Consider the following 113,864-nt stretch of genomic DNA (forward strand, 5'->3'; position numbering starts at 1 on the left):
CTTGTGATGTGCTTGACCAGCCCCTGTCAAAATCATTCATACGAAAAGAAAAAAGTAACTTGAATTAGCCTATACTTTGTTGTTAAAGACCATATACTTACCTAACTCAGGATGTATTTTATATGGTATTTTTGCATATGGCCATCTTTCGGATAGGTTAGAAGTAGCTTTTCTTTTACTTCGTTTGGTTGTTGAATCATCTTCAGTTTTTTGTAGCATGTCTATCTGATCCGACGTCATTTTCATATCACCCTCAAAGCACCACGGACAATCAAAGGCATCTTTATCTTTATCTTCTTTTTGTTTCTAAATACATTGAATATTACTATATTATTGAAGCAAATGGCAAATAGGAAAATACAATGAATCAAATATTTCGATAATATTGTAATAACATTTATTCATTCATTATTAATTGTAATTGTATAAGATATAAAATTGTATCCGTTTTTGTCGACAGGACCACAATGCAAAACAAGTTTATTTCTACTTGATTGTGTATTATCCTGTATAAATATGTTGTTAAATAAATAAATAAAAATTCATTCATTTTATTTGGTCAAATCATTTTCAACAATATGTATACAAAACAACAAGAAAAGATAGCAATACACATAAACAGAGTAAAATGGTATTAAACAATAAAACAAAACAAAAACAGAAAAACGTGAGTTAAAATGTTGAAAAAATACATTCACCCCTGAAAACAAACAAAATTAGTTTGAATTGGAAACTCAAATGGAAAAGAAATGTTAAACTTACCGATATCTCAGATGTTGATTCAAGTGGTTTTGAAAGAATCTTATTAACAAAAAATAGTATTAAAAACAAGCGTAACATTATGTTGGCTTCAGTGATGAGGTGGTAATGACAAGTTTGAAGTTCGAGACTCATGTGACAAATGATACAAACTGCAGTTCTATTTGACTAGTAGATAAGGAAATCAGAATGCCAAAACAAATACAAGAAAACAATAGGTGCAGCATCATTAAGAACATTGAAATTCAATTACGAAGAACAATAACTGCTCGTTATGGAGATTATTGAATTTACCGGCTCAACAAGATATTTCCAAAACAAACGAACATTTCTATATTTAACTTTATTCATTTATTAAAAGCTGTGAAACGTTTTGAATTAAGTTATTGTCCAATAAGAATGAACTTTAACAGTACGGTCGTTAACACCTTTTCTTATAGGTACATCGTCAGTAGGACTATCTCCATGATAGTGACGTTGTCAGTCAGCTGACTCACTCGTTGGTTCCCGGAAATGTTTACAATATTTCCTACATTCAGTTTAATTTTAAACACTTTTGTTTAAGAGACTCCACCTCAGATTTCATAGATTTGTTTTCCGTTTTGAGATTTACAAATATAATACCAATTATTTTGTGGAATTGATTTTGTCATGGAGGAATTATTTATTCCACCATGATTTTACAAAATACTTCAACAAAACAAGTGAAAATGTAACAGTGGTATTAAGGTATCCAAAAAGGCGAGTACATTGTTTACTTATTTCACTGAAAATGTGATTGAATAAATGTACCTTCAGTATTTAAGGCGCTGTAATGTAGTTATTATTTATTTATCATTACATTTTTTTTCAATTGTGTTTTTGATTCTGTAATATGAGTTACAGTACGGTACAAAATTACATTCTTACATCAGTATGATTCCTTTTATGAAAGATAAAATACAATAAAGTTGATTATAAAAAATGGGGTCTGTGGTCGCTTACAGGAGGTGGTCGTTTACTGGAGGTAAATACAATATATTCAATTGCCAAAAAAATGAGGTCCGCGGTCGCTTACCAGTGGGTGGTCGCGTACCCGTATGGTAATCACTGAAATATTTAAATTCTGATTTGTGATTTAAAAGAAATCCAATCAAACGTCAACAATGAGTTGGTAGGCCGCACACGTCATTTTACACATTACAAGATTTGCATTATTTGAAAACATGTCAAAACTGACTTAACTTTTCAAATCGGTGACAACATTGTATTTACTACTGACCATTATACATTATACATTATTACAAGTTCAAAGCACAATACTGTTAATGAGAACAAACAAACATACGTAGAATATCCAAGGCAACAATTTCAAAACAAGTTTCCACTCTGAGAACCGTATGTCCATATAGAAAATCAAATACAATACCCAACACAGATCCCTCCATAAAGATATTTTTTATGTTTCTTACACATCCAACAGCAGGTAATTCGCAATTTACATGATGAATAAACTATAGCGTCAATAAATTAAATAGAAGTTGGGAAATTACATTAGATAAGATCGGGCAAATAAAGTTAGTGCAGAACCTTAATTGATTGGTGGGAGTGGGTATTTTGTAGATGATACGCTGTTCAATGTTAAGCAGGCCAACGAAGTGCTTTAAATAAAATGAGACACATGATCAAACATCTTAAGTTCAAAACTAACTTTGCTGCCCATTGTGCAAAACTTGAAGCTGGACATGGCCCCGTTGGAAACCAGATCACCTTTAAAATAAGTCAGCCTTAATTGTAGTGTCTACTAAATGGGCAATCCTGACATCCCTTGTAAGCGTTGTAGGTCTTTTGCTTATAATTTACTTTGAAGAATATACATTTTAATAAAGCAGTCCAAATTCAGTTTAGAAATTCATTTCGTGTAGTTTTTCTATGTTGTTGATGTATCGAGTAAGAAATAAAACTATTACAAAATGTTAGTGTGACAATAAAAATGCATCGTGTTGTATCGAGTAAGAAATAACTATTACAACATGTTAGTGTGACAATAACAAATGCATCGTGTTGTATCGAGTAAGAAATAACTATTACAACATGTTAGTGTGACAATAACAAATGTATCGAGTAAGAAATAACTATTACAACATGTTAGTGTGACAATAACAAATGCATCGTGTTGTATCGTAAAAAGGCAAACAGTACAGATGATTGTTTATAATGAGTTTTTCTATTTAAAACGTCATAAAGAGGACACGTTTCTAATAGCCCTTTAACCAATCAATACGTTAATGTGCATTACATAAATTATTCATGAATTTATAATGGTTAGGTACGTTTTATGGTAACACATGTAGGTCCTATTAGAATCACAATAGACAAAATGTCACTAATCATTATGAACTTAAATCAATATATCACCATTTACTAATAATGTTTCTAAAAGTTACTATTTAGCCTACAGTGTGTATTACATTTTATATAATTATCAATGTTATAGTACAAACATTATGTTTTGCCTGCCCATTCATTGGTTAGTTGGTTCATTCATTCATTTACTCACCCATTCCTTTGTATTTTGCTTGTTCGTTTGTTAAAGCTATACATTCATACGAAAATCGACGCCGTTTAATTCTGTAATGATTTTTCATTATTTTACAACCCGACTTCGTCTTCCTTTCCGTGAAACGAACGGAGCAAGTGTGAATAACTATTAGCTTTATTTATACATTTAATGCGCGCGTTTAATCATTTAACTTCATTTTTTCGTTGGTTTATTTACCTTTCCCACATTTATTAATTTTGATATCTCGTTTATGGTCACCTTTTCATTATTTTGCTTGTTATTTTGTTTATTCATCCATTGTTTATTATTTAATTTTTACTCTAAACATTAAAATACATGCATATACATACCAATTTAAATTACATAATTTAACATTAACCCTATTTAACAATTGTTAGGCCTTACACCCTTCGCCAAACTTTGAGAAGCATGTCTTTGACATGCATGCACATTTATCATTCACTTACGACATCACTCATAATTAATAACACGTCACATTATCAAGTTAATTACCAATATTATTAATTATAAATGGGATAACTACTTTTAATTTATACCCCATTGTAATTAAATTTTGTGATTTCGTTTAAATTAACTATGCTTGTTAGTTGACGATACTATATATTCAGGTTTGACAGATGGCAATGTACCAGATGTCATTCAAGAAAACTATAAAACTAAACAAAAATCGTTCAAATGTGTTCAGTTTTAAGAAGAACGTCCGGCGGCGAAATCAATCGCTGATATAGGTAAGTACGATGCTTATCTACCAATAATTAATTTTTTTTTAAAGTAGTGGTACATTAATCATTAGTTTTAGTCAGTATTGATACAAATAGATTATATTTTTTTTCTTACGCTGGATTTGAATTGGTTTATACTTTAGTCTAAAAAATGAAGATCTTTGAAACAAGTAAACCTACTTTGTGGTTATTATGTGGCTTCTTGGTAGTAGCATTATCACATGTAATCGATGCTAGGCCACCCGGAAATGAAACTGACCAACGCAGGCAGGTACGTGTCTTTAAAATTATCATTTTCCCATCAACATTTTTCCTGGCTTATCTCGGCTCTGTAAAACTTATTAATAGCACTACATTATACACTATCAACATCAATGTTCTATCAGCACATGCGCTTCAAGTAAACTGTTTGTTTTTGAGAAATAATAAGGCCTATATAAAAATTGAAGTTTTAATTGTTAACAACTATTATAATTTTAAAATTACAGCAGTTTATTTCCATTAAATAAAACCACTATGTAAAACAAATTATTAATTTGAAAAAGAATCTGTATAGATTCAGATGTTAATATGTTTTTTTTTTTAAATCTGTTCCAAGTTTAAAATACAAAAAAAATAAATACATTTAAAATACAGATTTACGTTCTAAAACTTAATTGTTTAATATTCGCATTGCAAGAAAAAAAAACTCTATGATGTGTGTTTGTTGTTTTCCTACAACCAATCTACCAGATATGTGGTGGGGGTTTCCTACAACCAATCTACCAGATATGCTTATAACTTGCGCTTCATGTAATGAATGCAAACTTTCTTGTTGAAGTAATTTCCACCCATTATATATTTTTATTTAGAATAAATTTGTTATTCAAATTATCTAAAATACATATATAGTAGTATTAATGTATATGAACATTTTTATGAGAAAATAAATGTTGTTTTAGGCTTCAGGTGACGCGGTGGTAGTGGCAGCAGAAGAGGGCGTTGACATGTTGCTAACTGATGAACAGAAGGCATCGAATAAGAAAGACGATGGAGGAAGTGGACGCGTTAAAAGAAGGAGTGACTATTACACGACATGGCCAAACGCACATGTCGTGTTTGAAATAGTTGATATAGGTAAAATAAATACTAACATTCATGTTGAAAGGTTTTAAATATTATGTTTTCATGTTAAGTACCGTGTTTCATTTTATCAAACCATTGTCATTATGTTCGTTTACTCCAGACAGTAGCTTAATCCCGTTAGTACTGGAAGCCATAGATGACTGGTCTCGTTACACGTGCATTACATTTGAGGAGTACGATTACATTGACCCAAACCAACATCGTGTTCAATTTCTCAGTACTCTATCAGGGTAAGTTAATTACTAAAGCGTGGTTCACACTAGAACGCAACGCAACGACGTATTGACGCAAAGTGCTGTATTGCGTAATCACAAGTGGGAATCGACGACGCAACAGTGCTGCAAACATCACAGGTTTGATTTCACGCAGGCGGGGGCAAATACAATTATGGGAAGGGCATTTTTTTTACGTTGCGTAGGTTGCGTTACGTTGCGTCGCTAGTGTGAACCACGCTTGAGTATTACGTAACTATAAGATACATTTTTAAATGGTAGCTACAGTTTGTTGTTTATTTTTAAATTATTAAGTAGAAGTTTTATTAATGTTTAATTGACAGATGTTACTCGTATGTGGGATACATAGGTGATATACAAGGTATCTACTTAGCTGCTTCGGGTTGTTCGCATGTAAGTATCTTAAACGTGTCTTTCTTGTCTTTAGTGGGTGTGTCTTAGGTGTATTCGTTCTCATACTTTGTTTTTATCAAAGAATAGAGAGTGCTTTTTGACTATCTTTTCTAGTTCCAATAAATAAAGAGTGCTTTTTGACTAGTCTTTCTAGTTCCATGTGGATAACCAGATCAAGGCAACAAGATTTCGACCTGGTGGTTTTGCATTGGATTATTCCGTCCAGGTTTGCCACAATTGCGAATTCTAATAATAATAATAATATCCAATTCCTGGATTTATAAAGCGCCTAATGTCGTGAGTCCCCTAAGCGCTGTACTATTATTACTTATATTGGTCATTTTTGGATCAAACACACTCCCATATTGCAGCTAGTGATAAGCGCAAAGTTGTTTCTTGACCTTACACCAGGTACCCATTTGTACACGTGGATGGAGAAAGTAAGTAAATCTTGCCTAAGGATACAAGCAATGCGACGAGCGTTGGATTCGAACCCACGACCTCACGATCCAACAACATGTAGACTTACAATACCGTATATTTTCTAATTGTACAGATAAGTGTAATCTTACATGAAATAGGCCACACCCTTGGACTACTACATGAGCAAACACGAACAAACAGGGATGACTATTTAACTGTTATTGAAGACAATGTACAAGAAGGCTATATCTCGCAGTATGACATCGTTTATCATTCAGAAGACGAAACGATACCGTATGATTTTGGATCTATTATGCATTACAGTCAATGGGTAAGACAAGGATTAGTAGTAGTTAATAACAAAGTATACAACAACGTATACCCCTTATACGAGTTTACATACAATGTAGTGCAGTATTTTTTCTTAAAGAGGCTAAGGCAGAAATCATGAATTTCATGCATGTATGCGTTTATGTAATTTTAAAGGTTACAGATGTATGTCACCCAAGAATATGAAAAATGAATATCATTAAAATCAGACTTTGAATAGGCAATTTATTTTTCTAGACATTTAGTAAGAATGCATACAACCCAGATTACGCTACAATGGTAGCTCATGATCCAATGAAACAAGACGCAATGGGCCAACACGGTAAACTCAGTCACCTCGACAAGTTGTTTAGTAACAAACATTACAGTTGCATGGGTAAGTTATTCGTTGACATTCATAGCCAATCAACGTTAAGTATTCAAGCCGGCTTCTAATTTGCATAAATGGACATTTGTCTACGCGTAATTTAGATTTAGAGAATTAACTAATTGATTGACAGACATGCATATGAAACAAAAATCATGGACAAAATAATGTGCTATTTCGCCTAGATTGTGAGTATCTCCGCTTGTCACGCGGAAGACCGGGGTTCAATTCCCCGCCAGGGAGAGTTCTTTTTTCTACTGTATATATATATATATATATATATTTATTTTTTTTATCTTTGTTGATTTTGTGTTTTTATAGTTTATTTTGTATTTACTGTTTGTATTGTTTGAGGGTCCCTAATGATCAGCTGATGCTGGATGGACCACCCTCATAAAATATTGTTGAAATAAAAAAATAAAAAATTCTTTTTTCATCTGATACTTTATTATTTTCTATTCTAATTATCTTAAACCATAATCCTGTTTATATTACTATTGTTGTTTTGATAATTATTAATGTTATTACTCTTAGACCACTGCTCTGAAGCTGAACTAGATCAGCCGTGTCTATACGGTGGCTTCGTCGGTAAATACTGCACATGTGAGTGTCCTGAGGGCTTAGAAGGTCCTTATTGTGAAGTCATGACACCTTCTATCACTGAAGGTAAGTTAAGGACTGTAGGGGCAGACCTTTGATACAAGTGGGTGGAATTCACCAACCAGTTTTCACCATTGTTTAATCCTGACCTACATTGTCAATGTTTAACTCCATTCCCTAAGCCTCAAATAAGTGTAGTGATAAATAGTGTATACTTTCGTAATTGGAATTCCTTGATGTTGGATGCTTAAGAAATACAAATAAACAGTAAAATAAAAAACAAGATCATATGAGCAAAGTGGTCACAATTGACTTTATGACCTGGACATAGACCGTATAAATGTAAGAAAAGTATCTTTAACATAATATTTTCCCTAACAAATCCCCCGGCCAAATTTCCTTTCTTTCACTCACAGTAGTCTGTCATTTTGAATCTCCCTTTTGATACTTTTTTGTTACTTTTTTGTTTAAGGTTGTGGAGGTCATTTTACCGAAGATAACGGTGAGATAACGTCACCAAACTACCCTTCCAATTATCCAGATTTGGTCAGCTGCAACTATCTAATCACGGTAACAATTATTGTTTTAATTGTTTAAATTAGTTACAAGATTATTATTTTTTTGTCACATTTTGTTTTGTCACATAATGTTTGATAATTTAATGTAGATAGAGCGTACGAAAATTGTTGAACTGTTAAACAGAAAATTAAACATTTTAAACATGTTTTTCTTCGTCATAGGCCCCCGAAGGCTACACCATTGAGCTAACATTTGATGATGATTTTTATATTGAGGATGACACTTACTGTTACTGGGATCAGTTACTAATTCGACATGACTCGCCTATGTACTATAACGCTGCAGCTAGGTAGGTAGTCGGTGTATTTCTGTTTTATGTTCTACTCAACAAACGCCGGCTTCAAGATTTTCTCTAAATAAGGCTGACTTTACTTAGTCCTACTGCAAAGACCTGAACAGAGAGATGATCATTAGAATGGCGTCGTCATGGTATGGTCACGCTCTGGACTGCATAATTTGTATAAATCACATATAGAAGTACCACCATAATTATTTCAACAAGGTCTTCATGAGTGACACTAACTATTGATAAAGCATGTTTTAGGTGGCGCTTACTAATTCGATTTTAAAAATATCATTTTCATATCGATTTGGTTTATTTTATTTTAAGATTTTGTGGAGATACGCTGGCAGGTGAGACTGTAACATCTCTCAGTAATGTTATGTATGTTAATCTGTACTCAGACGACTATATAACTGAACGTGGTTTCCGCGCAACATATACATTCGTAGGTAGGTCTCTGACCGCATTCAATTTTTACAAAAATGTATTCATTCTAAGACCACACATTTCTGAAATGATATGAGCTCTGAGAAAATCTGTCTATATCTGGTAAATGTAGTATTTAAAGATATAAGATAAATATTTACTATTGGTCAGGTTCCGAAGCAATACAAATACTTATTCTAACTTAGGCCTGTATCTGCTTGTATTTGTTTTTTTATAAAGTTTCAACCACACCTTTTTAAATGTTAGTATATATTGTTATTTCTTAACACACTGTTAATGTTTTTTTTAATTAATTATTTTATGAATTACTTTATGAGTATAATTCTTAACAAAGGACTGTAAGGAAACAAATAAGGATTAATAAGAATATTAAATAAATGTTTATAATGCAGTACAACACATTTTATTCTAATTAAAAAGATGGTACGTCACCAAGCTTAACGTGTCCGTCTGATCGTCTGCTTACCGTTGATGGCGCCAGTGCTATTGTCGAGTTCAATTCTCCGATTGTTGTTGATAATTCAAATGATGATCTGACGTCATCGTGTACACCGCCCTCTGGCAGCTCTTTCCCGGTTGGAACCACACAAGTAACGTGTTCTGCTGTTGACTCTGACCAAAACACTGAAACGTGTACATTTGATGTAACAATACAAGGTGATTTATTTTTTTAAATTTTATATGAGATATTTCTAAGATAAATGAAACGTTGTTTAAAGGTATAACTAAGTTTAAAGTTTAAAATGTTGATTTGTAACGAAATGTTAACACAAGTTTTTGTGGTTGACATTTATTTTAGTTTTGTTAGAAGAAGACAGCACATCGCAAAATAATGTATATACAGTACATAAAGGTTTACAAAAACCAAAAGCATTAACTTATTGAAATAAAATCCTCCTACAAGGATTAAAAGAATGAATGAAGTTTGACTAAAAATTGGATCGAAAAAAAAACAACATATATTTACTTGAAAACAATTTAAAGTTAAAAATACTTAAGTTGTCTTTCGGACAGTGGAGTTTCGTATAAATGTAACCGTTTAATTTGTCTTTTTGTTATAAGTGAAATGTCTCTATCTACAGAAGTGACTAACTTTATTAAATAGCCTATTCAAAGTGTGATTTTATTATTTTTCATTTTTTGTTGGTCAATGCATTTTTAAAGTATACGTATCAATGATATACGTTTTTAATTTGTGTTGAAAGTAGATATATTTAGTTTCACACTTTAAGCCCATTTTTATGATAGTGAGATAGTTAAGTTACTATTTCAAACTTTTCTTTGTCAATAATGTGTGTATTATATTTATACTAGCTCTTCAGCCAATTGAAGTCATATGCTCTCCAGACAAGCTTGTATCGACAGACGACGGTAGTTACCAAGCCATTGTCACGTATGAAAACGCAGAAGCGACGAACGGTAATGGTGTTATTTTGACACCAACTTGTACACCAGAATCAGGCGGTGTCTTTGATGTTGGTACAACTCTGGTTACTTGCTCTGTTGTAGATGACATTGAAAGAATCGAAACATGCTCATTCAACATTATTGTTACAGGTAATGTTTTTATCAATTAAAAAATGTTCCATATTTGTATGATTATTACATAAAATAACACTCTTGGCAACAACGTTTCACCTTTAATTAATAATTGTTATAACTGCCTTCTATCGTGAGGCTATCATGTATCCTTGAAGCGGTCTCTTTGACATTTACCATCATCCATCAACTTTGAATGATTACTATTTCTCAATAAAATTATATAATCATAATATTTATGTACTGTAGATAACGAAGCCCCGCAATTAACGTGTGCGTCATCACAAACGGTAACGGTAGTAGAAGATGACGTGCCTACTGTCATCACCTTTAATGATCCCGCAGTGTCAGACAATTCTGGAGAAACTTTACAACCAACATGTTCCATTCCTTCCGGAAGTAGTTTTAACGCTGGTACTACTGTGGTAGACTGTGTAGCTGTGGATGCTTCTGGCAACCAGGGTTCCTGCAGCTTTGACGTCATTGTAGAAGGTGGGCTGTTGTTCAATATGAATGCCACGGTGCAATATATGTTGCACATATAACTGGTCAAAAAGATTGAATTTTAATTTGATTTTTAACATTCCATTTGTCATCATTGTGTAAAAATAATGTTTTACCTTCTATTGTTTTCACTATTTGTAAACCGTCGTACTCTTAATACTTTCTTTAATCTAGACTTTTAAATGAATATATTTAATATTTTTCAATATAAAAAAAATCCTCTTTTACAAAAAAAAAATGTGTTATGTTTCCCTATTAATTGTTATTTTCAGTTGATTATCCCCCCGTGCTAACATGTCCATCAACTCAAATAATACCAATAACAAATGACGCAGAAGAAGTGATTGTGGATTACACGCCTGCTGGGGTTCAAGACTCGGAAGATCCTGGACTTACGGCCACTTGCCAACCACCACCTTCCACTCTGTTTCCGCTAGGCAACACTACAGTGGTCTGTTCTGCAATTGATTCCATGAAAAACGTCGGAGAATGTCAATTTGATATCATTATTAAAGGTAATAACATAAAAATAAAGGTATTTATCATCGTTCGCAAGCTTAACTGGAAACAGAGATAATTATGATTATACTACGACAGCCAGTTCAGCGCCTACACAGATCAGTACACCTGTAGATGTTCCCCTACTATTTTTATTTATCTTTATATCTGAGAGTTATCATCATCATGTCTTTTGAAAAAAAAATAAAAAAAATAGAAAAAACAGCAATTACAATACACATACAGAATAAGCATAACAACACGTGATTTATGTATTTCAGTTGATTATCCGCCAAATCTCACATGCGGTTCAAATCATGAGTCACCGACTGACGATGGGACATCAACGGCTAGTGTAGATTTCAAGTTAGCTTATGCGCATGACAAAGAGGATGGTGAACTCACTGCAATCTGCCAACCTCCGCCGTCAAGTTTGTTTCATATTGGCACTTCTCACGTTATCTGCTCTGCAACTGACTCCGTTGGTAACTCTGATGAATGCGGATTCAACATAACAATTATAGGTAATACAACATAAAATGGGTTTACACTCGTGGTAATTCACGTTTAGTACTACATGTTTCACTGAAGTCATAATAATTCAATAAAGTATATCTTTCACTATACTGTAATTTATATCCCGTGAAAATATCCCAATCTATGTTTTCGATGATGTTATTATGCAGATAACGAAGCTCCGAAACTGACCTGTTCATCTTTGGTTACCTTATTGACCAATCCTGGTGAAGCTACAGCTACGCTGCTTTACGATAACGCACTGGTCACTGATAATTCAGGAGAGGTGTTACAATCAGAGTGTACACCAGGTGTACCTGGCGTTCTAGGCATCGGAACGCATTCCGGATCATGTTTTGCTATCGATTCGTCTAACAATCAAGGAACGTGTGCTTTTCCAATCGAGGTTAAAGGTAGGCCTATAGTAACAAATAATATTACGTTAAAATATTATACAGTAGGCATATACATATATTTAAATAAGGTAATATGAAAACCGTCTTTTCTATAATTCTTAAATTTGTTTGGTATCGTTAAAAACTCAGCTCGTAGTCAAATGTGTATTCACTTGGTTTTGTTGCTTGTGACGGTCGATTGCCTACTGTCTTGTTGCTTTGCTATAATGGGCTGGCCTAGACCACATTACATGTTTAAAACTTGGCCTACAGTAGTTACATTTTGTACCTTTACTTTGTTGAATATTAATGACGCGTGACGTAAATGAGCATAACTGAAAATTGGCTAACGACAAACAAATTAATTGATATTACAAACGGTAATGTGTGATGATAATGGTGCCATCTGATTTATCCGTTGAAATGATTTTAGAGTCGACGATTATAAAAGTTTTAGTAGTTAATTCAGAAAGATTAGTCAAATTCAGCATTAGCATTCTAGTTAGACAATCTTATGATTTTCAATAAATTTCAGATGAAGAAGATCCGGAAATCGTCTGTCCGGATTCGATAACAGTTGAGGCAGCAGAGTCGGCAATATCAGCAACTGTCAACTTCGACTTGCCGACTGTGCATGATAATTCAGCAGAGAACATTATAGCAAGCTGTTCTTCTCAATCTGGAATGGACTTTTCGATTGGTGTTACCAAAATTGATTGTTTTGCAACAGACTCTTCAAATAATGAAAATAAGTGTACATTCGATATCACTGTTACGAGTTCAGGTACAGATAAAATATTGACAGTAAAATATAGCCTTATCTTATAGCCCTTTCACATCACCTAGATGAATTTCGAAATTTGCACAAACTGGGAAGAGGGTGTCAACAGCGGCGTTTTGTATGATGTGTGCGCGGGTCGGAAGTTTTTGTAGATGACGTGAAAGGGGAAACAAAATAAATATATAATTCACAAAAAAAATTCACAACATATGTTGAGAAATTATTTATAAAGCTTTTTCGGAATGTTTTGCGCATGCTCAATATATTCGTCAAGTGAGTTACAATCTCACTCTCTTTCTTGATATTACCAAAGAAATGTTGTGTACCCATTAATAGTTTTTATTATACTTTTTATTTTTACTTTCAGGGTCAATCGAAGTTCCAGGTAAAATGTTTATTGCCATTCGTCGCATGACTAGCTAACTAACTTTAACAAAACCCATCTCTAAATAGAAATATTAATACTTCTTCTTATCATTGTCTTCAAGCAAGTCTGCATCAAACCAGAATGCATATTGTTTATCTCGACAAAATATAATAGAAGAAGAATAGCATGAACCTAACGAATTGGTGTGTTCCCTGAATAGGTGTTGGCGATAAGTTGGCCAAAATGCTTCGTTTGCTTCACGGAGTGCTAACTGGTTCCTCTGAATATTGTCCCAAAAAAGCTTCTTACTGTACAGTAATTGAAACTGATGTGACAGCCTGTCTTAATGGAGAGTGCTATCTGTTTAGGCTATTTTATATAATAATGCATAATAAAGAAATAAATAAACAGGCAGTTCGTGACGCCTATAGCAATTAATAATGTTTATTTATTTCTAGTAGTAATATTAATAAAAAATTAAACAAATATTATGTTTAGCTATTGGTGGATGTGGCAGTAAAGTGGATTCTTACTTTGGCTCTATCCAGTCTGAAAACTACCCAGGACCATATGAAAGAAACACCAACTGCCAATGGCAAATCGATGTAAGCTTTCACTAGCTGGCTCATTTGATTTACATTAATGTATTATGCAACTTGTAGCTGCCTAACATTTTGTTTTTGATTTGTATGTTTTATTGTGTGGGCTAGGTGGACATAAGGCGTGCCATAACTGTATACAGTAATTGGGGGAAAAGACGTAAAACGTAAAAAGAATAACTATAGAGACAGACAGTAGTCTGGTTGAATAAAAATGTGAACAAGGAAATTATATATTTTAAAAATCTGTGAGGATGTTGTAATGGTTGTTACGTCAACATAATACTTAATAATACCCTCACAAACACACATGACTAAAAAATCAATTTTTATTAATTTATTTGATAGAAATAAACAAAAACAAATAATTTTCTTAACAGGTACCAGATGGTCATTTTGCATACATGTGGTTTGAACGAACCGTTGACATTGAGGCATACATTTCTACCTACATATATTGTTATGACTATTTAACAATTAAAACATTTAAAAGGAATTTTAGAAATATTCGTGTTTCCGTTGAAAACCAGTAAGTAGTATTACTAAACAATTGTTTATGATCATTACAATTTAATGTAGACATTTTGTTTTCTTGATGTTAATTAACTAAGTCACAAGATTCATTAAGTTAAAGAAACTAATAAAACATAATATACTTGCTAATTAACTTTCTAATTAACACATATAGAATAGTTCTGCACTACTTTGGGCACAATTTTTGTCACATAAAGTTTGATAGTGTAGATAGAACTTTGGATCACATTAGTACTATCTACACATTACTGAACATTATGTTTGTTAAATAATATTTACATATTTTTATTAATTTTTTTTTGTGTGTTGAATATTACTACGTCTAATAAGTTTAGAAAATTAAACTTTCATTTTGACTAATGTAATACTTTTGTGACGGTCGGTTTATTTTTTTGTTAAAAACAATTCGTTACATACATTATTGAATAATTTGGTATACAGCTTTAAATAGTGGTTTATCAGATTAAACATTTCTAAACTTTTTTCAGTTACTGTGCACAACAAATTCCTGAAGATATTTCCACCGATGATGATATCATCATAGGCTTTACATCAGATGATATCTACCAATGGACGGGTTTCTCACTTAAATATAAAGTACAATCTACTGAACCTCCAGGTAATAATGTGGGACGACAGTAATGTGACATTTAGAAGAAAACTAATAGAAATATAATTGGCATTTTGATTTTTTTAAAGATACAACTTAGATTATATTATAGCAGTTTGAAATTAAGTTGCAAAATCTACAAACATAACATTTTATAATATAATTTAACAGGTTTTTTAATATTAATATAAAGAAATTAATATTGGAAAACTCCCAGATCTTGGTCTTTTGACTTTTCTCATAGATAGAAAGCAATCCACATTATGTCAACCGTTTCTCTTTATCACTCTATGTTCTCGTGATTTTATGTTAAATATTATTATTATTTACTTTAGCGTGGGACTCTTGGTCCGACTGGAGTGAGTGCAGTGCCTCTTGTGGGTCTGGGTATAAGACACGTCATCGAGCTTGCTCAACATCCGATTGTATCGGTGACTCTACACAAGATTTATCATGTGACCTCAACAAATGTGCAAATGGTAAAGAGACATTCATTGTTCCAATTAACTAGAATCATTTATTTGCAAAAATTGTTTCTTCTTTCTTTTTCTTTCTTTCCCTTTCTTTCTTTCTCTTTCTTTCTTTCTTTCTTTCTTTCTCGTTCTTTCTCTTTCATTCTATCTCTTTCTTTCTCTCTTTTTCTCTTTTCTTTTTTTTTTCTTTCTTTCTTTTTTTTTCTTTCTTTTTTTTCTTTCTTTTTTTCTTTCTTACTTTCTCTCTTTTCTCTTTTTTTCTTTTTTTTCTTTCTTTCTTTTTTTTTCTTTCTTTTTTTTCACTTTTTTTTTCTTTTTGCCATTTTTCTTTCTTTTTTACTTTCTTTTTTTCTTTTTTATTCTTTTTTCCTTTCTCTCTTTTTTATTCTTTCTTCCTTTCTCTCTTTTTTATTCTTTCTTCCTTTCTCTCTTTCTTTCTTTCTTATGTTTACTTTGTTGTGAAATGAAATCATTGTCAGAAAATACATCTGGTAAAACTTAATTTGCCAAATATTATTTTATTATCATTAACAGGATGTGAGCCTGGAATGGGACATACATTAATTGAAGGCGTTGGTCAAATTCTGTCACCCGGCTATCCTTTCCAGTATCCAAAGTCGTATTTTATTAGTGGATGGTCACTATGTAGCGTGACTGTTGATGTGCCAGTTGGCAAGTCAGTCACGTTCTATTTTGATGACTTAGACCTGACGTCCTCAACATCCTGCTATTTCGATTATTTGGAGTTTAGTTCACCAGATAAAAAGTAATGTTTTCGTTAATCCATGGATAAATTGAGAGAGAAGGATTTGTATCGATGGTAGTCTGGGTTCCAGGCATATATGGCGTTTCATACGTGTACTACTTGAGCTTGTAATAATAACTACAGACTTGGGGGCAAGTCTATATCGAGGGTAACATTAATTTAAGGCCATTTATTCTGCAAGCCTATGTTAAAACCACACGGTCTATCAATACCATATCTCTTCCCGTGGCCCTCTTATTATATTTTGTTGTTGTAGTGAACAATTTTCAATTTCATTAAACGGTAGTCTCTAGCTTATCAAATAATCGATTGGATCAAGATGTCTTTACTTATAATGGCTTATTATTATGTTTATGTTATGTAGACCTACCTGGTGATTGGCTATTGGTTCTGTCATGTTCTACGTAACAGCGAATCACCGGGCTAATCGAACTCTTTTTCGGAGATGTCAGCTTAACTGCGCATGCGCAGCTAAGATGACGTCTATGTAACATTGTGGGCGTGTTAGCAACATTCTCAGATTTATACAAATCTTTCTCTCTTATTTTTCCACATTAATTATCAAAGATTCATGATACAAATATCTTCCGAATTTATTCATTTATTAAAACATTCGACCCAATAATCAATATTGACCAGGGTTTGTCTATTGTATTTCTTGTAAATATTAAAGAAGACTACACCCCCTTGGATCCGCCTAATTTGAAGCATACATGACAATATTATGTATAATTTTCCAACATTTTTATAATTGTAGGTACATTTTGTGCGGTAATGACAAATCTGTACAGGTGCCCCCCTTTACTAAAGGACCGGTTGAGGTGATATTTAGAACTGATAGTGCTTTGCTCTACAATACCTTTAGCCGAGGATTTGACATGAAATATATTTTCAACTGATGGTAAGATATATCGTTTAATGAAATAGTTACATACTCAGGTGCGCGAATCGAAAGCGTTTACTAATGCGCATGCGTATTTTCATCTACTTTTTGTGACGTGGAAAAATGCACAACCAATCATGACTCAAGAATGTTCGATTCGTGCGAATATATTTGCTTATAAACAAAACAGGCTTTAATAAGATAATATAAATATATTCAATAACTAACATCCTTACAATTAATGGTATATATTTTAATATGACAAGTTGCTAATATAATGGTTATTCTACTTAGGATGTTTGAATACTCTAATTTAATATCACTTCATGACAATAAGGACATTCAAACGTGTATATACATTATAGTAATGAAAGCCCCAGTGGTCTAATGGTTAGGACATCTGCATATCAAGCAGAAGGTCCGGGTTGGAATCTCGGTTGGGACGACTTCTCATTCTCACAGATTTCCTCATCTTTATCGTTTCAAATTAATTAATAAAATTTTAGTATTATCACTGGGCGGTTTAGAATTTATTCTGTGCATGTGATGTTTATAGTAATGTTAAATGTATTGTCTTTACAGTGTGTCTACGTCAGCATTCAACATGTATGAATGTGAAGACAACACGGATTGAAACAAGTCAACTAGTTTTAAATAGCAACATTCAATTTATTTATTAGAATGTAAAAAGAATAGTTAATTTAATTTAAAGTAATTATATATTTAGTTGGAGAATATGTGAAATTAGACGGTTATTGTATCAATTTAAATTTAAATGAATTAACAAGTGCACAATAGCAATATTACATTTTTTAGATTTTTATTATTTCTTCACTAATGATGATGTCATATCACTACCATATTTAGGCATATCACTACCATATTTGGGCAAAGGAAAGGAAAACGCGTTACTAGGAAAATACAAAACCGTCTGTCACCATTATGCCTACTTGCTGAGGATTAGGGAGTAGGGTTAATTATTTGAAATGGTATACATTTCAAATGTTTGAATTGTAGGAGGAGATATTGTCACATATAGAGAAACTCTTACAGAAAGGTATTTCATCATAATCATTAGTCCAATCACATCATTTCGCTTAAATCGTTTTTCATTATTCATAGCGTGTGATACATGTTTGTCCTTTCTCATTTAATTAATAATAAATATCTAATTACACTATTATATTATTTACTTGTTTTCAGGGTTATCTGTTATCGGTATGTCAACATTTCGTGACAATTTACCAATCTCATTTCAACATAAATTGTTTACATTTTAAAACAAATTTTGTTAACATATTATTATGTTGTCATAATATACCTCTTAATTACATCAGTCTGATGGTTAATTAAAGCTGTGTTATTAGGCTTACATTTCGATGAAATAAACAGTTCAAATATTACACTCTTTGTAACTATTTCATTTCATACTGTGCCTTATATTTTACTTGTCATTTCAACTGTTATTTCTATCTTTATACATTACACTTTTCATTGTCATTGTTTATTCATCTGTTATTATCATTAACAAGGCCATATACATGGCTGCAGTCGCATGCTCAAGTTAGTGTTTACCGACCAACCGACCGACATAGTGAGCTGTAGAGTCGCGTTGCACGCACGCGACTTATAATAACTATTATTAAAGAAAAAAAAACACTGTTCCCCTGAAACATTTTTTTTAATGTCTCATTATAGTTATTCACTTTGAAAAAAATTGGATCGAAAAAAACAGTTAGGAATTATACTGAAAAAACAGTAATTTAATACAGAAATAGTCAAATGTTCTGTCAGACAAAGGGGTTTTGATTGGATTTAACAGTTTATTTTATCTTTATAAGTGAAAACATTATTTTGGCGTTTTTTTCTAATGGAGTTATCAAAACCTCTTTTCTTCATTTGTTTAACTGATTTTTCTGTACCAAATATGTTTTAGAGCAACAGCTAATCAGAAACAGAACAGTTTTATGTTTTGTCGGATTACGTATGTTTTAGTGGCACATACGCGAGGTTTTGAATGGTACATGATTTGATATCACAGTAAATACCTAGAACCTTGTATATCTTTTGTCTAAATTCGCTTAGTGGAAAATGTGTTTAAATGATTTCATGGCAAATACATACTAGTAAAGTAGGCCTAATTCATTTTAAGAATGTCGTTAAAAATTAATCATAATTAAAAAACTGTACTAAATTTTACCTACTTCTTTTTTCAGCAATTATGATACGAACTGCAAACTTTACTTCACAATTTAATATTTCCAATAAAAGTTTTTCAATAATAACATATCAAGTTACATGACTCGTCACGCTACCTGCATTTTGCAAATCACCAATATATTAGTTGCATTCCTATATCACATTAGATATTTAAACATATCAATACAATTTTAATTAAAGTTATTTCAAATACATATGCTTCATTTTGTATCCTAATTAAAAGGGAAATACAATGATAAGTAAATATTTAATATTGCATGTACATATCCTATTAAGTGTTTCTAATATTATAGTTTAACCTAATTTAATCATACCTTAATTAATACTGAGAATATATAAAAAGGAGGATTTTCAGTGGTAAGTCACACACTCATCATGAAGACTATTTGGTGTTTTCTTCTGCTGGTCCTGGCCGTCGGTTTGGAAGCCCGTCCTATGGAAAAACCGAGGAGAAAACATGAGGTAAGATTTCTTTAATCCACTTTTAAATATTCTATCGTTTTGTTTTGTGCTTTTAAAATTCTTTCAATTATACTTAGATATCAGTGGTGTACTGAACTTGATATGGCTCAAATTGCAAATTCCAAATTTCGTTTCTTCGAAACAAACTTTTGATGCTTAATTTTACTCTTAATGAAATTGGTCTAGATAACGTACAGCATATTAAGCTATTATATTCAGAATTATTTAAAGTGGTATTTGCATGTCTCAGATATTATGACTAAATCTTCTAAAAGATTATTTTAACCTTATGTTCTAAAGAAGGTTATTGTAATTACCTTAAAACACCTTAAGAATAGCAAAAAAAATGTTCTACACAGAACAATTGTTAATACAAATAAAATAATATGGGAAATTATTATTGATAATTTAGGAAGAGTGGTAAAAATAAAATATATTTGTATGATGGCAATGTTTTAAAAGAAAGTTTATGTATAATATTAAAAATTAGAAAGCTTACCCTTATTTATGTATTTATTCAATTATGTATGTTATTATTCAATGTTTAGGGGCTGGATTTGATTACTTCATACATGATAAATCCTATGTTTGTTTATGTTTAGCACGTGTAGGCCTATGGTTTATTTTTTTGTAACAAAAAGTAAAAAGAAAGGTAGGTCTAGGCCTATTGGACCTTTTTTTAGATATTGGCGTCACGTATCAATACTAATTTAAACATTATTTCTAATACTGCTAATTCTTCAGCAAGCTCATTTAGAATTCTAGATACTTATATCTTAGACTGTCTGTCTGGTACTGAAAGTTTTAAATGGATTTGTATTTGTCATGATTTGGTTGATGATTATTAAAACTATTTCTCCTTATTTAATACAGTCAAAAGCAAAATTCAATGAAATCAACGTTAATGAATATGTTAATGATATGATAATCAGTGAAGAACAGCAACAAATTATCGATGGAATAAAGACTAGTGGTAGATCAAGGCGCACTGCCTACAGCGGTCCAGCAACGTGGCCTGACGGAATCGTAACGTGGCAATATAAACCTGACGACAACACAATTGGTAAGACGCTATACACCTTTCTTTTTCACATAGAAAAACACCAAAGTTTGCACACACCAAACCGCATGAATCCAGCGTTTCGCAGAGAAAAAAACACTTCAACCACAAGAGCGAATAGCTGCAATGTTCATTCAATTCCGAAGTAGTGGCCTACTAATTAGGCCTAGTATTAATTAATACTCACGAACGCTAATTTCCTAAGCTCTGATGGGTTGCGCAACTTTTCGCTTCTTAGAAATAGAAACAATTCGAACTAACAATTCCGCTGAAGCAAAAAACTAAAGAATTAGAGAGTCGCCATAGAAACATGAATGCGCATGTGTATAAGCTGAAACTTGCGATTCCCGGCTTTAGGCAGATCGCCTGGGTTTGTATTAACTCTTGTGTGTTGCTAGGCAGTGTAAAAGTGGTATTGTTATAATGATAATTAAGACATTTTTTAAATTATCGATTTTGTTAAACTACAATAATTGTACTTGTATTTTTAAATAATAGCCTTTCAATATTGAAATGAGTTCTTTTACTGTGTTTACTGTGGGGAATATAAACGCATTTTAAAATTATTTGATTTAGTATCAAATTCTGATTCTGAAAGGAAGGATAGTAAAATTTACTAGAATTAAATATTCATTAAAACTTAAAATTTGCAATTACATGGTATTAGCCTAATTTGTATGTTATTTACTTTTTCCTCAAACAGTAACTAATCATGGAAGTCGAATAAGCGAAGCTATGGAGATACTATCGGATAAGACTTGTCTCACATTCGAGGAATTTGATAGTAGTACTATGGCAGATTCGAAGCCAAGACTAGTGTTTGCTACTCCTGATGGCGGGTAAGTTTGTGTTTTTATATTTCTAGCCCATTTCTAGGCTCTAACCTGCGTAGTTGTCGTGTAATTTGGAATTAGCTCAATTCAATAACACAAAAGTATTATTTAATTGTGATAACGCGCTCGAATGCACGTTCAGCTCTCATTTTAGGCATTTTGAGAATGCATTGTTGTCTGATTTACAGTAATGTTTTTCCTCATATGACCCTCTGTTCAGATTTTTTTTATTTAACATGGTGTCCTGAAATCCCCTGATAACTCGGATGGTGGAAATTGCAAAAGATTTGTAGATTAGGCCTATCCCACCGAAGTCGCTATAACTTGACGATGCTCCGTGACCTGTGCAGTTTTGAAAAAGCGGTTCAATGGCTAAATGAGCACTCTTATGTTTATGGGATTTCCGGACACCATGTCGTATGAGCAAAACATTATTATAAAGTGTTCCTTAAAAATTGACCTATATCACTTTAAAAAAAATGTGATCGCCTAATATCAGTCGAAAAAATACCACAGTGTACGCTGCTTACGACGTTTTTACCACCGTTTTATTGCGGTGTAATGGTGGTGCCTATGCTATACACTCTGTGTTTTTTTTATTATATTATAATTATAGGTGCTATGCGTCGTTGGGCTTTACGGATGATACTGAACATAACTTTGTTTTTTTGGGGAATTCAGGTTGTAACACCGTACGTATCCAATTTTTTGTTCGAATTTATATTTATTGTTTTGTTATAGTTTGCTATTGTTGTTGCTTACTTGCTTTTTGTTCATTATTCAGGCAAATGAGATACATTTTACAAAATAAGACAAACAAGAAGGTAAGAAAGATCAGTCACTCGTTGCGAGGAATGTACAAAATCAGCCGAGGTCATACAAAATAATCAACAACTAAACTAAATAATAAACACCCTCAACCAAAAAAAAATAAAAAACCTGGATCCGCCTCCTATGGCAGCGACGCTTCCTTGAATAACCAGTCCAGAATCATCCTCATCAGGATACAAATTATGGACCTCTTTAAATATTTTTATGCTGTACGTCAAAACTACGATTCTTGATCCATTTTCTCGTTTTACTCCTGGCGAAGGTTGCAACTCTCTGATTTGTTTGTTTACATTATCAACAGATCGGAGTCGTGATACACGAGATAGGGCATGCTATCGGAAGGCGTCACGAACATACTCGGCCAGATCGTGACGAGTTTATAGATGTGATAACAGAAAACATCGAATCCGGCTTCCAATCGCAGTTTGATATAGAGCAGACTCAGAGCACTCTTTCGGTACCATACGATCTTGGTTCTGTTATGCATTATAGTCGTTACGTAAGTTTGTATTAATTAATTTTTGGAACAATTATTTCTATATTATTGATTGATTGATTACTTTATTTCAGAATAACAAAATTCCACATAAAAAATAGAGATTCAAAGAAAACGAAATCACATTAAAATCCTGCCAAGTGAATCTAAGATAATTTTTACTTTTCAGAACTCTTACTTTAAAAATTGTCTGCTTTCTTAATAATATCAATCTTCCTTTCAGTAAAGTTTCAGCGTAACAAAAAAAACTTTGCACTTGAATAATTTGTTCTTCACACCTGTAGAGATTAGTGTCTATTTTAATTTTGGTATGCATTATGTAAATGCCTTCTCACAAGTTTCGTTATACAATTTGTTCATCTGAAATTGTTAAAATGAATTTTCATCTCTTCTTAGTTATAGGCCTACATCGCATCTCACAGTTTGTCTTGATTGATTCCAAATTATGATGTTGATTAAGGAAAAGATAAAATCATGACGTCAACTAGACAATGTTGTTTTTTATTTGTTCCAATGATCAAAATCAAAATAATTCAGCTAATAAAAATGCTATTTTTATTTGTTTCATTAGACATTCAGAAGAAATAATCTTGCGGATACGGATTATGTTATAGAAACTCATGATGCTATGAAACAACTGAGTTTTGGACAACAGCAATCCCTTAGTCACGTGGACAGTCAGTTTATCAATGCACTTTACGAATGTAACGGTAAGTTCTTTCAATTTTATTCCTTCAATTTATGTTTATTTTTACATTTAAAATAATGTCATGAAATGGTAATTATTATTAATGTCATAATCCACACATACCAACACATTGTCAACATGTATTGGATCAAGATTTCATTTGGAAAAGTAGTTTATGAAATAGATTGTTTGACCAGTCTTAAGTATTGATACAAAGTTTTCGGTACACCTCGTATTATAGTTATGAAAGGAACTGTTTCTATCAATATGCCTTAATCGTCCTCGCAGTAAGAACGACCAGTTATCGCCGTATTCTTATTTCTTTCTTGATATAATTACATATTTGTTCCTGTTGATATAAAGTTTGCGGTACACCACGTGTATTAGTTCTGAAAAGAACTGTTAAGTTTCTCGACGTTTCGATCAATATGCTTTGATCGTCCTCAGGTCCTCAGGAGTGAGAACGTTCTCATTCCTGAGGACGATCAAAGCATTTTGATCGAAACGTCGAGAAATTCAACAGTTCTTTTGAGAACTAATACACGTGGTGTACCGCAAACTTTATATCAACATTTGATTTCGCCATGCAAACCTTCAAACAATATATTTGTTCTTCCTGGTGAAACTCATGTATATTTTCATCTTAATCGTTAAATTGAAAATGTATTATTCTTACCAATTAATGTCAGTAGTTTGTCTATTTTCTCATTTTGTTGTCAAATCCATAATTTCCTATATAGCTTCTTCTAATTAAAACTTCTTTTAATTTAAAGCTGATTGCAGTGAAAGTGAATTGCAGCAAAACTGTAAAAACGGTGGCTTTGTCGGTAAGGACTGCGCATGTGTTTGCCCAGATGGATTAGGCGGAGATTACTGCCAGTCTTTAACGGCAATCTCGTCAGATGTGGATGGTAAGTAGACTCAAATAATTGAAATTTGTTCCTTTTTAAATGCATTGTCCCACAAAACATGAACAATTAAGATAATAAAATCAAACTTGTAATTGGTCATTTTGTAGTTTTATAAAGTTTACACTTTCTAAGAAAAAAACCTAGTCTAAATTATGATTTTCCTTATGAAGAAACGGCTTACATTTAAATCTGTTTTTTACTTAAATGTTGGCTTTATCATGTCAGGTAATTTATATTTCGATTCAATTATTATGTGACATTGAAATAACTTACTAAACGAAAACAAATTGTATTATTTGTTTATATTATGGCGTATTAAAGATTGTGGTGGTCATTTCACGAGTGACAACGGGAACATAAAGACGCCGAATTATCCTCAAGACTATCCACTAAATATAGACTGCACCTACTTAATTGAAGTAAGTTTGCAACAAAATATTAATTACAAAAAATGTTGATGTGAACTGTCCTATGAAGAGGAAGTGCTGAACTGTGTCTATTTAAGAGTAAATCCGGCACATATACCTAATATTTTTTCTGTTGCACATAATAATCCAAAACGAATACGATATGTTAAACAATAACCACTGTAGATCCCGCATAATTGAGGGATACTATTTTTCCTTTTGTTTTAGGCACCGGAAGGCTATACAGTTGTATTATATTTTGAAGCATTTTCGATTGAAGATTATGATTGTTATTACGACTACGTTTATCTACGTTACGATGGCTTACAATTTGATACATCAGAGCCTTGGTACGTTACCGGTATTAATTTCAATACCGTAGTATACATTTCGGTGTCTGATCATTTCGGCCGCAAGTTGGGACGAATTAATTATGGTGTGCCACTTTTGTCATAATGTACTCAATTGTCTTGGGTACGACGAGGGTTGGTCGGCCTTAATCACTGCCATCTTTACTCACCATTCTTGTCCTAGGACATTTTATTAATCTATTTTGGTAAGTATGTTCCTTAGGCGGTGACTCGATTCAATGGCGTCCAAACGAATATGTGTTCTTATTGGCCCACCTATAAAATTGACGTCCCATATCCAACGGCCGAAATGAACGTCACTGTCAATGTGCACTGTATTACAGTGTAAGTTAAGTTAGGTTTGCATGCTTGTTTGTTCATGCTTGTTTGTTTTTTTTAACACAAACATCAAATCCAGGCCTACAACAATTCCTCTATAGCGCACTCGAATCGAATCTTTTGTCCAAATGCTTTATTAACAAATGACAAGCATAATGACTAAACATATAACCTATTTTCGTAGGTTTTGTGGCACCTCCCTTCAGCAGGAAATTATACAGTCAATTGGAAATGTTATGATGGTGGAGTTTCACTCAGATGATTACTGGACAGAACCTGGATTTATTGCCACATACACATTTGTATCTAGTAAGAATATTGCACATACAGTACGCATAGTAATGGATATTATAAAACAGAATATTATTTCTATCTATATTTCTGATCATTAGGCCTACTATCCGTAGCAGACCAAATCATCAAACATGCTTTTTCAAGTTGAAACTCTTCTAATATAGGAAATATCATTTTAAGGCATTGGTTATACACATTTTAATATTATTAATAATTTATACACAATGACATCATATTAAACTAGTTTTTTAATACATAAAATTTCATATAAATACAAGAAAGAGTAGTTGAGTCATGTGGTGGGGGAAGGAGTCAAATAAGTCATCAGAAAGACTTTAAGTTCGACCCACTCCAGGATATTAAAAAGATAGCATATGAAGATAACCCTGAATTAATAGGACAACATTTGAGATCGTGATAATTTGAAAATTATGATTGTAATATTTGTTTGTCATTCAAGTCTAGGATATTTCGTCATTCTTGGAACAAATCAATGAAATCAAATATTTAGGCTTATGTTCTAATACTAACGTTGCTGAAAATGAGAACATGTTGAATACTTATTTACCAAAATGTATTAACATTTATTTTTCACATCAGATCAAATAATATTAGATAACTATACTTTAATTGCGTGGCATTGTGTTTGTGTCATTGAAGAAACATTTTAAATGACTTTATTGTTTCCGATTAAGATTGGGGTTCTTGGTCTGAATGGGGTGAGTGTAGTGCCACTTGTGGTACAGCAACCAAGACGCGTAGCAGAGAGTGCACAACCACTGACTGTCCTGGTGACAGTACGGAAGAATTGTCATGTGATCTAGATGGATGTTCAAATGGTACGTATAATGGTATCGTATTTCTGTGATAAGATTGGCATTCTCCAGACACGATAGACTATTTGGCCTATAGACCTTTATTCATCAGGAGATCAACTCACTCCTAATGCATATTCAATAAGGTAGCAGACTACTGAAGAATTCATGTTTGCTGCATGGCTTAGCTACGAAAACATATTAGTGGCATAACGCATTATTTACATTACGTGTATATTAGCCTCATGCGATGTCGCATTCCCTACTAATTAGCTGGAAAAAGTACACAATGTTCCTTTGTTCCTTACCAAGCTGAACAAAAGTTAAAATACTGTTCAACATTTCAAATTAACTTAACATAGCATAAAACATTACCGTAAACAAACTTTTTTTTTAAATGCTAGACAATGTATTGTTATACACAGTGGGGTTCTTGGTCTGTTACCAAATAATATATTAAGCAAAAAGTAGAGCCTCGAGTCTATACCTAATTTATTAATTGATGTACTGTTCTTATAAAGAGTGGGGTTCTTGGTCTGAATGGAGTGACTGTAGTGCTACTTGTGGTACATCAACCAAGACGCGTAGCAGAGAATGCGCAACCACTGACTGTATTGGTGACACTACGGAAGAAACATCATGTGATCTAGATGGATGTCCAAATGGTACGTATAACGGAATCGTATTTCTGTGATATCAGATAAAAATTGCCATTCAAAGTATATTATTAGCGGCCTTTCATTTTGTTTGCTTTTCTGTCATTACTACTATTATTGTTTTACTACATTTACCCATATATTATTATTTTACCATTGTTGAATAAATGTTATAAACCTTGAACGTTTCAAATACTAGATATTATATTCTTCTTATAAAGAGTGGGGTTCTTGGTCTGAATGGGGTGACTGCAGTGCTACTTGTGGTACAGCAACCAAGACGCGTAGCAGAGAATGCGCAACCACTGACTGTATTGGTGACAGCACGGAAGAATTGTCATGTGATCTAGATGAATGTCCAAATGGTACGTATAGTATATTGGTAATTAACAAATGTGTGACAAGCTATTTTGTTTTCTTTTCAACTCTCGGTGAGTTAAATACAGATAAGACATACGTCATGTAGGATTGTCATTTTGTTTTCTTTTCAACTCTCGGTGAGTTAAATACAGATCAGACATACGTCATGTAGGATTGTCATTTTGTTTTCTTTTCAACTCTCGGTGAGTTAAATACAGATCAGACATACGTCATGTAGGATTGTAAACATAGTTGCATTTTCAATCTTATTGTCTGTATTATTGAAGATAAAATTAGTTGTTTATAGACCGCAGATAAATATTCCTTATTTTTTTTAGATGCTATAGGTTTAAGCACGAATTAAAACCTATAAAATAAAATTCAAATGAATAATAACATTTTATTTTCACTTGTCATGATAAGTCTATACATACTAGATAATATACTGTTCTTTACAGTGTGGGGTTCTTGGTCTGAATGGGGTGACTGCAGTGCTACTTGTGGCACAGCAACCAAGACGCGTAGCAGAGAATGCGCAACCACTGACTGTATTGGTGACACTACGGAAGAAACATCATGTGATCTAGATGGATGTCCAGGTAAATGATGCTCAAAGTAGTATATTATTTTTTGGAAAATAACTGACTATTATGTTTATGAATTATTACATCTTCTAAATTCTGGTGTCATCGTCGTCGTCGTTATTATCGTTATCATCGATAATGATAAAAAAAATATAGGTTATTATTGCAATTTTTAATTAAATCGTGTGGGGTGTAGGCTACGTTAGCATCATTTTGTAATGTTTAAACAGTGCCTCTTTACTAATACTAACCATGTTTTTTTCTCCGATACAATCAAAAGTTCCTGCTATCGGTGGTTGTACACCAGATGCTAGTGAGAATGTTTATGATGTTATCCAATCTGAGAACTATCCAAGCGGATATCCTACTGAATCAGAATGCAGATGGGTTATTACTGTAAGTGATTACATTTTGCTTATAAAATAAGTCTAGTCTATAGTGTTTTGTAACTGTACAAACGCATTGTTAGTGATAAATGAAATGCGGCAACCCCAAATTTCAATAAAGCCAATAATAAATGTTATCAAAATATTGAATGATGAAAAACGAATAATGGTTTTTCAATATAATTGAATGTAAAAAAATGTATCTCTTTTCAGTTCCCATCACCAATTGCCTTTAATTGATTGATAACAGTATCAGAAAGTTGTCATAAGAATGGCTTATTGTGACTTCGATACTCCAGAGGGCGCCATATTTAAAAGGTCAATCGGGACCAAAATTTCCATCTAGGCGCGCTAGCGCGTTGATCTAAATTTACAACTGCCACATTTCCATCTAGGCTAGCGCGGGTGATGTAAATTTACATCATCGCTCCTGCTGCCTCGCGCCTAGAAAGAACTTTTTTGTCCCGATTGACCTTTTAAATATGGCGCCCTCTAGAGTTTTTCGAAGTCGCTTTTGTGGAGAGGGGTTATAATATAGGCCTAATCCAATTTCAATCTACGAATCTCATACACATCCGATGTTAATTCTACCTACAGCACACGTACATCTTTAAACATCGTATTATTAATCATAGTAATATACATCACTCGGGCATGTCACCTCCATTTTCTTGTCGTGTCTACATCTATCCTCACCTATCTTCTTCCTCCTTACTTACACCTCCCGTCAATCCGTCATTATTTTATTTCAATGTCATTACTCCCTAGGTGCCAGAAGGAAAATTTGGTTATTTGTATTTTGACCGATTGGATCTGGAATATGACCCCAGTGCTGATGCATGTTACGATCACATTAGAATCGGAGTTGATGATAACGACCTCCAAAAGTTTGTAGCACATTTTATATGAGGGAAACACGGTGGTTATTTTATTAATTCATGGTAACAATTTCCAAATAATTCATTAATTTAAAAAAAAGATTATTGTGAGTAATAATAATATTATAAAGATTTACTTTCTATAGATTTTGTGGACAGAATTTGCCTGAAGATATATCTTTTAACAATGAAGCAATTATTAAATTCTATTCGGATAATGTATATGAATGGACTGGATTTAAGCTCAGATTTGTGGTGCAATCGACTGCTCCTGCTAGTTAGTACAGATATTTTACATTATAAATTAATCATAATAAATTATTCTAATGAATGTTTAATTTAAAAATACATAATTTACCATGAGCAAATATTAAAACGTTTACAGCCTAGCGATTGATTATAGCATTACGTGATTAAGTTGATTCGACTATTGCTGAACAGAAGTAAAAACTAGATTAGAATTATAGTAAGTGAGCGGTCCGGCCTCAACATTAGATGGTAGAGGGCGGATTAATTGAAATAAAACACTACTTTAGAACGATGTGTATACACGTTTAATATACAGTATAATATAAAAGAAATATTATACTTTACATTTTCTGGTTAATACTAAAGGCCTTGATCTCTCTGAAAAGATAGCATCCCGACACACAAACCCAACCTAACCACACCTCCTTTATTTCCAATACCAGGCCTATGTATACAATAACTTAAAATGGTATGTAGCATAACGTCAGTGTACCAGGGAGTACGTGAATTAATTATAGCTTCTTTATTATTATTAGCCTGGGATAGTTGGAGCAGTTGGGGAGAGTGCAGTGCTACTTGTGGAGCTGGGTATAAACAACGAACTAGGACTTGTTCTGGCTCAACGTGCATAGGCTTAAACATGCAGACTATTTCGTGCGACCTAAGTCATTGTACTGATAGTAAGAGTTGTATTTGTATTATATTATTATAGGATATACAATGGCTAAACAGTATACAAACAAAATGAATGTTTATGAGTAAAATGGTACGAAACATTTCATGAGGTAAAAGATGAAACGTTTTCTGAGGCGAAAGCCGAATGAATCTTCCACAAAATTGAATTGTATTAACAAAATATAAACATGCATTATTGGTTTCATAACACATCTACTGTGAACAACAGATCTAAGTAGGCCTATATCTGCCTAGGCTAGCAATACTAAACATTGTTATACAACTGAAATTGATAAATTAATTGACTAATTATGTTTTTTTCCCACTGATTTCACGTCTTATTTCACGAATGAATGTAAATCAAACATCTAATTGAAGGTTTTTTTTGTGTATAGATAAGATGTTTGTTGTTTTTTTTAGAGTGTGAACCAGCAATGCAACATACAACTACAGATACTGGAGGAATCATCAAGTCCCCGGAATATCCGTTTCAGTACCCAAGAAGTTATTTCATAAATGCGTACAATTTCTGTGAGATCACTGTGGATGTACCATCTGGAAAGAAAATCACGTTTGCTTTCGAAGACCTCGATTTAGAATCGTGGACCAAAAGCAAACTGTTTCTTAAGCGAGGTAGCCTCAAGTAAGTTTAGCTGAACAGAAATAATATAAATACGTTTCAACGTTTCAATGCTATTGCCCTGACTAACAAGGCCATATAGATGGCTGCAGTCGCGTGCTCAAATTTGAGTTAGTGTTTACAGACCGACCGACCAACCGACCGACATGATTTATTTATTTATTTCTTTATTCTGACATAAAATAATAGGATAAAAACACAATAAGGTACCGAGACGGCAAACTTATTTCCATTGTGGTCCTAAACAAATATTACAGAATAAACAAGAAACCACACTTAATTAAACATAATAAACATACATATAGCAAATTTAATTTCTCTCAATCTAAGAATTTCACGAAAGTAGCCTTTAGATCTCTGTTTAAATAATTGTATTGGGATGCCCATTGTCTAGATTTAAATAAGTTATGAATTTACAAATGAAATTAAGTGTTTCTTCTGTCTTTTGAGTAATTAATTGAAATAGACACAATCATAAATTTCACAACTTATGATGTATTCATGCAATTTGATTGGTTAATTACGCATCACGTGTCATTTGAATTAGCCCTACCTCACGGAAAAGGTATATCTAATGGTGACGCTCTCTAATGTACGCTCAGCTCTTTGTAAACTTTGAGAATAGTTCTTTCGTTGACAAATTGACTGCTCTATTTTCAACTCTTGAAATAGTCTTTTTTATTTTGTCAATACATTAGTGTTAGCGATATGTTATGAATATATAAACTACATCAAAGATCTATTTCAACCTTTTCTCCTTGAAAAATTCTTCGTATGCATTATCATGATGGATTTCATTTCAGAGAACAAATTAGCGGTAATGATGCCTCACAAACATTCACTTACGAAAACGTTGAATCAGTTGTTGTCAGATTCAAGACTGCTAACAATTCCGTCAGAGATAAATTCTACAGAGGCTTTTACATGACATATGTCATCGAAGATGCCGATACAACTTAACTGAGCGTTTACAAGAACAAAAGGTAGGCAGGAAATGTGCATGTTTCTTTTCTATTTTAATCAGAAATAGAAAGGATGAAAAATAAATAGCTTCAGTTCGATTTTTGTATTGTGTTGAATCTCCATTTCTTTGTCTTCGGTTCTCTTGTACATGTATGGGTCTAGAGTTTCTACTTTCGATATCACCTCACACACTCTCTACAATTAATTTGGAAAAATGTTTTTTTCTCTTTCAGGTGATGGTTTGACGAAGAAGAAATCGACCGGCTTAACTACGGATTTTGATTTGTTTTAAACAATATATAAGAATGAATAGTATATTAGAATTATTCAATCAAGTTATTTAAGGTCTTCGCTCTTTGTATGAACAAGGCCAATTTTATGATATTCTCCTTTAATGATTGCCGTTGCGTTTCCTTTTCCTTTTTTTACTTTCTTTTCTGGATGTCTTTTTTTTCTCACATTACACGTTCCTCTATGGCAACATATTGTCTTACTACTTTACTCCACTCTCCCCGCCCCCTGGTTTCACATCAAGCCTTACTCTTTAATATACATGGTCAACATGTTTCCATTAGTCAAATATTTTCCACAGAAAACAGGGTCTTCTTGGTTTCACCTCAAACCTTTCTTTTTATTATACAGGGTCTTCTTGGTTTCACCTCAAACCTTTCTTTTTATTATACAGGGTCTTCTTGGTTTCACCTCAAACCTTTCTTTTCATTAAACAGGGTCTTATTGGTTTAACCTCAAACCTTTTTTTTAATATACAGGGTCATCTTGTTTCCAATTTAAATTATCTTCTCGTGGTAGGTTTTCTTTGTTTTTACTTTAAAATTCATTCTGGATATTCCTCTCTTTTTCATTCCATTTCTCTCCTTTTCCCACTTTATTCTTTCCTGTTTTTATAGCATTCTTGTTTATACTGTGTTCATAGTAGGATGCAACACTTTCCTTATGAGTCATTTTAACTTAAAAACGGATACTACCTTTAATTTCTTCTTAGTATATGCCTATTCTGTTCTTGTTTTATTATAAACACAAATGAAATAATATTAAGTCACCTTTTCTGGTTCAATGAGAATCCTAATCACCACGATTTATGGTTATTATTATATTTATTATTATTACTACTATTATTATATTGAAATTATTAATTGGGTATTCTATTCTGCTAATTTTATCTTATAAACAGTGCTTATAAGTGCTTTCGGTTTTGCGACGACCTAGACATAGAATTGTTGACGTCATAATATTATTATATTATTAATATATATTACAAAATGTTGAGTGTGGTTTGAAAATTGTTGACAGGTCGTCATATCGTCGAGTATAGGTCAAGTTGACCGATCGATTTTACACATCTGGACGGCTTGATTCTAAAGCATAATAGCTACTATGGGTGGTCGCAAATCAACAGCTATCTTAACATATTGTACATTATATACAGACACTCCTGATTCTATTTCTATCAATGCACGGTAACGAGTTTTGCCAATTGGCATTAATTGTTTTAATTAGTAAATAGTGATAATAAATGCATGATAAAAGCACTATTTTTCACTGTGTATTTTTGTAACTTTTGCAATTTATGCTAGCTACCACGGACATGTAGATGGTAAATTGAGGTTGTTGTTGTTGTTATCTGACTACTGCTTCTACTCGAACGGCCTACTATATGATCTAGAATGTATGACGTCATACGGAATTACTGTACTATAACGTCGTCGTCTTCTTCCTACTGCAGAAAAAATATCGACTTTTTAAAATTCAATTATTATGCAATAATATTGCCATATATGCGCATATATTGCGTTATCATCATCTTATAGAGTCATAGTAACCAGTTTTGTTAAAAAATAAAAAGATCGAAATTTGGTCATTTTTGGAAAATTTCCCTGTACTATAGTACAGGGATTTTTCAACAATTTCCAAAATATCGACTTTTTAAAATTCAAATATTATGCAATAATATTGCCATATATGCGCATATATTGCGTTATCATCATCTTATAGAGTCATAGTAACCAGTTTTGTTAAAAAATAAAAAGGTCGAAATTTTGTCATTTTTGGAAAATTTCCCTGTACTATAGTACAGGGATTTTTCAACAATTTCCAAAATATCGACTTTTTAAAATTCAAATATTATGCAATAATATTGCCATATATGCGCATATATTGCGTTATCATCATCTTATAGAGTCATAGTAACCAGTTTTGTCAAAAAATAAAAAGGTCGAAATTTTGTCATTTTTGGAAAATTTCCCTGTACTATAGTACAGGGATTTTTTCAAAAATTGCCAAAATATCGACTTTTTAAAATTCAATTATTATGCAATAATATTGCCATATATGCGCATATATTGCGTTATCATCATCTTATAGAGTCATAGTAACCAGTTTTGTCAAAAAATAAACAGATCGAAATTTGCTAATTTTTTGAAAATTTCCCTGTAGGCCTACAGGGATTTTTTCAAAATTTCCAAAATATCGACTTTTTAAAATTCAAATATTATGCAATAATATTGCCATATATGCGCATATATTGCGTTATCATCATCTTATAGACTCATAGTAACCAGTTTTGTTAAAAAATAAAAAGGTCGAAATTTTGTCATTTTTGGAAAATTTCCCTGTACTATAGTACAGGGATTTTTTCAAAAATTGCCAAAATATCGACTTTTTAAAATTCAATTATTATTCAATAATATTGCCATATATGCGCATATATTGCGTTATCATCATCTTATAGAGTCATAGTAACCAGTTTTGTTAAAAAATAAAAAGTTCGAAATTTGGTCATTTTTGGAAAATTTCCCTGTACTATAGTACAGGGATTTTTCAAAAATTGCCAAAATATCGACTTTTTAAAATTCAAATATTATGCAATAATATTGCCATATATGCGCATATATTGCGTTATCATCATCTTATAGAGTCATAGTAACCAGTTTTGTTAAAAAATAAAAAGGTCGAAATTTTGTCATTTTTGGAAAATTTCCCTGTACAGGGATTTTTCAACAATTTCCAAAATATCGACTTTTTAAAATTCAAATATTATGCAATAATATTGCCATATATGCGCATATATTGCGTTATCATCATCTTATAGACTCATAGTAACCAGTTTTGTTAAAAAATAAAAAGGTCGAAATTTTGTCATTTTTGGAAAATTTCCCTGTAGGCCTACAGGGATTTTTTCAAAATTTCCAAAATATCGACTTTTTAAAATTCAATTATTATGCAATAATATTGCCATATATGCGCATATATTGCGTTATCATCATCTTATAGAGTCATAGTAACCAGTTTTGTCAAAAAATAAACAGATCGAAATTTGCTAATTTTTTGAAAATTTCCCTGTAGGCCTACAGGGATTTTTTTCAAAATTTCCAAAATATCGACTTTTTAAAATTCAAATATTATGCAATAATATTGCCATATATGCGCATATATTGCGTTATCATCATCTTATAGACTCATAGTAACCAGTTTTGTTAAAAAATAAAAAGGTCGAAATTTTGTCATTTTTGGAAAATTTCCCTGTACTATAGTACAGGGATTTTTTCAAAAATTGCCAAAATATCGACTTTTTAAAATTCAATTATTATTCAATAATATTGCCATATATGCGCATATATTGCGTTATCATCATCTTATAGAGTCATAGTAACCAGTTTTGTTAAAAAATAAAAAGTTCGAAATTTGGTCATTTTTGGAAAATTTCCCTGTACTATAGTACAGGGATTTTTCAAAAATTGCCAAAATATCGACTTTTTAAAATTCAAATATTATGCAATAATATTGCCATATATGCGCATATATTGCGTTATCATCATCTTATAGAGTCATAGTAACCAGTTTTGTTAAAAAATAAAAAGGTCGAAATTTTGTCATTTTTGGAAAATTTCCCTGTACAGGGATTTTTCAACAATTTCCAAAATATCGACTTTTTAAAATTCAAATATTATGCAATAATATTGCCATATATGCGCATATATTGCGTTATCATCATCTTATAGACTCATAGTAACCAGTTTTGTTAAAAAATAAAAAGGTCGAAATTTTGTCATTTTTGGAAAATTTCCCTGTAGGCCTACAGGGATTTTTTCAAAATTTCCAAAATATCGACTTTTTAAAATTCAATTATTATGCAATAATATTGCCATATATGCGCATATATTGCGTTATCATCATCTTATAGAGTCATAGTAACCAGTTTTGTCAAAAAATAAACAGATCGAAATTTGCTAATTTTTTGAAAATTTCCCTGTACTATAGTACAGGGATTTTTTCAAAAATTGCCAAAATATCGTCTTTTTAAAATTCAATTATTATTCAATAATATTGCCATATATGCGCATATATTGCGTTATCATCATCTTATAGAGTCATAGTAACCAGTTTTGTTAAAAAATAAAAAGTTCGAAATTTGGTCATTTTTGGAAAATTTCCCTGTACTATAGTACAGGGATTTTTCAAAAATTGCCAAAATATCGACTTTTTAAAATTCAAATATTATGCAATAATATTGCCATATATGCGCATATATTGCGTTATCATCATCTTATAGAGTCATAGTAACCAGTTTTGTTAAAAAATAAAAAGGTCGAAATTTTGTCATTTTTGGAAAATTTCCCTGTACTATAGTACAGGGATTTTTCAACAATTTCCAAAATATCGACTTTTTAAAATTCAAATATTATGCAATAATATTGCCATATATGCGCATATATTGCGTTATCATCATCTTATAGACTCATAGTAACCAGTTTTGTTAAAAAATAAAAAGGTCGAAATTTTGTCATTTTTGGAAAATTTCCCTGTAGGCCTACAGGGATTTTTTCAAAATTTCCAAAATATCGACTTTTTAAAATTCAAATATTATGCAATAATATTGCCATATATGCGCATATATTGCGTTATCATCATCTTATAGACTCATAGTAACCAGTTTTGTTAAAAAATAAAAAGGTCGAAATTTTGTCATTTTTGGAAAATTTCCCTGTACTATAGTACAGGGATTTTTTCAAAAATTGCCAAAATATCGTCTTTTTAAAATTCAATTATTATTCAATAATATTGCCATATATGCGCATATATTGCGTTATCATCATCTTATAGAGTCATAGTAACCAGTTTTGTTAAAAAATAAAAATATCGAAATTTGGTCATATTTGGAAAATTTCCCTGTACTATAGTACAGGGATTTTTCAAAAATTGCCAAAATATCGACTTTTTAAAATTCAAATATTATGCAATAATATTGCCATATATGCGCATATATTGCGTTATCATCATCTTATAGAGTCATAGTAACCAGTTTTGTTAAAAAATAAAAAGGTCGAAATTTTGTCATTTTTGGAAAATTTCCCTGTACTATAGTACAGGGATTTTTCAAAAATTGCCAAAATATCGACTTTTTAAAATTCAAATATTATGCAATAATATTGCCATATATGCGCATATATTGCGTTATCATCATCTTATAGAGTCATAGTAACCAGTTTTGTTAAAAAATAAAAAGGTCGAAATTTTGTCATTTTTGGAAAATTTCCCTGTACTATAGTACAGGGATTTTTCAACAATTTCCAAAATATCGACTTTTTAAAATTCAAATATTATGCAATAATATTGCCATATATGCGCATATATTGCGTTATCATCATCTTATAGAGTCATAGTAACCAGTTTTGTCAAAAAATAAAAAGGTCGAAATTTTGTCATTTTTGGAAAATTTCCCTGTACTATAGTACAGGGATTTTTTCAAAAATTTCCAAAATATCGACTTTTTAAAATTCAAATATTATGCAATAATATTGCCATATATGCGCATATATTGCGTTATCATCATCTTATAGACTCATAGTAACCAGTTTTGTTAAAAAATAAAAAGGTCGAAATTTTGTCATTTTTGGAAAATTTTCCTGTAGGCCTACAGGGATTTTTTCAAAATTTGCCAAAATATCGACTTTTTAAAATTCAATTAGTATGCAATAATATTGCCATATACGCGCATATATTGTGTTATCAACATCTTATATAGTCATAGTAACCAGTTTTGTCAAAAAATAAAAAGGTCGAAATTTGGTCAATTTTTCAAAATTTTCCAAAATATCGACTTTTTAAAATTCAATTTTTGTGCAATAATATTGCCATATATGTGTATATATTGCGTTATCATCATAGAGTCATAGTAACCAGGTTTGTCAACAAATAAAAAGGTCGAAATTTGGTCATTTTTTGAAAAATTTAAGATGGAAGCTACGAATTTATACCGTTTATACATTACGTCATTCTACAGTATTAATATTAATCAAGCATAACGGAGACTAGCGTCATTGCAATACTTATTTATTTGAGGTTTCTGGTTAAAAACTACCATGGGCCTCGGTGTCTCTGAAATAGTATTCTAAGTTCCTAAAGGCCTAAAGTTACATTCAACTTCAAACAAATAATAAAGGGATATTATTACTAGCAACGATGTCTCGTGTATTAATAAACTACAAGCATTTACACAACTATAACTTGTTGCCTCAATTAAATGATATATAATGATTGTGTTACCCTGTTTGTATAGTATCTCTTATCCAATTGACATAGTTTTCAACCCGAGTGTAAACACCATAGAAACCAGGTTTGGCACAACCGTTGCCCCAGGATACAATTCCATGTACAAAATAAGCCAGGTCATAATTTCTAAACATCAAAGGCCCACCGCTATCACCTCTACATGCATCTTTGCCTCCTACATGAAGTAAAAAAGTATGATAATATTGTTACTGTTTTCTAACCTAACAACTGTTGATAACTTAGTGACAACAAATATAAAACATTGGTCAATAGTTTAGTTTTCAAATAAGCACGATTTTTTTTCATTCAGAGGTTGATTCTCTTTATGTTTAACATTTACTTGTATAACTTTAGCTCCCTTCTACATTTAAAACCAAACAAACCATTACAAATGGCATGGTAACGTAATGAGAATTGACCGAACAACACACACACACCCTACTGTATTCCTACAGTATCCAAGATTCTTAATAACTGGTTAGACTTATGCGTTAGCTGGGTTTTAGTTACACTAGCTGGGAGGAATGTATTCGTTTAAATCAGATGATAGTTTCTTTGCTTAGAGTTTCTATAAGTAAAGGCCTATTATCAGAATATAATTGGCCTGTACATTGTGTTTAAATAATATCTTATCTCTAATATTGTGTTTTAAATAAATTAATCTTACCATGTCTTTCTCCTGCACACACCATGTTTTCAGTGACTTCTGCCGGTGGTCGGAACGCATCATCACAAGTGTTTCTTGAGACAAGTGACACATATACCTCGCGTAAGTAATTCGAAGTGCTACGATACACGGATATTTCTCCCCAACCAATTACAACACCTTTCATTGATGGTGCATCAGCGTGGTCAACATTGGCTTTATTGTTATCCGTTGTGTTACTTTGTTCAGGTAGACAGATAGGACGTATTACACGGGAAAATTGAACTGATTGGTTTAGTTTGATAAGAGCTATGTCAGCATCAAATGGAGCGTTGACGTCGAATTTTGGATGCATTACACACTTTTCTGGATAATAAACCTTTAAAAAAATGCAAATAATATGATTGTTATATATATTGTAAAGGACCTTCTAACTTTTGTTTTGGGACAGATAAAGAATTCTCGATACTGTATCTGGATTATTTGTCAATATTTGGTAATACAACATCGCATGTGTTCCACATGTATCATCTAGTATCATATATCATAACATAACCCTTAACCTTACATGATACATACAATAAGATGCTGTATCATAATAGTACCAAATATTCATATGATATATTGTAGTATTTTGAGAATCGGATATGCTAGAATGGGTAAGTTGTTCAAAATTGCAGGCGCTAAATATGGAATAACCTATCAACTGAAATTAAGTATTCCCTAACAATTGCTTCATTAAAAAGCTAGATACAGATCTTATTATTTTTCAAAAACTACACATTTTTTCCTGATTTCTTTGTATTTATGACAGGACCATAATGCAAAACAGGTTTTCTTTTACCTGATTGTGTAATTCTGTATAAAGATGTTGTTAAATAAATAAATAGCTTATTTTGTGTATTCTGGAAGAACCAACACCTAATCCATTGTTAACATGTGTGTCTATGGGATGGTCTACAAAACATTGGATGGAACTGGGGTTCATAGTTTAAAGAAGCATTAGTGGTCGGAAATGACACGTACGACAAATTTTGTTATGTTAATAAGTAAATGTAATCGTTTTACCCAAAGACAATTTTTACCGAATACTCAGAAATTACTGCAAATTTGGCAATTTAAGATGGTGGGGTTGAATCTTATAACGTAAATAATCTTTTAGGCAATGGTAGGCCTATATCTATTATTTACAAGATTATTCATGGAGTTACATTATGCAATATTGTTGGTATTATGTCGTGGATGATTAACAATGGTATACCTCTAAGTCTTTATCTTCCTGGCTTGACAGTTCGTTAGACCCCAAAAAGATATCAACAGAAGAGGGTGGGAGCACACCTCTACCAAATGGTGCTGTAGTATCGTTTAGACAATGGGCGGCTGTCAGTATCCACTGGTCATTTATCAAAACTCCTCCACAGATTGATTCCACATAGTCCCACTTCGTTCTTCTGATTCTTAGTAAGGCTTGCCATGGCCATGATCCAGCAACGGCTCTTCTACCGCCATAAATACGACCTATTTGACGATCACCAAGTGGTCGAGGGTTAGGGGGGACATCAGCTTCACCACAAATCTGTTCACAGACTGGTTCATCGGGACGCCATACACCTTCAGTAGTACATACTCTACTACTTTCACTTTCTAAAGTCAGATCATAATAACTGTCACATTCATAATACACGGAATTTCCGAAAGTGAAGTTATTGTTACGACTTCTCCATGTACCGTGCGAAATTGACGTTGGTTTACTGCATTCGACAATTTGACATTCTGTTACTTCACCTGACCAGCTGCCATCGGCTCTACAAGACCTTGATCTTGATCCTGTCAGAACATAGCCTTCGTTGCATTTAAATGTAACCGTAGATGGATATGTAAAATCATCACCTATCAGTACTCCGTGACTGGGTGCTGTTATATCAATACACGATTTGTTGCCTGTGAATTGAAATTTGTGACGAATAATTTGTAAATCAAATGGTCGTATAATCTGAATTTACGGTTTTGTACACTGCAGTTTTTATAATAGTACACTGTACAAAAACGGTTTATTAACTTTCAGAAAACTACGCGAGAATGATGTCACGTAATTATATAGACATTTTTAAATTCAATTTATGAGTAATACATAATTCACGGTCTGATAATAAACCAACAGAATGATAACATTGCCTATAGTAATAATAATAATGATACTATAAACGAATGCTATAACAGTGAATAAATTCCATATTTAGATCTCAGCTCGTCTGCATATTATTTACCCACAGTTTAAAGTTTACTAGGATTAACAGTATTGTAATAGAAGGTTAAAATCTAACTCCAGGATACTTTTATGTAAAAACGGAGTAAGATTGAAAGGAATCATATTTCTATTACAAAATATAATACGTTATATACATTATCTGAATGTAAATGAGTAAATGTGGACAGGGGTGTAATCTACCTAATCAGCAACGATCTAACTAATACGTTTCAGTTAATGTATTTATTTTTTTCTCTATGTTAAATCAATGTATTCAAATTTTTAATCATAATGTTTGTTTACCTGGGCAGCCAAGAATTTCAAACCTCATACTAATGTGGTTGTTCCAAGTCATTGGATGGATTCTAATAAATCGTGCATGTATTTCAAATGCAAATACATTGGTAACTTGTGTATCTTTATCTGTATTGCCAACAAACACCTACAAATAAATAACAATATCCAATAAAATGCTACTAACCACACCAATCATCTTAACCGTATTCTTGATTTGTAAACTATCTGTCTTACTTACCGTTGATGTTCCAACAGTGGTCATAATTGTCTGCCAGTTAGAACCGTCCATGCCATACAAGACTTCATATGACTTAACCCATTGATCATAATTTCCATTACGTCCTTGAGTAACTACACCAGTCACTACTTTCACTTCATTAAGATCAACTTGAATCCACTGATTACGATCATTGGTTTTGGCTGCCCATGCACCAATTCCATCACTATTAGGTTCAATATTCAATCTACCACGACGAGCACCGTGTTGTGCATTGTATTCACTTGAAGCACGGATGTTTTCCGATTGAATTTCTGATGATTCTATGCCAAGTTTTGAACCAGTGCAAGAAACTGCTGAAAAGATCAATGATAATATGCAATAAAAAGAAAGAAACACTTAGTTACAATGCCTGCATAATTCAGGTTCCCTTGTCAATGTCCATACAGTTTTTTCTGGAAAATTTTGAGAAGCTCTTATACATTTCCTAGGTATTGCTCTATTTTGATATAGTTATACACCTACAAGTTTGTAAGGAAAAGAATACATTCGTTTAGAAAATGAATTTGATTAACTCAAATTCATACATTTTATGATGTAAACATACACATCTACTATTCGTTGCAAATAACATAATAATGTAAAGTACTGCATAAATTTGTGTAGTTTAAAAATATCACTAAAATATACCTGAACAACCAAGAACTTCAGATCTTAAACTAATGTGATTATTCCAAGCTGTTGGGTGAATACGAATGTAACGAGCAATCACTGGTTTTGGAAACAGATTGGTAACTTGAGAATCAGGATTTGTGTTTCCAACAAATTCCTGAAATTAAAAAAAATATTACAGAAGTAGTTTATACATTTATACTAAATTAAAATAACAAAAAAATGTTAATGGAAAAACACTGTTGTTAATTAGCCTAGGTATCATTTTAGCTTTTGGAAGCTATTCTCGATAGGAAAACTGCACCATATATAAACTAATTCCATACAAAATGATGCCAAATTTAAATAATTTGGTGACATACAGTAGGGCCGTTAAAAAGAGCAACTCACCATAGCAGTATCATTGGCTTCAACAATGTCTTCAAAGTTGATTCCATCGATACTGTACAACACTTCAAAGGCTGTAACCCATTGGTCATATCCACCTCCATTACGTCCTTGTGTAATCACTCCAGTCACCCTTTTTAGAGCACCAATGTCAGCTTGTATCCATTGGTTTTGGTTATTTGATTGTGCAGCCCAAGCACCAATATTACCGTTCCTTGGAGTCATATTAAGTCTTCCATATGCGGGTCCGTGTTGTGCATTCCATTCCGTTGATGATGTAAGTGTAATTGTTCCGTCTTCTACTCCCAAAGGATCCGTACAGAACTTTGTTTTAGCTAATAATTGTAGTAAAATAGAAATGCATGTTTTCTTAAACATTAATAATAGCAATATTCACATATTATAGTTAACTGTAAAGTTCTTTAACATAAAAGAGTTTAAATATTCACATAAACATTTTCCAAAGTGATTTGCCTGTAAAATCGAGGTTTGTCAAAAAAATGATTTATGTATTTATAGTCATAATGTGTTACAATTTATTTACCTGGGCAGCCAAGAATTTCAAACCTCATGCTAATGTGGTTGTTCCAAGTGATTGGATGGATTCTAATAAATCGTGCATGTATTTCAAATGGAAATACATTGGTAACTTGTGTATCTTTATCTGTATTGCCAACAAACACCTACAAATAAACAACAATATCCAATGCAAGAAAATGCTACTAATCATACAAATCATCTTAAGCGCATTCTCCTTTTGTAAACTATCTGTCTTACTTACCGTCGATGTTCCAACAGTGGTCATAATTGTCTGCCAGTTAGAACCGTCCATGCCATACAAGACTTCATATGACTTAACCCATTGATCATAATTTCCATTACGTCCTTGAGTAACTACACCAGTCACTACTTTCACTTCATTAAGATCAACTTCAATCCACTGATTACGATCATTGGTTTTGGCTGCCCATGCACCAATTCCATCACTATTAGGTTCAATATTCAATCTACCACGACGAGCACCGTGTTGTGCATTGTATTCACTTGAAGCACGGATGTTTTCCGATGGAATTTCTGATGATTCTATGCCAAGTTTTGAACCAGTGCAAGAAACTGCTGAAAAGATCAATGATAATATGCAATAAAAAGAAAGAAACACTTAGTTAGACCATGCCTGCATAATTCAGGTTCCCTTTTTAATGTCCATACAGTTTTTTCTCGAAAATTTTGAGAAGCTCTTATACATTTCCTAGGTATTGCTCTATTTTGATATAGTTATACACCTACAAGTTTGTGAGGAAAAGAATACATTCGTTTAGAAAATGAATTTGATTAACTCAAATTCATACATTTTATGATGTAAAACATACAATACACATCTACTATTCGTTGCAAATAACATAATAATGTAAAGTACTGCATAAATTGGTGTAGTTTAAAAATATCACTAAAATATACCTGAACAACCAAGAACTTCAAATCTTAAACTAATGTGATTATTCCAAGCTGTTGGGTGAATACGAATGTAACGAGCAATCACTGGTTTTGGAAACAGATTGGTAACTTGAGAATCAGGATTTGTGTTTCCAACAAATTCCTGAAATTAAAAAAAATATTACAGAAGTAGTTTATACATTTATACAAAATTAAAATAACAAAAAAATGTTAATGGAAAAACACTGTTGTTAATTAGCCTAGGTATCATTTTAGCTTTTGGAAGCTATTCTCGATAGGAAAACTGCACCATATATAAAATAATTCCATACAAAATGATGCCCAATTTTGAATAATTTGGTGACATACAGTAGGGCCGTTAAAAAGAGCAACTCACCATAGCAGTATCATTGGCTTCAACAATGTCTTCAAAGTTGATTCCATCGATACTGTACAACACTTCAAAGGCTGTAACCCATTGGTCATATCCACCTCCATTACGTCCTTGTGTAATCACTCCAGTCACCCTTTTTAGAGCACCAATGTCAGCTTGTATCCATTGGTTTTGGTTATTTGATTGTGCAGCCCAAGCACCAATATTACCGTTCCTTGGAGTCATATTAAGTCTTCCATATGCAGGTCCGTGTTGTGCATTCCATTCCGTTGATGATGTAAGTGTAATTGTTCCGTCTTCTACTCCCAAATGATCCGTACAGAACTTTGTTTTAGCTAATAATTGTACCATAGTAAAATAGAAATGCATGTTTTCTTAAACATTAATAATAGCAATATTCACATATTATAGTTAACTGTAAAAGTCTTTAACATAAAAGAGTTTAAATATTCACATAAACATTTTTCAAAGTGATTTACCTGTAAAATCGAGGTTTGTCAAAAAAATAATTTATGTATTTATAGTCATGATGTGTTACAATTTATTTACCTGGGCAGCCAAGAATTTCAAACCTCATGCTAATGTGGTTGTTCCAAGTGATTGGATGGATTCTAATAAATCGTGCATGTATTTCAAATGGAAATACATTGGTAAATTGTGTATCTTTATCTGTATTGCCAACAAACACCTACAAGTAAATAACAATATCCAATAAAATGCTACTAACCACACCAATAATCTTAAGAAGCGTATTCTTGATTTGTAAACTATCTGTCTTACTTACCGTTGATGTTCCAACAGTGGTCATAATTGTCTGCCAGTTAGAACCGTCCATGCCATACAAGACTTCATATGACTTAACCCATTGATCATAATTTCCATTACGTCCTTGGGTAACTACACCAGTCACTACTTTCACTTCATTAAGATCAACTTGAATCCACTGATTACGATCATTGGTTTTGGCTGCCCATGCACCAATTCCATCACTATTAGGTTCAATATTCAATCTACCACGACGAGCACCGTGTTGTGCATTGTATTCACTTGAAGCACGGATGTTTTCCGATGGAATTTCTGATGATTCTATGCCAAGTTTTGAACCAGTGCAAGTCACTGCTGAAAAGATCAATGTGAATATGCAATAAAAAGAAAGAAGCACTTAGTTATACCATACAACAACATAATTTCAGTTTCCTTTTCAATGTCCATACATTTTATTCTGGAAATATTTTGATAAGCTCTTATACATTTCCTATGTATTGCTCAATTTTTATATAGATATACACCTACAAGTTTGTGAGGAAGAGAATACAATCGTTTTAAAAAATGAATTTGATTAACTCAAATTCATACATTTTATGATGTAAACATACACATCTACTATTCGTTGCAAATAACATAATAATGTAAAGTACTGCATAAATTGGTGTAGTTTAAAAATATCACTAAAATATACCTGAACAACCAAGAACTTCAAATCTTAAACTAATGTGATTATTCCAAGCTGTTGGGTGAATACGAATGTAACGAGCAATCACTGGTTTTGGAAACAGATTGGTAACTTGAGAATCAGGATTTGTGTTTCCAACAAATTCCTGAAATTTAAAAAATATTACAGAATTAGGTATCATTTTAGCTTTTGGAAGCTACTCTCGATAGGAAAACTGCACCATATATAAACTAATTCCATACAAAATAATGTCAAATTTTGAATAATTTTATGACATACAGTAGGGCCGTTAAAAAGAGCAACTCACCATAGCAGTATCATTGGCTTCAACAATGTCTTCAAAGTTGTTTCCATCGACACTGTACAACACTTCGAAAGCTGTAACCCATTGGTCATATCCACCTCCATTACGTCCTTGTGTAATCACTCCAGTCACCCTTTTTAGAGCACCAATGTCAGCTTGTATCCATTGGTTTTGGTTATTTGATTGTGCAGCCCAAGCACCAATATTACCGTTCCTTGGAGTCATACTAAGTCTTCCATATGCAGGTCCGTGTTGTGCATTCCATTCTGTTGATGATGTAAGTGTAATTGTTCCGTCTTCTACTCCCAACGGATTCGTACAGAAATTTGTTTTAGCTAATAATTGTACTATAGTAAAATATAAACGCAAGTTATCATAACTAATACTAACAGCAATATTTACATAGTTAACTGTAAAGAGTTTAAATATTCACATAAACATTTCCTGAGAGATTTACCTGTAAAATCGAGGTTTGTCACAAAAATGATTTATGTATTTATAGTCATAATGTGTTACAATTGGTTTATTTACCTGGGCAGCCAAGAATTTCAAACCTCATACTAATGTGGTTGTTCCAAGTCATTGGATGGATTCTAATAAATCGTGCATGTATTTCAAATAGAAATAGATTGGTAACTTGTGTATCTTTATCTGTATTGCCAACAAACACCTACAAATAAACAACAATATCCAATACAAGAAAATGCTACTAATCATACAAATCATCTTAAGCGCATTCTCCTTTTGTAAACTATCTGTCTTACTTACCGTCGATGTTCCAACAGTGGTCATAATTGTCTGCCAGTTAGAACCGTCCATGCCATACAAGACTTCATATGACTTAACCCATTGATCATAATTTCCATTACGTCCTTGAGTAACTACACCAGTCACTACTTTCACTTCATTAAGATCAACTTGAATCCACTGATTACGATCATTGGTTTTGGCTGCCCATGCACCAATTCCATCACTATTAGGTTCAATATTCAATCTACCACGACGAGCACCGTGTTGTGCATTGTATTCACTTGAAGCACGGATGTTTTCCGATGGAATTTCTGATGATTCTATGCCAAGTTTTGAACCAGTGCAAGAAACTGCTGAAAAGATCAATGATAATATGCAATAAAAAGAAAGAAACACTTAGTTAGACCATGCCTGCATAATTCAGGTTCCCTTTTCAATGTCCATACAGTTTTTTCTGGAAAATTTTGAGAAGCTCTTATACATTTCCTAGGTATTGCTCTATTTTGATATAGTTATACACCTACAAGTTTGTGAGCAAGAGAATACATTCGTTTAGAAAATGAATTTGATTAACTCAAATTCATACATTTTATGATGTAAACATACACATCTACTATTAGTTGCAAATAACATAATAATGTAAAGTACTGCATAAATTTGTGTAGTTTAAAAATATCACTAAAATATACCTGAACAACCAAGAACTTCAAATCTTAAACTAATGTGATTATTCCAAGCTGTTGGGTGAATACGAATGTAACGAGCAATCACTGGTTTTGGAAACAGATTGGTAACTTGAGAATCAGGATTTGTGTTTCCAACAAATTCCTGAAATTAAAAAAAATATTACAGAAGTAGTTTATACATTTATACTAAAAATAACAAAAAAATGTTAATGTAAAAACACTGTTGTTAATTAGCCTAGGTATCATTTTAGCTTTTGGAAGCTATTCTCGATAGGAAAACTGCACCATATATAAACTAATTCCATACAAAATAATGTCAAATTTTGAATAATTTTGTGACATACAGTAGGGCCGTTAAAAAGAGCAACTCACCATAGCAGTATCATTGGCTTCAACAATGTCTTCAAAGTTGTTTCCATCGACACTGTACAATACTTCGAAAGCTGTAACCCATTGGTCATATCCACCTCCATTACGTCCTTGTGTAATCACTCCAGTCACCCTTTTTAGAGCACCAATATCAGCTTGTATCCATTGGTTTTGGTTATTTGATTGTGCAGCCCAAGCACCAATATTACCGTTCCTTGGAGTCATATTAAGTCTTCCATATGCAGGTCCGTGTTGTGCATTCCATTCTGTTGATGATGTAAGTGTAATTGTTCCGTCTTCTACTCCCAACGGATTCGTACAGAACTTTGTTTTAGCTAATAATTGTACTATAGTAAAATATAAATGCAAGTTATCATAACTAATACTAACAGCAATATTTACATAGTTAACTGTAAAGAGTTTAAATATTCACATAAACATTTCCTGAGAGATTTACCTGTAAAATCGAGGTTTGTCACAAAAATGATTTATGTATTTATAGTCAAAATGTGTTACAATGGTTTTATTTACCTGGGCAGCCAAGAATTTCAAACCTCATACTAATGTGGTTGTTCCAAGTCATTGGATGGATTCTAATAAATCGTGCATGTATTTCAAATGGAAATAGATTGGTAACTTGTGTATCTTTATCTGTATTGCTAACAAACACCTATACAAATAAACAACAATATCCAATACAAGAAAATGCTACTAATCACACAAATCATCTTAAGCGCATTCTTCATTTGTAAACTATCTGTCTTACTTACCGTCGATGTTCCAACAGTGGTCATAATTGTCTGCCAGTTAGAACCGTCCATGCCATACAAGACTTCATATGACTTAACCCATTGATCATAATTTCCATTACGTCCTTGAGTAACTACACCAGTCACTACTTTCACTTCATTAAGATCAACTTGAATCCACTGATTACGATCATTGGTTTTGGCTGCCCATGCACCAATTCCATCACTATTAGGTTCAATATTCAATCTACCACGACGAGCACCGTGTTGTGCATTGTATTCACTTGAAGCACGGATGTTTTCCGATGGAATTTCTGATGATTCTATGCCAAGTTTTGAACCAGTGCAAGAAACTGCTGAAAAGATCAATGATAATATGCAATAAAAAGAAAGAAACACTTAGTTAGACCATGCCTGCATAATTCAGGTTCCCTTTTCAATGTCCATACAGTTTTTTCTCGAAAATTTTGAGAAGCTCTTATACATTTCCTAGGTATTGCTCTATTTTGATATAGTTATACACCTACAAGTTTGTGAGGAAAAGAATACATTCGTTTAGAAAATGAATTTGATTAACTCAAATTCATACATTTTATGATGTAAAACATACAATACACATCTACTATTCGTTGCAAATAACATAATAATGTAAAGTACTGCATAAATTGGTGTAGTTTAAAAATATCACTAAAATATACCTGAACAACCAAGAACTTCAAATCTTAAACTAATGTGATTATTCCAAGCTGTTGGGTGAATACGAATGTAACGAGCAATCACTGGTTTTGGAAACAGATTGGTAACTTGAGAATCAGGATTTGTGTTTCCAACAAATTCCTGAAATTAAAAAAAATATTACAGAAGTAGTTTATACATTTATACAAAATTAAAATAACAAAAAAATGTTAATGGAAAAACACTGCTGTTAATTAGCCTAGGTATCATTTTAGCTTTTGGAAGCTATTCTCGATAGGAAAACTGCACCATATATAAAATAATTCCATACAAAATGATGCCCAATTTTGAATAATTTGGTGACATACAGTAGGGCCGTTAAAAAGAGCAACTCACCATAGCAGTATCATTGGCTTCAACAATGTCTTCAAAGTTGTTTCCATCGATACTGTACAACACTTCAAAGGCTGTAACCCATTGGTCATATCCACCTCCATTACGTCCTTGTGTAATCACTCCAGTCACCCTTTTTAGAGCACCAATATCAGCTTGTATCCATTGGTTTTGGTTATTTGATTGTGCAGCCCAAGCACCAATATTACCGTTCCTTGGAGTCATATTAAGTCTTCCATATGCAGGTCCGTGTTGCGCATTCCATTCTGTTGATGATGTAAGTGTAATTGTTCCGTCTTCTACTCCCAAAGGATCCGTACAGAACTTTGTTTTGGCTAATAATTGTACCATAGTAAAAAAAATAAAAATGCATGTTATTATTAATAATAGCAATATTCACATAGTTAACTGTAAAGGTCTTAAACATAAAACGATTATAATAAAATATTCACATATATTTACCTGTAAAATCGAAGTTTGTCACAAAAATGATTTATGTATTTATAGTTAAAATGTGTTACAATGGTTTTATTTACCTGGGCAGCCAAGAATTTCAAACCTCATACTAATGTGGTTGTTCCAAGTCATTGGATGGATTCTAATAAATCGTGCATGTATTTCAAATGGAAATAGATTGGTAACTTGTGTATCTTTATCTGTATTGCCAACAAACACCTACAAATAAACAACAATATCCAATACAAGAAAATGCTACTAATCATACAAATCATCTTAAGCGCATTCTCCATTTGTAAACTATCTGTCTTACTTACCGTCGATGTTTCAACAGTGGTCATAATTGTCTGCCAGTTAGAACCGTCCATGCCATACAAGACTTCATATGACTTAACCCATTGATCATAATTTCCATTACGTCCTTGAGTAACTACACCAGTCACTACTTTCACTTCATTAAGATCAACTTGAATCCACTGATTACGATCATTGGTTTTGGCTGCCCATGCACCAATTCCATCACTATTAGGTTCAATATTCAATCTACCACGACGAGCACCGTGTTGTGCATTGTATTCACTTGAAGCACGGATGTTTTCCGATGGAATTTCTGATGATTCTATGCCAAGTTTTGAACCAGTGCAAGTCACTGCTGAAAAGATCAATGTGAATATGCAATAAAATGAAAGAAACACTTAGTTATACCATACAACAACATAATTTCAGTTTCCTTTTCAATGTCCATACATTTTATTCTGGAAATATTTTGATAAGCTCTTATACATTTCCTATGTATTGCTCTATTTTTATATAGATATACACCTACAAGTTTGTGCGGAAGAGAATACATTCGTTTAGAAAATGAATTTGATTAACTCTAATTCATACATTTTATGATGTAAACATACTGTACACATCTATTATTCATTGCAAATAACATAATAATGTAAAGTACTGCATAAATTGGTGTAGTTTAAAAATATCACTAAAATATACCTGAACAACCAAGAATTTCAAATCTTAAACTAATGTGATTATTCCAAGCTGTTGGGTGAATACGAATGTAACGAGCAATCACTGGTTTTGGAAACAGATTGGTAACTTGAGAATCAGGATTTGTGTTTCCAACAAATTCCTGAAATTTAAAAAATATTACAGAATTAGTTTATACATTTATACATAATTAAATTTTTTTTTTAAATGTTAATGAAAAAATTGTTGTTAATTAGCCTCGGTACCATTTATTCTTTTGGAAGCTACTCTCGATAGGAAAACTGCACCATATATAAACTAATTCCATACAAAATAATGCCAAATTTTGAATAATTTTGTGACATACAGTAGGGCCGTTAAAAAGAGCAACTTACCATAGCAGTATCATTGGCTTCAACAATGTCTTCAAAGTTGTTTCCATCGATACTGTACAACACTTCAAAAGCTGTAACCCATTGGTCATATCCACCTCCATTACGTCCTTGTGTAATCACTCCAGTCACCCTTTTTAGAGCACCAATGTCAGCTTGTATCCATTGGTTTTGGTTATTTGATTGTGCAGCCCAAGCACCAATATTACCGTTCCTTGGAGTCATATTAAGTCTTCCATATGCAGGTCCGTGTTGTGCATTCCATTCTGTTGATGATGTAAGTGTAATTGTTCCATCTTCTACTCCCAAAGGATCCGTACAGAACTCTGTGTCAGCTAATTATTAATAATTGTATCATAGTAAAATCGAAATTAATGTATCATACAATTGATAAGATTTGAAGGAAGTTTTGGATTTTTAAAAGAGTGGACGAATTAATAACAGTTCAAACATTATGTGGCAGTTTTTGATTTTGCATATGGACTAAAATACAATAGATTACTGGTGGTAACATTAGGTGTGCATTCAATCTAAGATCTCTAAGTTATATCATGGAGAAATAAGTTACGGTAAGAAAATCAAAATTTAAATTATATTTTATAGGCCTATTAACGGTTGCATAATCCTGCTATAACTTATTTGACAATTACGTGACAATTAGATTAGACAATAATTAGAGAAGGTAAGGATGGTGGAACTTAACATAATTACTTTAACATACAGTAAAAAGATTAAAAATTGGAAAAATTTAATTTCTTTTTGATAACTGTTTGAACACTAAGGCATCATGGATTAATCCATGAACGCAATGACGTAGCCGCAACGAAAGTGTGTTGACCAAAGACAAGCGTTTGTGATTGGTCAAATCATTAGCTATTTAGTGGCTTGTAGCGTTATAATTAATGTTATCCAAGCTATGACGTTTGAAATGTATGTGAGTGTGGGGACGGGAAATAACTTGTGATTTGCAGCTTAACTGGGCGGCACATACAATAATTTTCTTCTCTCCCCCAGGGTCCCTTCGTGCCGAGTGCTACCACCAAACGGAATGAATGGACCAGAACACCATGGTAACCCTCTGCTCTTCCGAATATAGTTAGGCCTACAACATTCAATGGACGGGCTATAACGGTGAGGTAAACAATATATGGCCAATAGATTCTGACATATCCTGAAATTAAATTCAAACTTAAGGTGCCGACGGAAAATAACTGTATCTCTACAAACTTGTACGACGTACATTACATGTCAAGTAGCCTAATGATCCTTACTTCCTCTACGTGATTTCCAGTAAATGGTTATTATGTATTATAATGACCCTTACTGGAAACCACGTAGAGGAAATAAGGATCAAGTAGCGGTTTGTGGAAGAATGGTGTCAAGTTTCTCGGTCTTCTCTGTGTTTTGTTGCAGCAAAAGTTTTATCAAAGCATGGAGGTATGCAATGCCTCCATTACCAAACCTAATATAATCCAAAGCCTACATTTGATCGACGAATCGACCGATTGAGTAATAATATATATTGTCTATTATTTCATGGAGGTAAACCAAATGTTCTAATAGGAGCAAAACTCAATACACTTCTATGCTAACTATACATTATTACTACAGTTGTAAAATGGAGAAAACTTTATGCGTATAGGCTATTTTTTATATTATTTATATGTTTGTGTTATGATTGAGAAAAATACATTAAACAAAAATTACGAATGCCATATATTATAATATTTTGTGGAAGTGGCCTCTACAATTAATATATTTGTTATATAGCCCGGTTAGTTTTGATGTAGGCCTACAGCTAAGAACTATAACTTATCCGACGTTCGAAAGATCTCTATAACTATTGGCCTATCTTAAAATAGCAAATGCCAAACAAGACATCGAACAACGCATGGCATTGACATAGGCATAAATAATTTGGAAAATTGTAACTTACCTATACTCATACCCATTATTAAAGGCATAATTAGCAGAAGAAAACAACCGAACCCCGCCATTCTGTCGAAGATACGGAAATACTCCTATCCTTTACCATACCGGCATATAAACAAACGCAATTTCCGGTAAATTCAATAAGTTCCCAGAAAGTTATAAGGAAGCCTATAAATTACGCGATTGTTTAAGTGTCAGTTATTTATGTATTATGAATATATAAATCGAAAGTCAAATTACTAAACCAAATGACAATGCTTTGGCTGAATCTTAATAGAAATGCAAAATAAAATAAGCAAAAAGCTAAATTAAAACAATAAATGATTTTGATAGAGACTTTGATAGACTTTGATGATGGCTGTCGTACTGAAACTTGTACACCTGATAGCGATGCTGACACTGTGCCCATTGATGGTTGCATTGAGGGTTGCAGTGATGGTTGCATTGATGGTTGCATTGATGGTTGCATTGATGGTTGCATTGATGTTTGCAGTGATGTTTGCATTGATGGTTGCATTGATGTTTGCAGTGATGTTTGCATTGATGGTTGCATTGATGGTTGCATTGATGGTTGCATTGATGGTTGCATTGATGGTTGCATTGTGGTTGCATTGATAGAGATAGAGATGGTGATTATGATAATGACAACGATGCCGAACTTAAGTTGCTATCCGATGATTCGTCACTTTCTCCGATGCAAAAAATAAGCAATGCTGTCCAAATCCTTCTTCTTTCTTGCTGGGGTACATCTTTTTGACATCTATTTAATTAACAAAAACAAAATAAAATTTAGTTCCGATATTTCGAGTATTTAATTTTGGTTAAGTCATGCTGGCTAAAATATATAATCTCCAGGTAACCATAATCCAAACAAATAAATACTAAAAACAAATAGTTTGTGTATATTTATATTCGATAACAAATAACATTATTAAACCAACTATTACATATTGCACTTAATATGTTTAACATTGCATCATAATAATATAAATCATAATATTTCCCTTAAACCATTTCTGTGGCCCGGATATAATAACAATTTAAATGTATGAATATATATTTATTTATCTGGCTGTTTTACTTTATCGTTTTGATTTAGCTTTTCGCTTTTTTTTTGTCTCCATTGAGATCCAGCCACTGATACCTACAGCATTGTCATTTTTTCAGTATTTTGCCTTTGCATTTATATTTATAAATGTATATATTATGAAATCAAATTACTACTACCTAGTATACTAACTGATATATATGAATAACATTTTAAAAACTTTAAATTTTCTTTTAATTTTCTAAATAACAAATTGACTTAAAATACAAAAATAGTATATAAACTCAAAATTTATCCCAAACGACACTTAGGCCTAAATAATAATATTTAATTTGTGTAAACTAATTTATTTGCAGGATTTAGGTTTTAAGTTATGCTCGGATTAAACAATGATATTTTAAATGATTTAACTTTTTTTTATCCGTTTTAAAAAATTATTATACACATATCAACTTGTCAACTTACATAAGTGTATTTTCCAATTAGCCAGAAGTTGATATTATTATTATTAAATGCTTTATAACTAACAAAGAACTGGTGTTGAACTAGAACATATCTTGACAGGTGAAATAATTACTGCAAGGTGAACTAAATTTAAGATGGATTAAAATTATGAAAACTTAAATTACCATTTAGAAACTAAATACAAAAAGGTGACACTAAAAATATAACTTATTAAACACATTTTTTTTTTACATTAATTAGAATCATTCACAAGTGGAGAAAACTTCTCTCAGAAATTGGCCTATGTTTAGACTGTAAGCATTCAATTCTTACAACCATAATGTTATTATTAAAAATTATTGTTAGAGTTAAAATACTACTAGCATCAATATTTAAAACAAAATTTCTATTATTAATCTTGTAATCAAGTAAAATTAGATACCTCTATGTTATCTTTAATGCATACTTGTGTTTACAAACAACTCTATTTTTATTTATAATGCATACTCATGTTTACTAATACCTATTTTTTATTTTGGCATACACTAGCTTGTTATAATTGCTCTTTAAATTATGAAAATGGAATATCAATAATCATTGAATGATTTCTAGTTTTTTTATTTTAACTCACTTTCACTAACACACCGTTATTTTAAGCAAATAACTAAAATGAAAACAAATCTAGTTTTTAATTAAATATAGTTTTTTAAGCAACACTCTATATTTGACAACATATTGAATTATGTATCATTTTGTAGAGGCCAAGTCTTTACAGTTATACATGAAAACTAACCCAAGTAACCCTTTTAGCAATTAAATATCATTATATGTGATCTCTGAAGTTACTAAAGATGTATTTTCCCCAAAAAATATGAAAAATGAAGATTAATTAAATAAGAATTTGGATAGGTTATTTGTAGTTTTAATAAGTTAATCACCTCAGCAGAAAAAAAAATGGGAAAAACAATGTTTTCACTTATAAAATGAAAAAATAAATGGTTAAATTCAACCAAAAACCCATTTTCTAGCAGCCAATTTGACTATATTTGCTTTAAATTACAGTTTTTTTCAGATAAATTTCTTTTCGATCCAATTTTTGGTCAAATTGGATAACTAGTATGCGACATTAAAATGGCATATTCAAACAAAAATTGTGAACAAATTATTTTTTCAGGGGGAAAATATATCTTTAAATTAAATATCTCATGCTGAAAATGCCTGGGTCTTTAAAACAACAGTTTAAATGATGAGAGAAATAGAAACGTGCATAGTATTGACAGATTTTCACAATAATCATTTGCTGATGGTTTTTAACTCTTCCTTGGTACGCAAATAGCCTGGGTATAAATGGTAAAGAACGAATAGCGTGACATCTAGAGAACTCCAGTATGATGTATGAGATGTTAATGCTGAGATATATCCATTACTGAAATTACTCTCTTTTAGTTCAAAATCAAGACGATGCTCTAATTCTGTCACAAGAAAAAAAAGCAAAATTAATAGCGCCCTTCAACACATTTTGGTTTTTTCACATTACATTTCTATTTTTACTTTTTTATAGAGAAAAGAGAAACAAAATTGAATAAATACAGATTACAGATGAAAAAAGGATCTATGCACTACTCAGATAGAAATGAGGAAACCGGTTGAATAAGCATATATAATTGGGCCTGTTTCTTAAGACTGAAAGAATAGAATCAAACATCATTTATTCGACAACAGAAAAGGCATTATCACTTAAATTGTGCTGCTAATGGAATGTGACGCAGTGTGTTAGACCTACCAACATGATCAAACTCATGATCATCATCTTGGGGTGATTCCACAATAGGATGTGCTGGTTCCATATTTTCAATTCTCATTAATACTTTCTCTAAATCTTCTAAAGCCTCCCTTTCTGCATGTTTCTCATCAGGCTTTGCCCATCTTGCCATGATGTTACCAATTCCTCCTAAAGAAAACACAAAATGTTGGTTAAACAAAAAGCAGAAAAGATACTATAATGATGAACTTTGCCTGATGAGATGAGAATGAGTGATGTGGAATGAAGTAGGAAGATAAAGGATGTTGATGAACCTTGTCTGATGAGATGAGAATGAGTGATGTGGAATGAAGTAGGAAGATAAAGGATGTTGATGAACCTTGTCTGATGAGATGAAAATGAGTGATGTGGAATGAAGTAGGAAGATGAAGGATGTTGATGAACCTTGTCTGATGAGATGAGAATGAGTGATGTAGAATGAAGAAGGAAGATAAAGGATGTTGATGAACCTTGTCTGATGAGATGAGAATGAGTGATGTAGAATGAAGAAGGAAGATAAAGGATGTTGATGAACCTTGTCTGATGAGATGAGAATGAGTGATGTAGAATGAAGTAGGAAGATAAAGGATGTTGATGAACTTGTCTGATGAGATGAAAATGAGTGATGTAGAATGAAGTAGGAAGATAAAGGATGTTGATGAACCTTGTCTGAGATGAGAATGAGGGATGTAGAATAAAGTAGGAAGATGATGATGATGATGATGATGAACCTTGTCTGATGAGATGAAAATGAGTGATGTAGAATGAAGTAGGAAGATAAAGGATGTTGATGAACCTTGTCTGAGATGAGAATGAGGGATGTAGAATAAAGTAGGAAGATGATGATGATGATGATGAACCTTGTCTGATGAGATGAGAATGAGTGATGTAGAATGAGTGATGTAGAATGAAGTAGGAAGATAAAGGATGTTGATGAACCTTGTCTGATGAGATGAAAATGAGTGATGTAGAATGAAGTAGGAAGATAAAGGATGTTGATGAACATTGTCTGAGATGAGAATGAGTAATGTAGAATTTAGTAGGAAGATGATGATGATGATGTTAATGAACCTTGTTTGAGATGAGAATGAGTGATGTAGAATGTAGGAAGATAAAGGATGATGATCAATCCTGAAATGAAAATGAGTGAGGATGAACTTTACCTGATAAAGTGTCCGATAAATGAGATGAGAATGAGTAGTTTGTAGATGAAGCAGGTGGGGATTGAGGAATAAATGGAGGTTCCATCTGACTTTCACTCCGGCCATCCAATGAAGATGATTCTATGTATACCGAAACAAAATAAGTGTATCAAGCTAGTGACATTACAAACTACTATCAGTATTCTTATTTAGACTTCAGGGTGCAATGAAGTGCAATTGTACTGCAATAAAAAAACACTATCACAAAATAATATAACATACCAATAATAATATACCCACCCTATTTTGATACCTCATTAACAACAACCAAGTACATATTCAGGTTACGTTAATATCTCATTACGGAGAATGTATTGCTATACACTTTTATTTTTAATTTAATTATTGGTTTGTATAATCAAATTCTGAATTGAATTAAACCATGCAGAAATGCACCTGAAGATGAGCTTCGACGAGATGATGTCTCAGACATACTAGACTTTGGCGACATCTCTTTGCCACCATCCTTCAACACCTTTGGGTAGACTTTAGATTTAATGAGATCATATGCAACTTGCTTAGAGCTTTCCCAACGATGAATTTGAAGAGGCATAATACTACTGTAGTGTTTGAGTAACAGAGGTTCTATTCGATATGCCTACAATACAACAAATATAGAAACACTTATTAAATAATAGTTACTTGGGAAACCTTGCACTCTTTGTCTTACAAGTAAAATAAGAACAATCGCACCATGTTTTATAGCTAGTTCAATAAGGCCACTATTTTATATGAGTTTACCGAGTACTCTAATGTGTCTGTAAATAGGCTGGCCTTATTGGGCACTGCCTACTTCCTTTTATTGATACCTGTATACTTTTTTTTTTATCATCAATTGACTTGTTTTATATTTTACTTGAATTTGTTATGATCACCTAATTTTATTGAAGGAAGAAATAAATGTTTAGTTGAATTGAATTGAATTGAAAATGAATGACTTACCACTGGATCTGAAGGGTGGTATATATTGAACAGTCTTTTGCAAGCTCTATGTGGCAAGATATGGTCTATTGATCCGTTGCCTTGGGGACGTATACCTCGCATTCCAAGAAACACTGACAGAGGTGATCCAACACAAAATAAATTTTCAACCTTAAAAATCAAATTGTAAAAGACAATTAAAACAATTTCACAGAGCTGTGAGATAGTATACATCTCTGTGTATTGCTGATTCATCTTTGACACAGGTGCAAGTCCAATCAATCAGAATTGGGTCGAAATAACATGAACATACAGCCGGAGCCTAAACCACAACGGTTAGGAGTCGGTGTCGAAACAGGTATGAAAGACGCTTCAACTGAAGCTATATAGAAATATTCAGTATTATTACCTTGAAAATAAGCTTTGGTGCATTCTCATCTGCAGCAATCTGATTGGTTGCAAGGAGCTTTTCCTCAAGTTCCACAACTCTAGATTTCAAAAGTGTAATTTAATGTATGTATTCAGATTACACCTACTCTACAGAACACACTTGAAATTTTGTATTTTTTTAGGATCTAAAATCATCATAAACTAAATATTCAGAAAAATTTTGAAAAGGTTTGTATTTTGTAAAGACTTTGTATATGTAGAGCAACTTGTGTATATGTTTGTCTTGTGAACAGGATTGCCACCTTTAAGAAGGATAGTGAATGAATTTAATTATGGTTATCCTTGGCAATTTGCCTAAATATATATATTTTTGTAATCATCATCATAAAATAAAGATTCAAGCTCACCAGATACTCAACATGTCTTTCCTCTCTTATTTGGAGTAATATTTGTTTATCTTATATTTACCAAAGATTTCATATTCATACAAAAGCATTTTCATTACATAATTCCTTACTTTTTCCGAGCCTTTGCTAATTTGGCAGCAAGTTCTTGGTTATCCGGTCCAACCGTGTCTAGATCTGGATGGCGCCCTTGCTCGTGAGACAGATACTGATCATACAGGTGAATCGGGTTCCATCCCGTTAGTATATCATATGTAATTACAGACCCAAGAGAGTGGGCAAATATTGATACTTTGCCGCTGTTGGCTTCGAACCAAGGATTTCGATGGCAAAATAACGTGTAGAGTCGGTTTAACTCTTCTTGAAGTTTCTTAAGAATCTGTAAAAGATGAGGTGTAAAATGTAAAAACAATAATGTGTTTAATTTACCCTGAAAAGTAGAATAAAGTATACAAATAATAAATGTATAAAAGTTGAATGGGAAGATTTTCTGAGTTGAAAGATTGACTAAACTATTTAAACAAGGCAGAGCGTATTAAACAATCAATCTTTAAGTTTTCGGGTGGGACTCGAACCCATGGCCTCCAGATCACTAGCCTGGCGCTCATATTCTTAGACCACCGAGCTTGCGCTGATGGCTAGGGGTTAAATTTGAGCCCAAGTATTAAGCAGAGGGTACTGCACCAACAGGATAATTGCATTTAACTACTGTGGAGTACTTTGCGTCAGGGAGTTGAGTAATTGGTCTTCTGTTTACTCTACTCTAAAGAGGATTTAAATATTATGTATTTGTAATTTAACATACCTCAGACCTATAGAGTGGACTTTGGTAATACAGAAGATCTAAACCAGTGCTGTTAAGAACAGCTCGTAAATTCTTTAACCTGTTAGGCGTGAGACCGTCAATGAGACCACCGTCTAAGTACAGAGATGATCTCCACTCAACCGGAAGAAACTCTACCCTGTCTGTTGACACCATAGTTTTGAGATCTGGAAACAGCTTCTCAATTAATTTATTAGCACCTCGTCGCAAACTTAAAAACATAATGCATGTACATTATATTATAATTTATGTCTTTCAACCCTGTTGGTGACTTATGGTCACTGTAGGGTGATGATGAAATAAAATTTTAAAAATAAAAATAATAGAAAATTTAGTATAAAACAAAAGCAATATCTTGATTATTTAAATTCTTAATTTAGATTCTACTTTTGTCTATTACTTTTTTGTTCAATAATTCCAATCTGTCATTACTGTTTTTTGTTTTTATTGTCTTTTGGATCGAAAATAAATGTGTTTTAAATTGAACTTGTTAAATACCACTATCCTCCATTTACATGGTTTGCATCCAAAAACCCAAGATATTAATATTCTGATTAATTGATCATAGGTATCCCTGGTTGCTGACATCATCAGAGAGTAAACAAGGTCATAATGCATTATCATACGTAGTAGAGACAAGCTAATAAAGTCAAAGTAGCGTGAAGTTCTATATTGCAACGCATATTATGATCAATATCTTCATCTATTAAATCAGCAATTTCATTAGGGAATTATTACTAGCAACTCGATCCAAGTAATTCCTCTGAATTGAAGGCTAAACTGGCCAAAAATAAACTCAGCATGATGGATACATATTAAAATGATTCATTTTGCCAGCAATGACCAATGCCTTATGTATAGTAATAAATTAATATTTATGAAATCAGCACCATAATATCAAATTCCAATCAATTCTGAATGATTCTGAGTAGGCATCTATTTATTTAATACTAAATAGACACTTTCCTTACGTCTTTTGATTTAATTTAAAGTCACAAACTTCATTTGATATAAAATATACCATATCGAAATAATACGATAATTGTTGTCGTCTTTAAACGGTTCAAAATGTGAAAATAAGTCGATTCTAATAATTTAAGCGGCCTGCTATAAATACCATAATGCAAACTTGCCACTGTGTGTGACAAGATACATTGGCTTGCAAAATTATTGTATTCAGTTTTTGGTTTCTGGAACAATCTACTAATGTGTACAGATGAAAAAATCTGTTCCAAGGTCCATTGATTACTATCTAAAGTGCATTCTGATGATAGATATTCACATATCAGATTTGTACATGTACAGTAGTATTATAATGGTCGTCTACAAGGACTTTGGGTATACTACAATTCATAGAGTATGATCTAACAATCCATCTACACAATTCTTCGTTATTTTTACGGGGGTTTAATTTTTGCAAATGTCTGTATGTGAAAATAATCATCATCAAAATCATCACCAAAGTTTTGCTATTGTTGTATTGTGCAGTGAATTGCAATTGAAACTTTCAGTTTCAAGAGACATTATTGTTCATATTTTTGTACTTAAGTACTATGGAGGAAGCACTAATGTATGCAATATCATCGTTTGTACTTTCATAAACATTAGAAAGATACAAAAGTTCTCTTGACACATTTCCTTTAAAAAAAATATGACACAGTAGGCCTACAAACTTATTCTTGATAAATACCATTTGACAGGGTCCATTTTAACAGTCATCTGATCGTCCCAGACAATTTATTTATGAAGAGCGAGCATTAAGAAGATTCCAATGGCATGAAAAAAAATATATATTTTCCCAAAGTACTGAACTCACTCAGAACAACTACGTGTAATATTTGATGCCTCCATTGTCTGGCCTACACCATGCACTACTAGCACTAGATGTGATATTGGTGGGGGTTTGTCTTCTAAGCGAGCTTCTTTCATGTAACCTCTCCGCAAACGGTACCCACTGGTGGATGCTAAAAAAAGAAAAACATTTCTTATTATCAGATTGTTAATTTTCACTATGAGGGAACAGATATTTTATTTTTAATCACTCAAGTCACCAATGGTCATATTCACCATTGCCATTAAGTGAAATGCTTAGAATTTAATCTATTAGTAAAAACCACTTAGGAAAAAACCTTAAATATTTAATTACTTAACAAAGAGCAATGTCAATATGGCCACAAGTTGTTATTTTACCAACATAAGTACTTTCTATTAGAACACCAGGTAATATACTCATAACCCAAAAATGACAGTAATAGTCACAGAACACATGGTAACCTAGTATTAATTACATTACATATATTACATGGAATATTCGCCACAACCCAATACTGGAAGGAATTTTGTGTGAACAATCGCATATTACACATTGTCTTGCTGATTTGAGATTAATTGCGCAGCCAAATGTAGCAATTAAAAATGTATTGTCCCCCAAAAACATGAAAAATGACGATTAAAAAAATTAGACTTTTAATTGGCCATTTGAAGTTTTAATAAAGTATTCACTTCTGTGGAAAAACACGTAAAAAATTAATTATTTCACTTATAAAAAGACAAAATAAATGATTCATTAATATAAGACTATATAAGATTAATTCAAAATATAAGTCCACCCCTTTTCAGCTTCCATTCACAATTAATAAATTATTTATACCTCTTTTATTAGATCTCAATTTTTAGTTTGGTGATTAAAAGAAAAAATAACTGAATGAAATATAAAATACAGATATATTTGTCTACTAATTAAACAGTACGAAAAGAAAAGACAGTAAGACTATTTTTTTAAATATTGGATTGTACACGATCAGCATACATTTCATTGTTTACAATATGAAAATATCGGCATACAGCTCACAAGAAATCAATATTCAGATGGTGTTATATGAAGTCATTAATTTGTCATGAGCTGTGGAAATTGATGCCATTGTTATTGTTATTCATAATTCACTGCTTTTGGCTATACTGTATTATTCCTTTACTATTAAGTGTATAATATTATTTTTTACTACTGTATTTCTTAGATTAATATTCAAAATAATTAAAGGGTATCAAAATACAAGCAAAGCAAGCATAGCCCTGTATTGCGTACACTTATTATTCTCAAAACCATTATTTATAAGCTTTTTTTAAGCGCTGTTCAGTATGCCATACCCTTAACATTGTGAAAACATGAATACATGATTTTACTACATTTACTAACTGTAGTCTATCGTTAAAATTGAATCAAAATGTCACGATTTAAATTGGAATCTAATGGTACTGTAGGTTATTACAGTTTATCTACTACTACTGTACCATCGCAAAATAATTTAGTATTTCTCCATGTTACTACTGTACTACTATTACCTAAAAATTCTAAATTGTACAGGTAGCTAACTGTATCAACCTCCACAGCAAATGCTATGCTTAAACTGTTAGATTTAATTATCAAGATAGTGTTTAATCAGGGGTACCAAATGAGGTAGAGCTAATGGCACGCTAGAGAGAGATAGGATAAACTACTATCAAAGTGTAGTGGCTGGGTCAATAGTTAAACTGTGACCTGTTCAGACATACATGTGGAGATCTGAATCATTATCTCTCCAAATACATCTCGGATCTATAATCTCATCTTTTCTATCAATTTGTTTTAATTTTTCATTTATTAATTTTTTCATTTAATGTGGTTCAAGCTCATGCATGCGCTATGTATACCATTATACTATTACATGCAAAGTTATACAATTCTGTATTTTATCATTTTAAGAGAGTAATGATCTGTTTTTTGCTTGTTTGCATAAGCTACAATCAATATGATATTTCCGTTTGAAAACAGTGGAATGAGAAATTCACTTTGACACTGTAGTGCACATACAGCACAAATTCTATTTGTATTTGTACCTACAGTACCAGTAAATGTTATTGTTTGTTTTTAAGGGTCTATGATATAATGACCCTTATCAATTTATATATTACTACCTATTGTCTTATATACAAATAATTAATATTTATGAGTTGAATGGTGAGAATATTTCATGAGTTGAAAAATTGACTGCTCTATTTTAACGAGGCAGAGCTGAGTTGTAAATAGAGCAGTCAATTTTTTATTGAATAAAACATTCCTTCCATTCAACGAATACAAAACTACTTTTATTCAAGTTATCCATCGACGAATTTTAGACCGGGAAGTTAGGCCATTAAAAAAGGCAGTGCATTAACTTTAGACATGAAGTAGAACAGTTATAGAAGGTGCGCACAGCAAGTTGATGTCCGAACGTCATCATCCAACTCATAAACATTCATTATTTGTATATTACATTAAGCAGCTCTTTATAAGGTCAAAATAGTGTATGCGTGCTTCTTACCTTTAGAGAAACCAAGGCTCTGTCCTATAGATCTTGCTAATCTTGAACTTGCAGATTCACTGTATAGAAATATATCATTCACACTATTCCAGTCAACATGGCAATCCTTAAACTGTAGACTGCATATCACTGAGAATAAACACAAAATTAAATTATGTTGATACAAAACGCTTAAAACAGTTAATGAAAAACTCATTGAATTCCAGATAATTGGCTTCTGGCTAATTATTTTAAATCTTTATATTATAATTACATCAGGTAAATAATTTGATCCCATTTTGGTCAAAGTGAATTAATTATGTGACAATACTCAACTTTAACATTGTTAAACATGGATTTATGTAGCCCTATAACAGAACTTACTTACAGAACTTACATATCTCAGAATCTTTCAGTCTATTTCAATTTGAAATTTAAATTCTTCATTAAATATTTTCAAACACCATGTATAAATCATTAATTATTCAACAAATTATTTCTACACTAGTAATCAAACATACTGTACATTACTCTTTAAAGTTCAAACTTAAAATCCTGTCAAATCAACCAAAAAATAACATTTTAAACTTTATTTTCTTCAAATTAGGCTAGTCAATCTAGCAAAAAAAACAGCCCAAAGTGAAACAAATTGCAAACAGAGATTTTTCTTTTTTAAATGGTCATATATGATGAGGAGATCAAAATTTGAGCATCACACCTCTGTCACTCATCCCGATGATATGCAAATTAGCTTAAATATGCAAATTAGGGTGAAATTACAGGGTTACCATATCTCAAAAACTACTAGTCCGAGAGAGTTGATTTTTTCACTGATCTATTCAAAATGTATATATTTAGATTTACTCTAATGAAACATTTTACGAAAAAATGACCGGAAGTACAACATTTGACCTTCGACCCCATTTCTCAATGTTTGCATATACAATGTGACTAAAATGTCTGTAGAGACTTTATTTTGCCCTCAAATGACCCAGACATAGGTTCCTAATAGCCGGCATAGGATCACTTTGTAATTCCCAAAATCACACCTTTGTCACACACCTCGAAAGTATGCAAATTAGTAGTACAATTTAAATAAAATATGCAAATAAGGGAAAAAATTACAGTTGTCCTATATCTCGAAAACCACTAATGCTAGAGAGCTGATTTTTTCACAGCCGTATTCAGAATGTACATATTTCTATTTGCTCCAATGAAACATTTTACAAAAAATTGACCGGAAGTATGACATTTGACCCTCGACCCCATTTCTCAATATTGCATATATAATGAAACTAAAATGTCTGTAGAGACTTTGTTTTGCCCTCAAATGACTCCGATACAGGTTTCTAATAGCCAACATAGGACTGTTTAGTAGATCTCAAAATCACACCTGTATCACTCACCTCCAAAGTATGCAAATTATTAGTACAAGTTACATGAAATATGCAAATTAGAGGGTGAAATTACAGGTTCCTATATATCGAAAACCACTAAGGCTAGAGAGTTGATTTTTTCAATAACTTGTTCGGAATGTACATATTTATATTTACTTTAATGAAACATTTTACGAAAAAATTACCGGAAATACAACAATTGACCCTCGACCCCATTTATCAATGTTTGCAATGCATACATAATGCGACTAAAATGTCTGTAGAGACTTTGTTTTGGACTCAAATAACTCGGATACATGTTTCCTATAGTCAGCATAGGACCGCTTTGTAATTCCCAAAATCACGCCTTCGTTTTGGCATGGTTGGAATTCCCTTTTTTCGTATTAGTTTATGTACAGCGCTTAGAGGTTTCACAACATTAGGCGCTTTATAAAACCAGGATATTATTATTTGTCAATATTTGCATATAATGCAACTAAAATGTATGTACAGTCTTTGTTTTGGCCTCAAATGACTCAGATACAGGTTTTATATAGCCAGGATAAGTCAAGCACCTCGAAAGTATGCAAATTAGTAGTACAAGCTGTATGAAATATGCAAATTACAGTGAATTGCCTTATGTATCTCGAAAACGCTAATGACCGAGTGAGAGAGATATGGCAACTTTCTTGTACTACTGATTTGCATACTTTCAAGCGAAGTAACAGAGGTGTGATTTTGAGAATTACTAAACAGTTCTATGTTGGCTATAGAAAACCTGTATCTGGGTCATTATCGAAAAAAAAAATTATCGAAAGTATGACATTTGACCCTCGAACCTATTTGTCAATATTTGCATATAATGCAACTAAAATGTATGTACAGACTTTGTTTTGGCCTCAAATGACTTGAATACAGGTTTTATATAGCCAGGATAGGATTAGTAATTCCAAAAGTCAAGCAACTCGAAAGTATGCAAATTAATAGTACAAGTTATATGAAATATGCAAATTACAGCCTTATGTATCTCGAAAAACGCTAATGACCGATAGAGATATGGCAACTTTCACCTCTTGTACTACTAATTTGCATATTTTCTAGGGAAGTAACAAAGGTGTGATTTTGAGAATTACTAACAGTTCTATGCTGGCTATAAAACCTGTTTCTGAGTCATTTGAGGCCAAAACAGTCTGTACAGATATTTTAGTTGAATTATATGAAAATATTGAGAAATAGGGTAGAGGGTCAAATAATTCAATCAAGACAATTTTTGCGTAAAATGTTTCATTATAGCGAATATAAATATGTACATTCTGAATCAACTCTGAATTCAAATCAACTCTCTAGCATTAATGGTTTTCGAGATATGGGAAGACTGTAATTTCACCCCTAATTTGCATATTTCATATAACTTGTACTAATAATTTGCATACTTTCAAGGTGTGTGACAAAGATGTGATTTTGGGAATTACAAAGAGGTCCTATGCTGACGATAGGAAAACTGTATCCGAGTCATTTGAGTCCAAAAAAATTATCTACAGACATTTTAGTCGCATTATGTATGCAAACATTGATAAATAGGGTCAAGGGTCAATTGTTGTATTCCGGTCATTTTTTCGTAAAATGTTTCATTAGAGCAAATATAAATATGTACATTCTGAACAAGTTTTTGAAAAAATCAACTCTCTACCTTAGTGGTTTTCGATACATATAGGAACCTGTAATTTCACCCCCTAATTTGCATATTTCATGTAACTTGTACTAATAATTTGCATACTTTGAAGGTGAGTGATACAGGTGTGATTTTGAGATTTACTAAACATTCCTATGTTGGCTATTAGAAACCTGTATCCGAGTTATTTGAGGGCAAAACAAAGTCTCTACAGACATTTTAGTTTTCATTATATATGCAATATTGAGAAATGGGGTCGAGGGTCAAATGTCATACTTCCGGGCATTTTTTTGTAAAATGTCTCATTACAGCAAATATAAATATATATATTTTAAATATTTTAGTGAAAAAATCAACACTCTAGCATTAGCGGTTTTCGAGATATGGCAACGCTGTAATTTCACTTCCTAATTTGCATATTTAATATTACTTGTACTACTAATTTGCATACTTTCGAGGTGCATGACGAAGTTGTGATTTTGGGAATTATAATACAGTTCTATGGTGGGTATTGAAAAACAATATCCAAGTCATTGAGTCCAAAATAAAGTCTCTACAGACATTTTAATCACATATTTATGTAAATATTGAGAAATGGGGTCAAGGGTCAAAATTTGGTACTTCCGGACATTTTTATGTAAAATGTCTCATTAGAGCAAATATAAATATATATATTCTGAACCAGACTGTGCAAAAATGAACTCTCTACGATTAGTAGTTTTTAAGATATGGTAACCCTGTAATTTCACCCTAATTTGCATATTTAAGCTAATTTGCATACCTTCGGGATGAGTGTCAGAGGTGTGATGCTCAAAAAATAATCACCTTATCATATGTAACCATTTAAAAAAAAAAAATCTCTGTTTGCAATTTGTTTCACTCAAAATGCTAGATTGACTAGCCTAAATGTACTCAAAACGTTTTTTTTTAAATTACCCAATGCGAAATCTCACTATTTATTTATTTATTGTGTGTTCTTTTAGTAGGGTAGCCCTCTTGGTAATAATAATTAATGGATTAATGGAAACTGTGAATTATCTTATCTACCTGGTTTTGGTCCTTTGTTTCCATCCTCTTCAGAGAGTGACATTATCTTTTGTCCTCTAAAGTGAAGTAAATGCTTGCGTTCCACTTCTTTTGCTAGGTCCTCTTCAAGAGGTTCAGACGTGTTGTAATGGTGCCACATACCTCTCATAACATCTGTTGCCTCTTCTACATAAACAACACATTCATAATCAGTATTAAAATATTCATGTTATCATACAATACATGATACACCTGGCATTGATACAGTATCAACTTTTAACCTTAATTATTTTGAGAGATTATGTAATTCATGTAACATTTTATGCATTTGACGTATGTGTTCTGATGTGCTCCGATTTTTTTCTTTCCAATGAATTTTACATAAACAATTGTTCCTACACAACCCCCTATGCAGGAGTTACAATTTTTTAATTTAACACCTAGTCCATAAATCCCTGGATATCGCTATCGGTGTGATGTCATAATGTGTGTCATCTCTCAAGATGGCTTATGTAGCATGAAAATCATGAATTGTATTCTAAATATGCCTTTTTCACGAAACGGAAGACATCTTCGATCGATGACAAACAATGTTGTGCAGGGAAGCGTAACCAACAGAAATAGCGAGGCGAGTATATTTTCTGAGGACAAGTTACTGAAAAATTTGTAACTTCTTAACGGACAGTTGTATGGACAACATTTTTACTGTAAAAAGTATTTTTCAGTGGTTTTTAAGCGGTAGAAAAAATGCTTCAAATTGTCACACAGTTCTTTTAAGAAATTTTACAGTAATTTTTGTTCTAATATACGATTTAAAAAAAATTAACATGGTGTCCTGAAATCCCCTGAAAACGCTATGTTATTTCTGTTGGTTATGCTTCAATGCACAGCATTGTTTGTCATCAATCTTTTCCGTGAAAAAGGGCGTATCTAAACTGAATGAACAATTTTTACCATTCCAATAAATTGTATAGCATTTTTTCTCATTTATATCCACTTCATAAAGTCCACCTCGAACTACAATTCTATCAACACCCGACTCCGATACTTCACCATGTATATATACTTTGCGAAATTTAAATTCAAGTTGCAAAGAATCGTATCCAATAAATGGGCACCATTTTTTAGTCCTATCATCTTTGTAAAACCATCTGATTTGTGGGGCTGATAATTCTTTTGTTTTACTTTCCTCCTCTGTAAAAGTTCGCTTTTTCTGTCTTGGTGGTGGTGGTCTCGGTGGAGGTGTTTTCTTTGCACTTTCTGTTGCCTCTCTTGGTAAGCCTGATTGATCTTCCATCAGGTGTTGTTGATGTCGATGTATGGGGCTAGCCCGGTTGCTGTATCCCCCAGAAGCAGCGTATGGCTGCTCAAGGTAACCTCTGTTTGTTGGGCTCCCTCGTCCACGTTCGGGGTCATAGCCGTCGTACCTTGGAAAAGGATCTCCTGGAGCCGGATAATCCATTGCACATATTTTTCTAAAAGCAATAATTTAATAAAGATGTGATTTATAGCTTCAACAGATCACGTACACTTAGTGCAGTATGTATAATTTAATTTCAACGAACATCCACTCCCACTCTTACCTGTGCAAATCTCCGGGAAAAAACTAGGGCTGCTGCAGCTACAACTCAGGCCTACCGCAATAATGATCACGAAGAAGTGCGTTGGAATTCTTCTTCTTATCACTCTTCTTTGATGACATGACGTACGTAACGCATAAAAACCTGATGAGGGCGCTAAGTACACAAATAATGAAGCAAAAGTGTATTGTCGTGACGCGTAATGTGGAGATGTGTATACAGTATACATTTTAATGTTGTGCGCTTTTGTTCTTTTATCCATTTTATGTTACTACTTGCCATTTCTAGACATCTGCATCTTTATATTAATCATGGAGGTATAAAAATAGATTTTCTATATTTTCGGCCATTATCTCTATTTTTTTTTAATGGAAAATAAATAGTTTTTATTTTTTATTTTAAGAGATATATTTAAAGGGTTAATCTAGGAAATAGGTAAGCTTTATTTGCGATTCCTACCGTCGCACACATTTTGAAAAATAGGGCTGCTATAAATTGCACTCAATCATGAATCATACTAGCTACCTGATATTAAGTTATTAACAGCTATTTGAATTAGCTTGAATTGTTGTCGACTTTAGGCCTAGTTCAACTGCAAAGACCTGAACTGAGAGATTTTATTTATTTATTTCTTCATTTTATGCCATATACAATACACAGAAAAGACAAACGAAATATAAGGGCAAATGAAAGACCAAACATTGATTGTGCATGCCCAGTCCCATTTTCAGCCGTAGTAAGTGATACGACAGTTTCCTAATGCTTCCCGTCTTCTTGAAGCCTAAAGGCACGTCACGAAAACATTATAAATATTCAGGTTCGTTACAACGTAAGTCTTGTTGATATAGTTTGCGGTACACAACATTAGTTCTGAAAAGAACTCGACGTTTCGATCAATATGCTTTGATCGTCCTCACTAATGTGGTACTTTGTACCGCAAATTTTATATCAACATTTGTTTTCGCCATGTAAACCTTCAAACAATATATAACGTAAGTCTATAAATAAATGTCTTTGCTCCGCCAAATCATCGGGTCCATGATGGTCCAACATAAGGGTTCTCGATTATGTACATAAAATGCAATGCGAACACACCTTCTAAAAATAGAATACACAGATATCTATACTCTATAGGCCTACGTGTGTGTGTTAAATACTTGAAATGTTATTCAAATAACATTCTTACTGAAGAAGGTCAATAGATTATACTCGCGATAGTATTTCATCCAGGGATGTATAAAATAATTATTTTTTACCTCCATGTTCCATCCATCTATGTACAATGTGCCGTTGCGAATTAACGGGTGCTTGCACACTTTGGCATTACACCTGCTTTCTTCCTTTCTAAGTTTCCATTTTTTATCTTTTTCATTTTTGGCCCAAATAATATATATACCAATAGAATTGTTCATATAAAAGAATAGAATTCATTGTTTGTTTTGCAATTACTACCTATAGGAATTTAAGCTACCATTTATTCCAGATGTTATACAAAACCCTAAATTTGAACAGGTCCATAATTTTTAGTGTGTTGTAGGGGTCGAGGTCAATCGTAACACCGTCTTACTCTTTTACCGTAGAATTATCCCAAGTTGTATTTTCCCCCTGATACTCATAGGCATTATAATATTATATGAAAGGATGACACTTAAAATTTAGTTTCTTCACTTATTTATTTCTTTAAAATCTGCTTTAGAAATTTGAAAAAATAAATGTTTCAAAATTAGGACAAATATGGGCGGCCATTAGGGCCATAATTAGGACAAAACTATGCTAAATTTTGCCAAATCATGTCAACATTTAATTAGCGTTAGTGTGAAGCGCAATCGGTTAAAATATGCAAAAAAAGCCCCAACTTGCATGGTGTATTCAATTCAAGGCAATCATTGTGCTGGAGTCCGTCTTACACTGGCTAAACCCCAATGCAACAGTTAAATTTTTAAAAATGCGTTTAAACATTCTGTTCTACTTTAAATGAAAAAAAATATTGTCCAACTAGCTGTCAGCTATCTTCATGGTTCATGCATTTCTACCTGGAACAAATTTTAAAAAAAAACATGTAGGGTAATGTCAGAAGTTATGTACAAGACAAAATAATGAGATCATCAGGACATGTACAATATTGTTCTGACAAACCCAAGTTAATATTGGCCGTGCAGTTCTACGAAACCTATATAACAACCAAAGCTGGTCCTAGCGTTGCACACAAAGATGCGACTAGGATAGCTACGGTCAGGTTCCATTTCCAACTAACACAGCCGAAGGCCAACCAAACACTCAAAGAACACGTTCGCCTTTTTTTGTTTCACAAACACTCTCAGCTCGCACCCCCAGAAAGGTGTAAAACTGGTGGATAGGTTTGAACCACACGAAACTGAGGTCTCCTTAACCGATAAAGGCTCGGAGATGGGTTAGGGTCAAAGCAAGGTAGAGCATGCCTACCTTACTTGACTTGTTCTCACGTGTGGTAACTATCTAACAACAAGACTATTATAAACATACCTCGCCTCATGGATATTCATGATATTGTAATGAGCTCCTATGGAACGCTACTGTCTTCTTATGTGTCACTGCTGACACTTTTTTTTTTATCGTTGACCTCCTCTCTGTGCCTACATAATTTTATCTCGTTATTTTCGGACGGTTCTTTAAAATATGTAAATTATGGGTATATATAAGTAATATATTACTCTTTTTGTTCATAAGAATAGTTCATCATTTCGTTTTAGTTGTGCACATGCATTTAACTCTTTTCTACAGTGAACACCTTTATGTAAATTATCTAACAAAATGAATGCACGGCCTGGCATGTTGTTTCATTTCAGTTCTCTTTGTTTGAGAATAGACGGTTAGTAATGGCATGCTACGGTGTAGAGTCGAAATAAATACAATGAAATCTTCACCAAATGATAATCTACATACAGTAGTTGAAGTTGTTTGTACTGTATAGCAATCAGCTGTTTATCTACTTATAGTTCATTTCAAGTTCATTCAACCATGGAGATAACTTATTTCTCTTCGAGGTATATTCAGAGCGTCATTCTGACGACTGGAGCATTCTCTACGGAGCGCCATTTATGCCTTTATTAACTTCAATAATAGAAATAGTACTACGGTAACTGCTCAAGTGGACCCAATTTAGCACCAGGGTAGCACAGTGATATAAAATAGAAATAAAAGTCACTACTTTTAATATCGTTTCGTATATACCCATATCACAAACTGACAAACAGAAACATCTTGGCATTCACATTGATTCAAATTTATCTTTTTCTTTTCATGTAAATAAACTCCGTTCCAAAGTGGGCTTTTCCATCTCCATCTTATCGCGTGCTCGGTCATTTCATTAATAAACACACATCCATACTCCTCTATAACACTATAATCCTCCTACACATTGTCTATTGATGTAGTGTTTGGGGAATCAGATCGAATATTGACCGAATACAGACCATTCAAAATAGAGCACTTCGCATTATCCTTATAAAGCTCATCCTCTCACACCACGAACTAACATTTACAACACCTTAAATCTTCATACAGTCCAAGATCGCATGCATCTACAGCTGGGCTGCCTTGCCTACAGGTCTGTAAATGGTCTTGCTCCGGAATACCTTGCCCTGCGTCTTGCCAGAATTCCAAATCATCGATGTACTCGAAGTGTAAGTGAGAGGAAATTTGTCGTCCTTTTCCCTAAAACTGAAACTTTTAAGAACAGCTTCATCATCTAGAGCACAACATACCTGAATTTGCTACCCACCAAACTAAGAAATGCGGTAGCAATAAATAATTTTAAGTCTGCTCTAAACAAATATTAATCCCAAAAGAAAAAACTCAACGTTTTGTATAGTATTAGGCTATATTTTTGTATTTAAGTACATATATATTATATATTTAAATTTTTTTAACATAGTTCATCCGTTTTTTCATATATGTTTTTGACTGTCTACATATGCTGTTTAGGGTCACTCTCACAAAATAAGGTTTAATAAAAAAATAAAATAGAAATAAAGTCACTAAATTTTAATATCTTTTCGTATGTTAATACAATGTGCTCAAGTGGACCCAATTTGGCCCCAGTTGAGCACAGAGTGATATAAAATAGAAATAAAGTCACTAAATATTAATATCTTTTCGTATAAAACACTGTGCTCAAGTGGACACAATTTGGTACCAGTGGAGCAGTGATATAAAATAGAAATAAAGTCACCCAAGTTTCAATCTTTTCGTATGTTAATACACTGTGCTCAAGTGGACCCAATTTGGCGCCAGTGGATTTTTTTTAATGGAAAATAATGAATATTGTTTTTCTTTTATTTTGAAAGAGAGATATTTTGAGGATTGTAAATGTCAAGTGGAACTTTTTTAAATCAGAAACAAAGTAGCATGGCATTATTTTCCATTAAATAGACTGCCATAAAACCTCGAAAAGAAGCCCATGTGCTCCTTCATTTTTAGTACTCTTGGGTGGGCTTCTTTTCCACATGGAGTTCTTTTCGAGATTACTTTTGCAAACTAAACGAGGGGAACTGCTAACTTCCCGCCCGGAAAATATTTTATTTACATAATTTGAAAAATCTTCTAATGTAAATAATTAACAGCATCAAAATTTAACAGTGTGGCGTGTTGACCGCGAATGACTAACATACCATCTTTACCATAATACACCTGCACAGACTCATTTGCATAACAACGCACGCACATACCAAACTGTTTAAAATAGAGCTACAAGGTACCCGAAAATGACATCTATTATGTTTTCAAACAACATGCATAAGAATCTTCAGTACCCCACCATGCTTGGGGCTGAACAAAGACAATTTTGAATAAAAGAGCTGTATACAGTTATAGGTTCCCGCCCGAAAAAATGGCGTTACATTATTTGAATAAAACAAACTATATAAGACTCACCAGGACAATATATGAGCTTGTCCCCGGAAAGTGCACCTATTCATTGAAATATAAAATTAAATATTAAGTCTCCAGTACTAGCCCATCCATGGTTGAGGCAGAGCAATGAAAATAGAGCCCAGAAAGGCACTTACTTATACTTATTACTATAGTCACCTATGATAATTATGATAATGTTAAAATTTCAACTGTCCAGATGCGACTTCAACATTTTAGGTGGGGTTTTCTACTTCAAAAACTTGACTTCGTATATGACTATGGCCTAGCCCGGCGGCGGAATTAGTCTAAGCTTCGAAATTGGTCTGGAAATCGGCATCTTTGCAAATGTTCTATATTTGATCTTATTTCACTCTCCATTAACCCTATGCAAAAACCATCGGAGACTATCTGTTTAAAACATGTTTATTCTGGGACGGTGCGGCCATACACACCAACTACTATGAAGAATCGGACATTTCGCTACCAATGTTGCAACATTGATTAACAAAATCAAAATTTAACAGTGGGGCGCGTTAACCGCGAATGACTAACAATACCATCTTTCCCACTACACCTGCACAAACTCATTTGTATAACAACGAACGGCATACCAAACTATGATGAGAGATACATTCTCTTCTCAACACGTAACGCGTAACGAAGATAATTAATTCCTTTTTTTACATTAAAATTGAGGCCGCTAAACATAAAATTTACGAGATCAAATACATGAATGAAATGAAAGCTGAGTCCCCGGAAATTATGAAACGAAATATAAAAGTCTTCAGGACCAGCCATACAATGGTAATTGTTTCCCAAGTGTGAGACATGCAATGCACGCGGCCGTGACGGTAATTCAACAAAACAAATTTATGAAATACAAACAGAGCTAGCACACAAAAGCCTACTTACTAATTTTAATAGTCTATAATTTAGAAGACAATTAGATTTATCATATCACCTTTGATAATTATAATGTTAAATTTCAACTATCCAGATGCGAATTTTAGGTTTGGTTTTAAAAAAACTCGACTTCATATATGCTTCAATTTCGAAGAGCTGCTTAAAATATATTTATTTATTTATTCTGCCATAAACTTTTATTCACAACATATTAGTAGGCCTACAATACAATTATCTTGCATGAAACGGATATTTAAAAATACACTATAATGTGTAACGGTAGAATTACAATTCTAATGTAAAAGATTAATTTTAAGAAAAATGTTAAATCACATTTCTGTTCTACCAAATAACTATATAAGTCAATCATAGTCTCTAATTTAACTTGTTTTTTTTATATTATTGTTATATTTACGTGTTTAATGCTATACTTTGTAATGATTATATTTTTTATTTTAGATTGTAAAAGGATCCCAATGGAAATAAGCTGATAAGCTTTTTGGGCTATCCTGGAAAATCTCTTATAAATGTATTATTTGTAATGTCCGTAATTTATGTTATCACTTTGTATGTTTTTTTTATGATGATTTTCCAAATAAATTCAAATCAAATCAAATCAACAAAATATAAATTGAAGTGTTGTGTGTTGATCGCGAATGACTAACAATACCGTCTTTCCTACAGCACATGTGCACACTCATTTGCATAACAAACGCACGGCATACAAAACTACGATGAGATAAATTAATTCTCTTCTAAACACGTAACGAAGAGAATTAATTCCCTTTTTTTACATTAAAATAAATTGAGGGCGCTAAACATAAAATTTAAACCATCAAAGCAGTTTGCAAGAGCCAAAAAAAAAAAAAAGATGGTAAATGTGCTCTCCCTGCCTCAGCACTAAGGCCCTGCCACAGCCTTTTGGGGTCGTTTCCACCACATCACCAGATGCATTGATGTTGTCGCCTCATGATGTGTGGTGGAAAGGGGGACGTATAATTCTGTGAACCCCAAACACAGTGGCCGCATGCCTTTAACTCTATTCCACCGACCAGCGTGGGAATCGAACCCACGACATACGTGTTGTTAACACGACGCTCAGACGACTGAGCTAAACTGATCATTTTGGTTTTAATAAGGTTAATAGGATATTTATGACGTAATGATGAATTACGTAATACACGTATAAATAGACTATTATCAGCTTTTCAGTCATGTACTTGGTGGCGTAACGGGTAATGCTCAGTTTTGAGTGCTATCGGCTGGGGTTCAAACTTCGACGGATATTTTTTTTTTTTTTAATATTGTTTTTTTTTAAGTAGAGATATGTGACACTGTATTGTCGAACATGTATGGTACCATACCGGTAGGTATTCAAATATGCTTAATATGAAAAGATATTAAAATTCAGTGACTTATTTCTATTTTATATCACTATGCCAGTAAGTTTTGCTATTTTTATTATTTATTTAGTAGGGCGCCTCCTACCAGAAGTAGACCTACCACAAAGATCTTAGCCTACCAGTACTTTTTGCAGCAATGCGTCAGCAGAGCAGTCATCTGACCACAATGACGTAATATCTTTATACCAAAACACCACCATCCATTTTCTCTCTCATCACGTCAATAAAATACACACAAAATGGCTAATGAAAGCTCGAAAAGCACCTGTGGTCGTTTCTTCGCGTTCTTTACAATAACCTTTGCTTTTTTAACATCTTTCAGTAAGTATTGATATTATTGATAAGCCTGTCAGTGCCAGTCACTTGATATTAAAACCAAGATAAACCTACTAGGCCTAGGCCTAGCTAGTCTATAATAGGCCGCCGTAAACACATGATCGGGGCCATGCATGGATGATCGGGGCCATGCATGGATGATCGGGCCCATCATAGAGACGACCGGGCCCATTTCTTTATGGGCCCGATCGTCTTAGCCGTTGGTCCCGATAGTCTTAATCGTTGGGCCCGATAGCTTAGCTTTGGGCCCGATATAGGCAAGTGTATTGTTTGTAAATCCGTTCCATTATAATTGAGTTCTCGCGGCATACACTCACACTTTTCATCTATACATCATATGGATGGTTGGTGAAGTTAATGTTTCTTTTATTTACTGTAGGTCTTCTGGCAATTGGTATTTCCCAGTTTATAAAAGGACCGGGCAATCTGATTATTAACATATATGTTACGTAAGTTTAATGAGAAAGATCGTATAATATTCTTTATGAAAAGCATTTCATTTATTTTCTTTTCTGTCTAACCTTACCACAATTGTAATGACTTAAATTCTGTCCTTATGCTCTTTTATTTGAACTTTAAGCTCTGTCTACACATCAAACTAGTTTGACAGAAAAAGTGTGATGTGCCCAAATATGGTAGTGATATAGTCATCATGTCCATATATGGGCACATCATTTGTTTGTCACATACAGTTAATACTATATGAAATTGCTGGATTTTTAGTGACATTTCAACATCAGTAAGTAAGCCTACTTTACATTCAACATTTTTATTTTTAGTGCAATAGGAGTATTGATACTCTTTATGGAGTTTGTGTCTGTCACGACGAGTTGCATGAAGTAAGTATTCATCAACCTTTAGATATTTCTAAAAGTAAGATGCGGCGACAGATAAACTGGTGATGAGGGAAGTGGGATGCAGGGCTGTTAAGATGTCCCCGGCCAGTTATTAGGTTTTTAAGATTTTATAAAGAAGACTAAAATGAGTTGCATTACAAAATGAAATTAGAATAGTTTTTAAATAAAATTTAATTTAGCTTTTTAAAAAAAGTCAAAATTTGAGGGAAGGACAACTGTATATATAGAGTAGTAGCATACACTGTACAAAGGTTGTACTTCTTTGCTTTAGCAATTTTATTAGTTATCCGCTTGGTATACCAAGCGGATAACTCCTTGTTATTGTATGGGATCAATAGTTTTTTTCTGTATTATTCTTTGATCCTTCCTTCCTTTTTGTGAGTCACGTTTCTCTAAAATGTGTAAACATAACATTTCATAACTTTGACAACATATGGGCATTTACGTGAAGTTGTGCACCTCCTATTTTTGAATGACGTCATAGTTGCGCAACATGACTTACGCGCAATTTTATGAATTTCAATGATTGATTATAGATTAAAAACCAAAAGTCATTTAGTATTGACACTTTGACAAAATTTAAGTCATATCAGGGGCAAACTTTCTACGGATTAAAAATGGCATGTTTCACAAGAAGTTACGCGCGCACGCGCATTTAAAATTTCAAAATGCGCAAAATTAATTTCTAATCAACTTTTTATGCGTTTCTTGTCATTTTGAGCATGTCAAAAATTCCCACGGGCGCGCAATTTTTTACGCACGCGGTGCGCACGTAGCGTTAAAAACATATTTTTTTCTCTTGAATTATATTTTTCAAGTCTTTCCTAGTAATTTTGAAAACAATTTAGACCTTTTCCAGTTTAAATAACGCCATACGAACACGTTGAATTAGACAATTCGTGCGCGTTTTTTATGAAAAAGCTTAAAAAATCGTCAAAATTATGTCTTTTTTTAAACAGTCATAGTTTCTAAAGTAAACCGTGAACCGTTTATTTTTATTACAAAATCTAGAAGTTGATGAGTTGTAGATATCGGATCATGCATCGATAAGGCTAAAAAAACATTGTGACGTCATCGTATGGCCACACGAATGTAAAATATAGGATTTTTGTCTCTTTCGTTATTGCTCATCACATTCAATGGAGCGCATCATGCTTATCTGTATTCCTTTTTCTCCTAAATTTATATATTGTGTAGGTCAATCAACTTTCTTTAGCATGAGATAAAAATATTTTAATTTTTATGACGTCATCATGCCTAAAAATTTTAATTACGTGGGTCATTAATTTCATCTTTACAGTAAATTTTAATCTGTAATAGCTCGTAAGAATAAAATGTGATAATCACGATTAAAACGTTTTCTGGAAGCTATTGGATTGTAGATACGAATTCATGTAAACATTTTGCCAATCGGATGTTGTGACGTCATCATATGGCCAGTTGAATAAAACAAGTCGTATTTTCATATTTTGCGTAATAGTTCATCACATTTAAAAGGGTGCGCATCTATATTTTACGTATTCAAATTTCTTCTACACGTTAATATGTTGTTCCTGAGATAATTTCCTCCAGAAATTGCTATTTAAGTGTTTCATTTTGATACCGTCGCCATGTTAAAAATTGGAATAAATGGCGGGTCCCGTAATTTCACCTATTCTACACTGTATGTAATATGTATACAGATTATACTCTTTGCATGTATATACTATATGACACAAATTGACAGAATTCAGCACTAACAGCATATCATATTCTTCAGTTCTTGTCATAATGCCATAATCTTTATCTGTGTGCAATATTCCAACGTATGACGTGCACGTGGCGTTTGTCGTTGTGCGGATAACTAACTCGTCAAAGTGACGAGTTTCATGTCTAGTTATCATTATTATGTTAAATACAAAATCTTATTTCAAATATTATTTTTAAGAATTGTATATTTCATCCCATAAAGGAACACTGAGGAGTCTGGGTGTTGTATGAAGACTATCAGATGGGCTGACAATTGGAAGAGAGGAATATTTTATATCCTGCTCTCCATATTTTGTTTCATGAAGCTTTTCAGCGTACTCTATGTTACAAGTGGTATGTACGGAATTTATAAAAAAAACACTAGATAAAAGATTTTAATTTATCTCGATGACCTTGCTTGCGATACCAAAGCACTCCATGGATCTGAACATACCCTAAATGTTGTTGTTTGTTTTTTTTTATGTAGGGTGCCTAACTGCTGCTTCTGGTGTGTTTTACTGCATGAAAACCTGTCGCGATACCCCAAAGGACAAGAAAGAAGACAAGAAGCAACTTACCACCAACATGGCCTAAGAATTTGACCAGTAAATCTATTAAAGGACATACTCACACTTTTTTACTTTCTGCACGGCTGGGTGGGAAGTAATTAAGACTTATATTATGAAGTGTGAAATTATCTAATATTAAAATATAAATACATTTTTTTAGTTTTGTAAAACAATACAATGTTGAGTGTTAAAACTAGAGAACGTATATGACCAAGATACAGTATGGTTCTCGTCTGCAGTGCAGGATTTCGGTAGCACCAGATTTGTTTGCATGTAAGCATGTTGCAATAGCTCAAGGTACATGTAGGGGGAGCCTAGCTAGTCCTAGACCTTTGCAATAGCTCAAGGTACATGTAGGTGGCAGCCTAGCTAGTCCTAGACCTTTGCAATAGCTCAAGGTACATGTAGGGGGCAGCCTAGCTAGTCCTAGACCTTTTTAGGCACTTTTACAAACATTAAAGAAAATAATTGTTTGTGCTCTGTAAAATTTAAACTGAAAGGAATGAAAATATTGGCAATTTTTTTATAACCATCAATTTCAGTATTATATCTTGAAGATGAACTTTTTGATTGTACGGCCGAATTTCGCACATGATAGAAGTAGCATAATCTATTTCTCAATCAAGGTGTTCCTTATAACACACGAATATCTATGACTTGTTACTGTTGTATAAAATATGTTATGCATTATTGAAATACAATAGCAGGTCTAATGTTTAGTTTACTCCAATAATTTGCATAGTTTCTGTTTGTTTATGGTAGCTTGCGTTTCACTGTCGGTGCTACACTTATTTATAATAAATAAATATTTAAAATTGTTTGATAATTCTATACTTTAAAAATCAGTGTGCTTAAGCATACTGTCATGTATATAAAATATTCACTACTGACATATTGCATACCATCAGTTAAATGAAGATAAAGCATTTTTAATTTCATTTATTTGTTTAGATTAAAATGAAATAGGCCTACTGCCATGGGACCGGATTATTTTTGCCAATGGGTATCTTTCAAACTAAAAAATATACATTTATGATGGGGAAGGATGAATCTGAAATTATATTTTGTAAACAAAATTAGCTTTCATTCTAAAAAACTATTCCATATTTAGATTAGTTAGTATGTAAGTAGGTGATAATTCCAGGCCCAATTCCAGTGTATCCATTGCCTTGTTGTCAAATCCATACTATGCTCATTAGGTTTTTACTAGATCTTGAAATGTACAGTACATGCATGACAAATAATGCTAGTAAAATGTTGTATTTAGGCTAATTTAACTAATACCCGATTCACACATGCTAAAATGTGACAAATTGTTTATCTTGGTATGAAAGAACATTAAACACATTACATCATGTACAGAACACTGCTACACCAGTATCTGTAAATGCACACATCTTTCTAAATTCTAATGAAGTTTAACATCGTTTACATTACACCATGATAAACTAGCGTGTGAATGCATGATTATCCAAGGAGATAGCCATGTAACCATTTGTTTACATTTTGTTCCAAGTGTGAAATGGGTATAAAGACTATAAAATAGTATGTAAGTGTATGAAAGGGGAGTTTTGTATTTAAATAAATTAATACCAATGTTGGTGGATATTTTAGTAAGTTATGTGTATTTAGGTGTAGTAAATTATTTAAAATAAATTATGGGAAACTAGCCGATTGTTCTGTCTAAAAGTCATTGTTGAAAGAAAAGTCAAATGATCGTGTCATGTTCTTCATTTAATAAATGCCTACACATTACTCAAACGTTTCTGCCAAATTTCAAATAAAGATTATTTACATAACTAAACAAAATAAAAATATATGCACTGATATACACTGATATAAATGCTGTAAAGAATGGCTTTCAGTCCAAAATAAAAAAATATCAATGAACCAGATAAACAATCCAATACAACCAATAATTTATTACAAGATAAAGATTTTCTCAATTTATTGATACCAACCCAGAACTTTATACACATATTTTAACTTGTAAATTCATGAAAAATAACAAGACAGAGAACTAATACTGTACTATTGTTGTAATGGTAACAATATTATTAGTATGAAAACAAAATGATACAAGTTTAACGTAAACTCAGAATGGGATATACAATATCATCATTATTTTAAATCATGCATCTTTTTTTTTATTATTATTTGGTCCGAATGTTGTAGAAACGACCATTCTACAGTTTATTAATAACAACTTAGGTTGCCGTAGTAGTAAAGATCTCCACCATTTACTGATAATGAATTAAGCAAAATACTATGTAGTGCAATCTTTACTATACATGCTTTTAACATGCCATTTCTCTAAAAATTATATACAATTATATGAATGTTTCTTATATATACAAATATATACATGATGTAAAGTAGATTTTTCCTATATAAAATGTGTCATTTCTGCTATATCCATTTTGCCATTGTTTAACAGATTGTACTGTATGTTGTGGCAAGTGTATAAGAAAACAGTTGTAAAGATTTTTTTTGTTTTAATCTAAAAAAAAATGTTTTTAAGAAACTGCATTCAACTTCTCAATTAGGTTGGCAGTTTCAAATGCAGACAATTTATCTCGTTATAATAATTTCTTGTTTTTCTCAATTACACATTTCTAACACTCAGAAATGTATCGTGAAAGATCTGTATTATTCATTGCACACTGTCATATAATTTTTCCAAGTTATTCTTTAAAAAATAAAAACTTACAAAAATACATCTCTTTCTTCCAAGGCATTTTCACCATTTTAATGTATTTTCTACACATCTTTCCAGAAGATGAGTCAAACAGCCTAAGTGTGGGACTAAGTCAAGTATGGGACTAAGTCAAGTGTGTAGCTGTACCACCGTGTGCCTTATACAGGAGTATTTAATTCTGATCACTCTACAGTAATGCTCTATTATCAATTCATCTTTTTCAACCAAAAAAAAGTTTAAAATCATTTCTCTAATTTATTTAGATTAAGACCTTATCGTTGAAGAAAAAAAAAATATTACTGAAAAATATAACTATTTTTATCTATTTAATGCACCAAGTACATCGACACCATGAAACTAAAAAACTAAAGTAATGTAAACATTGTGATGGAAGAACAGAGATATAACAATTCCTACATCAATATTCTTTCACCTTCCAACCATGCAAATAATCTCAAGAGTGTAAGTGATACAATATTGGCTTACAACAAATGATAACCAAAGATAGCAAATTTCTTTCAAGTTACTTCACACTTACTATCATAGCTTGACTAGGTCAAGAACTAGATTTGCCATACAATGGCCACATATAACTAAGAACAAACATTTTCAAAAGATTCAATATTTGATTTATAATCAAGATATATTCTAAACAGAAAAATAAAATCATCTACAGCACCGGATATAAGTATGCAAATTGCACATCTAGTGTATCCATCAATCAAACTAAATACATAGAAATCTACCAAGCATGGTTTCCACATTCAACATTGCTACACAACAAGTTTTGAACTTATAATGGTTGGTTCCACTCTCCCAAACAGTAGGGACACCTCCAAGAACCATCAAAAGTGTCCTCTTAATAGATGTGTCCCCTGAATTGGGGTTGGTTCTAGTTAAGTAGTAACAATTACATTTTTCATGGGACAGTGTCCCCTTAAAGAGGGGTGTCCCTTAAATAGGGTTGTCCGATATTCACCTAAGTTCTACAAAAAAAGTAATTTCGCAAACTAGTTTAACAATACTTATTTGTTAATGTTAATCTTATTATCACAGACTCATCCTAAACATTAAGACAAAAATAGACTTTTGTAACTACAAAATACACTGCCCCATGTCTGAAAGGAGCCAGTACATTTCTAAATGGATGATGATAATCAATGTAGCTCTTTGTAGTGTACTACTAGTACCTGCAAGCTAACAGTGGTTAAGAACGAACATATCTATTTTATGAAAATCAGGCATTGCAAAGTTACCCACTAACAAACCTCCTGCTGCCAACTAACAATCTATCACCACAATTTAATGAATACAGTTGGAATAAAATCCTGTTTAGAAACATTATAAATATAGTGGAGTAAGAAAAACCTAGTTCTTGAGGAAAATCAGTTGGATATGATCAAAAGGTTTTGAAATGTGTATTCATTAATCTTTAAATTTTAAAACTTAGTATCAAATGTGTTTTAATTAATATAATTACTAGTAATACACAATTGTATATATCGTCCATAATTCATGATTGCACTGAAAAAGAGACACATTATCGATTGACCTAAAATCTTGATTTCATAAACTATTTAATGTCATAAAAATTACCATAATGGCATTTATAAGAATGTTTTGCCAAATAATAGAATGATTAAAAGTGCCACAAGGTTGTTTGCCCATTACCCATGGTTACAACACACCCACCCTACAAATTAGAGAATGTCAAATTACTAATAATCTTATAAAAAACCTTATTTAAAAGTTCTGAACTGTAGTCAAAAGAATTATGCGACTGATGATAGTATCCTAAACACGCCATTGCAAATGTTATCATTTTAATAGTTGTTTTAATAATCCTACAAAAATAATATACAAAATGTACAGTGTTACATGTTGTAATCCTCATCACTTGCGGTCTCACTCATACTCTCTGTTTCGCTCACACTTCCACCGTCTTCCATCTCATCTCCATCCTCCTCATCATCCTCTTCCTCCTCCTCATCATCATCAACTTCATCATTGTCCTCATCACCTATTTCATTGTCATCCTCATCACTGCCACTGGCATCATCATCATCATCATCTCGATCATTATCATCTCGATCATTGTCATTCCTATCATCATCATTATCATCATCTTCACTCTGGCTTTCACACTCATCTTCATTGATACTCGTTACTATAGGAGGAGGAGGAGGAGGAGGAGCTATATACACTGGTGGTGGAGCTGGAACTATGACTTGTTTGTTCTGTTTGTTCTGAGCATTCTGTTTAACTTTGGTTGAGTGACTCTTCATGTGTGCACTTCGACTCTTTACCTTATAAAACACTCTGCAAAAAAAAATATTGAAAATACTAAACAATGAACATCTTCTTAACAACTATAAAATATAGTATATTTAACAAAAATTATGAATAAAGGTTTACGTTTGATAGCAGAACATGAAACAATATTTAATAATTATTATCTAGTAAAGATTTCAACTTAAAAAAAAGTACTTGTCAACAAATGTGACAACAAAATGTGATGTCCCATATGGACATGTCATATCACTACCATATTTAGGCATATCACTACCATATTTACACTTTACATCATGTCACACTTTTTTTGATAGTGTAGACAGAGCTTAACTTTGGTACTCACTTGCCACAAATCTTGCATGGAAACTCTTCTTGTACAGGAGGTTGTACTACCACTGGTTGTGGTGCTGCACGAAGGGTCTCTTCACTGCTATCGCTAGAGGTCGTTGACATTGGTGAAGGACTCCTCTTGGAAGCTCTTGTACTAGTTCGGTTATTAGATCCGCCATGTACTCGAATATGTCCATTTAGGGCCTGTTTAGACTTGAATGACTGAAGGTTAATAGAAAAATCATTGCTTTATAATCAAAACAAATCTATTTTATTTTTTACAATGTGTTGACACTTGAAATTGTTCAAAAATGCATGACGGTGTTAAATGGCTTAGCTACACCCTATATTTGATCTCATATTGGTCTTGTTGTTGTCGTCAAGATAGTGGTGTTAATTTATTTACATACTATTTAACTAGGTTTTTTTCCTCAATTCAAAATAACATTTATATACTTGCTTTTTAAGATTGAAACAATAGTAAATCTAGGTGGGGAAAGGAAGAAGGCAGGATCCTGGAAAGATACAGGATCTTGAAAGGAAGAAGGCAGGATCCTGGAAAGATACAGGATCTTGAAAGGAAGAAGGCAGGATCCTGGAAAGATACAGGATCTTGCGTCGGGTCTGCCTAGGACACAAAACGAAGAGACAAAGACAAGCGGGACACGGGACAGGACAAATCAACAGAAAACAACCAGGACATTAAACACCACAGATTCCAACCGAGGAGCCAACAAAATAGAAGGGGACATGCAAAGTGAAGTAATAAATAATGAATACTCACCGCCGTGCATCCAGCATAGGTACAGTTGAACAGGCCATTTGTATCCGCCTTGCTATCCTGATTATTGGAAGAGTGTGGAACATGATTATTGGACCTATCATTTCCCCCTCCTCTATAATACTTATTGGGTCTATACTCTTTGAAAGGGACGTAATCAATGAAAATTTCACCCGGCATCAGATCCTGTGGAAAGGTTGGAGAGAAAAAAGGGACAAGACCGTAGGTTAGTAGAATGCTCACAAACAGAAGCAGACGAATAGTAAGTCAAAATGTCACAGTGCAACAAAGCAAGTACACTGCAGACAGACATATACAAACTATATTACTTTATAATTGTGTCTATTTGCAACTAATAAACATTAAATGCACCCTATACAATTTATAGTTTATTTGGTTCATCTACTGAGTATTAAAAAAACAACACACAAAATCAAAATATGTATTGATTTAAAATATTACTCAGTAGTGCTTCATCAACAGGATTGAAGAGTAAAACTATAAATAAAAACGTATTATATATTTACGTATATTTATTTATTTACGTATATTTATTTATTTATATGCACAAATTAAAAATTCACTCTTTCATCTCTCAGCTCAATTTTTTTTACATATTTTTTGCTTTTTTTTAAGGACAGAGAAATATGGGGAAAAAGTTAAAAATAAAATATATTAGCCAAAAAATAAATTTACCATCCATATATTATATAATTGTATTGTGTTGACAATTTTATATATAAAATAAATTGTATAGATAAAATCATAAACAGTTAATTGTATACAGTACAAATGTTAATGTATGCCTATAAAATAGAATCTATAATATTGAAGTATTATAGACTTGCGATTTAAACAGGCTATTGTTGCTGGTATACAGCATGTCTGTAATAAATAAAAATATTATGGTTAGGAGTTGCAAAGGCTTTTATCAAAATGCAACATTAAAGATATATTGTCCCCTTGAAAAAAAATTTATTGTTTGAATATGTAATTTTAATGTCATAATATAGTTATTTAATTTGATAAAAAAAATTGGATCGAAAAAAACAATTATTTACCTGAAAAAAATTTGTAATTTTAAGCAAAAAATAGTCAAATTTTAAACAATGGGTTTTAGTTATAAATTTAAACGTTTCTTTGTTTTAAGTGTGAAATCACTTTTTTGTTTTTTTTTCTACATAAGTGAATAAACTTCAAAATGGCCTATCCAAAGTATAATTTTATTTATCATAATTTTAATGTTTTAGGGGAACAATGCATCTTTAAAAAAGAAAGAAATAGGGTTTAAAAGAAATATGAGAAGAAAACAAATCCTAAAAATGTACCAATAACCAACTTAGGAAGGTGTAATGTAGAATGATTGAGAAGTTGAATGATTCATGATGTCTAAATCTAAATTGATTTGAGAATGACGTCAACATTATAATTTAATATTTATTTTATAAGATTTAGTTTGATAAATGAACAAAATGTTATGCCACTGAATTTCACAGGGCTGGTTGAAACATGTGGTATTTAAATTTTATTCTATTTCAGAAGTAAAATACAATAATTTGGCAAGTTCAAATACCAGAATAACTGTTATTTGGTTTTTCATATCTTCCATAATTTTACATTATTAAATTCAAATATATACTACTACAGTTAGTAAATAGCAAAACAAAATTAGTTTTTATTTCATACAGTAATTCTACTTGTACTATACTATTAATGTTAGTAAACTATATTTTTTAGAAAAATAGCACAAACAAAAAAGTAACACGCATATCAAGGAGTACACAGGGTACGTCCCAAAATGAAAAGAGGGGTAGTAGGTGTTGGACAGCATGCTGCCTCTTATGCAAATGCTGATGTAGGTAGGGTAGTAGTGTTGGACAGCATGCTGCCTCTTATGCAAATTCTGTTGTAGGTGTAATCAACCATGAGTTATGACAATTCAATCCACAGATATTACTTTCAGCAAAAAACATTCAGTATTTTCATAATAGGAACTTGTTCATGATTTCACATTTTGCTATCTTTTTAATACACAATTAATGTACTGCATTATAAAATAGGAAGCAATTGGTATACTAATAATTTAATATGTAAAATAGACCCAATGCTTTAAACAAACTTGCAGCCAGCTGTAATTTTAACTTTCCTATCCAATTAAATATTATAAAAGAATGATATACAGGACGTCCAATATAAAATAAGACGTACATCACTGTAGGTTTTGTTCACGTTTTGTAACATTTTATTGTATAATTTATAAATTATATTTAAAAAAAAACATCAACATAACATATAATTTTGAAAATACTGAATAAATGGCAATATGAATTTTTTTTCTTTAAACAAAATTATACTTACACACTCCATCAACCTTGTCTCGTCAGTTGGATTGACGTTACTATGGTGGCAAAATTTCTGCATTTCAGCGTTATACGGATAAAGTTTCTTCCATCGGTAGTAATACTCAACAAGATCTTTGACTGTCTTAGTTGGAACCTAAAGTTAAATAACATCTTTCTAATATATTGCAATGTGAACTAACTACTATTGTTAATCCAACAGTGTCAAATCTCAACTTTGTGTATTATAAAATCCACTAAAGTCACTACCAACTATACATAACCAACTAATTGAAGTGTATTTGTGGAACTCTCTACCTATCACAATCAGACAGTGCACTTAGCTTAACTCATTTAAGACTCAACTTAAGACTTTCCTTTTCCAACAAGCTTTTCATTAATTTAACATTTCCTGCTTTTATTTTTGATGTAAAGCGCATTGAGAGCCTGCTTATATGCGCTATATAAGAACTGACTGTTAATATTATTATTATTTATTATTTGACCGGGTTAAATCTTAATCCACAAACACCTAGTAATTCTTGATTGTGTACTTTTTTCCTAATCACTCTCCTACAATACAGACACAAGTTAGTGATTGTATGAATGTGGATGGATAAATGAATGAAATGCAAGTTGGTCATTTAGTTTGTAATTGTTTTAGTATTCTACTTACACATTTGCCTATCTCGAAAAAGTCTTTTCCTTTAGATTTGTAGCCATCCCTGAATGCCTTGCGTTCTTGTAAATTCCATCTTTCAGGAACTGTAGAAAAATTAAATATATTACTTGTTACAATCTCCTGTTCAGTTTACAAAAGAAATCTCGTAAAGAAGGCCATTTTCGAAAAGAAGCCCACCCAAGATTCCATGAGGTTTGATGGTATATTAATAGCTTATTATACACACTTGTTAGTTAAAGGTAAACTTACAGTCATATCGATAATCCTGGCAGTTATCAGCCATCCCTCTGGGTACCTTAGCATCTTGAGACATCAGCATTAATAAGGCAAGCTACAATAAAAACATGCAAGATTATTGAGTAGAAACAATTCTTAGACTACAACGTTTCGCAAACACTCTGTTTGCTTTCCAAGTAAACCGATATAGACCCGATGTCTGCTCTGTGTTTTGTGTAAATAGTCATAAGAAATAACATTGGTTCTATATTTTTAGTATCATTACCGCTCGTCTGTGTAAATTGGCCTTAATTGGTTATGTGAGATAATGGTTTCTGCCCTTGGCTGCTTGTTTGTCATGCTGTGGATAGTGTTTTTTAATAAAGTATATCTGAGTACAAAAACTAAATCAAAGAACACAGCAATTACACAATAAAAATGTAGCAATATGACTAACCTCCATGTCACCTTTAGCCCTAGCAAGGCAGTGGTAAGCATACTCTAAGTTCCTAGCAGCTCCAGGTATAGCACCTGATGTTGCAAACTCTACAAAACTGTTGACTAAATGAACGAAGAAGACAGTATTATTAGACACACCTAAATAGATTCTTGTCATTTGATTGGATTATTTTGGGTCACATGGTGTTTGATAGGGTTCGATTGTACTTCATTATCGTTATCATTATCAAATGAGATTAAAAAAATTTTTTTTTAATATTAAATTTTTTGTGAAGTCATACTTACATTCATTTTCTGCATACAAGTGTTCATATTGTGGAGACCACATCAGCGTTCCTTCTCTAGGATCAGGACCGTAATCCATATAACTTTTGCTTCCTAGTAAAACAAAATGAAACAAATTTTTTAATAAATATTAATCTGGTTTGTTTATATCTTAAATATCTTTCTCATAAAAATCATTATTGTATCTTTTTAATGATTCACTCAAACAAAATCACATAAAGCAGCAATTCTTTACACAAGAAATTCTACATTACATTGTAGAAAAAAAAACTTTAAATTAAATACAGCATTGTAGTAAACATTTAAGTAGTGAATTACTTACTACATGGAGGCATCACTGCTTGGTAATCTGATCCTACATTAATATGCCTGCAAAGATAAAGATTGTGGTGTACATAAAAAACACAGCTTTTGTTTGGTTTTCCTAAATACCTTCTGGATGTTGGTACTACTACAGTAGATGTCTTGAATTTAACATTTAGGTAAAAATTTCAACAGATGATGTAAATTTATTAATTTCGTTAACATAATTGTTCATTTTATTTTTCCGACGGAACTTACGGTTCAGAGTATAAAAATTCTGTAGCCTCTTCACTGCTGCTACCTAGGAGAGAAAAATAAACATGTTAAAATAGAATGTAATGCTCCAAACTCATGATTACCCATGTAGTGATCACCCTTTTATATACTATTTAGTGGAAATATGCAGTTGTGGTTTCTCATTTGGTCATATTGTACACTTAATGCTAAATCTGTAATGAATGGCAGTATACCACACACGCAACACAATCAGTAAACATATTCCTCTCCACTATGAATACCATACTAGTACAGTAGTACCAACAATGTACCTTCTTTAATTTTGTTTTTTTAAATAAATAAATAATTTAATTTTTAAATGGTAACATAAATATATTTCAGATATTTATCTAATTATATTGTAAATATTGAAATCAAATATAAGACATTCAACAAACATATAATTTGTTAACTATCAATAAAATAGTCACTACGAGTATAACATAAAAAATATTTGTACCCACCTGTACTTCGCCTGTGGAGCTGAATCATGCTTGGCGTTTTTGGCGTGGTAGCTGGTACAGGAAGCGGTACAGTAACATTATTGAAGTACAGACCAGAACCACTACGAATGGGACTTAGCATTGGTGGTGGTGTATATGGTGGTGGAGTACTTGACTTGCTTCCGTAGAACATGGTTCCAAGATCACGAGGAGACCTCATTTGACTAGCGAAGGTTCCAGGAAGTAAAACTCCAGAAGTTGTGTTCACACAGGGTGGTATAATTAAAGGGGATGGCCTTGGTTTTTTCTTTGGATTTTTTACCTCTGTCGGTTTTTGAAAAATTATATCGTCTTTCTTTTTTTCCGGTTCTTCGGGCTCAGCCTTTGTAGTGGTGACGTGAGGTAAAACAGGGGACATGGCTTTAAGTACTGGTGGGCCTAAATCTTCATGTTTTCGTTTCACAGTGGCACGCAATACATCCTCGTTTACGTTAAGTATGTTTTCTTGTTTCACCGATGTCTCCGGTAAAATATTATTATGTGTAACACTCATGATGGTGCTCATTTGTTGCATTGGAGGTAAACGAGTGTTTTGCATCAGACTCTCTAGACTCAATGGTAGGTTTGGTACAGGAATGCTTGATGCTATGGAAGTCTGATTATAAGAAATTGGAAGGTGTGACGTGTCTTGCTGCATGTTTAATTGTCCAGTTGAAAAATTAGATGTGTTCAGGTTTTGCGAAACAAGTCCTACACCGATTCGCGGCAAAGTAGGGGGTGGCAACCTTGGCATTGGGAACTGTGACGCGCGTCCAGACATTGATACAGCCCAACTGTTGGGTTTCCCACCTGGGTAAGGATATGAGGAATTTGTGTCCAAAGTCCTACTAATTCCAGGTGGTGCTTGGAAGTAGTTTCCTATATTAGCACTTTGGTTTAAACTAGGTACGGTTACAGTACTAGCATCACTTTGAATTGCTGCTCTGTAGTCCGACATGGTAGAAACCGGCATAGTGGCAGTCGCACCCGTTTCTACTTGAGATGGCCGTGGAACTATTGTTGCACTAGCCGTGGTAAGCGCAATTCTTCTGGTATTGTTATAACCACCGTGTAACCGCATATGTCCATTTAAAGCTGGCATACTTTTGAATTTTCTCTTGCATATTGAGCATTCTACTGGCTGTCTTTTTTCCAACGTTTTATCGATCCTAAAAAAATGATAACAAATAAGTAAAAAGTTTGGATTTTATATTTTTATTTATGATGATTTGTAAATACAGTAAAGTAGAGATACCTTTTTCAATCAAGTATTAAAGGATATTAAACAGTACTATTGCACGCCATGTGACCCACAGTCGTCCAATCAAATGAAAGGATATTAAACAGTTTAATCACCTTCAAATATCAGAAAATTAGCAAATCCCATATAATTTCTAGAATAATAATAATAATATAATAATATATTTATTAACTTACATCCTGTTTGGAAAGCTTGGGATTTTTGACCTATCACCTGGTAATTCAAATCGCGTCATCTGCCTGAAATTATGTACATTACTTCTTGGTGGTAGAACTATCGATGGCAATGATATACCGGTCAACGTGTTCACACCAGATGTCATCGTCTGCTGCAAGAATGATGGCGCAGTCATGCTTTGGTTCTGTTGAGGAGACAATGGCTGATTTGGTGACACATCTTGACCTGTGAACTGGCTACCCTGGTTTCCACCTTGACCATGCTGATGAGCTGCTGTTTGAGCCAGAAACTGTAGCCTAGCACTAGAACTATCCCCATTACCAGTCTGTACTATTTGATCACTGTTTAATGTGTCCATAGTGTTTAAAAAGTCTGAGATCACTTCAGATGATGTGATACTGTTCTTTTGAGTATCTTGTTGAGTGGCTTGTGCAACAGCTGCAGCCTCTGCCTGTGCAAGTACCTCATCCTTTTCATCGCCAGAAAAATGCATATTGTCTTCCATAACTAAGCCATGATGTTGTGATTCAAAATGTCTTCTGAGTGACCTTATGTCACAGTAAGACTTTCCACAGTTGTTCACGATGCATTCATACGGCTTTTTGGTGCGATGAGTTAGTAAATGTCCAGTACTGCAAGAAATATTTTTAGAAATTCACAAAATTACTTAGTAATTAGTAATCTCAAAACACAATCTTCAAAAAGTAATTCATAACCAAATCGAACCAAATACTGAAAATAATAAATTTTAAACAAAATTGGTTTTGAATTTAAGAATAAAAAACATCATTGGTAGACAGGCTTCATAATAATTATTTTGTTTATACAGTGGGTGTGGGGAAGCTACTGTAGGCCATTAAAAAAGGTAGTACTTGAACCTTGGCCACAGAGTGAGAGAATTATAGGATGGTGAACACTAACTGACATTAGGACTTTTATGTTTTGCATGTACAAATAGTATACTTAAACATCATGTGATACAAAATTAAACCACTCAGTTTTAAAATAAGGATACGCTGTGTTAATTTCAATTCATTCTATTCATCAATAGTATTAGTATCCAAACTTTAAAATATTCAATATTAAAGCCCCCTTCCCTACGTTTTTTAGATCTAATTTAAGATCACAAACTATATTTAATGTAAAAATAATACTGTATGGTCCTATTGCGATAACTTTTTTCGTCTTTAAACGGTTAAAAATGTGAAAAATAAGTCGATTCTAATAATTATAGCGGCCCGCTATAAATCCCAAAATGCATTGCGCGCGGATTGATATTTTTGTTTTTCACCTGTAATTCGCCCACTTTTCGATCGATCGTGAGACCAAAACAAATGGAAGACTCCTAACTTTTCAGCGAAAATACCGGGTTTTCCCCAATTTGTATCAACGGAGTCTGGCAAAAATAGAAAGACAATTAATGCAGCAACTATACAACGTCAGGCTAGGTATATAGCTGGCGTACGATGTTCGTACGTTACCGATGTTTACCAGCTAGGCCTACAAAACTAAGCCTAGCTAGGCTAGGCCTAAGACCGTCCACGAGAGGTCGATCGCCGCGAGCTACTTAGGTAGTGCATTGTTTCTCACTTTTTATCATAATTTACCATAAAACGTACATTTAAGACAAGGAATGACATGGTTTAATGTTTTTAAAGTGATATATATGTATTATTTTCCAAAAAACGTCCAAAATTGCAGGGAAGGGGTCTTTAAACTATTTAATAATAAATGAATATATCTTTAACGTTAGATTTGTTTATTTATAACTCTAGATTGCATTTTCCTTCTGAACTTTATCAACAATTGTAAATTTTAATGTCATTGTCAGCGATATAAAACATTACAAAGTTACTAAATTGTTACTAAATTTGTTGAGGACAAAATACAATTATCTAACAATTCATTGCAAGTCCTTGAGTGTATGAAAACATTTTGAATGTATTCACCTCTTATCATTGCCAACAATACTAAACCTAAACAATCCTATAACCCACCTTGAGCAATGCCCTGAGTTATTTATGCCTTTCATAATTTTTGAACAGTACTGCATGTCCACTCTATAAATCTGCACTAGCTACAGTAATCATATTTCAATAGTAAAAATACAACACAGCTACTGTACATCAACCACCAGTATAATTTCAACAATTGGCCTATTGTACTGACAGACTTAGAGTAACTATTCAAAGTGTAGTGTAAAAGACTGAATGAATGACAACACTTCCTCTAGAAGAATACCTTAGCCGATAATTATTTCCTACTTTGCTATTGAACAAGGCAACCATTACAAAGTATTTAACCTTTGACCTTCAAATAAAATAATTATTTAACAGAATTATTTACTTTACTTCACTGTTCAGAGATTTGGAAGGATTTTCACTGTCAGTTCACTGTGTCAGGCAATATTAATCTCTAACATTTATAGATTTAGGAACCTATACTACAGTATTTTAAATTTGTAATGGTAAATACCAAAAAGATATGACGTTTACTAAGTATACCATTGAAGCATACAAAGATATTGACTGAAATTGACAATATGCAAAATAGGACTTGGAACAACATGATAGATAATAACAATGACCTTAAACGTCATGCTTCAGTAGACACCGGCTGACTGTAACTGCATACAAACTACCAATGTATTTTCTATACCAAGTGAGCAAGTAAAATACCTCACAAATGACCTATTAAATTTAAAACTCCAATATGGGACTCTTCAAAGGAATCAACCAGAGAGATTTGAAATGCGTGACATTTGGCATGGGGAGGGTGGTTGCAGGTGGTATGTTAGACTCAAGGGGAAAATCCTGTTGGATTTCCCTGGCACTCAAATCAAACACAAATTTGGTACTGTTGTAGAGCATTTATCAGGGAGTGTGGTCTTTAAAATTACAATGCAATTGCGTTCATTTTCTCCTGTAATTTTTGTCTCACCAAAGTGTGCATGTACAAACTCTCGGCTACTGCTAACAACTAGAGAGAGGGCCATTACACAGAGTACTATAAGGTACTGCACTGATACTAGTGAACAAACCTCTTTCAATACATAAAATGGTTTTTCAAAGTTTTGCTGTAGAATAATAACAGCATCCTGCCATTCAACTCGGTCGGAAGTGGAACTATCAATTATTTTGCATGCCGCTTGAAATCAAATAGAGTTGTATTTTACCTTTTTTCATAAACTGATTAATCTAAAATACTTCTGATTCTGTAATGTTGCTTTTTGTGTGTTTATTTGTGATTTTTATATGATTAAGTATTGGCACCTCTCTACTCTTTATAACAAGCCATTTTGGGCTTCATGATGGTTTCTTTTTGTCTCTGTTACTTTTATCTGACTTTATTTTTTTATGTTTTTTGACAAATAAAGATTGTATGTACTGTATGAATAATTTACCCACAAAAATACTTGCTATGCTAGTGTCTCATATTGCTAGTTTGTTGTTACAAAAGCAACAAAGGTTTGCTACAAAAAACGATAGTGGATAAAAACAAATTCTATCCCTCACCACAACTGAATTAACGGCAACCAAGTATGTTCCTATCCTATTGAATGAGATAATGTGAAGCAGCAATATACCGCAATAGAACATCCAGGAAACTTGCTCCGGAAGTGACAAGGTCATCAAAATTGAATTTTTAACAAAACTGGTAATTCACATATTAATGATCTCTTACCGTCATGGGAATACCAAAGAAATCCTATCACTTTATTTAAAGGATAGGTTGCATTTTAAACACTGGTTAAAAAAGATTAAACATTTTCATAAACTGGCGGAAATATGGACTGAGCTCGAATTTGAATATTTTTAATGTTTGACCTCCCTGACCTCCAGAAAAGCACAAACCAGAAATGGTGTTAGTTGTCTATGAGTTGGGCTTACTGGATAAACCAACACAGGTCTCTCCCCTCGGAGGGAAGAACAATAGTACAGTAACTCAAAAAGTAACTTTGGTCATCAGTAACCGCACAACAACCGAAAGACACATACACATTTTATTGTGTAAACAATATTTGTTTAATATTATTCAAAAATAGAATGTGAAAGACTCTAGGCTTAGCATTTTTAATAATTGATGACCTACTGTTTGATCATCAGGGATTACCACCTATCCGATAGGACAGTGATTAATTTACTAGTGGTAATCCTTGGCCACATGTGCCTAAAAAAGACATAAAATAAAAAAATCATGAAATGATTACTTACAGATGATCTTGTCTTTTGAAACTCTTGGCACAAATGATGCATTTATGTCGCCTTTCACTGCTATGTATTAGTTTGTGTTTAGCCAAAGCGCTGGAACTTCCAAATATCTTGTTACAAACTGGACATGCCTGCGAGTAACGATGTCCTTGACCAATACGTGGACGTCCTTTCTTAGCCTTTGGTGCCGATACTGAATCAGACTGACCACCACTTTGTCCTGAAAAAAGGGATAAAATTGGAAGTAATGTATTTGAATGTTATTGTAATGTATTTTAGAATCATAAAAAAGCTCAATACTTCTTTAGCACGGTTTGTTTTAAATACTCCATGCAAACAATAAAGGTTGCCAATTGGGCTTTTTATAGTGAAGGCTTTGAGAAAATGGTGATTAAATGTTTATCATGCGATTTATCAAACTAGCAATCATAAAAAAAAATTTTTAATTCAAATTTAGTAAATATTTTGGAGGAAAATCTCACCGATTAAAGATGATGGTAGATCATTCATAGTACTATGTCTAACATCACTAGATGTACTTGTCATTGATGATATAGTACTGGTTGGTTCAGTTTCCATACTCAGTGACTGTGGTGACAATGCATCTGCAATGTAATTCTGATCCTCAACATCTCCACTATTTTCAAAGATATCAAAGGCACTGCTATTTACACTTGCAGGGTTTGAATCAAGAGTTAGATTAGTGTTATCATTCAGCCTTCCACCAGTTGTTGTGATTACCATGCCACTTTGCAAAAGAGAATCTTCTAAAGATACTGGCACTTGAGCCTCTGGCATTAACCCTCCATCTTGCAACAACTCCTCGTTGCAATTTATGGCACTTAGCATCTGATCACCAGGAGGACGGTAACGTAACGCCGGACTCTGACGAGTTAGAGATGGACTATCCTGAGATACATCAGCTAAGGACAGAGATACATTTACCGATAACGGTGATATCGTTTTTGTGGTCATGTTTACAGGACCTTGAGCAGTATCTACTATTGATTGTATATTAGGTGATGATTTATCATTGTTATTCTCATTAGACCCTTTAACTAAAGGCATTTTTGTATTTGGTATATAAACCGGCTGTCTCATAAAATTTGGAACATGTTGCATATTGAGATGTGATATTTCTCTGGCAACGCCATATGCATCCATGCCTTGGTTAACAAAACCATCTTCCTGTTTAAGAAAATTATTCATAGGGTTAATCACATTATGTTGCAACTGCGCAAATGCTGCTGGATTGAACCCAGTCATAGAATCCTGACCAGTGCGAAATGCAAACCTAGTTACTGGTTGTGTGTTAAACTGTGGCCACACGCTGCTCTGATAGATGTTCGTTTGGTATCCTCTTTGTCCCTGGATAACATTGTGATTCTGACGAATGACTGGCTGATGCTGATAGTCAGGACTGTACTGCTGTTGTTGTTGCGCAACATCATTTTCAGCATGCTGCGTACTTGTCATGGCCCTCATGGACAGATCTCTTGGAGATGTAGGTGTTGGAGGTGTAGCTGATGGAATTTTACTCTGGTTGTTCATTGTTGGAACTACTGCATTTCTTTCAATTAGCTGAGCAAGTACTTGTTGTTCCAATGTCTGATTTAAGTTCATATTCATATTATCTGTAAGGTAACTGTGTTGTTGCTGGTGATGTTGTTGCTGGTGCTGATGGTGTTGCTGCTGCTGCTGCTGCTGCTGTTGTTGCTGCTGCTGATGCTGTTGCAACTGGTAGGCCACTGCAGCAGACATTGCAACACTATTATTAACTGTGTTTGACAGTGGGTTTGGTGGTGGGACAGTATTGACTGGTGTGTGTACTGGCGTACCATGATTAGATGACAAGGGGTTATGCGGAGGAACGGTGTTCACTGGTGTGTGAACTGGTGTACAGTTCTGCGACAATGCATTTGGTGGCGCTACAGTGTTCACTGGAGTGTGAACAGGTGTACCACAACTGTCAGCAGAAAGACGTCTTTGCCCTGTGTTGATCATTAGTACACGAGGTTTTGACAAATCCTCAGGTACAGGTGAAGTCAACAATTGATTTCTATGGTTCTGCTGCATGTTGAGCCCTTATCCATTGAAAGTCTTAGCACATATCCAAACCATCCATCATCCTAAAAAAACAAGAAACATTTTGAATCATAAGTTACAATAGAAGTTAAATTAACCTTTCCTCATCATGAATAAAATGTTACAATATTTTGGTACAAAATAAACAGCAAAAAGTAATGACTTACATTTACAAGATTTATTGACACTTTGGAAATTATACAGAAGTAAAATTCTTTCTAATGAAAGTTGTTCCATGGCAACTTTGTAGCACATCCATTAAAAGTTAGGAAAAAAATGGTCCAATTTCACTTTTCCGCTTGTGTTTAAAAATAAGGAAAGTGGGTAGGGACAGAAAAATTCATACAGCACTAGTGTGCAGCCCTTGAAATTATGGACAATTTACCGCTACAAAGTACATAATGTCACGGCCAGGGAATTATTCTTAGTATATAGCCAATTTTCCAATGTTTTTTTCACAGTAGTTTTCTTTTTTTTAAATATAATATTCAAACAGAACAATAGTCATAGCTGCATTGTGCAATGACGCTCCTCCAGAAATCAAGCTATTTGCGATACACCTTATTTGTCGGCACATTTTTCCTATCAAAAAATTGTTATTTTTTTAAATAAAGTAAAATGTTTTTCAATTAAAAAATTGTGTATGCATCACTTAATCTGTTTCATTGTATACTTAGTAGATTAACAGTGTATAAAAGTGCGTCTAGGCCTAGCACCAAAAAAGACTCGGGACGAAACGACCTGAAATGTGTGCATGCATGGATGACGTTGCAGATGAATGTGCGAACCGAGCTCAAGCAGCACTCCACTGGTCATGATAAAAAAGGGAAAACCATCATGCACACTCTAGGGCTAGCCTAGCTAGGCCTAAATATATAATGTGTACACTTTGTTTCTGTTTCTATGTAATGTTTTATAAACAAGTATTGTAGGAATTTGAAGGGTAAATAGGCTGGAAGTTCTGGATCTAAACTGTCTTACACGACTGTCTGTCTGCTGTGTGCATATAGGCTATAATAGCCATTTTCAGTGAGCCGTCGATCGTTCGTTCGTGCACATTTGGAAACACACCGCCGGGATGCTGAAACGAATACCCTATATATCCTGCAAAAATGCTTCGTCATAGACTATCTAATACAATTGAAACAAGCACAGGCATTTTCTTAATATATCAAAGTATATATCTGCAGGTAAATGGCTTACCATAAAAAATGCTTTACGGACGATTTAGCGTGCAATTATTTTCACATTTCTATAGAGCATCTCCGGAAATGGTGGTCGAAATACGCAAGATATTGGTGACCCCGTTTATCACTACAGTAAACAAATTGTATATACGCCCGGAAAGTTTTCGAAATATAGTACATAATTTCTCCTAATTTAACATGTCCATCATGTAAGCAAAAAGAGAAATAAATTAAATAAAATTTACAGTAGTATACATCATATCTATAGTTAAGATTATTTTTAAAATTTATAATTTTTTTAACTTTTAAAATCGCGCATTGATAACTTTAGGTAAAAGGTGAGTGACGTAAATGACGTCATGGGGCTCGGCTTAAGTACAAAACAACACACAGTAAGTGTGCATGATCAAGGAGTCGAAGGGATAGCTGGAGAGTATACGTATAAAATAATATCTATTTAGTGTTGGGGTGGGGGAGGGGCGATGCGTCCGGGATCGCTCTGAAAGCAAAAGAAGCCAAATAATCAAACAATATCATATTTAAAATAGTTTTGATTGAGATGTTGAGGTTGTGTGTCCAAACAAGTTGCTTAATTTACTTTTTGTCTCCAGTCAACCTGACCTGGTAAATTCCCGGATGCCAATCTCCCGTGAAATAGTGGGTCCCCTGATTTTACCACTCTATCACTTATCACAGTCTCACTATATCAATTGTTTTAAAAGGTAAAGACAGAATTGGAAGAAGTAAGATCAGGGGACCTGCCGTAATATTGTAAACCGATTCTCTGGTAGGCCATAGGCCTATGGATGGGCATAGCAACAGCTAAATTCAGATTCATAAGATGATTGATTTCGATGTTATATAAACCACATTTGCATTCATTTACATTTTTTTAAATACAATTAATTAAAATTTATCCCTTAACTATTGAAAAAACAGATACACAGAAATTGAAAAAAAAAGAAAGAGAACAAAGACGTAACAAAGAGTACAGCATCATGACAGACAACAAAAAGTGTCTGCATATCATACATCTCATAGATTCTCTTCTTCTTCTTCCAGACGTTCTTTAGGGTTTGCGCATGCCCAGTCCAAGTTTCCAAATACAATTTTTCTCAGCCGTAGTAAGTATAGCTTTTGCTAATATCTTTTGAATAAAAAGGATGGTGCTGTCTGCTGGGAGGGTACGACAATTGTAAATTTTATTTTTATAATAGAGCTGCTAGTTCCCTGGAAATTATACATATATTTTGAAATATAGGAACAAAATATATGAGAATCTTCAGTAGGCCTACCTACTTTGAAATATGAAACGAAATAAATAAGTAGCAGGACCAGCCCTAGTACATTGTGAGTGTTCCCATAGTGCGAGCTAGCGAGTAATACACTGCATGCATTTATGCGGCCATCGCGGTTTATAAAAATAAAACAGCGCGAGCCACAAAAAAGCCTAATTATTAATTTTAATATCAAGATACGATTTCAAAGTTTTATTAGGTGGGGCTTTCTCTACTTTAAAAACTTGGCTTTATGCCTAGCCCGACGGCGGATTAGACCAACTTCGAATGGTCTCGGCATCTTTACAAATGTTCCTAATTTTCTGACATTATAAATAAAATTGAGGGCGCTAAACATAAAATGTTCACAAGATCGAAGCATGTTATGGTGTGCTCTCCCTGCTTTTTTTTTTACAGTAAATTAAATTGAGGGCGCTAAACATAACATTTAAAGCAGTTGGCGAGAGGCAAAAAAAAATATGATAAATGTGCTCTCCCTGCACTATCAGCACTAAGGCCCTGCCACAGCCTTTTGGGGTCGTTTCCAGCACATTACCAGATGCATTGATGTGGTCGCCTCATGATGTGTGGTGGAAAGGGGGACGTATAATTCTGTGAACCCCAAACACAGTTGCTCGCATAGAGTATTCCACCGACCAGCATGGGACTCGAACCCACGACATTCGTGTTCTTAATACGACGCGCAGTCGACTGAGCTAACCGGTAACCAGTGTTAATCTAGGAAATAGGGTAAACTCACACATTTTGAAAGGTCCTCATAAATTGCAATTAATTATGGATAGAATAGAACAATCATATTAGCTGATTTTTTAAGTCATTAATAGCCATTTCAATTAGCTTGAATTGTTGTCGATTAAGATTATGTTTTGATCTGATTAAGATTAGGTTTAATCTAATTAAGATTGGGTGTAGTTTGAATAAGATTAGGTGTATTCTGTTCATAAAGGAATAATTCCTCTGATGGTGTGTTTAAGATTAGGTATAGTCTATTATTTAACATTAGGTGGTTAGTTGTAATCATATTTAGATTAGGTTTAATCTGATTAAGATTGGAAGGTGTAGTTTGATTAAGATTAAATGTAATCTGTGCAAACCCGAGAGTTAAAAGTTTTGAGGGCGTTCATGTAATCACGTGACTGAAACCCGTCACATGCCTCCTGTATAGGATCGAAGGCCAGCAGAGCCAATTGCTATGTCGATATGTGCGAACAGCACTTTTCTATAATAATCAATTATTCTTCTGCTCCTCAGTCTCACCACCATCATCTCGCTAATCACTCTGCTTTCAAATACCTCTCTGCTAATTAACAGTAGAACTTTTTATGGCCAGAGGGAAGAACGTTGTTCAGACGAATATATTAAAAGACTCATCGTATGAGATTATTATGCTGACTCTAAGAGCATGTTGAATATTATGTTTGGCTAAAATAGGCCTACTTTGCTATAATCGTTGAAGGAGGGCTCCATTAATATAATGTATCTTTTACTTTTAATATTGTCTTTTACACAATGGAAGTAATTTTTTTAATTGATTTGAATGCTATAATTCTATGCAAATAAAACTTCCTCAACTGCGTATTGTTTGTATATCAGCTTATATATCGTCTGGACAAGTTTTTCCTTGCAATAAAAAAAAAGGAATCCACTGCTAAGATTACCAGAGAGTTCTGGGTTAATGATAGGCAATTTCGAGTGTGAAACAAAGTTTACATGACTTGAATTAAACAAATTTCACAACGTAGAGATCAATCTTGCAAACTTGACCAACAATTCCAATTAAGTAGGCCTATCATTTTTCATGAAGTTAGCTCAATTTTTGATGTGTAAAATCCTATTCCAATGCTCAGGCGGTTACTGCTGTGAAACCGTATTACAAATACGTATATTCATCATCCATTATCCATGGAAGAAGTAACAAAACTTTACCATCTGAGAAAGAACCATTATAGCATGTCACGCGTTAATTGTCTATTTAAGAATAAAGTGGAATAAAGAATAATAAACAGGAAGTTTTTGAATGAAACTGGATAAAAAAATAAAAGTAAAATAGGACACTAAATTTGTTGAAGCAATCCAAAAATGGTACAATTACACCGTCTTACAAAACTATTATAATAATAATTACGGTAGCAATTTAAGAATTTCTTAACCAATATTTGATTGTTGAAGATTAATTATACTATAATTTCAAAACAAGGAGATTTGAATAAACATAGAAAAACATACATAAATCCTTAAAATATACATCAGTCAAAAGAAACGAAGTGATATTAAATTAATTGCCAATTACGTTACTGTGTATGTACTTGGCCTGTAGTCATAACATAATATCGGTTTTAGTTTATTGTACAGTAGGCCTATATTAATATGGTGCATCATATATTAAAATAGGAACAAGAAAAGATAAAAAATATATAGGCCTATTTTTAGAAATGATTACATAAAGCAAAAAAAAAAATTAACACTAATAAAAAGTAACAAATTCAAGATTTTTTTTATCATGTGAAGGTTAAAGAATAATTTTACTATCATTATTATTATTTTTTTTAAAAGAATATAAAAACATTACATAAGAATGTTACATTAAGTCAATAGAAATTGATGATGATATTGGATTCCACGTCATGTACTATTTTTATGTTGAAATTAATATTAATTAAATGACCTTTGGTCGACAAGAAAAACTAATAAATATGATATGCAGTATTTACAAGCGTTTAGTCGCCTCAATTCAGTGATCCAATAACGAGCCAGGGATTTGGAAACTATAAACAATATGACAATTAATATTTGATATCCACAATTAAATTTTAAAATATTGAATCGAACTATCCCTTATACCGATTATTATGGAACTGTTATTAACTGTAACAAATATGATGATTTTTATTAGAAAAGCATTACAAAATATGTAAAATATATTATAACAATAATTATATAAGGCTTAGGCCTATGAGAAAGAAATCGATATAATATTTGAAGAAAAGACATTAGAGTAAAAGTTCGTCTTAAGAGCTCAAGTTAGGTTGCGATAAAATACCGTTTATATACCGGTACACTTACTGTATATTCAATTTTCAAAATAAAATAAATTTTTAAAAGTTGGTTGTAAAATCTATGTTGTAAAACAAGAGAAAAATAATAAATAACCATAATCAACAGAATAGAAAAAACAATTAATTTTGTAAATTAACCCCAATAAAACATAGTGATTAATGGTATGTTATTATTTGCTGAAACTAATTTATTATTCATTAATATTCTTCAACAATCTATAAAGTAGTATCACCTCACCATCATCAATCAAGAGGTTTCTATTAATCAAAATATATAAAATTCCCATCGTAATTACCATTTCTCGATAATTAATATATGCCTATGGATAACAATCAAGTAAGAATACCTTCTGGTGTACAAAACATTTGATGTATGCCGTAAAATGTACGGTATATTATTAAGGTCTAAGTAATTACAGTCATATAGTAAATTGAGGCCGTCGTCGTTGTATGTATGGAAGGTCATTGAAAACGGCATTTCTTTGTTTCTTATATTTTGAGTATCAAAGCAACAGATTGTATATGTAGCATGTAATACATTGTAATATTAAATACAGATATTTATTTACTTATTCGCCTGTTTATAGGCCTACCATGGAGAAATAATCATACGTTGCTTTTTAATCTGAAGGCCAACGGCGTACCGCGTAAATTGCCTCGTGACGTAATGTGCTTGATTCGCGACGACGGAAGGTCTGCTTATATAAATAATAGATATAGACAAATTATCAACAAAAAATAGAAACAAAAATAATTAATAAGTTGTACGTTCATTGCAATACAATAAAATAATGAAGATGATTTAATGAATGTGATGAACGCGCCAATAGAGAAAAGGTTAGCATATTGTTTGAAAACAAAACCAGTTCTAATGTTTGCGTAAAATGACTATTTTTGTTAAGACTATAGATAGAAATTATGTGAATTAACGGGTAGAATGTAAAAAGGATGTATATAATAATAATAACATTTATTTCCACAAATTATAGAGCAAAATACACAGTAACAAAACCAACATAATAATATCATGTGGAAAAGGGACGCCACAGCAAGAACGCTTTAAATTGGGCGCTCCACTCAACGGTGAAAAACTAAAACTTCAAAATATTAATAAATAAATAAGTTATGTATATAATATTTTGTATAACAGACACTAAAATGTGAAATAAAGCAGGACGCAACCCACAAAACTTCAATACTTCTTTAGCAGCGATATTAATTGGCTAAATTCATAATGAAAAAGTAAAATAATATTCCTTTTTTCATTTTGTAGATTTTCGGTAAAACAATTTAATTTTCTTGCAGTTTATATTACATAAAAATAATCCACAATTTAATTTTACGACTAGTAGTTTACATTTTCCTAATTAAATTTGAAATTCTAATGATCTTGCTTTATGAAAGTTAATTGTGCATGTAAATTACGCTCAAATTTCAAATTAATTTTCTTTAAGATCATGAATAGATTACTTCAGTGTCTACATGTCTATAAACTAGTCTTGCCTTGTTATTAATGTTCACAAATATGACCTTCATAGTTAGAACATTGATGGTAGTGAGTAAAGTTATCAGAGTTTCACATTTTTACAACAATATATAAGATATTTTTTAAATAAAATTTAATGAAAAAAAGATCGACGTTTATGAACCATCATGGAAGCATTGTCAAGAACAAAATGAGTAAAATTAACAAAGTACAAAGCACCAAAGGGTGACAGGAAATACTATAAACAATATTAATAACAAAGAATAAAAAGTGTAATTTTACTCATTTGTTCTTGAGAATGGTTCCACGATGGTTCCGAAACGTCGATCTTATTTGTCATTAAACTTGATTTTAAGGTTATATATAGTAAACGTCTCTTAAATAAATAAGATAATCGGAAGATTCACACCGATTTATGTGAACATGTTTTTTTATCGTCTTCGATGTCCATATAGACCGATTCGATGTCCAAATCTGTAGGAACTTGTATGCCTACTGTACGCTTCCAATCATTACAGTCGCAGTTGTTTAATGAAGGTGCAATACTGTCTTTGGGAACAAAATATACCTCTGGCTGTGCAATTCTGTATCCTGAGTTTGTAATTGGATGCCTTTGTATTTTACAGATTTGAAAATAACATAGTAATATTCCAATAAGTAGAGCAGTAATCATTAATGTACTTCCAGCAATCAGTAACATGGTTGTAGAGTTTATAGACGAACTGAGACCACTGCGCGTATTTTGACCAGAACCTACTTTTTCTGCAATAATAGTTGGACTAGTGTAGGAATGTGTAAAAATTTGAAGTTCTTTCAAGCTGCTTCCAACTGAATTAGATACCTCACATTTGACCCTTGTGCCATTATATATAGATCTAATTTTGATTCGCAATACTCGATCCTCGTTTTCTATGCTGTAATAGTCTGGTGCAAGAGGTGGGTCAAATGACCACACAAACAGCGTAGGGTCTGGGTTTGCCTCTGCACTGCAAACAAAAAGTGCTTCTTTTCCAATATTATAAAACACATCTCCTTTTATTTTGACTTGTGCCGGTTTGTATTTCACTGTTATAGGACCAGCGCTACAATTCCTTATGTCTGATTTGTCAGCTGGGGTTTTTTGAGTGCAAATAATTGTCTTACCATCATGTTCTCGATCAGCGGTGAATGTATATCTGACCATAATATTACCATTAAAGTTGTCCTCAGTTGTTCCCTCAAGTATTGTGTTCTCATATATGAGGACAATTGAGGGTTTGGGATCAACGTCTTCTGTTGTACACGTTACCGTTACTTTATCTTTTTCCTCAATGTAACTTGCTCTGCTTGTTGAGCATTTTGGAAACTGTAAAGATGGAACTTGTTTTATTTTCAAGGTACATGGTTTTGAACGAAGGACCTGTACATCACCTTCATAAACTGCACACATAAATGTATGGTCAGCGTCCGACATCCGTACTGGTTTAATGTAAAGAGTGTTCATCTGTCCCGTCTGTCCCGAAGTATTTATCTCAACTTTGTAACGTTTATTATATTGGTCATTTAATAGTTGCTCACCTTGACTAATCCTTGTTTCATCTCGCATCCATGATATAACCATATCATCTTCTAGTCCTTCAGCGTAGCAACTTAACAAAGTCTTGGTTCCTTCGATCGCGTCATTATCGGCTGGTTGTAGACTAAAACGTAAAGTACTCGCGGACACAAATACTAATGTTCCTAATAATAATAAGATCGTGAAGAAAATTGAACAAAGCGGAATCATATTGATTATATGCTCCTGTTTGTTACCTTTACCATTTAAAAGTAAGACATCTTAAAGTATACTATTCGTTGTATCAAAACATACTAAGAGTACGGTAGCTATCTGTCACTTGATATTTTACTGTCTTGATCAATAAGAGGACTGTTGTCGTATACTCACAAGATGTTGCATGAGCAAATGTTTTAGTTGACAGAGCAGTTAATTTATAAGAGCTGTTCTATGCCATTATCCTAAAAAGAAGATAATGAAATTACAAACGTTTTTCCTAGCTATCTTCATAGATAGTCGGCGCCTGGCCAATCGAATAATCTCTCGCGTGAAACTCAACAAACATATTCTCCGAGGATCAATTAAGCGGAAAAGCATCTTCAAGTAAGCTGCAGCTGTCATGATATGTATTTTGTATTCGGAAGAAAGACTTCTATGAATCACTGAAATTGTATATACATATATAATAAGATATGTGGGTGTGTGTGTGTTTTTCTAATACATTTTTCTACAATTTATATGGTACCAAATTTATCGGTTATAATTACAGTTTAAATATTTACAACAGAAATGAAATTTTACAAAAGTTATATTTTAAAACCATTATTATAATCAAATAAATTGAAATTCATTTATTACAATATAGAATAGATTTTTAGCAGGTGCCCATGAATATATGTTTTATTTCTTTTTTAATCAAAGTAGTGGGAATTATAGTTTTTAAATAATTATATTGTTTTTATTTATATTAATTTTTATTAAAATGTTAAATTAAAAGTTAATGATATTATTATTAATATCATTATCATCATCAATATTATAGAATAGAATTTTAGCAGGTGGCCAATATCATCTTTTTTTATTTCTTTTTTAAATCGAAGTAGTGGAATTTAATTTTTAAATAATATCATTTTGTTTGTTATTCAAGTTATTTTGTTAAAAAGTGTTAAGTTATTGATATTATTAATATTCTCATCATCATCATCATCATTATAATCAGCATCATCATCATTATGTATTTGATTAAAGCGCATGATGAGTATCAGTGCATATATTGTGTTGTGGGGAGGGGGTCATGGAACCCCATTCGACGCAAACCCACAAAGTTGTATATCCTTTAAGATTCCTGCCGTGAGTTAAACATTGTTTGAACTCATGACTCGGGAATTTATATACGAGCATCTTAACCAGCCAGAAAAAGCAAATAAATGTTTACAATAGATTAAATGAAATAATAATAATAATACTTATTATTATTATTTATTTATATAGCGCCTAATGTTGTGAAGCCTCTAACCGCTGAAAATTTTATATCAATAATACTGTATATTAAACCTATGGTAGGTTTATTGGAATTTATTGATAAATACCTATTATGTAATTATGTGTTTCGTTTTGTTTGTGTTTTCCCAGGTGAGTGATCAGCACTTAATGCCCACATGGATTATTTGTTCTCCTGAGACAATAATAGTAATTATTATTATTAATTTCCATCCCACACTGTATTACATATCACTAAATGAATACCGTAACAACAAGATTAACCTTAAGGCACATTTTCCGACTATTACTAATTAATGAGGTAGTTGGACTAGTTCATTATCAAGATTAAAGTTAGTTGACCGCCGCGCATTGATACTGAAAACTTATACTTTTCGAGTTATATCTCGCTCTTCGAGGAGCCTAATGCAATTGTTGGTTTATCCAGGTAAGCTAGGCACGAAATAGACTGTCGTGACCATTAATTGTTGTGATACTTGACACTTTCAAAAACTTAAAATAATGTAGGCCTAAGCCTAACCCTATATCAAAAAGGACATTCTTACAATCCATAATTATACTTCTCTCTAAAAGCAGACTAGATCCTCCTAACAGAAGTAGTGTGAATAATTATCAAAAATTAAATATTTAATTACCATGATTAAAAAAAATGTCGATATAATGCAAACCGTATTAGGGCGATATTTAAATTATATATTAATTGTCCACACTTAACAAATAAAAACATGATTTTTAGGTGAACAAAATTGTACAAATGACACTCAAAAATATCGTAGTGGGTTTTTTTTATTTGAAATATAAGATAAAGAGATTATTAGGTGTTAGAATTTTAAATATTTACATTGTAAGTTACATATATTGTTTGTTCTTAGTAAGTAATTTTCATTGCTTTCCAAGAACAGTACAATTTATATTACAGCATAAAACATGAATGAAAATAAATACATAGAATAATACAAACATTAAACTTGAGAAAGTAAACATGGAAAGTTGGGGATAACACTTTAAGCCAAAAGGCTTGTTTACAAAGGGATCCCCAACAAAACACATTGATACAATGAAATTATAAAAATATAGATCTACTATTATTTATCTTATATTACAAATACATTTTAATAACAAATTCAACTTATGCTAAGTTCTAGCAAACATTATTATCATAAATATGTATACCATTTTTTATTGCGTGTTTTTTAGCACTGAAGCTCAATACGCATCTCAGTATAAGTTTGGTTATAGGTCTATAATTTTGATCAGAATCTAAATACAGTATTTTAAAGAGTTAATCTCGAGTATCTTGGGATATGATAAACGATTGTCGTTTGGGGAATACGTTTGCACAGGCCCGAGAACGACAACCTATCAACGTCACATTAAGGATGCAGCTCTTTATTAATGGTTATTGTCTTTCTTATCCTATCCATTAGCTTTAATTTATTTTCGCGACACTTAAAAATACCTGCTCCACATAGAGATATTGCCCATATTTATTTTATGATCAGTATTTGTATTGTTATCATTGTTAATAATAAATATTATCATTAGTAGTGTAATCAGTTCCACTCATTTCGAAATTATACACACAAAAAAACAATAAGCATATCATTAGTACATTGTTGCATTTTGATTTGTCCAAAAATCCAATTAAACCGTATTTTTATGAAAATAAAAATGCTATGACGAAAAAATATAATTATATTTAAAAAAATGTATTAAACATATAGAAAAGAAGGAATCTTTCTTTCTTCTATATTATTGCCTAATGTATAACACGTACAATTATGTAGCACCGTAGCACCATTTAAAAAAACAAAATAGCTTATTTCACGATGATCGGTCTGTTTTACTACCGACGAAAATTATTAAAAGTTATTATTAAAATTGTTTAATAAAAGTAATATAAACGTTATACTCGGAGCTACCCTTTAAGGTTGCTCAATTTACTACACTGAATCTTACTAATAGCTTAAAACTCTGGAATATTTGATGTATGTGTGATAAATGTATAAATAAGGTCGAAAGTGAACAGCAAGCACACATACTTGTTAATTACAAGATCAGACAATGTGTAAAGGTACAGATTTTAATCATGTATGATTGCTAAGTGCTTTCCAACCAAACATACAATAAATTACTTGGTTTATCTTTTATTATAAAAGCAAACATTTTGCTTTAAATGAATTGGATATTATAACAAAGGCCGAAAAAAAGTTTAAAATTATAATTTTTTTAATACATACATAGGCCTACATAATTGTTTCATCTTGTTTGTAGTTTACACACTTATGATGATATAGGCTAACTTTAGCAGATAACTGAAATAAAGACCAAACGTCAATTGATCAATCAATATAATAATATTGGTTTTTTTTCTAACTGTAAAGAAGTTGAATATTTTATAGAAAATGAATATCGGCCTATGTGTAATTTATTTATTGTTATTTTATAGTTGCGAAAATGGGATTGTGCCATTGTGCCATTCACCTCGCCAACCCGCACTTACTTGTTATCTGGTAAAGTATGGCGAGTAAGCCAAAACTTCCAAGTAATCACTTTACAACAAATTATGCAGTTCTCTTGAGAGTGGAAGGATATGTAAGAGAATAGAGGGTGACAAGAATCTAAGGGTTAGCTAGGACAGGATCTCTAAAGGAATTGATAATTGGAACATGATACATACCTCAGGAGAAACTCGTATTTGTGAATTAGAAAAAAAAATTAAATGGGACATTATCGGCTTGTTTAAAAGAAGAAGCGAAGCATAATTATAAACTCCAAAGTGTGAATATGCTGTAAGTCATGGCGGTGACTTTAATTGATGCTATGCAGTAGTTGGGAGAAGAAAGACCTCT

At 32.6% G+C, this 113,864-nt stretch overlaps 6 protein-coding genes across 15 annotated transcripts; 3 read left to right on the forward strand and 3 right to left on the reverse strand.

Annotated features, from left to right (window-relative positions):
* Positions 1-4,195: 4,195 nt before the first annotated feature.
* On the forward strand, positions 4,196-18,024 carry LOC144853010 (uncharacterized). Its single transcript, XM_078711066.1, has 25 exons — positions 4,196-4,315; positions 4,986-5,160; positions 5,270-5,399; positions 5,726-5,795; positions 6,352-6,549; positions 6,786-6,924; positions 7,450-7,581; positions 7,988-8,085; positions 8,256-8,383; positions 8,705-8,826; positions 9,245-9,481; positions 10,157-10,381; positions 10,613-10,855; positions 11,140-11,382; positions 11,647-11,889; positions 12,052-12,294; positions 12,812-13,060; positions 13,425-13,442; positions 13,923-14,029; positions 14,404-14,552; positions 15,046-15,176; positions 15,503-15,646; positions 16,175-16,406; positions 17,164-17,307; positions 17,872-18,024. Exons 1-24 carry the CDS (start codon positions 4,196-4,198, stop codon positions 17,303-17,305), a joined length of 3,918 nt encoding a protein of 1,305 aa, XP_078567192.1. The 3' UTR covers positions 17,306-17,307; positions 17,872-18,024.
* A 1,865-nt stretch (positions 18,025-19,889) lies between these two features.
* On the forward strand, positions 19,890-33,936 carry LOC144851994 (zinc metalloproteinase nas-36-like). Of its 3 annotated transcripts, XM_078709670.1 has the most exons (21): positions 19,890-19,971; positions 20,845-21,034; positions 21,735-21,870; positions 22,481-22,556; positions 22,997-23,194; positions 23,763-23,901; positions 24,653-24,790; positions 25,112-25,209; positions 25,426-25,547; positions 26,071-26,195; positions 26,876-27,019; positions 27,517-27,660; positions 27,873-28,016; positions 28,470-28,610; positions 28,876-28,991; positions 29,750-29,868; positions 30,006-30,136; positions 30,645-30,788; positions 31,204-31,426; positions 32,227-32,406; positions 32,620-33,936. In XM_078709670.1, the coding sequence occupies exons 1-20, from the start codon at positions 19,945-19,947 to the stop codon at positions 32,381-32,383; spliced, it is 2,712 nt and encodes a 903-aa protein (XP_078565796.1). In that variant the 5' UTR covers positions 19,890-19,944; the 3' UTR covers positions 32,384-32,406; positions 32,620-33,936. The 3 variants fall into 3 exon arrangements, with proteins under 3 accessions (XP_078565796.1, XP_078565797.1, XP_078565798.1); XM_078709671.1 differs by lacking the exon at positions 27,517-27,660; XM_078709672.1 differs by lacking the exons at positions 26,876-27,019; positions 27,517-27,660.
* A 4,720-nt stretch (positions 33,937-38,656) lies between these two features.
* On the reverse strand, positions 38,657-54,448 carry LOC144851432 (uncharacterized). 6 transcript variants are annotated; one of them, XM_078708892.1, is made up of 28 exons: positions 54,387-54,448; positions 52,454-52,785; positions 52,083-52,221; positions 51,404-51,735; positions 51,167-51,305; positions 50,634-50,965; positions 50,261-50,399; positions 49,584-49,915; positions 49,345-49,483; positions 48,817-49,160; positions 48,448-48,586; positions 47,777-48,111; positions 47,540-47,678; positions 47,012-47,355; positions 46,711-46,849; positions 46,036-46,370; positions 45,801-45,939; positions 45,255-45,586; positions 44,882-45,020; positions 44,205-44,539; positions 43,968-44,106; positions 43,427-43,758; positions 43,055-43,193; positions 42,386-42,720; positions 42,154-42,292; positions 40,864-41,543; positions 39,624-39,981; positions 38,657-39,131 (listed from the first exon to the last, which is right to left on the reverse strand). In XM_078708892.1, exons 1-28 carry the CDS (start codon positions 54,445-54,447, stop codon positions 38,947-38,949), a joined length of 6,972 nt encoding a protein of 2,323 aa, XP_078565018.1. In that variant the 5' UTR covers position 54,448; the 3' UTR covers positions 38,657-38,946. The 6 variants fall into 6 exon arrangements, with proteins under 6 accessions (XP_078565018.1, XP_078565016.1, XP_078565020.1 ...); XM_078708890.1 differs by having other exon boundaries at positions 47,777-48,108; positions 49,584-49,918; XM_078708894.1 differs by having other exon boundaries at positions 46,036-46,367; positions 49,584-49,918.
* Positions 54,449-55,274: 826 nt separating this feature from the next.
* Positions 55,275-76,538, reverse strand: LOC144851436 (phospholipase DDHD1-like). Of its 2 annotated transcripts, none has more exons than XM_078708902.1 (13): positions 76,300-76,538; positions 70,763-71,283; positions 69,830-69,994; positions 65,756-65,884; positions 63,232-63,379; positions 61,398-61,626; positions 60,706-60,971; positions 60,208-60,286; positions 59,820-59,969; positions 59,274-59,475; positions 58,839-58,958; positions 57,658-57,825; positions 55,275-57,346 (listed from the first exon to the last, which is right to left on the reverse strand). In XM_078708902.1, exons 2-13 carry the CDS (start codon positions 71,268-71,270, stop codon positions 57,168-57,170), a joined length of 2,343 nt encoding a protein of 780 aa, XP_078565028.1. In that variant the 5' UTR covers positions 71,271-71,283; positions 76,300-76,538; the 3' UTR covers positions 55,275-57,167. The 2 variants fall into 2 exon arrangements, with proteins under 2 accessions (XP_078565028.1, XP_078565027.1); XM_078708901.1 differs by lacking the exon at positions 76,300-76,538 and adding an exon at positions 71,392-71,477.
* Positions 76,539-78,750: 2,212 nt separating this feature from the next.
* On the forward strand, positions 78,751-83,680 carry LOC144851453 (uncharacterized). Its single transcript, XM_078708941.1, has 5 exons — positions 78,751-78,905; positions 79,300-79,369; positions 79,700-79,759; positions 81,729-81,859; positions 81,993-83,680. The coding sequence occupies exons 1-5, from the start codon at positions 78,824-78,826 to the stop codon at positions 82,097-82,099; spliced, it is 450 nt and encodes a 149-aa protein (XP_078565067.1). The 5' UTR covers positions 78,751-78,823; the 3' UTR covers positions 82,100-83,680.
* A 291-nt stretch (positions 83,681-83,971) lies between these two features.
* On the reverse strand, positions 83,972-102,236 carry LOC144851434 (uncharacterized). 2 transcript variants are annotated; one of them, XM_078708898.1, is made up of 15 exons: positions 102,155-102,236; positions 99,349-100,995; positions 98,870-99,086; positions 94,655-95,287; positions 93,200-94,386; positions 92,718-92,760; positions 92,479-92,525; positions 92,157-92,249; positions 91,870-91,973; positions 91,446-91,527; positions 91,191-91,279; positions 90,534-90,671; positions 88,179-88,235; positions 87,408-87,616; positions 83,972-87,091 (listed from the first exon to the last, which is right to left on the reverse strand). In XM_078708898.1, exons 2-15 carry the CDS (start codon positions 100,940-100,942, stop codon positions 86,647-86,649), a joined length of 4,938 nt encoding a protein of 1,645 aa, XP_078565024.1. In that variant the 5' UTR covers positions 100,943-100,995; positions 102,155-102,236; the 3' UTR covers positions 83,972-86,646. The 2 variants fall into 2 exon arrangements, with proteins under 2 accessions (XP_078565024.1, XP_078565023.1); XM_078708897.1 differs by having other exon boundaries at positions 88,179-88,361.
* Between the last annotated feature and the right edge of the window lie 11,628 nt (positions 102,237-113,864).

Source organism: Antedon bifida, chromosome 9 (genome assembly GCF_963402885.1).
Source record: "Antedon bifida chromosome 9, ecAntBifi1.1, whole genome shotgun sequence".
Classification (NCBI taxonomy): domain Eukaryota; kingdom Metazoa; phylum Echinodermata; class Crinoidea; order Comatulida; family Antedonidae; genus Antedon; species Antedon bifida.

Coding starts and splice junctions, on each gene's coding strand:
- LOC144853010 (XM_078711066.1), top strand. CDS start 4,196: ATGAAGATCTTTGAAACAAGTAAACCTACTTTGTGGTTATTATGTGGC. Junction 11,383..11,646: donor ATTTGATATCATTATTAAAG/GTAATAACATAA, acceptor TATGTATTTCAG/TTGATTATCCGCCAAATCTC. Junction 16,407..17,163: donor TTTAGTTCACCAGATAAAAA/GTAATGTTTTCG, acceptor TTATAATTGTAG/GTACATTTTGTGCGGTAATG.
- LOC144851994 (XM_078709670.1), top strand. CDS start 19,945: ATGGAAAAACCGAGGAGAAAACATGAG. Junction 19,972..20,844: donor AACCGAGGAGAAAACATGAG/GTAAGATTTCTT, acceptor TATTTAATACAG/TCAAAAGCAAAATTCAATGA. Junction 24,791..25,111: donor AATCTCGTCAGATGTGGATG/GTAAGTAGACTC, acceptor GGCGTATTAAAG/ATTGTGGTGGTCATTTCACG.
- LOC144851432 (XM_078708888.1), bottom strand. CDS start 54,447: ATGGCGGGGTTCGGTTGTTTTCTTCTGCTAATTATGCCTTTAATAATG. Junction 43,759..43,967: donor TGAAATTCTTGGCTGCCCAG/GTAAATAAATTG, acceptor TACAATTATTAG/CTAAAACAAAGTTCTGTACG. Junction 43,194..43,426: donor AAGCCAATGATACTGCTATG/GTGAGTTGCTCT, acceptor TTTTAATTTCAG/GAATTTGTTGGAAACACAAA.
- LOC144851436 (XM_078708902.1), bottom strand. CDS start 71,270: ATGGATTATCCGGCTCCAGGAGATCCTTTTCCAAGGTACGACGGCTAT. Junction 60,972..61,397: donor GTCCACTCTATAGGTCTGAG/GTATGTTAAATT, acceptor CATCTTTTACAG/ATTCTTAAGAAACTTCAAGA. Junction 57,826..58,838: donor TTTATCGGACACTTTATCAG/GTAAAGTTCATC, acceptor TGTTTTCTTTAG/GAGGAATTGGTAACATCATG.
- LOC144851453 (XM_078708941.1), top strand. CDS start 78,824: ATGGCTAATGAAAGCTCGAAAAGCACCTGTGGTCGTTTCTTCGCGTTC. Junction 78,906..79,299: donor TGCTTTTTTAACATCTTTCA/GTAAGTATTGAT, acceptor TATTTACTGTAG/GTCTTCTGGCAATTGGTATT. Junction 79,760..81,728: donor GTCACGACGAGTTGCATGAA/GTAAGTATTCAT, acceptor CATCCCATAAAG/GAACACTGAGGAGTCTGGGT.
- LOC144851434 (XM_078708897.1), bottom strand. CDS start 100,942: ATGCAGCAGAACCATAGAAATCAATTGTTGACTTCACCTGTACCTGAG. Junction 99,087..99,348: donor TCTACCATCATCTTTAATCG/GTGAGATTTTCC, acceptor CCCTTTTTTCAG/GACAAAGTGGTGGTCAGTCT. Junction 94,387..94,654: donor CCAAGCTTTCCAAACAGGAT/GTAAGTTAATAA, acceptor TCATTTTTTTAG/GATCGATAAAACGTTGGAAA.